The sequence below is a fragment of the Phalaenopsis equestris genome, unplaced genomic scaffold, assembly GCF_001263595.1.
Source record: "Phalaenopsis equestris unplaced genomic scaffold, ASM126359v1 Scaffold233067, whole genome shotgun sequence".
Taxonomy (NCBI): domain Eukaryota; kingdom Viridiplantae; phylum Streptophyta; class Magnoliopsida; order Asparagales; family Orchidaceae; genus Phalaenopsis; species Phalaenopsis equestris.
This window is the reverse complement of record NW_018251021.1, coordinates 15,301-118,895: the sequence shown is the minus strand read 5'-3', so window position 1 is coordinate 118,895 and position 103,595 is coordinate 15,301. Positions and strand designations below refer to the sequence as shown.

Below are 103,595 nucleotides of genomic sequence, written 5' to 3'. Positions count from 1 at the left end.
ATGCCAAAGAAAACCCTAGACGCCGCCGCTTCCATCTTCTAAAATTTATTCGCACATATATATATATATATTGTTAAAATTTATTGTGAAACATACGATTTGAGAGGGCTATGCTTTCTACAACAAAGTAAGAATCACATTTGATTTCATGGATGAGAATGTAGTCCAAGGGTTGAGTACAAATAAATAGGGAAATACTCATTGATGGGCATAAAATTGGAGATTTTAGGGTGACAAACTAAAATCCCCAATTTGGTCCAGGCATTTGGAAACTAAAGTGAGATGTTAGCCCTCAGGTGAGGAGAATGTGGGAGCTCTGGAGTGAGAGCCAATATCTTTCCAGCCTAACCGTGAATTTAGTGACCAAACACTGGATTAGTCAATGTTTTTTTGTCGTTTGTAAAAAGAATAAAAAATATAATTGCTTCTATATGGCACAATACAATTTTTTACAATTTAATAATTCACTAACTATAACCTCATTGTAAAGGGAACGATGCTTTCTTAAATTTGAACTCTTCATTACAAAACATAGTTTAGTTTTAGTAAATTTAACTTTGAAGTTTAGAGATTAGTGTAGTAAACCTAGTTTCTTTAGCGACATTAAACAAATTTTGACTAGCTTACTTACTTAAGTTTTCTATAGTTTGAATATTATGTCTTTGCGATATTATAATAAGAATTTCACCTCTTTGTAGGATCAATAATTAGGAATCCATTAGAGCCCTTTATTACTTGAGTGAATTTAAAGTACACCTTAATTCACTAGAAGTGGCAGCTTTAAATATCTTAAAAGAGAAAACTGATTATATTAAAGAAAATTTTATTGTGATTGATCTGTATATTTTCTAGTATTGCTGATGTGTGTGTTGTGGTGTTCATTTATAGCACACACAAATTCCCACATCAAGTTTTTGCGTCGTTGCCTGAGAGGCTGAAGTAAATATATATATATATGTTCTAGTGTGAGTGATTATTTTTATAATTGTTAATTGTATTTATGTATGTGAAGATTAAGATCCCAAGGATTGATACCTTAAGATTCAGAATTTGAATGAACTATAAGAAAAATTCGAAAACAAAAAGAAATTAACAAAATAATAAACAATTTAAATAGTAAAAGTATTGAAAATGAACATCAACATGTACAAACACCTTTAAGAAACTATGTTAATCCTACAATAGATAAAATTCACTTGAGAATATGATACACCTAAAACATATAACATTTATGCACACATTTTTAAACCTATTTTTAAGGATATTGTGCTTTAATAGAAGATATTTGTGTTTTTCTTTCAGGTACAATTAAGTGGATGAAATATGGTGAAAGGAGTGAATAAAGATCAAATTTGGAACAAAAATGAAGAATGTGTAAAAATGAACTGTGGCGCCTGACACTTAAGCTCCAGGAAACAAAGAAGGTCGCGCCTAAATGTCAAAAACCTCACGCTTACGCGTTGGGTAGTTATGATGAAAATTCAAGGAATTTTGGATGAATTTCAAAGGGGTGTTTGAAACAACTATTGGTGAAAACGTGAATTACAGTTAATAGGCATGAAAATACATTGAAATGGCTCTTAAAAAAAGGCAACTCTTGGAAGATTCATTGACTATGGACATATTTTGAAGAGACACTAAATTACCTTTCGGAAAACTATAACAAGGAGGGCTTAGATTGAATTGACATATATAGAAGACTTATGACACTTTTAGAGAGAAGAAAGTAAGGAGTTTTGGGATTTTATTTAGGGATTCTTCTCACTTTTCTCATTCTTAGCGAAGGAGAAAGTTATTAGATAGTTTTAAGTAAGATTCCATTATAGTTTGGGTTGGGCGACTAAACCTAGGGTGGATTATAAGAGAAAGAAAGAGATTCAAAGGAACTTCAAGAGTTTGTTGGGAACTTCAAGAGTTTGTAAGGAACTTCAAGAGTTTGTTGGAGAGGAATTTGAGAAAAGTTTTTATCTTTGTGACTACATTTGATTTTAATTTAGACTTCTTATGTTTTTACATGATTTCTACTTTTAAACTTTATTGTTGCTATGTTTTCTCCATGAATTTTGAGTATTTTTTTTATTTTTTCCCTTAAAATGATAAGTAATTAAGTGTTGGATGGAAGTTGTGTGAAGTATTGATCTATAAGGTTAGAATAAGTTGTGATGCTTAAATTCTTGTACTTCATTTACTTCTTGATTGGGCCAATTAAGTTGTTAATATTTATTGTGAGAACATGTAAGATCCGTGATGGTATTGTCTCAGTCAACTAATGGTAGAATCACTTGAGAATGTATGGATGAGAATGTAATTTATATAGTTGAGTGCAAATAAATAGGGAAATAAAATTTTAAAGATTGTAGAGTTAGATGACTTTAGAACAACAAACTAAAGCCCCCAATTTGATCTATTATTTTAGGTATTGATACTAGAGGTTAGCCCCTAGGTGGAGGGAGAAGAGGGAGCTCTAGAGCAGGAGCTAGTATCTTCCCTACCTAGCCCGTCTTCAGGATTTTCCTAACTTTAGATTAGTCAATATTCTTTAAAGCATCTCTAGTAAGAGTAAAGAATAATATTGCTCCTATTTTGCACAAAACAATTTAAATACTTTCACAACAAAATTCCTATACTTGTTACTGATTCATGATAATGAAAAATATATTTTATTTTCATTCCTTTCACTTACAAAAATCTAGTTAAATTTAGTTAATTGTTTACTTTATTTTCAATTATCAAAATTACCAAAAAAAGAATCAAAATTTTATTCTTACCATAGTATCTATAGTTTGAAGAAGACACTTTTTCAAAGTAAAGTTTGTTATCTAATTTCTCTTAAGAGTTTGTAGTTCTCCCTGTGGGTTCAATATTTCAGGGTTTAATCAAAAGTCCTTTATTACTTGATAACGATACGTATACTTGCATTGTATCCCAATATTTAAATATAACAGTTGTACTCTTACTTGCCTCAGAGCCAAGTATTTGACACCATTGTAAAGAAAGAAATATAAATAAAAAAATCAAGAATTTAACCGCACATACATCATAATATTGTCATACTAGATAGGGATCAAGATTTTAGCTTCTATTATCAGGAAACTTACATCTAGTTCTAAGCAATAGAGTCAGAAGTAGAAGTATATAAAAGAAAAGGAGATCAATTTTTTTGGCACCGTTGCCGAGGAGAAAAAGAAAAAAATAGTTAAATTTGAAGGAATTTTTAGGAAAACAAAATTTCAATTTTTAGAAAGCCTTGTTTAAACTTTTAGATTTAGTATAGGAATATCATAGTGTTCTTTTTTATATAAAGTTCTTGTTTGTGTGATTCTATTTTATTTTGTAGTAATGTATGCGTAGTTCAAGTTCTAAAAGACCAATGTCCTACGATTTTGATGCGGGGCGGCTTTAGTGTGCAAATTTTGCAAATAGTTTTCAATATAACAACATTGCACAATAGATATTTAATAAATATGTAATATAATCCAACAAAAATATCTTTTATGAAAATAATTTATCTTTTAAAACTCTTTTTAAACTGTTAAATCCCTGTTAAAATCAACGCAGGTATATGTATCGCTCAAGTAATAAAGGTCTCTAATGGAGTCCTAGATATTGATCCCATATGGAAGTTGGAAAATCCATTAATTAAGCTTTTGAAATTATTTTATAATTATTTTATAATTAAAAATACTAATTAAAAATACAAAATAAAAGTAAAGTGCAAAGTTTGAATATTAACTACTAAGGTAAATGCTATATAAAATGCACTTGAAAAAATAATTTAACTAACTAAGATCTAACTCTCAAAAGTAAAATTACGAGAATTAAACAATGTTTTTGTTTTGATGGAAAGTTCAAATTTAAGGAAGCATTCTTACCATTTACAATGACTATATGGATTTTGAAGAAATTGAAATCATTTAAAAAAATATATAAAAATTGCTTTGTGTCAAATAGGAGCATTCTATTCTTTACCCTCTTCCGAGTATTATAAAGAACATTGACTAATTCAGAGTTTGATTCCTAATTCTATGGTTAGGTAGATCCCATCTGCCACTCCAGAGCTCCCACTACTCCCTCGCCTGAGGGCTAATAATCTCGCATCGGTTTCCAATCAACATGACCAAATTAGGGATTTAATCTGTCACCTTAAAATCTCCAATTCTACATCCAATAAAGTAATTTTCCAATTTATTTACACTCAATTTCATGGATGACATACTCTCCCATGAAATCAAATGTCACTCTCCCTATGTTGTAGAAATCATATCCCTTTTCAGAACATATGTTTCTCAATAAATTTTAATATTTCAATTGTCTAGATCGAAAAGTAAATAAATATCAGATTTCAAATCATCACAAATTATTAACATTTAAACCCGTAGAAAACAAAATCAATTCTTCACAAAATCATTTCTCAAAGGAGTGAGAAATATAAAGAAGACTGCTCAAAATTCATGAGAATGATACGATAAAACATGGATTTCATATATAAAACCAAGTTTACAAAAAAAAGAAATAAAAGACACAACTTATCTCACAATTTTTCCCAAGCAAATCCCTAAAAGTTCTCTCCAAGTCTTTCTCTCTTTACAATCCCACTCAATTCTCTCTTAGAAGTGTAATAAAGAAGAATTCTCTCACATTCCCTCTCCTCTTACAACCCTAGATGACCATCTCCTCTTCTCTCCTCTTGCCTCTCACGCCAACTTTCTCTCTCTCCCCCTTTCTCGTCCCCTCTCCAACTCTATTGAAGTCTTATTTTTTATTTTTGGGGCTGTCTCCTTTGAAAAGAATTTCAAATTCCCTTCAAAAGTCAATCTTTTGAATTCAAAAAATATATCATTTGATCTAAGAGACATATCCATTCATAAAAGAACCTTCCAAAGTGTCTAGATGCATTGAATTGCTCCAATAGGTGCTCCAATAGGTGTGTCCAATAGGTGTGTAGAACAAGTGCCCCTTTGAAAATTCATGCAAAATTTGTCTTGAATAGCCTAAGTTTACTAAAAGTCATTTATGGTGCATCATGTGTTAGTTCTCTGTTGAACGGCACAACATGCGTTGATCTGGCGCATCATGCGCCAGAATCTCAAATTTTTTGTTTTGGCTCCAAATTTTGTCCTTTTCGCCATTTTTGCTCCAAATGCCTAAAAATGATATACCTGCAACAAAAACTTAAAAATACCCTTCTTTAAAGTGCAATATCAGCAAAAATAAGCATAAAATATGTACTTAAAATAATGTATTATTTTGGTGTATCAAAATCCCCCAAACTTAAATGTTACTTGTCCTCAAGTTACACTTTTATTACATAAAAGCATATGACGTAGGATAGAGATTAACTTATAACTTCTATGCTTTAGTTTAATAAATACAATAACCAAATTTAAGAAAAATCTTTAATAACATAGATTCAAATTCTAAGTCTAGGAATACTTAGTAATCAAATTTAAGTTTTCTGAATTTCTATTTATTTCAAGAAGAATTGTAATTGATCATATTAAGGACACTTAGAACATTCATATGAAAAAGAACTTCATGAAAACACTTCATGAAAACTTTATTTTATTAGGAATGCTACTAATATTCCAATATAAGTTTAGAAAATGTAATGAAGCTTCTTCCTTAAGTTGGTTCAAGTGAAACCAATTTTTCATTAGGCATCTCCTCAAGCTTCTCCTTCTTATTTCTCTTTTCTTTTTCTTTTCTTTTTCTTTTTCTTTTATCTTTTCTGTTTTTTTTCTTTTAGGATCTTTTCAATCATTTCTTTTCTTTTTCTTTTTCCAAGTGAGGATTACTATATTTGGATAGTCTTTAATGATTTTGAACTTCACTATACTCTTCTTAAAGTTAAAACTCTATATCTTTCTTCACTTTATAAATTTATAATAGTTTATGATTTTTCATAAAGTCTCATTATTTTCTTCTTACATGAAACTCTAAAATTCTTAACACTTCAAAAATACAATTTTCTTTAATTTAAATAGAAAAACTTAGTCTTTATCATATTATACCAAATATCTTTAACTTTAGAATTGACCTTCACTATTAAAAACTTTTTACCTAAATATACCACAATATTTAGAAACAAAAGTATAGTCAATTAAAGTTAAATCTTAATATTCCAGACCATGTTAAATTAATTCTTAAAAATGTAGGTAATTGAGGACAAATAAAATTTAGTTTACTTCTTTTCAAAATAAATTTTTGTTTCCCCCAAACTTAAGATTTTAAATTTTATAAATATTTAATAAATTTTTGTTTCCCCCAAACTTAAGATTTTAAGTGATTTTATAAATATTATTAGTACAAAATTTAATTGGTGAAAGAAAACAGTAAATACATAAAAATAAAAACTGACCCGTAGAGGATTTCTAACTATGAAACTAGACTATGTATACTTCAGGTGCTAACTGTAAAACACGTACAATCTTTAAAGCATTAAATAAATCATAATATACTCTAAAGAACTTGCTGAGAATTAAAAACAGAAATATAAAAAGTGAAAAACTAAACTGAAAATACTAAGAATATAGAAAAAGGGAAAGTTTACATTTACTATTACAGATTCAGACTATTACAGATTCAGTTCACAATCAGTTCACAACACAACATAAAAGTTGTTTTACTACAACAGGTTCCAAATAAAAGTACATCACAATATACTCACAAATAACAAATAAACATCAAAACTCACTAAACTCATAAAAATCAATTCTCATCTCCTTCATCATCATCATCAAAATCTTTTTTTTCTTCTTCTTTTTCATCATCATCATCATCATCATGAACAGGAGCATAAGGAGTGAAACTGAGGCAAGTAGGAAAGTCAACATTAGGTTCACCACTAAGATATCTTACCATAGCATTTTCAAAATCAATATCATGTTGCACTCTCCTCTTCTGATATTCATCATTATAAGATTTTCTTGCTTTTATCTCTCTCAGCTGAGTTTGAATACTAATTATGTCCATTTGTTGAATCATCAGTTAGCCCATAATACTTTCAAGAGATGCAGATCGAGAAGTAGAAGCCCCTGCAACAGATGTAGAGGGTCTATCTCTTTTTCAACCTCTAGATTCAAAAAATGATTCCACTCTCTGAATCATATGCCTCTTAATCAGATTATGTCATTATAATCTTTCTTCATTTCTTGGGATTCTACTCTTGATTGTTCACATAGATTAAAAATCAGAGCAAGATATCCCAAACCACTAGCAGTAGAACTACTATTATACTTCGAGCATGCTGAACTATAAGTTCACCAATATCTATTGCTTTCATATTTTGAATGTAATAGTTTAGTACAACTCTATCTTTTGTAACATCAGACAAATGATTTGTTGGCAATTGTCTGGCAGAAATGAAATGGTGCCGCACTTTTGATTGAATAGTCAACATGGAAGTAGGGAAGTTAACCATCTTGTTATTCTTAATCTTCCACTCCCCTCTTCCATCAGTCAAAAATGCAATCACTTCATCCAATGATGAATCAATTATCATGAATGCAGTGTACTCATCAAAAAATACACCTCTAAGCCCATAAAAAGTATTATCCGATCAACAGTAAATTCAACTTGTTGGTAACTCTAACTAGGATGCGATCTTCATTAGTGAACCTCAGGTTTGCATAAAACTCCCGAACCATCGAGAAAATTGCTACGACAATGAAGTAGTAGAATCTTTCCTAATTTCTACTGAGAATCAGTCCCTCGATCTCGTTACCTGGGTTTGCAAATGCTCATTCTTGGATCATTCTTCTTATCTCCATTTGAGTATTGTAACTGTGTTGGGCTTTGAAACTAAAAATCTTCGGATGACCTTCCTCTCTTAACTCGAGGAGCCATTTGAAATTCTATGAAAATCCAAATAATTTCAAATAAATCGCTAAATTAAAAATCTAACTCCTTAAGAAAAATTATTTAGTAAGAAACTTTTCACCATGAGTTTTCTTCCAACTTTTTCATCAAAAATCGTAAATTTCAAATCTCCCAAATACATGATGAAATTAAAAATTTTCTAAGTTAAAGTGAAGCTCTTACTAAGTGAAGATGAAATCTATGGTTTTTAGCCTCCAAATCCTTCTCTTGAGCCCACACTGTGATGCCCTAGACAAAAGTCTTGAAGTAGGAGATAACTTAAGCAGCAAAAATGGAGTATGTATGTGCAAATTTGTGGTTTTCTAGGCTATCTGGCGTGTTCGGACCGATTGGCGCATCACATCATGAGCCAAGGCTCTGTAAATTGGTGCATCATGCTCGAATCTGATGCATCATGCACCAATCTGGCGTATCATGCGTTAGAGCTTAAATTCACTACATTTCAATTTTTGTGGAAACCTGTTCCGTACTGCTTTACGTCAACCTCTATTTAACTCATATAAACATTTCTAAGCATAATTAAACATCGCACTAACATCAAAATTTCACAGACAACATAAAACTCACATTTATATATAAAACATGTGCTATTACAAACTAACATTTTTCAAGCCAACAAACATCAAACTCAGTGTTCTAAAGTAAGCCAACATCCTAACACTAAAATCTAAACATCAATTAAACATCAAAATTCAAAACATAAACATAGATAATGTTCAAAAATAGAAAGGAAATGCAATTACACACACAAAATAACTAAAACAAATAATACTAAACAAAAGTTTCGTGCATAAATTATGTTCAAACATCTTCTTCACTATCATCCTCCTAGATATCTCCCATAGATTGGTAGTGCAAATACAAGTTGTAGAAGGGTCGAAATGGAAATTCATTAGTTAAATTTTCCTCCTCAATCCAAGAATGTTTGTTGAACATACGTACCAAACCATCTTCAATACGCCCAGTATGTTCACAATGTTCCTTTAGTCTCCAATCCAGATGATCCAACATTTCAGTAATATTCCCAGTCACATGCATGAGATTCTGCACATTTTTTCAATCTTCTTGATCTTCTTCAAAAGTGCACTCGAGTTGTAGTAGGGTTGAACAGGTGATGAATTCTAAGATTCTTGATCCATCAACACATTCATATCATTTTCATCTCTTATTCCAATACAACTACAATAGACTTAAAAATCCATCGACTTCCAAGGAAGAAGCACTTTTTTCAAACTTTCATAAGGTACTTGCGATTGACTGCAAAGTAAAAAACTAGTAGATGAAAGTCCAAGTCCAGTTGCAGATCTATTAACAATCTAACCCAAAATCGATTTCACAATAATAGCTCCAACATCAATAGGTTTGCCAGTTTGAATACAATAATTTAGAATGACACTCTCCTTAGTTACCTTACCTAATTTTCATGTTTGAACCACCACCTTCATTTTCTCGGAGACTTCATCAACAAAAATTGGATAAAAACTTTTCAAAATTTATAAAAATATTTAAAAATCTTAGGATTAATATTCCATTTACTGAAGCCTTAGAAAAAAATTTAAGTTATGTGAAATTTATGAAAGATATTCTTAATAGAAAAAGGATGTTTGAACATAATGAGACTGTTGCACTTAGTGAAGAGTGCAACGCTATAATTCAGAAAAAGCTTCCTCAAAACCTCAAAGATCCTGGTAGCTTCATAATTCCATGTGCAATAAAAAATAGATTTTATGGGAAAGCTTTAGGTGATTTAGGTGCAAACATTAGCCTTATGTCATTATCAATATTTAAAAGACTAGGATTAGGAAAAATAACCCATACTACTATAACTTTACAATTAGCATATTGTTCAATTACATATTCTGAGAGAGTTATAGATGTTTTAATGAAATTGGATCAATTTATCTTTCTTGTTTATTTCATTGTGCGAGATATGAAGGAGTGATGAATATGGAGGAAGATAAAGAGATACCTATCATTTTGGGGAGACATTTCCTAGCCACGGGAAGATCAATGATAAATGTGCAGAAATGGAAATTAACTATGTGCGTCAATGATCAAACAATTACATTTAATATTTCAAAATCGACGAAGAACCTTACAGAAGGTAAAAAAGATGAGTGTTATAAGATGGATGTAATAATATATCCGAGTGACTGCAATTTCAAATTAACTTATAAAGAGATATTTAAAACGAAAGAGTTGGAACATGAGCAAGAAGAGGAATTAGAGCAATCTGTTGATTCTCATAAGGAAGATTCAAATTATGTTCGAAAAAGTTTGAAGTTTTGGGCATGATAGAAAAAGATAAATCTTTTTGTCCATTGATTGAAAAACCTCTTGAATTTGAATTTAAGTTACTTCATAAACATTTGAAATATATCTTTTAAGATGTTTCTTCAACATTACTAGTTATAATTTCCTCAAATTTAACTTTAAAAGAAGAAGAGAGTTTTATAAAAACCTTAAAGAATTATAAGAAAGCTTTTAGATGGATAATTGCTGATATTAAAGGAATTAATCCTTCAATTTGTATGCATAAAATTCTTATGGAAGAAAATTACAAACCTAGGGTTAATCCTCAAAGGAGAATGAATCATGTTATGAAACTATTAAGAAAGAAATTTTAAAGTGGTTAGATGCTGGAATTATCTACCCTATTTTGGATAGTGTATAGATTATTCAAATTCATTGTTTTCCTAAGAAAGGAGGAGTGACTGTGACTATTAATGAACATAATGAGTTAGTACCAACAAGATAAGTCACAGGGTCGAAAATATGCATTGATCTTAGAAAATTAAATCTCATCACTAAGAAAAATCATTTTCCACTACCCTTTCTAGATCAAATGTTGGATAGACTAGCTGGACACAAATACTTTTGTTTTCTGGATGGATATACCGGTTATCACCAAATACAAATAACTCCCGAAGATCAAGAGAAAACAACGTTTACTAATCCTTATGGTACATTAGCTTTTAGAAGAATGCACTTTGGTTTACGTAATGCATCTGTCCTTTGCTACATTTCAACGATGTATGATGACTATTTTCTGTGATTTAATTAAAAAAGGAATTGAAGTTTATATGGATGATTTTTTAGTGTTTAGAATTTCATTTGAATCATGTTTAAAACATTTATCAAGAGTTTTTAAGCGTTGTGAAGAAACAAATTTAGTCATTAATTAGGAAAAATGACAATTTATGGTGGCATGAAGAATTACTTTTAAGACATTAATTATGAGAAAATGGTATAGAAGTAAATCTTGCAAAAATTCAAGTGATTGCTAATTTACCTCACCCAAAAAATGTGAGGGAAATGAGGAGTTTTTTAGGACATGCTGGATTCTACAAGTGGCATATTAAGGACTTCTCAAAATTGCTAAGTCTATATGTCATTCACTTAAAAAAGATGTAATTTTTAATTTTTATCTGTTTCCCCCAAACTTAAGATTTTAAATTTTATAAATATTTTTAGTACAAAATTTAATTGGTGAAAGAAAACAGTAAATACATAAAAATAAAAACTGACCCGTAGAGGATTTCTAACTATGAAACTAGACTATGTATACTTCAGGTGCTAACTGTAAAACACGTACAATCTTTAAAGCATTAAATAAATCATAATATACTCTAAAGAACTTGCTGAGAATTAAAAACAGAAATATAAAAAGTGAAAAACTAAACTGAAAATACTAAGAATATAGAAAAAGGGAAAGTTTACATTTACTATTACAGATTCAGTTCACAACACAACATAAAAGTTTGTACTACAACAGGTTCCAAATAAAAGTACATCACAATATACTCACAAATAACAAATAAACATCAAAACTCACTAAACTCATAAAAATCAATTCTCATCTCCTTCATCATCATCATCAAAATCTTCTTTTTCTTCTTCTTTTTCATCATCATCATCATCATCATGAACAGGAGCATAAGGAGTGAAACTGAGGCAAGTAGGAAAGTCAACATTAGGTTCACCACTAAGATATCTTACCATAGCATTTTCAAAATCAATATCATGTTGCACTCTCCTCTTCTGATATTCATCATTATAAGATTTTCTTGCTTTTATCTCTCTCAGCTGAGTTTGAATACTAATTATGTCCATTTGTTGAATCATCAGTTAGCCCATAATACTTTCAAGAGATGCAGATCGAGAAGTAGAAGCCCCTGCAACAGATGTAGAGGGTCTATCTCTTTTTCAACCTCTAGATTCAAAAAATGATTCCACTCTCTGAATCATATGCCTCTTAATCAGATTATGTCATTATAATCTTTCTTCATTTCTTGGGATTCTACTCTTGATTGTTCACGTAGATTAAAAATCAGAGCAAGATATCCCAAACCACTAGCAGTAGAACTACTATTATACTTCGAGCATGCTGAACTATAAGTTCACCAATATCTATTGCTTTCATATTTTGAATGTAATAGTTTAGTACAACTCTATCTTTTGTAACATCAGACAAATGATTTGTTGGCAATTGTCTGGCAGAAATGAAATGGTGCCGCACTTTTGATTGAATAGTCAACATGGAAGTAGGGAAGTTAACCATCTTGTTATTCTTAATCTTCCACTCCCCTCTTCCATCAGTCAAAAATGCAATCACTTCATCCAATGATGAATCAATTATCATGAATGCAGTGTACTCATCAAAAAATACACCTCTAAGCCCATAAAAAGTATTATCCGATCAACAGTAAATTCAACTTGTTGGTAACTCTAACTAGGATGCGATCTTCATTAGTGAACCTCAGGTTTGCATAAAACTCCCGAACCATCGAGAAAATTGCTACGACAATGAAGTAGTAGAATCTTTCCTAATTTCTACTGAGAATCAGTCCCTCGATCTCGTTACCTGGGTTTGCAAATGCTCATTCTTGGATCATTCTTCTTATCTCCATTTGAGTATTGTAACTGTGTTGGGCTTTGAAACTAAAAATCTTCGGATGACCTTCCTCTCTTAACTCGAGGAGCCATTTGAAATTCTATGAAAATCCAAATAATTTCAAATAAATCGCTAAATTAAAAATCTAACTCCTTAAGAAAAATTATTTAGTAAGAAACTTTTCACCATGAGTTTTCTTCCAACTTTTTCATCAAAAATCGTAAATTTCAAATCTCCCAAATACATGATGAAATTAAAAATTTTCTAAGTTAAAGTGAAGCTCTTACTAAGTGAAGATGAAATCTATGGTTTTTAGCCTCCAAATCCTTCTCTTGAGCCCACACTGTGATGCCCTAGACAAAAGTCTTGAAGTAGGAGATAACTTAAGCAGCAAAAATGGAGTATGTATGTGCAAATTTGTGGTTTTCTAGGCTATCTGGCGTGTTCGGACCGATTGGCGCATCACATCATGAGCCAAGGCTCTGTAAATTGGTGCATCATGCTCGAATCTGATGCATCATGCACCAATCTGGCGTATCATGCGTTAGAGCTTAAATTCACTACATTTCAATTTTTGTGGAAACCTGTTCCGTACTGCTTTACGTCAACCTCTATTTAACTCATATAAAAATTTCTAAGCATAATTAAACATCGCACTAACATCAAAATTTCACAGACAACATAAAACTCACATTTATATATAAAACATGTTCTATTACAAACTAACACTTTTCAAGCCAACAAACATCAAACTCAGTGTTCTAAAGTAAGCCAACATCCTAACACTAAAATCTAAACATCAATATTCAAAACATAAACATAGATAATGTTCAAAAATAGAAAGGAAATGCAATTACACACACAAAATAACTAAAACAAATAATACTAAACAAAAGTTTCGTGCATAAATTATGTTCAAACATCTTCTTCACTATCATCCTCCTAGATATCTCCCATAGATTGGTAGTGCAAATACAAGTTGTAGAAGGGTCGAAATGGAAATTCATTAGTTAAATTTTCCTCCTCAATCCAAGAATGTTTGTTGAACATACGTACCAAACCATCTTCAATACGCCCAGTATGTTCACAATGTTCCTTTAGTCTCCAATCCAGATGATCCAACATTTCAGTAATATTCCCAGTCACATGCATGAGATTCTGCACATTTTTTCAATCTTCTTGATCTTCTTCAAAAGTGCACTCGAGTTGTAGTAGGGTTGAACAGGTGATGAATTCTAAGATTCTTGATCCATCAACACATTCATATCATTTTCATCTCTTATTCCAATACAACTACAATAGACTTAAAAATCCATCGACTTCCAAGGAAGAAGCACTTTTTTCAAACTTTCATAAGGTACTTGCGATTGACTGCAAAGTAAAAAACTAGTAGATGAAAGTCCAAGTCCAGTTGCAGATCTATTAACAATCTAACCCAAAATCGATTTCACAATAATAGCTCCAACATCAATAGGTTTGCCAGTTTGAATACAATAATTTAGAATGACACTCTCCTTAGTTACCTTACCTAATTTTTATGTTTGAACCACCACCTTCATTTTCTCGGAGACTTCATCAACAAAAATTGGATAAAAACTTTTCAAAATTTATAAAAATATTTAAAAATCTTAGGATTAATATTCCATTTACTGAAGCCTTAGAAAAAAATTTAAGTTATGTGAAATTTATGAAAGATATTCTTAATAGAAAAAGGATGTTTGAACATAATGAGACTGTTGCACTTAGTGAAGAGTGCAACGCTATAATTCATAAAAAGCTTCCTCAAAACCTCAAAGATCCTGGTAGCTTCATAATTCCATGTGCAATAAAAAATAGATTTTATGGGAAAGCTTTAGGTGATTTAGGTGCAAACATTAGCCTTATGTCATTATCAATATTTAAAAGACTAGGATTAGGAAAAATAACCCCTAATACTGTAACTTTGCAGTTAGCAAATCATTCAATAACATATCCTAAGGGAGTTATAGAAGATTTTTAAGTGAAAGTGGATCAATTTATCTTTCCTATTGATTTCATTATGATGAATATGGAGGAAGATAAAGAGATACCTATCATTTTGGGGAGACATTTCCTAGCCACGGGAAGATCAATGATAAATGTGCAGAAATGGAAATTAACTATGTGCGTCAATGATCAAACAATTACATTTAATATTTCAAAATCGACGAAGAACCTTACAGAAGGTAAAAAAGATGAGTGTTATAAGATGGATGTAATAATATATCCGAGTGACTGCAATTTCAAATTAACTTATAAAGAGATATTTAAAACGAAAGAGTTGGAACATGAGCAAGAAGAGGAATTAGAGCAATCTGTTGATTCTCATAAGGAAGATTCAAATTATGTTCGAAAAAGTTTGAAGTTTTGGGCATGATAGAAAAAGATAAATCTTTTTGTCCATTGATTGAAAAACCTCTTGAATTTGAATTTAAGTTACTTCATAAACATTTGAAATATGTCTTTTAAGATGTTTCTTCAACATTACTAGTTATAATTTCCTCAAATTTAACTTTAAAAGAAGAAGAGAGTTTTATAAAAACCTTAAAGAATTATAAGAAAGCTTTTAGATGGATAATTGCTGATATTAAAGGAATTAATCCTTCAATTTGTATGCATAAAATTCTTATGGAAGAAAATTACAAACCTAGGGTTAATCCTCAAAGGAGAATGAATCATGTTATGAAACTATTAAGAAAGAAATTTTAAAGTGGTTAGATGCTGGAATTATCTACCCTATTTTGGATAGTGTATAGATTATTCAAATTCATTGTTTTCCTAAGAAAGGAGGTGTGACTGTGACTATTAATGAACATAATGAGTTAGTACCAACAAGATAAGTCACAGGGTCGAAAATATGCATTGATCTTAGAAAATTAAATCTCATCACTAAGAAAAATCATTTTCCACTACCCTTTCTAGATCAAATGTTGGATAGACTAGCTGGGCACAAATACTTTTGTTTTCTGGATGGATATACCGGTTATCACCAAATACAAATAACTCCCGAAGATCAAGAGAAAACAACGTTTACTAATCCTTATGGTACATTAGCTTTTAGAAGAATGCACTTTGGTTTACGTAATGCATCTGTTGCATTTCAAAGATGTATGATGGCTATTTTCTGTGATTTAATTAAAAAAGGAATTGAAGTTTATATGGATGATTTTTTAGTGTTTAGAATTTCATTTGAATCATGTTTAAAACATTTATCAAGAGTTTTTAAGCGTTGTGAAGAAACAAATTTAGTCATTAATTAGGAAAAATGACAATTTATGGTGGCATGAAGAATTACTTTTAAGACATTAATTATGAGAAAATGGTATAGAAGTAAATCTTGCAAAAATTCAAGTGATTGCTAATTTACCTCACCCAAAAAATGTGAGGGAAATGAGGAGTTTTTTAGGACATGCTGGATTCTACAAGTGGCATATTAAGGACTTCTCAAAATTGCTAAGTCTATATGTCATTCACTTAAAAAAGATGTAATTTTTAATTTTTATCAGGAGTGCCTAAAAACCTTTGAGCTATTAAAAGAAAAATTAGTCACTACACCAATTATTGTTTCACTAAATTGGGAAAATCTTTTGAATTAATGTGTGATGCAAGCGATTATGTTATTGGAGCTATTTTGAGCTATTTTAAGACGGAGCTATTTTAAGACAAAAACATGAAAAGATTTTTAAAGTAATTTACTATGCTAGTAGAACTCTTAATGAAACTCAAATTAATTATACTACAACTGAGAAAGGGTTATTAGCAATAGTAGACACTTTTGATAAATTCATATCATATTTAATTGGAAAAAATGTGTTGTGCATACAGATCATTCCGCTATTAAATATTTAATAAAAAAGAATGATGCAAAATCTTGACTGATAAGATGGATTCTTCTTATGCAAGAATTTGACTTCGAAATAATAGATAGGAAGTGAGTTGATAATCAAATTGTTGATCATCTGTCCAGACTTGAATTAGAAAAATCATTCTATTTTGAAAAAAAATTAATGAACATTTATAGATGAAAAATTGTTCACTATTAATGAGTGGTGTGCTCCATGGTATGCCGATATTGTGAATTTTATTATTAGTGATATTATACCATATGGTCTAACATACCAACAGAAGAGGAAACTTTTATGTGAAACTAAGATTTATTTTTGTGATGATCCATTTTTATATAAATAAAGAAAGGATCTAATTATTCAAAGATGTGTGCCTTTAAAAGAAACTTATGAATTTATCCCAAAATGTCATAATTTTGATTTTGGGGGACATTTTGGTATTGATAAAACAACATAAAAAATTTTACAAACCTGAATTTTATTGGCTTACAAATCTTTAGAGATGTTAATGCTTATATCAAAACTTGTGATTGATGATGCAACGTGCAGGCAATATATCAAGAAGAAAGGAGATACCCCTTGATGCGGGAGTTTGTTGTGTGTTGCTTTTGTAAATATTTGTCAATATTACAAAACATACACTGTAAACAAACACTGTAACACTAATAATAAATATGCAATTCAATCCCAATAAAAATAACTTTGGTAAAAATAATTTTATCTTTTAAAATCTTTAAACTACTAAACTCGTAATAATAACGCAAGTATACCTATCGCTCAAGTAATAAAGGGCTCTAATGGAGTCCTAAGTATCGATCCCACAGGGAAGTTTGGAATTATGATAACTACAATGTAAAACACAAAATTCAAACTACAAAACTTAAGTACAAAATTTACGTTTAAAGTAATTAAGTGTATGCTAAATAACATGCAATTGAAAGAACTAAGTTAACTAAACTTTTTGCTAAACTTTAAAGGTAAACTTATAAAAACTAAACAAAGTTTCTGTGATGGTGAGTTTAAATATAAGAAAGCATCATTCCCTTCACTCCAGAGCTCTCACTTCTCCCTCACCTGAGAGCTATAATCTCACATTAGTTTCTAATTAACACAACCAAATTAGAGATTTTAATCTGTCACCATAAAGTCTCCAATTCTACAACCACAAAGTATATTTCTTTATTTATTTACACTCAACCCCATAGATTACATTCTCACCCATGGAATTGAATATGACTCTTACCATTTTGTAGAAATCATAGTCCTTTCGGATCTTATGTTTCTCGACATATTTTAATATTTCAATTGGCCAGATCAAAAAGTAAATAAAGATCGGAGTTCAAATCATCACAAACTATTGACATTTAAAACCTTATAACACAAAATCAATTCTTCGCAAAACCATGTCTCAAAGTCGGGAGAAGAATAAATAAGACTACTTAGAGTTCATGAGAAGGATACGACAAAATATGGATTTCATAAATAAAAATAAGTTTACAAAACAAAAAAAATAGAAAACCACTCTTTCACAAGCAAATCCCTAGAAGTTCTTTTAAACAATTTCCATTTTTACAAGTACTCTCAATTCTTTCTTGGAAATATAATGAAGAAGAAATCTCTGACTTTCCCTCTCCTCTTACAGCCTTAGAAGAAAATTTTTAAGTTCTTCTCTCTCTCTCTCTCACGTCTCTCCCTCTTCTCTTGCCACCAAACCTCTCTTCAGCCCGTGACTCCCTCTCTTTTTAATTCGGGGTTTCCTTCTCTCAAAACTTCAAAAAAGAATTCAAAATTCCCCCCCCCCCCAAATTCTCTCCAAAAGCCACACCTTTTGAATCCCAAAAGACATGTCCATTCATTCAAGTGACATATCCCTTCATTAGAGAACCTTCCAAAGTGCTTAGATGCATTGAATCACTCTATGGGGCATTTGAAACATTTAAAGCCTTCAAAATCTACTAAAAATTTATCCTGAATTGCCTTAATTCATCAAGTATCGTCACTGATGCTTCAAGCTCCATGTTACTTAAGTCCACGCTGTTTTGGGCTCTGGCGCTTCTAACGCTTCAGGCCGATTCTAGCGTTTTAGGCACCATTTCTCTGTATAATGGCACTTCAGGCACTAGTTCTGGCGCTTCAGACGCCAACTCTCTAAAAAATGGCATTTCAGGCGCCAATTTGGTGCCAGAATCACAAAATTCTCTATTTTGGCTCCAAATTTCTTTCTTTTTTTTGCTTCTTTTGCTTCAAATTCCTAAAATTGATATACCTGCAATAAAAACATGAAAATACCCTTCTTTCAAGTGCAATATCACAAAAAATAAGCATAAAATATATAATTAAAATAACACATTATTTTGGTGTATCGCCCCTCAATTATATGTCGGAAGTCCTCAATTATATGTTGGAAGTCGAGATATTTGATGTCTGGGAATTATATTTCATTGGACTATTTATACCATCTTTCAGAAATTTATATATATTGTTAGAAGTAGTCTATGTATCCAAATTGAAGTAGTATATGTATCCAAATTGATTGTTATTTTACCTCGATGTGATGCTCAAAGTGTTGTAAAGTTTTTAAGAACGAACATATTTTATGGATTTGAGATGTCGAGAGTGATCATAATTGACAGGGAAAAGTCATTTTATAAATGCAATAATGTAGAAATTAGTAAAGAAAGAACATATCAACCATTGAATGACTACTGTTTATCATCTTTAGACAAGTGGTTTGGCTGAATTATCTAATCGTGAAATTAAAAGAATTTTGGAAAAAATTGTGAATACAAAAAAAAATAGATTGGTGAGTCAAACTTGATTATACTTTGTGGGGTTATAAGACTGCATATAGAGCTCCTATAGGAATGTTTCCATATAGGCTAATGTTTGAGAAAACTTGTCATTTACCAGCTGAACTTGAGCATAAAGCATATTGGGCTATTAAGGAAGTCAATTATAATTTAAAAGATGTTGGTGAGAAAAATCTATTACAATTAAATGAGCTTGAAGAAATAAGAAATAAATCTTATGAGAGTGCTAAGATTTATACAGAAAAGATGAAAGTGTGGCATGATCAGAGGATTCTTACTAAAAGTTTTAAGCCAAGGTAACAAGTTTTTCTATATAATGCAATATTAAGATTATTTTTAGAAAAACATAAGTATATTTGGATGAGCCCATTTATTGTGATAAAAGTGTATCCCTATGGAGCCGTCGATATCAAATATCCTAAAATTGAGAAAATATTCAAGGCGAATGGTCACAGACTGAAACTCTATTTTTTAGGGGATCAACTTAAATTAAATGATCTTATTTTGTTGGGTCAACCAGAATAAGAACTGATTACGTCGGGCTGATGATCCCGATTTTATATGACAATACGATGTATGCAGTTATGTTCTTAATTTTTCTTACTTATAATTCTTACTTTACAACGGTGTCAAAAACTTGATTACCAGCAATAATTAGGCAAATGCTTGACTTCAAAGCAAATAAGAATGCAATTATTATATTTAATTATGGGATACTACACAAATATATGTATCGTTATCAAGTAATATACGACTTTTTTATTAAGCCCCGAATATCGAACCCACAAGGAAAAAATACAATATGCAACTAAAATTAAAAGAAATTAGATAACAAATTTTACTTTGCAAAATATTCTTACTCAAACTATAGATGCTATAATATGAATGAAAGTTCGATTCTTTTTGTAATTTTTTATAATTAAAAGTAAAGAAAAATGAAGGTAATATAAATAAAATATCTTTTTCCTTATCATGAATCATTAACAAATATAGGAATTCTATTATGGAAGCATTCAAATTGTGTTGTGTCAAATATGAGCAATAATATTCATTACTCTTACTAGAGATGCTATAAAGAATATTGACTAATTTAAAATTTAAATAGTTATGAAGACGAGTTAGGTAGGGAAGATACTAGCTCTCACTCTAGAGTTCTATCTTTTCTCTCCACCTGTGGGCTTACATCTCGTATCAAAACCTAAAACTATAAACCAAATTGGGGGTTTTAGCCTGTCACTCTAAAGTCTTCTAATTCTACACCCTTTAAAGTTTATTTCCTTATTTATTTGCACTCAATCATATGAATCGCATTCTCATCCATACAATCTCATGTATTTCTTACCATTAGTTGACTGAGGCAATGCCATCTCAGATCATACACATTCTCACAAATTATATTAACATCTTAATTGGGTAAATCAAGAAGTAAATGAAGTGCAAGGTTTAAAATCATCACAACTTATTGCAACATTAAAGATTAATACTTCACACAACTTCCATCCAATACTTAACCACTTATCGTTTTAAGAAAAAAGATAAAGAAAACTACTCAAAATTTATGGAGAAAACACAACCACACTTAAGTTTGAAAGTAGAAATCATGTAAATAAATAAGAAATCTAAATTAAAACTAAATGTAGTCACAAAGATAAAAACTTATCTCAAATCCTCTCCACCAAAGTTTTGAAGTTCCTTTGAATCTTTTCTCTTCCTTTCCCTTACAATACTCTCTACTCACACACTACAACTCCTCTCTTCTCTCCAATAAAATATCCTATTAATCTATGAGAGAAGTGTTAGTGGCATGGCTATGGGGGGCGTGTAGGAGTCTCTTTAGTGCTCTGCAAGGAAGGCTGGAAGAAGTCTCTTCAATCCAATCCAGGTCCTTCTTTTATAATTTCCTAAAAGGTGTCTTGGTGTCTCTTCAAAATGTGTCCACATTCATGAATCTTTTAAGAGTTGCTTTATTTCAAAAACCAATTGAATGTATTTTCGTGTACCTTAACTATTTTCCACTCTTTCACCCAGAGTTGCTTCAAACTCCTCTTAAAAAATTTGTCCAAATTCGTTGAATCATCAAGAAACTACTTTTGGCGCTTGAGCGCAATGTACTTGGCGCTTAGACGCGAACTTCTCGATTTTATTGGTGTGTAAGCACCATTTCTGAGGGCTTAGGCACCACAATTCTTTTGCACAACTTCTTCATTTTTGCTCCAAATTTGATACTTTTGACTTCTTTCTTCATTTTTCATCCATTTGATTGTACCTGAAAGAAAAACACAAATACCTTTCATTAAAGAGCAATATCTAAAAAATAAGTATAAAAATACGTACATAAAGACTATATATTTAGGTGTATCAAAATCCCCCAAACTTAAAATGTTACTTGTCCTCAAGTAACACTTAAATCTTTCAAAACAAAAATAAGTAGATTATGTAAATGAGTTTCTTTAGGATATTCTAAAATTTTGATTTCGAAATATAGCAGTATAATTTTGAAAAAAAATATTAGTGCATGAGACCAACTTAGAGTTTAGAAATTCTTAATGTAAAGAAGTCTAAAACTATTAGTTTCTATCTAATTCAAAAACATTGTAAATTTTCCAAATATAAAGTATAGACATTCTATCTTCTCTACTTAAAAATTTTTATTAAGAATAATTATACTTACTTAATTATAACCTTAAGCTTAAGAGTTTCTCAAGTCTTATACTTTAAAAAAGATTAGATGTGGAACCAAGTTTTTTAATAAGAACTAATCCTGAAGCTTCTACTCCCTTTTTCAATTTTATTTTTCTTTTTATTTTTATTTTTCTTTCCTTTTTCTTTTTCTCTTTTTTTTTTCTTTTACTTTTTATTTTTCAGGTGAGGATTACTATATTTGGATAGACTTTTAATGATTTTGAATTTCACTCCTCCTTTTCTAAAGCAAAGTTACGATATAAATCTTTTATTTAAAAATATAATAATAATTTTGAAAATTATTTTTAATAAAAGAAATTTAAGCATTGAAAATAAAAGTCTAACCCTTCTAAATTTTTCAAAAATACAATATCTCCTACTAAAGATAGTTACACAATATTTATCATTTCTACACTAAAAATTTTTAACTTTAAGTTTTTCTTCATTACTATAGTTTTCAACTAAAGTCTCTTACTCATTTATATATTCAAAATTTTACTTTCATAATATAACTTCATATACATAATTATTTTTTTTTTCAAATTAAAATCAAATTTTTTTGTAGTACACTTGAGAACAAATAAATTTTAAGTTTTAGAAAAATTTTCACCCGCAAACTTAAATTCTTAATAAGATAAACATTTTAGCACCATATTTATATAGGCATGAATGAAAAGTAAAAATAACTTGCTTATAGAAATTTTACATCCTAAACATACAAGTACAAAAATTAAAAACATGAGTAAAAAATAATTGATCAAATTTTAATTTTTCTTTAATATATAGATATTCATTAGGCTTCTATGCAGTGAATGATAACATAAAAACAAACAAACACACTAACATAAATTTACAACTACAACATAAAGAAAATACCAGAAGAATTAAAAATTTTAAACATGAAATTTTTAAGTAAGAGTTAATAATATTCTAAAACTTCATAATTTCAGGATTAAGTTTAACACAGACTAACTAAATATACTAGACAACATAATTATCACAATTAGAATCACAAAAATAAATTATAACTACTCATAATAATATAAATACATCACACAAATATCTAACAAAATAAAACACAAATAAAACATAATCTTCGAATTTTCGAAATCCCTGCTAGGCATGCAAGTCTGATTTCACAAACTCCGTGGAGAACGGCAGAGCTCCTAAAACACCCAACCTCTTCTAGGGTTACAGGCGGTGGGCTAGATGTTCGATCGTGTCGCCGATGACGCCATCAGCCTCGTTCGTCGGCTGGCCAGGAACCTCAATCGCAAAGTTTCAGACGTCGTCGTCCTTCTCCTCAATCACAAGGTAATCCTCCCTATCCGGCCTCATCGATCTTGCTAACTTTCTAGGATGTGCCCCTTACACCTCCCCAACCTGTTTCACAGAACGCCGGCTCGTTGGGAGCTATCGCGGGGCTTGCGATCGCCGTAGTGTTCACATGGAAGTTTTTGAGGACCCCTCCGGGCCGGGAGCGGCGGCGCTCTCCTAAACGCAGTGCTTTGCCATCGGAGAACGGCAGCGTGTCCAGCGGAGTTGCTGCCGTGGATGAGGATACTTCTACTGTGCCGAATTTGAGGGATTCGGATGTGATTCAAGAGAACGGCTCTCCTAACGAGGTAGCATGACGGTTGCTACATCAATTTTTTTTTTTGTTCGGCAGAAGTTGCTACAATTCTTCTGCTTTATCTATTGATTTATTCTATTTTCTCATTTTTAGCTTCGCCTTGGACAAATCGTGAGGAAGAGGCTTGGTGGATGCCGAAAGGTACGTGGAGTGATTGATTTCGTCAACATGCTAAATTTTTTGGTTTTTATCAGATTTTGATGAGGGTATGCTGACCAAATTTTGTGCATGATGAATTCATACCAGTTGTATGTAGTTTTAGATGCACAATGCAAGTTTTAATGATTACTGCATTGATTCATCCCTAAGAAAGTATAAGAGTTTATAACTAATGCATACCCTTCGTATACACTTTGAGATCCTGCATATAGAATAAAGCCATTAATACTAAATTAAATCAAACTAAACAACCAAGTATTAATGCATTCTTTTTGAAAATTTAAATAGCTAAAACAGCGGTAAGTTTTAAATGGATATGTGTCTAATATCCAACACGGAAAAGAATCTACCAACCTTGATTGTCTTATATCATCTATTTTGGCCAAAGGAAATACTCCCTGGAAGAGTTGGAAGGTGATGGCCATCATTATGATTATTGTAGAATTGGTACATGCACAAGTACTGCAGTCTAGAACTGTGAAAGTGCCGGCATCCATCATGAGGAAACAGTGGTATTGTTAGCGATTGAAAAAATTGTGGAAGGTGGAGGCTTTGAAGCTATATGTTAGCACACTGTGAATTTGAGCAGTAACATGGATAAGAATCTCAAAACATTATGGCTATGGTAGTGGTGATAATATGAAGTTTGTCCGTATGAATGAAGAAGCAAACAATAATATAGAGAACTAAGGAGCTCCTTTATGACCATTTGAATAGCATGTGAAAATTCTGAACAAAGTCATACATTATGCAATAGTATAGTGAGCTTTTTTATGTTAGTTTTATGGTGGAATTGGTACAAAGATAGTCAATTGATTTAGTGGGAAACAATATAAGAGACTAAAAATGGTATGTATCTCTTTCATTAATTGTTCGAGAGAAGCAGCAATTATAGAAGGCTTCATAGACTTAGGAGCATTATTTACCAGTTTTTATAGTTTTCTATTTTAGCTCTAGATCAATGTTAATTGTAGGTTCGTCGTGGTCATCATCATCATAATATATCCGAACATATTGATATGCAAAACAAGGGTTTTATCTTTATAAATCTTCAATCGATTTTATCCAATTCTCTGAATAATCCTTTGAATCTATTGATTTATTAACCTACATTTTTAGCAAGATTTGCTGCTTTGGAACTTCAATCCTTTGTTTTGTAGAAGCACTTGTTGCTTTCTATTATATTGTGATTGATTTACTTAAACATCAACAATACAATTTGGAATATAAGTTGCTTATATCAATGGTGGAATGGTGGGGATCACTATTTATAATACATAATGCTTCTATTTTGAGATTGTGTGTAATATGAGTATCTTGTTGATTGATCATTATAATGCTCAGATCAAGGAGATCAATTATTATGCATTATGATTTTGATTATTATCAATCATCATAATAAGCAGGTTGAGAAGATCAATCATAGTATTTATGATAATATGATGAACATGATCATTCAACACATTTCTTATTAAGATTTGATGTAGTGGGTGTTGACCTCTCTTTTATTACCATGAGGTCTTATGAATCGGGATTGAGTTTTTGGTTCTATTATTCTTTACATGGGTTTGTCTTAGTCCATTATGGAGGGACTAATAGTCCATGACCTAGGGTGCACTTGGGTCCACTTTTCCTTTGCTTTATGGTTGAACCGCACCATGACATTCATATGGGTGCTCCGTTTCGTATGCATTTCTGAATCACAGTGTTCTCAAAACAAAGCTTTGAGATTGCATAATTATTGTTGGGGTCCACGTACTTCACCGCATCTTCATAATGTTTTTACCCTTAGAGCCCTTAGGGCATTCACTAGGCTTACGATCTCCACTCATTTCTTTATTCTCTTCTGTTGGTGGCTTCTTATCCCTTCCCATTTTTTTTTTCATTTTATTCTCTTGGTCACGTCCGACTGACATGTTTGCATCTCTTCTCCCTCACTTCGGTTGTTGGAGTCTGAGTATTTCCTTCCTCTTTCCAGGTTCTTCATTTTTTTTTGCATTTTCTGTTGAGGGTTGTTATGGTATTTTGAGCATAAATTGTATGACGTTTCTTTTTTCATTTGCTATGTGTTTCGAAGGAAATGAGGTTGCGTCGGTTGCAATTGTCAGTGATTTGTATTTTATTTGGTTTTCCTCTTTTATATCTGGAAGCTCTGTTGATAGGACAGGATGTCATGAGTTCTATGCTTGTGGGAGTTCTTGAATATCTTTTTATTTGCTGCTTGTGAAATTTCTGTTTTTTGCCAAAAAAGTGAAATTTCGATAGAGGCTTGGGGGATGTTTCTGGATTAATACATTCTCTGAAATTTCTTTGTTTCATTGTTGTTGTACATATTCATGTATAATTGGGCCCTATAGGGGGATTTTTCTAGTAACAGCTTGCAATTATGCTGTGATGTTCTAGTTTTCTGGATCTGTTTGTACTGAAGTGGGTAGGATAACAGGGCCTGAATTCGATTTTAGTTAGTGCTGAATTGTTTCTTTTATCAAATTTCTAATTAGGTCAGTACATCTTAACCAATTTTCTCTGAAATAAGTCCCTTATGTGTTTCAACTTTTCTTGTGGCATGCATCTATAACAAATTATCATCCTATGAAAGCTCCTAGCACATTAAATTACATCTTTCAACAATTTCAGATATGATGCATGTTTGGTTAATATTTTGTAGAAATTATGGATTTCACGATAGTTCCTTCAACTCTTTTGTGGAGTTAAGTTTCTTACCATTTAACTCTCAACCTTTGACACATTTAACCCCATTTCGCTTTTAATGTGAAATGAAATGATGTGGATATTTTGAGCCTTAACTTTGTTGCATCACTGAAATTGTTGTGGCATACACACTGAAATTTAGAGTATTTTGTCCACTAGATTTTTGGGTGATTTACGTACACACTGCACAATTTTACATTTATAACATGGAACATGGGATTACCATTTTGTTAGAGTAGATTTCTGTGCTACAGTATGTTGTTTAGTTGTTATTGCTCTCAAGGGAATCTTGGTAGATCTTACAATTATTGGTTCTTTATTGCTTACTTTTATCTTGGTATGGTGTTGATCAATTGTTGTTACCTATGATAAAATGTGACGCTGATCCATGGATGTATTATACGTTTCTATCCATATTTTGCAATGGATGACCGACTATCCTTCAACTTGCACAAAGTGATATTTTTAGTTTTAGGGCTATGATGCAACGAATGCACAGTCGGAGTAACACAGTTGAAATGGGGATGATTTTCCTCACTTGAGAACCTCTTGAGAGCTATTTTGATGAGGTTCATTATAATTTGCTTTATCTGCTCACCATATTTGTATGAATTTATTTATCCCTTGAAACTCTCTTGCCTTGGTGGAAGATGAATCCCCAATTGCTGTGAGAGCACCAATGCTGAACTTCTAATATGAGCCCTTGTTTTTCATTTATTTTCAGTTGTCAGCTTTGTTTAATATGTAAATCTTCTAATCTCATGAAACTTTCAATTCACCAAATTCACAAATAAACTACATGATCCATTTGAGTCTCTTTGTTTTATATATGACTGTGTAAAGTCAATTATATTGGGAAATTCAAGAGAGTTCAAAGTAAGCGGCTGAAAATGATTTTGGCGACCTATGTTTGAAGGAGGTGGAATTAGGCAATCGTCCAACTACTTACTTTAATAAAGAGGGTTGACATAATATTATCACATACTTCAAAGATGGAACTAGTAGAGAGTATAATAGAGCTCAACTAAAAAATAACTTAGATCAGCCAAAGAAGGATTAAAAATTATGGAAGGAGTTAAAATAATGATTAACTGGTTTGGGTTGGGATTTCACAAAAAAGACCATTTATGCATCATAAGAGTGGTGACGAGAGATGCTATAGGTAATCTTATTCATTTGCACATTTCGTTCTTATTATGTAGTAAGTATTCATTTGTACTTACATTATATATTTATGTTTGATAAATTAGAGATAGTGCCAAATGCTAAAAAGTTTAGATACTATGGGCATAGATCCTGAATTAGAGGAGAAGCTTGACTAGATGTTTGGTGGTGTCGTCACTACTGGTGCTTATGCATTTACTCAAACTACATACTAAACAGAGACGAGGTTATTATAATTCTAACCCTAAAGAGAGCTCAAATGACCTCATCGATGAATCATTGCATGGGGTTGATGATCACACTGAATCTAGTTATTCGAAGTGTAGCAATCAGAGAGTTTAAGAGGTTTGAAAAACAAAAGCGTGTTCTAGAGTTCTAATAAATCAGATTACAGAGTTGTTTACTGCTTGCACTTCAATGAAATCTACATCAAGTGCGCCTCATGCACCTCCATTTCTTTTAGAGGTTATTATTGTGCTACATCAGATCTCCAAAGTGTTCGATGACATTCTTTTTTATTGTCATTTTACGGAAGTGCTTGAAAATATTAATAAGAGGGAGATATTTATTGCTATTGTTTTTGAGCATAGGATTTTTTTTAAAACAAGGATGTGTAATATAATAAGAAGTTAAAAACTTTTTGCATGTTATTATACTTGGAAATGTTTTGTAATATTTTCTTGTATTATTTATTTTATTAACTATTGTTGTGTATTTTTTTGCTACTATTTAACTAGGAGCCATTAATATTTGACATGTTTTATGAATTATTTAATGTTTGCACTTATGGATAATAATTAGGGGAATCATTGTATGAAACTCATTTTCACAAGTATTTGCTTAATTCATGAGTACTATGATACCTATATTTGCAAGACTCCTTGTATGATGTCTTCATTAAGTGGGAGAAAGGGATAACTGAGTTACTTAAGGGCTATTTAGGAAGATTTCATAACATGTTCCATATTACACATCATTTTTTTAGATCTGTTGTAAGATCTATAAACTCATCACAACCTTCACGAGCACCCAGACAACAAGAGAAGTATTAACTATAATATTATATATTTTGTCGCATATAACGAATTTGAGTGTGAGAAGCGAGCAATTTTAACATTCATTCGAAATAATTTATAGCTACCTCTCTGTTGGTGTAACTGCCTTTGTCAACTTGTCCACAAAAGTTCCAAAGAAATTCACCAGAGATATCCCATGATTGTCGGTATATGTCATATTTTAAGATATATATTACATTATAGTTTTATATTTTAATATTTCATATAAATTTTAATATCAATTAAAATACTACATCATGCAAAATTGCATCAAGACGATTGATGAAACACATGTCGATGCTCACGTTCCTATTGTGGATTACTTACACAAAATATAATGGCAACACATGATTTTAACATGTGCTCCACTTTCATGATGTTCGATTGAGAAGGGAGTTCAAATGACAACTGTATTTTCAAATTTGTCACTTGGTCAATATAATTTTCCCATGCGATCTCTAGGTTAATCACCTTCAAAATGTTTCCTCAAATTACAGTCTCCAATGAACTCAGTTTACATAATTTTTATCAAAGAGGATTTATCTTATGGATGATGATTATCCGATGCAATAAGAACTTTTAAAGTCATATTCTGATATGAAATCACTTGACTTTAAGAGTAGTCAAGTGATTCAAGGGAAGAAAGAGATGTTCAATAAGCGACATTCTTCATTACATAGTGTCATTGAGTGATTTTTTGGAGTTTGGAAGAAGTGGGATATTCTAAGAGATATGACTACATACTCATTCCAAAAGCAGATTAAAATAGTTGTGGCTACAATGACGTTGCGTAATTTTATACGATGTCAGCCGTCACATCATGATGCCAAATTTGACATTTTTGATCGATATCGATCATATGCCCCCTCCTGAAGCGTATGAGTATCAAATAAATAACGCCTGAGATTGCTCAAGATACAATAAACTCTCAGACACATGATGGAGAAAGAGCGAGGAGATGAAATAATTTAGAGAGCTCATCACAAATATTTTATGTGATAATTAAAGTGAGAGATAGATAATATTTACTTTAGGTGTGTCGATCAATTAGTACTTATTATATTATGTGAGTAGAACGGGTATTGATTTCTAGAATGGTCAGATAACTTCTTTTTTTTTGCATGCTCTTTTGCTGCATTTTTACGATTCTTAGGTAAAAATATCCTACTTTATTATAACTAATACTTGTTTTTTGGGTTGATAGTATGTGTTTTTTGTTGAGAATGAGCGTTTGTGGTTTAGGGTATGCTAAAATAACTATTATGTCCATATGTTTTTGTATTTAATGAATGATCAGAAGATGATTGTAACTTCTTTAAATGGGTTGATGACTATGAAGACTCCACTTTAGATGACCACATGTGGAGAGTAGTTTTGGAGAGAAAATTATCTCGAATATTTGATCGCTGGGACACCAAGAGTAACATAATGATAACATTACTCATTTCTATTGTAATTTAATATTTGTGTTACTCATTGTTAAGTCATGTGTAACTTTTGATATAAGTTGAAATAATTTAGAGAGCTGAGGAGATGAAATAATTTAGAGAGCTCATTACAAATATTTTATGTGATAATTAAAGTGAGAGAGATAATATTTACTTTAGGTGTGTCTATCGATCAGTACTTATTATATTATGTGAGTAGAATGGATATTGATTTCTATAATGGTCAGATCACTTCTTTTTTCTTGCATGCTCTTTTGCTGCATTTTTACAATTCTTATGTAAAAATATCCTACTTTATTATAATTGATACTTGTTTTTTTGGGTTGATGGTATGTGTTTTTTGTTGAGAACGAGCGTTTGTGGTTTAGGCTATGCTAAAATAAATATTATGGCCATATGTTTTTGTATTTAATGTATGATCAGAAGATGATTGTAACCTTTTTAATTGGGTTGATGACTATGAAGACTCCACTTTAGATGACCACATGTGGAGAGTAGTTTTGGAGAGAAAATTATCTCGAAGATTTGATCGTTGGGACACCAAGGGTAACATAACGATAACATTACTCGTTGCTATTGTAATTTAATATTTGTGTTACTCATTGTTAAGGCATGTGTAACTTTTGATATAAGTTGTTAGACTTTTGCTTTCAGTACACTTTTGAAAGAGTTTTCTTATGTCATGTTTAAAATCGTGTTGAAACAATTAACTCAATACTAACACCTATACATTGGCATTACAATCTTTTTTCTTAGAAACAACTGCAACTTCTTAACAACTGGACATCTAAACATGCATATTGCTTCTTTTATAGCAAATTTCTTGCAGCAGCTTCTTAGAAGCAGCTTCACAGCTGCTTCTTCAAACAACTGTGGCTGCCCCAAACTAACCCTTAGGGTCAGGAAACTCAAGATGCCAATCTTCAAAGGGGAGGATGTACATGAATGGGTGTATCGGGTGGAGCAATACTTTGCAAACAAGGAGTTGGCTGAGGAAGAGAAGCTCATGACAGCGTGGTTATGCTTGGAGGGGAAGGCCTTAGCGCAGTTCTAGTGGATGGAGGCAAGATATCAGATACACTCATGGGAGGACTTTAAGGATCGATTATTGGAATGTTTCCGAGTCATTCAAGAAGAAGACCTACACGAGTATATCTATGCTCTGATTGAAGTGGGGATGGCTATGGAGTACCGAGAGAAGCTAGAGATTTTGTCAGGGAGGTTGAGGGGATTTCTGCAGTAGGCTTGGAAGGGAACTTCTTGAAAGAGGAGTACCGGACCTCGCCTCGGGAGTAATTTCAAGCGTCTCACAGATACAAAAGTACATGACAAAAGAGCCAAAGGATTGCGTTACCGTTGTGATGTGAAATATGCCCCAGGACACTGTTTCAAGGAGTTCACACTTCAAGGTCTTTTAGTTTAATAGGAGGATACAAAGTGTGAGGACTCAAAAGAAGAGGAAATAGTGGAGGAACATCTCCATTTGGATGTAGCAGAGGTGTCCCTCAATTCGGTGTTGGGATTTACCCCGAATCAGACCATGAAGGTGAGATGGATCTGGGAACAACTGATTGTGGTGTTGGTGGATAGCGGGTCTGCACATAACTTTTTTCTCAAATCAGTGTTGTAGAGAAGCTAGGGTTGGCGTTGGTGAGTACAGGGAGCTTTGGCAACAGGGAAGGTGGAGAAAAGTTGAGAAATTTGCAAGGGTTTCGTTCTGACAATACATGACCAATAGGTGGTAGAAGACCTCTTTTAGATTTGGGTGACATTGATGTGATTCTGGGGATGAAGTTGCTGCGAACATTGATAGCGATGAAGGTGGATTGGAAATCTTTGATGATTGAGTTTCAAGTGGAGGGTAGGAAGGTGGTATAGAGAGAAGATGCTAGCTTATACAAAATCATGGTGTCGCTCAAAACTAGGGTAAAGTTGATTCGTGGAGCAGGATTGGATTACTTGGTGGAGTTGCAGAGCATTAAAATGGATCGAGATTTAGAGTTGGCAAGGTTTTTGGAATTGGTTCAACAATTCTTACATCAATTTATTGATGTTTTCCAGTAGCCAAGCGAGTTAACCTCAGAGGGAGCACGACCACACTATTACATTCAAGTAAGACGTTTCTTCCATCAACATCAAACCATACAGGTACCCCGAGATTCAAAAGAATGTGATAGAGAAGCTAATCCGAGAGATGCTCGAGGCTAAGATTATTAGGCCTAGTTTGAGCCCTTTTTCTAGTCTTGTCCTGTTGGTGAAGAAAAAAAGATGATAGTCGGAGATTCTGCCTGAACTACCGGGGAAACGACATTGGACAAGTTCCCTATTCCTGTGATTGATGAATTAGTGGATGAGCTTTATGGTGTAGTTATTTTCTCAAAAAATTGATCTGAAGGTAGGGTACCGCCAAATTAGGATGAATCCGACGGATGTGCACAAGACAACATTCAGGACACATGAAGGATATTGTAAGTTCTTAGTGATGTCGTTTGGCCTCACCAACACCCCGTCGACATTTTCAATCTCTCATGACTAGGGTTTTATGATCTTATCTTCGGAAATTTATCTTGGTTTTCTTTGATAATATTATGATATATAGTCGTATAGAGGCAGAGCACTTGGGGCACCTGAGGACAACTTGGAGATGTTGAGGGAGCACTAATTGTATGTTAACTTAAAGAAATGTTCTTTTGCGCAGTTATAGGTAGAGTATCTAGTACATGTGACCAGCGTAGTAGTGGATCAATCCATGATTGAGGTTATGGCGGATTAGCCCTCACCAAGAAATTTAAATGAGTTGAAAGGATTCCTGGGTCTCACCGGCTAATACCGGAAGTTCGTGGGAGGATATTACATGATAGCATGACCACTGATAGAACAATTGATGAAAGACAATTTCAAATGGGGAGAACAATGACACATGCCTTTGAACAGTTGAAGGGGGCTATAGCTAGCGTACCGGTATTAGTATTTTCATATTTTAGTAAAACATTCGTGGTGGAGACAGATGCGTCAGGATACAGATTGGGAGCATTGCTCATGTAGGATCAGTGGCCGATTGCCTACTTCAGCCATGTTCTTAGAGCCAGAGTGAGGCTAGAGTCAGTATATGAGTGGGAATTGATGACAATTGTCTTGGTCATTTAGAAGTGGTAGCCCTACCCGTTAGGACGACATTTCTTGTTTAGGACATATCAGAGAAGTTTAAAGTATCTTTTGGAGCAGTGGATAGTAACTGAGGAGCATCAGAGATGGCTATTGAAGCTACTGGAGTATGATTTCGAGATTCAGTGCCGACCAAAGTTGGAGAACAAGGCAGCTGACGCGCTATCGAGAAAGGCGGAGGAATCCCAATTGACGACCCTATCGATACTCTTGGTCCTAAATTGGGAGGCCTTGAGACAGGAGAGCGAAATGGATGAGAAGCTGAGGAAAATAAGAACTGAATTACTACAAGATCTGAACAGCCATCCAGGATATGCATTGAGGGGACAACAACTGCTCCAATGGCGATTCGTGCTACCCAAGTTGTCAGAATATATTCCTATGTTATTACAAGAGTTTCATGGCAGTGCGGTCGAGGGTTATTCAGGGGTACAGAAGACCTACAATTATCCAGCAACAGAGTTTTAATGGGTGGGGATGTGCAGAGAAGTGGAGGACATTGTGGCAAAATGTGATGTGTGCCAGTGTCACAAGTACTTGACCACATCATTAGGGGAGTTACTACGACCATTAATATTATCGGAGAAGGTTTGGGAAGAAGTGACGATGAATTTTATCGAGGGGTTTCCATGGTCAGAAGTGCTCACGGTGATTATGGTGGTTGTGGATCGCTTAAGTATACATATTTCATTCCCGTACGACATCCCTACAGTGTTGTCTCGATCGCGACGGTGTTTATTATGGAAGTAGTCTGTTTGCACTGCGTACCAGAATCGATTGTATCAGATTGGGATAATGTGTTTTTCAACCACTTCTGGAAAGAACTATTTAGGTTGTAAGGGATATTCCTTAAAAAAGGAGCAATGCATATCATCTCCAGACCGATGGATAGATGCAGTGATCAACAAAAGTGTGGAGACATACCTGTGTTGTTTTGTGTTTGATACACCGAAGTTATGGGCTAAGTGTATTGCATTGGCTGAGTATTGATATAATACTTCGTACCACACCACCACACAAACAACTCTTTTTATGATATTGTATGAGCAGCATCCACCTCACATTGTACATTATGGGCATAGTACTACACCATTATCTAATGTTGATCAGTACTTGGATGAGAGGGACAAGATACTAGCAGAGCTCAATGAGCATCTTCTAAAGGCTCAACAAATCATGAAGATGAAAGCGGATGAGCACAATAGGTGAATTTCGAAATAGGGGACATGACTTACCTGAAGCTGAGGCCCTACCGACAGAAGACATTGTCCAAGAGGAGAAGCAAGAAACTTTCACTGAGATACTTTTGTCCTTATGAGGTGATGACGTGCATCGGGGCAGTGGCCTACCATTTGAAGCTACCAACATCTTTCACACTGCACCCGGTCTTCCATTTATCTCTGCTGAGACGAGCGATTAAAGTTTACACACCCTCATCTACACTACTGTTGATGCTGACAGAGGACTTAGAGGTGATTCTGCAACCATTAGAGATCGAGAGAGTGCACCGAGGAGTAAGGGGAGCGAAGGAGGTATTGGTTAAGAGGAAAAAACTGCCAGGCTATGAAGCGACATGGGAGCCATACGAGGTGATCCAGAAGTAGTTTCCTTCTTTCCATCTTGAGGACAAAGTATTTTTTTTAGGAGGGGAGTGATGTTATGCTCAGGCGGGAGCTGATTCAGGAAGGACCGACCGATTGTAATCCAGTCAGCCCATAGGCGTGCCGACTTTTGTCGCGGGAAGAAGGGGAGGGACGCAGGCGAGGTGCAGAGGAAGGAAAGGAGGTTGTGGGTTCACTTGGGCCATAATCACACAAGAAGAGCTTGAGGGAAGTTTGGAGGGAAGTTTGGAAGGTAAGTATTCAAATATTTTGCTAGAATTATATTAAGGGGAGGAACCTAGAATTTGTTGTTTTTTATACATGTTTTGTTGTGGCTGCTGTTTTCTTTCTTCTTGTGGTATTTCTAGTGACGTATAGTGTCTACCATCTCGAAAAGTAGATTAGGCTTGTATCTTGGTTGTTTTCCTTGATTGTTGTGAGAGCATCCTTTATTTGTGTTTTTTCCATTTATCTATTGTGATTTCATTATGATTTCTTCGCTGATTTTTGTGCTGAGGCTTATTAGATAATCATGCCGTGGTCGAAAATTCAATCATAACAGGACTTTCATTAGCCTCTAAATAATCATTCTTAGTCATTACATCATTAAATCTCTATAAATCCCGACTATTCTACGTCATTTGGTTTTAGAGGTCTGATACCAAATGAAGGAGAATTATTTTGGTGTCTTGTGGTTATATAGATGGTGGCATGGGTCTGTAGGAGTGTGCGGACTTTTTTAGGGTTGGAAGTGTTGTGTTGTGGTCTACCAAGCCAAGGTCCAGAACAACAATATGAGGGAAGGAGGGTGACTAAGATAAAAGTGAGGGAGAGTGAAGACAATTAATGAAAAGAGTGAATTATGATATTTTGTAGTTCTTTTAATAATTTTTAAAAACTCACAAATGATTGAAGTTCTCATTAAAGAACTTTGAGGGAAGGAAAAACATCTCCAAGCTATTTATAGATTATTTGTAAAAATGAATCAATTTTATTTCTTTTTAGTGATTGCTTTTATGGTCATGTGGTGTGTTTTTATAGAAAATTTCATGACATTATCCTAGAGAGAGAGAGAGAGAGGTGGTCTATAGAAATAAAATACTTTCGGCTTTGGCCATTTTTTCTGTTTGGTAAGAGAGTGATACCATTATTTGTGCACATATTGATGCATAATTAGGTGAGGTCTGACCTTGTTTTAATTAAATTTGATTGAAGTAACACTTGTTTCTGATGAAGGAGGCTGACCATGCAATTAAAATACTGTACCAACATGTTTGCTTGTCATCATATTTATGTTTGAAATTAGGTCTATTGCTGTATTATCTTTACCATACTTTTAGAAACTCTGCCCTTTAAAGTTAAAATTACTTGATTTTAGAAGATTGTGTTAGCTTGCTTGAATTATCATAAATTGAGCAATTTTTTGTTGAAGGAAGCTTGTGGTGTTTTGAATGGAATATGTTTTCTTTAATAGAGTTAGCTTGAATATATATTTCTATTGTTTGCTATTATGGAAGGAGTCACATTAGCAAGTAGTCCATGGATAGCATTGTAAATTTAGGAGTCACATATGATGTTTCTTGATTTTGCAGAAACTATATCATTAGAAATAAGTTTTGGGGTGAGGATGGGTTTAATGGACGGATAACTTTTTACAGTTGAGGGGAATATTGGCAATGTTTTTGAATGGGCATGGGAGTTGGTTCAGATGTGAACTTTTGTGGAGTTGGTGGGGAAGTTTTCTCAACGGATAATGATTTTAGTTTTGTGGGCTGAAAGGATTTTTTGCATAAGGACTACTTTAGGATTTTAAAGAAGTGGAGACGCTAATATATCAACAAAGTGATGAATACTATTTAGAAAGTTTTGCTTCATATCTTTTACATCTTTTAACTTGTTGCGTAAGGTGTCAAAAGTATGATTAAGCTTATTGTTCCAGTCAATGTTTTTGTAAGGATTGTAAGCTGATCTATTGGCACATATTACGTGCCATGATGATCCGCACAGAAGTAATGAAAGACTAACATGGAAGAATTTTAGGTCTTTTGCACTGCTAATAAACCAATATTGATAAACTTATACAATTATTTCTTTATCAACTTTGTCTTTGAAAGGAGTTCATCACAACTTGAAGTTTGTTATTTTATGACATTGCCTTGATGGTTCATTTCCTTGGAAATTGTGTTACACTTCAAATTCTTTAAAATGATGACATGAATCTACTTTAGCTCTATAACTAAATGAAAGAGAATAGTTGTGGTCGTAGCGATTTGGATGATGATATGCGTTTATATGTTTATATGATGTATTTTAGGGTTGGAGAAGTTGTGATGTGGTGCTGACCAAGCTAAGGAAACCAACCAAGAATGAGAACGATAACGGAAGGAAGATGCTTACTAGTAATTTAAAAAAATAATAATGATTTTTTTTTAAGTAATCACTAAAGCAATTTCATGGAATTACAAGGATAATTGAAGCTTTTAATATAAAACTTCAAAGGAAGAAGAAAGTCACCAAAATGTCATCGAGTTAATAATAAAAGTAAAAAACATACATTTCTCTTAAATGATTACTTTCATGGTTACATTACACTCGTTATGTAGAAAATAATATGGAATAACCCTAGTCCTAATCAAGCATGACTAGATTATGCATTAATGTAATGTTTTTAAGCATTCAATTATAATATTACCCGTGGTGATTGACTATGATATAATAGGAAGTGTGTGGTTTTAAAAATAAGAACTAGATGAATTCCAAGTGCTTTTGGGGTTTGATTATTTTTTATTTGGTAAACTAATGACATTATTATTTGAGTACATATTGATTCATAATGAGTGGATGACTGGCCACATGGCTGAATGGACTCTGCTTTCTTTAACAGAGTTAGCTTGAATTTATTTTTCTATTGTTTACCTTTATGGACGGAATCACATTAGCAAGAAGTCCATGGATAGTATTTGTAAATTTTGGAGGTGCATATGATGTTTTTGATTTTTCAGAAACTATCTTATTAGACATAAGTTTTGGGGTGAGGGTGGGTTTAATAGGCGGATAACTTTTAACAGTTAAGGGGAATATTGACAATGGTTTTGAATGGGCATGGGAGTTGGTTCAGATTTGAACTTTTGTGGAGTTCGTGGGGAAGTTTTCTCAAGGGACATGATTTTAGTTTTGTGGGCTAAAATTATTTTTTGCATAAGGACTACTTCAAGATTTTAATGAAGTGGAGCTGCTAATATATCAACAAAGTGATGAATACTAATTAGAAAGTCATGCATTATCTCTTCCATGTCTTTTATATGTGTAAGGTGTCAAAAGTGTGATTGAGCTTATTTTTCCAGACAATGCCTCTGTTATGGTTTGTAAGCTAATCCATTGACATATATTGGGGTGCCATGATGAGCCGCACAAAAGTAATGAAAGACTAACATGGAAGAATTTTAGTTATGTAATTACTTAAAAAAGTTTCAGACCTTAAGCCGTAACTCATTTATTTCCTTGCTGCCTAGTCTTCTGCTATCGAAATAGAGTTTTAAGCTCTCAATCAAGCGTCTCCCGCACGCTTGTTGCTTTAACCTGCTCACAGACTCTTGGAATAAAATGCCTATGCTCAAAGTGAAAACCCACTTGAGCTGCTCCTTCTGCAAAAAACTAGTTGAAGCATCTCTAGAGCTGAGGGAGCTTTGCGTGAATGGGGAAAACCGCTCAGCTCCTCACTTCTTTCTCTTTAAATTAGGTCACTTCCACTCACCTTCGGTCTTCCCTTTCCTCGCATAAACACTGCTACAAGAGTGTTAATGACGAGAGGGGAAGTTTTGCTCGAGCTGCTCGAGCTCGTTAGATCTCAAGAATGAAAGAAAATAACGCACACAAGCCGCTTGTCTCCTCTTTTCTTTCTCTTGCTTCTTTCTCTTTTTCTCTGGCTTCTTTTTCTTGTTCTTGGGCACGACTTCTTCCTCTTTTCATTCGCTGTATCACGTGTGCTTTCTTGTTTGTTTCATTCGAATGAGGGGACGGGAGGATTAATCTTTCGTAGGCTTTCCAATTAGTGGTAGGGAAACAATCGAACAATGTTATGAACACAGAGTTTCAATTCATTTTATCTTATTTTTTTAAGTTAATTAAAATTTTAAAAGTGTAATATTACATGATAGGCATAATTTCAATGAGAAAACCAACAAGCACTCAGAGAATGGCATAATCTCCTAATTTTTTTAAATTTATCAGCAAATCTTATCGAATTGTGAATCGTGAACATGAACTAATCTATAGATGATATCGAGGAAAGGGACAAGTTAAGGGATAAGTTAATGTTTGATGAAAAGCATTAACAACGGATTATCACAGACATATTTGAGAGAATTTAATGACAAACATACGTACTCCGCATATGCAATATCTTGAACTCATGACCACTTTTTTTGGGAGGCCGAAGCTCTCTCAACCAATAGGCTAATGCGGATTGCATAGGGTCATTATAAGGAGCATCATCATGCATGCTTAAAAATCACCTTGCTTTTTTATTCCAAGAAAATAAAAATAAAATTTGTGTGTTTTTTGCACCATATGCATGTTACATGTTATGAGCAAAATTGTGCTCCATCATGCACGACTGTGTTACGGTTATGCATTGTGTTGTGATTTATATTATTTTGCTCTTTTTACAAATATTAATTGAATCCTTTGCATTTGTGAAGGTTTTATTGTTCTATTCCAGGACTGGCAAATTTGTTCTTTGATAAACATACAGTTGAAAGAGAAGAAAAGCTTTGGAAAAGCATTAGCGAACTAATTGCGAGTACTGTGACGATTATTCATATAATTTAGGTGATAATTTTATAAATTGTCAGAAGGGGGTGATATCCCTCTTTATATGGTGGTCCAATCTTGGATTTTAGGACTCTGCAGCCTGCACATCTATGATGACCTGGAAAGATTAAAATTTTTTGATTGTCAGGTGGTAAATCATAGGATCGTATTTACTATAATTTCTGCTAACTTTTTTGCGAAATTCAGAGCATGGAAACATGATATATTTTACTCTTTATATTGACTCATTTGAAGCATCATTCCGGCTTCATCACAGTGTAGTCGGTCCTCAAGAGTGCCAATTGATATATAAATTGTTATTTTTATTTATATATTGATTCATACATCAAAATTTTCTATTTTAAAAGTTTAGATGGTGTTAGCTTGGTTGGAGTCATTTAATCTGTCTACTTGTTCGTATATGAAATTTACTTTGAGGGACATTTGGTGGAACAATATAGCATTAATCATATTGAATCATGTTTACCATTTTAACTGCAGCGTATGCTCAATCATAGTCATCTTCTTCATGGAAAATATGCGTCAAGTGCCTATCATGATTTATGCTTTAATGCATTTTTTGCACAGGTGACTTGCCAGCTACTTGGTGTCATTTTGGAAGAAAAAAATCCTGAAGAGCTTCAAGTAAATAGCAGAAACTTAGGGCTCCCTTGAGTTCTAGATACATATCTGTTTTCAAGTTCAAAACCTTTACTTGCAGAAACAAGCTACGGTGAGGCCTTCTGTGGTCGAAGTGCTTCGAGAAATCGCCAAATGTTGTGATTTTTATCTAATGGAGAGAGTACTTGATGATGAGTCTGAGGTGAGCGTAGTGAAGTAATAATTGTGCTTTCTGCTGATATTTACTTGCATTGTTGTTAACAATATGATTATGCTATATTATTTACTTGCATTGTTGTTAACAATATGATTATGCTGCATGATGGGGTCTTTTCATCTAAAATTCCATGCAGAAGCAATTATTCAATTGTAATCACTTCGTATCCTATCAACTTATATGCTACACAATATATGATAAAATTCTTCACATAACTATTTCAGATAAATTTTATGAATTCTCCTCTGTATTTTGGTTGAGTGTAATAAAATGTTTTTGACTTAGTGCACTTACGTCTTTTATCTTGATTTTTATTCCACATCTTCGGTGTATCATTCTCTAATGCAACAAAATTGGTGTGATGCATATAAATCAGCATGGGAATTTAGGATTCACAGATCACGTTCTGCAAAATGTGATAAGTTTCTTTAAATATACAATAGTTGATTTGAGAATTATACTCCACATGATAACATAATGATATAATAAATTTAAAGAAATTAGTAAGAAATTTGAACAACATAAAATTAAGCTTGAATTGTAATTTAATCACCATAAATAGATTCCTAGTTTCTAAAATTTGAACAAACTTAACGGCACAAACTAGCAATAATTAGAAGAGCTTTAGTAAAGAGAAGAAGATATTAAAGTAAAAATTGTAAGTTTCATATTCGTTCTAGCAGATAAATCCCCCCTATATTTTTAGAGTTACACTGGTACGACAGTAAGTGGATCACATATTCAACTTTCATGCTTGAGATTAAAACTGAAAGAAATTTTTATTCAACCAAGGATAATTTTTTGCAAGCCTTCGAACATCTATTTATACTCTTTTTTTGTTTAGTGAATCTAATTAGCTTCAACCCAATGCACCAACCTTATCCAAAAATAATAAAATTAAAACACCCCCAAATATATATATTTTTTAAACCAACTTTAGCCACACAACGGTAAGGTTTGTGAATTGCAAAGTAGCCAGAGAAGCAATCAGCATGAATTTTGTAACCTGTAACTCTACCTATCGAATACCTATTACAGTCCCAGAAAGAACACCAACAAAGCTACAATTTTAGAAGCAAGAGAAGTTTGATCAACTTGTTTGGCTTGAAAAAGTGTCAGCTTTGATAAATAATGCTTTTGATGCCACCATAATGACAACCAAGTAAGAACTATAGGTAGCAGTTTTATTGAACTTGATGGTAGCTAAGAATCAAATCTGATATCATACCAAATCATACAAACGAACTTAGAATTAGAAAACAAATACTCCGTTTCTCAAGGTCATCATGATCGGTTGCCTCAAATTACTTGAAATTTCTTAACTCATTATTTGATGTGGTGCTTCCAACAAGAATAATGACAATTTTTTATCAAATTTGACCGACTTGGACAAATTTGGCTTTGCAATTGGCATTTGATATTTGTCAAAAACATTTGAACATAGATTTTACATGTCTTGTAATTTAATTCACAAAGTCATAAAAAATAGGTTTCTCTTGCTAGTGGAAAAGATTTACCTTTAGAATCCTTCATCAACATCGTACAAATTTTTATCATCCTCAATTACCTGAAGAACAAGTTGAATTGAATTATGTGCAGAGGATTACATGAGTTTTACGAAGAAGAGGTGGAAAAAGAAGACTCCGAGGAATAGATAGCAGGATCTTGAAATATGGTCAATTTAGACCCATTGGAATCTATTAATATCATAGTATTTTGAATTTTCAATTTTTTGGGATAAGTTCCAGTTCATTGCAGAATTTTAATTGATTGTACTTTCATCACATTTAATTTCTTAAAAGTTTCCGTGGGAGATTTTTTGAATTTAAACACATCATACCTCTATCACCATATTTAAACTCCGCATATCATTTATTCATATCAGCAACTTATAATTGTCATAGTTTATAGCCATTTTTTGAGAATAAATTTTTTTTTGTAATTCTGACAAATCATGTAATTTATGTAAATGCTATCAATGCTAATATGCTTTTTAAGAGATATTCATGATGACTTATCACTAAATCCTAGAAATTGAAATGCTAATAAAATTGTAAGTAGGCAAACTATGCAGTTATGATATCCATGTATAGGCGAAGAACCCTTTTAAGGTAGAATTAATGAATTTAGTTTAAATATAAATGATGATGAATTATACACTTTTAAAATTGACTCAGTGGATAGGGTCTTAAATTTCAGGTGTTTTAAAATTATTTACCATTAACAAATTCTCTAACAAATTGACGCCTCTTAGCTTTTGTTACGAGGCTAATTTATTTAATTCATTTGACACTAAATGACAACATTAATAGCAATCTGGTTATTCAATCATAGCAAAAAAATTAGAAGATAATTCATTAATAAATGTTTTTTGGATCATTCTTTGTTCATTTTTACATTTGAAATATAATTAATATCTATTGTTAGTTAAGATTTATATATATATATATATATGTTCATTAACACTGCCATTATCGGTCCTATGCCCGAATGTGAAAAGTGGAGGGTTGCGTTAGATAGTTGATAGCCAGCGTAAAACTTATAAAAGAAAATCATGACATGAATTCTTTTGATTTTTGTGTAAGTGTTAGGGCGTCCCCTAGAAGCGACGCGCTGCATAGCCTGAATATAGTAAAAAGTGTGCAAGGGCTGTTACACCGACGCCTGGGTGTAGTGTCAAATAAGCAAGGACTCCCATATTACCGACGGATGCGAATAAAGAAGTTAGTCCATAAAACAAATGAAATTAATATTATGATAGGATCTTGGAATATAGGCACTCTCAATGGTAAATTAATAGAATTAGTTGACATTATGATTTATAGAAAGATTAATATCTTATGTTTTCAAGAAATTAAATGGGTTGAAGAAAAGGCTAAGGAGATTGATAACTTAGGTTTTAAACTTTGGTATTCTAATAAGAGTCACACTAGAAATGTAAGTGTAATTATAGATAAGAGTTTGAAAGATAATGTTGTAAAAATTAATAGAGTTGGAGATAGAGTTATAGCCTTTAAGATTATCATTGATACAAAAATTTTTAATATTATAAGTGCTTATGCTCCTCAAGTAGGTTTAGATATAATGTTTAAAGATAAATTCTGGAATGACTTAGAAGACTTAATACAAACGACATCTCTTGAAGAAAGAATTTTTATTGGAGGAGATTAGGAGATTTAAATGGACAAAATGGACATGTCAATAGAGTGGTAGAATATTTTAGAAATATTTATGGTGGCTATGATTTTGGAATGACTAATGAAGAAAGTAAAACTATTTTAGATTTTACTTTAGCATATGATTTTGTTATTACTAATACTTTATTTAAGAAAAGAGATGAAAATCTTATTAATTATAAGAATGGTTTCAATAAAACACAAATTGATTATTTTCTTATGAGAAGAAGATATATTCGAGATTGTAAAGATTATGAGGATTTAAGTACCCAACATCGTTTATTAGTTCTAGATTTTAAGATGAAGAGTTGTAAAAGAAATAATACTAGGACTCATAATCATAGAATTAGATGGGGGAATTTAAAAGACAAATAAAATTATTTCTATGAGTAAAATTCAAGATTTCAAAATTTGGAATGTTTATGATGGAACAAATTCTATGTGGGATAGTGCAACAAACACTATTAAACAAGTAGTAAAATATGTAATTGGAGAATATAGAAGCATGAAAATCTGATTAAGGAACATAGTTAGAAAAGGTCTTTGTAATTGGTATATGAAACTTCCAACTATGGAATCTGCAACACAAAAGCAGAATTGAAAATTATTTATTAATTGAACCCAAGAATGTTTATAGATTTTCGCAGAGAGTCTAAAAGAATAATATGAGATGCTAAAAATTCTGCTTTTATTGATCTTTATAATGTATTAGATACTAAGGAGAATGAAAAATATATGTATAAACTAGCTAAATAAAGAGAAAGAAAAGTAAATATTTAATTCAAGTAAAGTGTATTAAAGAAGAAAATCAAAAAGTGCTTTTCTTAGAAAAAAATATTCAACATAGGTGGATGAGTTAATTTGATAAACTTTTTAATGAAGTTTCTGAAAATACGATCGACCTTAGTGATCTTAATATCGTTAATAATAATAAAACGTTTCATTTTTAACGTCGTATTAGTAAAGAAAAAGTTGAAGATGCTTTAAAGAAAATCAAGGGTGGAAAGTTTGTAGGACTTGATGATATCCCAATTGTAGTATGAAAATGCTTAAGAGATTTGGTAGTTTTTTTGCTTACTAAACTCTTTAATATTATTTAAAAACTAAAAAGATGGCTGAGGAGTGGATTAAGAGTATTTTGGTCCCCATTTTAAGAATAAAGAGGATGCGCAAGAGTGTGCAAATTAGAGATGAATTAAGTTGATGTGTCATACTTTAAAGTTATGGGAGAGGGTAATTGAACATGGGTTAAGACGTATTTAAAAGATTTCTCATAATCAATTTGGATTTATGTCGGGCAGGTATACTATGGAAGCTATACATTTATTCAGAAGTTTGGGGGAGAAGTTCATAGATGAGATAATAAGGAGAATCTACATTTAATTTTTATTGATTTAGAAAAAGCTTACGATAAGGTTCCAAGAGATATCCTTTGGAGAGTTCTTGAGAAGAAAGGTGTTGATATGACTTATATTCAAGTCATTAAAGATATGTATACTAGAGCTGTTACTTGTGTTCAAACTGAAGAAGGATTGATCAAATATTTTCCTATTTATGTTGGATTACATCAAGGATCGGCTTTAAGTTTTTGCTTTAGTTATGGATGGTGTTTGCTTTAGTTATGGATGGTGTTACTGGACATTTACAAGAGGATGTACCTTGGTGTATGCTTTTTGCTGATGATTCTTCTCGTGGATAAGACGAGAGAAAAAAACCATGAAAAACTTGATTAATGGAGGGCTGCATTAGAGTCTAAAGGCCGTCATTTGTGTAGAAACTTAAACTGAATACATGGAATGTAATTTTAGTAGTAGTAGCTCTAGTGACAGAAGTGTAACTTTGGGTGATCAAATTATTAAAATGTGTGAACGATTTACATATCTCGGGTTTGTTGTTCAAAACAATGGTGATATAGATGGGGTTGTTAATAGTAGAATTCAAGTTGGTTGTTTGAAGTGGAGGAATTCTTCGGGCCTTTTGTGTGATAGAAAAGTACCACTTAGATTGAAAGTAAAATTTTATAAGACTGTGGTGAGACTTGCAATGCTTTATGGCGTTGAATGTTGGCCTTTAAAAGTGAAGCATAATACTAAGTTAAGTGTTGCCAAGATGACAATGATTAGGTGGATGAGTGGCTTTACACGCAGAGACAAAATGCGAAATGAATATATCCATGATAGGGTTGTTGTAGCTTTCGTGATGGACAAAATTAGAGAAAGTCGTCATAGATTATTTGGTCACATTAAGCATCGACCATTTGATGATACGATTAGGAGTGTAGATATTTTAGATTGGACTTATGTTAAGAAAGCTAGAGGTAAACCTAGGAAGACTTGGGCTTATTGTATAAAAAACGATCTTAATTTATTAGAACCAAATGAAAATACCTCACATAGTGGGATTGAGGCTTTGTTGTTGTTGTTGTTGTATATATATGTTAATGAACACGGTCTCATCATTGTTTTTAAAGTGCTAAGTGTAATGCAACTCTAAAGTGTTCTTTATTGCTTTATTGCACAAAGTACTAACTGAACTAGAGCATTTATAGTTTGCATATCATATGAAAATTGTGTATGCAATACTTATGTCAAATTTAAAATAAATCAATAAGTTTTTTACAAATATAATGATACATTTATTAAAATAATTTATAGATATTCAAAATTAAATAAAAAAAATGTAATGGATAGAAATAATGAGGTATTGTAAAATTAATTTAAAATCATTAATAAACTAGTGAGATTGCGGGACTTGTGGATTCAAAGCTGAGGCAGTGTGAACTAAGAGATCGTGATAGATGAGAAATAAATTAGTGTATTTTGGGAAGATACTTTTGAGATAGAAGCTATTAACAAAAACATCAAGAACCATTGAAAAAATATGAGAATTTGCTAGGGAGTTAGAGTGAAGAGTAGAACAAACAGTAAAAGGCTAGCTCTCGTGTAAAAGGGATTGTTACAAGACATAACATAAAGCAAATGATTATACCTGGTTGCTATCACACATGTTGAACTGAACCATGAAATCCAAACCAAGATTTTTCTGAGCAGTACCTAAGTGTATGGTGTTCTGATATTGTGTGACAAAGTGGTGCAACAAATGCGGTTTGATATGAGCTTGTGTTTCATAGGCATGCAATCTGTAGGCCTAACACATCACTTTACTTTTCTCCTTAATTGCTTTGAAATATTAACACCGGGTCTAATGTAAATATTGTTGTAGATTTAAAATCATTAGATCTAGATTAATATTGTAATTGCACACCATTTCATTTAACGTCCCCTCTAAGGAATATTCATGAATTGCCTTTTATCAATTTTAACATCAACCATACATGATTTTTATTTTAGGGTGTATGTAACATGTTTCATAGAAGATGGCATTTCTTTTTTTTAGAGGCATGAATCACGTAAGTGCTGGTTCAATTATTTTGTTTGTAGGACTCATCAATATCCAAAGCCTTATATAAAGTCTTATTTAAGGTTTTTGCTGAACTATAGCTTATTTTATTCTTAATTTTTCACGTAGAACCTTTGGTGAAACAAATAATAGTAGAAAGATAATTTCAAGGCAAATAATATTTAAATGAAATTCTATTCACTATTCATAATACTGGATAATATATTTACATAATTTATAATACTTAAGTTGATAATGTAGTTGAGCAATCTATTCGCCAAATTATGAGTTTCTCTTTGGGTCTGTTTGGGGTAGCTGCAGCTTATCCAGCTTTTGCTGATGAGCAGCTGATCCTGATAATGTGCTGATGAGCAGCTGATCCGAATAAGCTGACTGGTTGTTTGGTTTGTGCGTTTGGAAAACAGTTGATTTGTAGCTGTTTCTGGATAAATGATCATTTTGCCCCTGAACTGAATAAACTGTTACGCTGTTTGGTTTCTGCGGTTTTAGAACAACTGATTTGCAACTTTTTATGGAAAAATAATCATTTTGGCCACGTACAATGAAGCTGTTCGCAATAGTATTGTAATGGAACACATTCAACATACTAAAATCCAAAAAAAATCATTTTTACATATATAACACTCAATTCTTATGGATTTACATATCGCACATCAAAACTTTCATTTTTACACTCATACCACAAAATTCCAATGTATTTACATATCTAACACTTAAATTTTACTTTCAGCAGTCTCACAAAAGAAATTTTTAAATGAAGCATGAACAAAAAAAAAATCAGAGGTAAATCGCTCAAGTAAACAAGAAAATTTTACTGCAAAAAAAAATCAGAGGTAAATCACTCAACTAAAAAAAATCAGAGTTTCCTTCGGCAGTGATGAGCAGCGGAGAGGTAGTAGCGTTGCTTGCGGCTTCCTTCGGCAGGGATGAGCAGTGGTGAACTTCGTTTGATGCAGTGATGAGCAGCGGAGAGGTAGGAGCGTTGCTTGCGGCTTCCTTCGGCAGGGATGAGCAGTGCAGAGGTAGGAGCATTTCCTTTGGCAGTGACTTCCTTTGGCTTCCTTCGGCAGGGATTAGCTTCGGCAGAGCGCTAGTCGGATCAGGTTTGAGAACGCTGGATCGCGGGGTTATACCTGCAATCCGTGTCTAATAGAAATAATAGAACGCTGTAAATCGGTGTTTTGACAAACACAAGTAAAACGTGCGAACCAAACATAAAAACGGCGTTTTCAAAAACGCCGGCCCTTAGTAACATCTCTCCAAAATATTGAGCTTATCTACTAGTTCTAATTGGGACATTCAACTCTTTGAGAATTAAATAAATTGTATTTTTTTTAAGAAATCTTCAAAATCATTTTTCCATCTTGAAATTTCTTAAAATCATACATCCCGTTGAATTAAAGGATGCGATTTTAAATCCTATAGTAGTTTTGTTGTTGTTTGATAATTTAGGGCTGTTTGGTTGGCTGGAAAGGTAGTGTGTTGCATTTGAAATGTACGAGTCTAATTTTTGGTTGTGCGGTTGGCTCAGAAAGGAATTCATTATATGATTGTGATGAATTTCAAATGGAGTTAATAAGTCATTTTGAGTGTTTGAAATTCCTTAAGATTTGGGCGATATCTAAATACACTGCAAATGGTGGTGGCTACTGCATCTGCTGCAACTGCGACCTCTCACTACACTACCACCATCGCTGCCACATTCAGCCACCGACATCGCCGCCGCTGGCCATTGCTGATGCTTGCCGCCAGTACAACCCAAACTGCAGTCGCAACTTCCGACCACTATCCGCCTACTACGTCGTTGCTGCAATGCAAGTCGCCCTTGGCCATTCCCTACTCGACCAATATAGTTTGGAGGGTGTTATTGTTGTTGCCTTGGCCACCTCTCTTTCCAGGTGTTGTCACGACAGCCCAGATCATCTCCTACTGTCACGGCCTCGACCATCTGTTGCTGCCACCGCTAGTTGCTATTCCTTGCCGCTGTCGTGGCCACCTTCTGTCGCTGTCGATGCTCAGTACATCAATTTTATGTTGCATTTCCTTTTACATTGCATTTCTTTTTTAGCAAACCAGTCAATCCCTTAAATAACATCATTAGTTATATGAGGACATAATATATTTGAAAAAAATAGGACACGACGCGTCATGGACACTTTTTTATATTTAATTAATTATTAATTTAAAATATATATTTTTTTTCATTATTCTTTATTAAAAATATCACAACATAAATTATGTAAGAATAAAATTTAACTTCATAAATTTAATTTATATTATAAAACATCATGCTTATGCAAATTCATTTTTAAAATTAGATATAATATATTTTAAAAGAATTCATCTAACTTATAATTCAATTTATCTACTAAAATTTAAAAAATCTTATGATTACAAAGAGAGAATTACTAATTCTCGGTTTCGATGAATATTGGATTCACCTTTGATGCTCGATTTTGATGAATGCTAGAGTGAGCTTCAACGTGACAAGAGATGAGACGGTTTCAACTATGAGGTTTAATTAAAACTTTACATATATTTATAATTTTCTCATTATGGAATCTCATTTTCTCGCAATCGTGTTAAGTTCACATTCTATGCGGCGTCGAGATGTGTCTCATACGTATTCAGGCCTAAGAAAATTCAGACATGTTTTATGGTGTTCGAGAAATGTCGGGGTGTGTTAGACAAGTGTCGGTGTTCGATACGTGTCTGACATTGGTACGATACTTTTTTTAGAAGTTCGGTGCTACATAGTTTTAAATTCATTAGAATTGGTCAATATCTAAATACACTGCAAATGGTGTTGGCTACTGCACCTACTGCAACAACTGTGACCTCCCACTGCACTCCCACCACCGTTGCCACATTCAGCCACCGACATGGCCGTCCCCGCCCCTGCTCACCGCTGCTATCCCAAATACAGTTGCAACTTTCGACCACTGTTTGCCTACTACTATTGTCGCTGCAACGCCAATCGCCCTTGGCCATTCCCTCCTCGACTAATACAGCTTGGCGGGTGGTGTTGCTGTTGACTTGGCCACCTCACTTGCCAGGTGTCGTCGCGGCAGCCCAGACCATCGTTTGTTGTTGCGACCTCGATTATCTGCTGCCACCACCGCTAGCTGCCACCCCTCACCATTGGCGTGGCCACTGCCGTCACCGTTGATGCTCAATACATCACTTTTACGCTACATTTTTTTTACATTGCATTTCTTTTTTAGCAAACCAGTCGATCCCTTAAATAGCGTTTTTAATTAAATACTTTTGATGACCCAATTAATGTCTGACCTGTAGTTGATGTGTTAACATAATCATAATATTTGATACTAATTTGTTGTATGGTTGTTTGGTTTTTTAGGATTTTCTAATGCAACTAAAATGATGCAATGTATGCAGATGAGGCATGAGAACTTATGATACATATACCACAAGTAATATAATGACCACATATATTTTATGAAATCAATAGAAAATTTGAATAATATAAATTCATCAAGCAATTATAATTTTAACATTGTAAATATATTCCCAGCTTTATTAAATTTAAAGAAAATCTAGAGCACTAAAAATTCAATAATAAATTATATAAAAGAAATTAGATAAAAATAGTAGTTATTGAAATAAGAAACTCTAGCCTCATGTTAACACAAGTAAATGACTTGTATCACACTTGAAAGAATCATACGTTTAACTTGTACACAAAATATTGAAATATGGAAGAAAAATTTTTCTTCAATCAAAGATTATTATGACATATCTCAAAATATCTATTTATGGAGCTCTCATCTCCAATTTAGTGGATATAGTTGTTACAAAGCCAACCTAGTACTATTCTGGATAACCATTAAGTTCACTCTTGTGCCTTATCCCAAAACAAATTGAATTTAAAATAACCGCAATATTGATTTATTCTGTGAGTAGAAACTGAGCTGCATTCAGGCAAAACTTATGATTAACAAAGGCAAGATAAGGCACAAGCATGAATCCTACAACAACCCCTAACAAGGCTGCGCTACATTCTCTAAAGCTTTCCTCAAAACTACAATCCTGAAAACAAGATTTATCACTGATAGATGCTATAATCCCTCATGATTGTTTTGTATCAACCTGCCTTCTTGATGCATCTTCTGTTACCATTGAACTTGCCTAAGCATTTAAGAAAGGTTTGTATTAGGGAAAATGCTCAAGTCACGTCCATTCAAGATAAGGTGATAAAAAAACGCAGGTCTGCCTATTTGTTTCGTAACTTTGATTAACCTTTGTTTCATTACTGTGCTCTTTTCTTTTAACTTGTATGTAGCATAAATTTGGTTCTTTCACAAATATCGTAATTTTTAATCTTTTTAAATATTTTTTAAAAAATTTCGATTAGTTGGCATCTTCTGATCTTGAGGGTTTCATTGATGATACTAAACTATGCTGACAATAAGTTACTTATTATTTTGAAACCTCATAGATGCACGTCCCTTAATGCTCTTCTTTGTTGTTTTCATGCACATCAAGATTTGCATAGAAGGAAAGGTAAAGTGAAGGAAGCATAAAGATGCAAGATGCATCAAATAATATTGTTTGAAGTAATTGTGGAATGACAAGACTTAGATTTTGATTTACTTAATGTGAGTAAAATTTTTGAGAATCTTTCTTAGCAGTGTTTTAGTCATTGAATGATAAAAGCGGTTTTCTTTATCTGTTTAAAGTTTGCTTTTTAGAATATTTTTTTGACTTCTAATTTGTCTATCATGCATAGAACTTTTCTTTCTACCCAGGGTAAAAGAACTTTTTTGTTTGCTTTTGATCTTTTAATTTTGGTATTTTTCAATCAAGGGTAAACTATTTTCAGGAAAGAGTTCTCTCAGCTTTGGAAAATAATGGATTGTTTGGTTCAGGTGGCTTGACTAGGGACAAGGTATGTTATCGCTAAACTTATAAACTTTTGTTATGAAAGTACACATCTTCTGGGAATTTTTTTACATATAGGAGATTAAACAAAGAAGTATCAACATTTTATCCTTATTTTGAGAATTATTTGTTTGACGAATTGGCTATGCATCTTTCTTGCGATATAAACTTCATTTTTTAGTTGTTACTTTGCTGGATCTTTTTTTTTCTAGTGCATTGTAATTGTGACTAAGCTAATACTTTGTATTTTATCCATCTTATGCTCGTCTAAAACTTGAGAGTTTATGATTAGTTATCAGTGTCTGGAATTAGAATTTGAATGTTTATGGTAGTTTTGTTGTTATCAATTTGAGATTCCTTAAATGCTTTTATCAATTGTCAGATATGTATTGAATTCTGATCATGTTCTCACTTGTTTGGAGTTTGACAATCTGAGGAGCATTTTTTTCTGTTCATGTATTCTACAAAGACTTAAAAAAGTGGAATGCATGTTTTTTTACTAGTTTAAATTTTGTACAATAATGGATGAAAAGCTATAACATTTTTGTTAGAAAATGTATATTTTCAAAATTTAAAGTGGAGTACTTAATAAATTATTCATATAAAATGTATATTTTTATTATTCTCTGCTAAAAACATCACAAAATAAAGTATGCAATTATAAAATAAACATTGCAATAATAAAAGCTATTTGGATAATATTAATACTAAATTTAAAATATCAAATTTTTTTTTTTAAAAGTTTAATTCCAATATCATTCATAATAAAATAAAATAAGATTTAGCAATATGATCATCTCTAATTGGAGGTAATGCATTTAATTTTAGGTTAATTATTAGTGCTAGCCCATAATCCTATCCTCTTCATTGATACCTTCATCTTCATCCAAGAAAAAATATAGGCTTTAAGCATTGATTATCAACTTCAAGTATTCCCAATAACGTTCATTATAACTAATGTATCGCCTCCAACATCTCACAATTATCTCTTCTCAAGTGTATTTTGGGCTCTTAGATAGATGATAGAGATTAATATGCTTAAATATTAAAACTTCTCCTATTTGATGAGTGATATTGTTCCTTTTAAGTGAGGTAATAAAATAATTTATACTCAAACTTCTTTCATAATAAGAAGCTAAACACGGTTGGGGAAACAATTTAAAGTCAAACTTACAACATTGGGAAACTAACTTCATACATGTTTCTATCTGTAATGCTTCTAAAGTTATTGAGTCTTTATCTTTTTAAGCTACTTTGAATCCAAAGTAATTAGCAAACTTCCAATCAATGATTAAACTTTTTTCAGCAATTAAAAAAAAAATCCCTTTCAGGTATTTGTTCCTTTAATTGATATATTCATATCTTTATGTAAAGTAAGCACAGTTTCGAGCTTCATTTACTTAAATATGGCTGTAATACCTAATAAAATGTGTCTAACAAGTGACATTACTAGTAAAAAATAGGATTAATTCAAAGTCAGAAGAAATTTGAATTTTACATTGAATTTTGAGCGTGAACTAAGTAATAAAGCGGAGTATTATTTTTATTCCATCTTTCTGCTAGAATATTATATACAATCTTATAAAAAGTGGAGTTTTCATTATCTCTCTTTCCATAGTGTACATATGTGATCTCATTCTTCTTCTTTATTATAGAATCCTATTTGCAATAAACAAGGTGGAGATAAGTTTCGTCCATATCAAACATTTTCAACATGCCATATATATATATATATCTAGGTCTGGTCCGTCCATTTTCTCCATCTGAAAAGTACTGATTCATCTCTAGCATATTATTCCCATTAGTATGATTTTTCACCTCCTTTTGTACTCTATTCTTCCTTCTACGATACTTTTGCACATGCCATTCATCCCTTAAACCTTTTGAAATATCTTTCAAAGGAGTTTCAGAGAGAGTATTAGAGAGAGTATCAGAGCGATGAGTATAAAGAGAAATATTATCCATATTCAAGGCATCAGGGAGAGAAGCCGAGAGTATTGATAGGAGGGTCCTGAGCAGGTAGAACCTGCCTAGGATTTTGAACCGAGGCCATAGCATTAGAAAAGGTAGGGTCCTGGTTTTTATTACCATTCGAACTAAAGGGGAGAGAGGTAGAAGTCCCCTCAGTAGTAGAGATGATAGGAGGGTCCAGAGCAGGTAAAACCTGCCTTGTATTCTCAACCGGGACAATAGCATTAGAGAATGTAGGGTCCTGGTTTTTATCAGCATTCGGAATAACAGGGAGAGAGGCAGAAGCCCCCTCAATATTAGGGATATCAGGAGGAATCGAGTCCGATAAAGAGGCAGAAACCCCCTCAATATTAGGGATATCAGGAAGAATCGAGGCCGATAGCACCTGCTCAATTCTACCCTCGGCAGGAGCCGTAGGGATAAGAGAGGGGTGGGACACGGTTGGTAAATCAACCTGAACAGCCGCAACATTAGCCATGTGCGGTTGTTTCCTACCATCCCCTTTTAGGATGCAACTTGAAACATTGATCCTGATCATGACTAAACATTTGACAGTGTGTACAATAGGAGGGGCGTTGTTCTAAAAATACCTGTTGCCAGTAACCAATGTGCTTCGACCCAATCCAAACCTCATCAGGAGGAGGTAAGGTAACATCCCTTTCAATTAAAACTCTAGCCATGGAAGGTCTTGTGCTTGTGAGATTATAGGATTATAGGTGGGAGCATCTAATTTTAGAGGTCTCCCGAACATAGCCGCTAAAGAGAAGAGAATTTTGTGATTGAAGGGATGAACTTTCAAATATGGGAATCTAAGCCAGACTGGAGTAATAGGAGTCTCTGCTTTAGGATCCCAAAATTTGCTGACCATTTAATACCTTCATAACGCAGTCCTCAAACCACACCACACGTTTCGCAAACAGGCGTGTATAATCATCTTCATTAGACAGTTGAATCAAAATGTGCCTTCCATCCAAAGGACCAATCTTCCATTCTCCCGTAAGCCTCATCAATTCAAAATGTTTTCGAAGAAACTCCAATTTTGGAATCCCATAGAGGAACTTTCCTACCAGATGAAGACGGCAGGAAGAGGCAAGTTTGCCGTTCTCGGCATCAGAGAGGAAGAGAGCAAGTTTTCCCCCTTTCTGGCCAGGACGTCGAACGAAAGAAGTATCGGAATCGAGCGCGAGATTATTGTAGAAAGCAGAAGGGAAGTTTGGAACACCATCAGCGGTGACACTAGCATAAGAACGAGGCCTTTTATCGGTGTCACCGAGGCCGCTGACCGTCATTCCAGCGTAAGAGCGAGCCATGAAGAACGATCACTCGCGTTGCCATCGAATCACAAACCCTAGCAGAGACGGAGGCGGAAACATGGCGCTATATATATATATATATATATATATAGTGAAGGAGATTCACAGCTTAATGGTTGACTTCCAATTTGTCTATGGTCTTTCATTTAATGCTAGTAAATGTAACATATACTTGGGAAACATGGTCAATCGTTCTAATGCATGCTGGATTGTCAATTTTACGGGTTTCTCCCACTCTACCCTTCCTCTTAAATATTTGGGGGTTTTTCTCCTTAAAGGTAGAAAGAGACGTATACAGTTTGATGAGGTGGTGAAAAAGGTACGGAAAAGAATTTTGGATTGGAAAAATAATTTCCATTCCTTTGGGGGTCGTATTACACTGCTCAGGAGTATCCTTCACTCTCTTCCTTTATACACTTTTCAAGTACTTCAACCCAAAAAAAACACTATTTTGAACCTTGATAGATGTTTCAATAAGTTTTTATGGGTGAAAAATCATTCTGGTAGAAGATGAATGCCTTGGAAGGATATTTGCAAACCACTGTATGCTAGTGGTTTGGGCTTCAAATCTCTACAACCTATTACTGATATTAATGTTTTTAAGCAATGGTTTAATTTCAGGAAAAGAGAGTCTTTATGGGCTAATTTCATGCACGAGAAATATTGCCGCTTCTCTCATCCTGCTTTAATTAATTGGCGGTTGGGGAATTCCACGATGTTGAGGAGATTGTTTTATATTAGAGATTGTGCAAGAATTTCATTTATTTGGAGATGGGTAGTGAAAATCTTTCTTTCTGGCAAGATTGTTGGTCTCATGTTTTACTTGATACGAGGGATACGAGGTATTCCAGTCTCAAAGTGTCAGATACTTGGGTTGACGATCATTGAAATCTCTCTCTTCATACTAGCATTTTGGGGATGGAGGGAACTACGTTCATTTCCACTACGGCATTTTGGGGATGGAGGGAGCTACGTTCATTTCCACCATTCCTATTGATCCTCAATTGCATGATACTCATTCTTTGAAATTTCCCATGACTAGCTCCATCAGCTTTATATGCCTCTTTGCTTTGCATAATTTTCAAAAAATCCCTTGGGGAGAGGGGGTATGGAGTTGGGCATTAACTCCTATGTCTTTCCTGGCATGACACATTTTTCATTCTATAATACCATGTGATAATATATTAAAATTGAAAGGTTTGAGAATCGCCTCTCGTTGTTTGTGTAATTCGGCAGAAGAGACTATAGAGCATATTTTCTTCTCGTCTTTTTTTATTTATTTATTTGGAGGAAGGTTGGTTTGTGGTTTGACACTATAATTACTTCTGAGAGGAATCTTTTGCTCACTACCTTGATTTGCAATCTGGACCGTAAGCAGAAACATTTTTGGCAAATTTACTCTTACATCATATGTTGGTTTATCTGGATGGCTCGTAATGACATTATTCATGAAGGTAAGGTCATTCAGAATATGATGATCTTTACCAATATCATTGCTTACATTAATAAACTGTGAAGAATGGGGAGTTTTAAAAAAAAAGTTTCTTTTCGGGCATCAATTATTTTCTTTCTTTGGGACCTACGAATTTGGATGAGAGGAGGCTCCCTCATCCACCGATTTTGGTTAGATGGCAGCCACCTCCTAGGGGGTGGATAAGTTTAACACGGATGAGAGTTGGAAAGCCAACAGTGCTGGATGTGGGGGCATTGCTAGGAACTATGCAGAGAACTGTATTCTTTTCTTTTCATCTTCTTCTTATGCTGATATTCTCATAGAGGCTGAGGCTCGATCTATTTTAACGGCTGCTAGTATGGCTCAATTTCTCAGCTAACAGTTTATTATTTTTGAATGTGATAATCATATCTTGGTTGATATTTTGGCAAATGATGTCGACGCCCCTTGGGATATAGTTTATTATATAAAGAGGATTAAAGACTTAATCTCAAAAATGAATGTCATGTGGAGTTTCAATTACCGGGAGGGTAATCAACTTGCTAATTGACTTGCTAATTTAGGTAGTTCCACTTATATTTATAGGGTGGGATCTTCTCCCCCCTTCTTTACACACTTAACTGGTTGGTGACAATATCGATGCTCCTTATATTCGAAGGGATGTTTCCTCTTAAATCAATTTCTTTAGCTGGGTGTTATGTTTCGGCCCAGGCTCTTTTTTTGGTCTGTATTTACTCTTATTTATATACTTTCGGGTGCTTTGGTTGCTTGGTTTTGTGTGGAGCAGGCAACATATATATTTGCTTCACATGGTGGATGGTTTTATAATGCTAGCATGGAGGCCCAAGGCTCCTTTGCTACATATGAGATGATTATTTTGGGAAGCCCAGGACTCCTTTGGCTATGTTTTGGTGGCAATGGAGTTGGGTCTTACATCAGATTTTGGCTTAGGGGGGATTTAGTGGAGATACGACATATGGAATTTGCAGTAATTTTTTTGGATTTGCGGTTGAGATTGGGTATTGGAGGTTAAGTATATTGCTCCAACTTTACCTTTTTTCTGTAAACGGTCTTGATATCTTCGATTTGGAGGCTCATAGCTCCAAATTTATACGGGTTTTCCACTTTATCTCTAGGACTGGGAAGTGTGTCCTTATTTATGATATGCATTTCTGGAATGGGGGTTGGAGGACTGTGGAACATTATCTTTCTTTTTTTGCTCACTTATCTTCTTGCTTGTTTAGTGTTTTCATAGTTTTTTAGCTGCATGTTTTTGAATTTTGGGATTTGCTCGTTGCTGCTATTTCCAACTTTCAAGACGTCTGGTTTTTGGCTTGCAACTTGCGTTACCTTCTGCTTCATTTTTTATACATGTTCATATGAGGATACTTCAATTTTTGGGTATACGTTTTGGTTGGATACAAATATATTTTGGTTTACATTTACCTTTGTTTCATCCTTATTTCCTTTTTGGGTGGAGTTGTAATGCGGAAAAAAGAACCCCTAGGACTATATGTATTTTCTTTATTTTTAGCGGTGATCCTTTTTCTCTCCAATATTTTGTTACCGCTTTTGTTATTAACGCGTATGGAGTCATGAGTAGCTCTTTTTATAAATAAATAAATAAATATATATATATATATATACATATATATATATATATATACGCTATATAAAAATAATAATATAATTTATCCTGTCCCACTAAAAATCATTCAAATTTTTTTCCTTCATAAATTTGGCTCTATCTATATCATCTAAATGCTATATGCTCCATTTATGATTTAGTATCATAGCATATTATTATTATTATTATTTTATTATGAATTGAACAAAATAATTATACTTAATACAAAATAGGTCTCTGTAATTGTCTATAATTTTAGTTTCACAAACTTATTGAAAATTGACAATCTAAATAAGTGATTAATGATGAAAGTCTTGATAAAGTCAGTATCTCTAAGTAATTTCATTTTCTTCAATATTCTTTGAAATAAAAATATTTTTAATGCTCAGATCAATTTATGATTAAAAAAAATCCAAAAAAAATGAGAATTTATCCTTACACGCCCCTTTATGGTTAGTAGCTTTTATAAATATAATTCTAGATTATATGATGCCAATGAAATTAATGAAACATTCTTTGTTCATCTATCCAAACACACAAGAATATGGTATTTAGTTTCTCAATTCAAATCTCCTTTGTGGGCTCAAATATTATATTAACATTTGATATTTCCTATTGAAGAAAAAATTGTTCTTAATAGGTTTTTATAAAAAAAAATAGTATATTTAGTGTTTGCAATGTTTGTTGCATATGAGATTGATTATTCTATGATTTATTTCTTTCCAAGTAATATTTAAAAGCTTCTGAGTAAAATATTCTTTCAAAGAAATTCTTTATATAAATGATCTTTAACTTGCAAATTGAACAACTTTTCAATAACACTAGAACACTACAAAAGAAAGTCATCAATCATGAGAAATTATATTCTATGAAATCCATGATCGAACTAGATTGATAAAGTAGAAATTATGAAACAATGCGCACATATATGTTGTTTTATCAATCAAGTTAAAACCCATCAAGGAGTGCAATGAAATTATAATTTATCACTTAGAATAAAGACTACACCGGGCTCGACACTAGGGCCTGTGGTTTCGACTCCACTCTAGGAGTTCATGGCTTCAACGAACATGGGCTTTGGCACAGGCGTTGCAAGTGTTTAGCTTTGTCTTCAACCACGGGTATCAAAACCTATGGATCAACATTAATGAACATGGTGTTCAACTCTTGTGTGTGGCAAAAAGGATTGTAGGTTTAGCAGAGATCTGCAGGTTCTTTGATGAACATAGAGGGAGCTACGACAATCGACTCCGATGAATGTTGAAGGGACCTTTGATATCAGCTTCAATGACACCCTCAACACTAATGAATGCTAGAGGAAGTTTCCTTGCGACACAACGAGAGGATGTAATTTTGACTACTTGGTATAATTAAGGCTACACATAAAATTATAAATTTCTATCCTCTGTCACATTTCTTTTCTCAAACCATGTCTAACTCGTTGATGTTGTGTCCGGGTGACACGGATAGCTTTAAGAAAACAACCAAGTAATTCACTAAAGGTCAACTGCCAACTCGAGAATTTACTGCTAAAAAATTTCAAGAAAAGAAAAGAACTATAAACAAAAAATGTACTCCAAAGTCAGGCTATTATAAACTTTGACACAGTTAAATTGGATTTCACAACTAGGTCACTAGTTACTCTTCTTTGTTTGGTTCAGGATGAAGATAGTTGCTTTTGATTATTCACCGATTCTTTCACGTTTCTTCTTGTTTATGGCTTGAGATCAATGGTGTTTTGACATCCTGTCTTCCACTTATAGGTTCTCTCAGAATTTAGGCCAAGGAAGCCCGATATGTTCTTTTGCAAACATTACAAAGTTAAACTAGAGAGAAAACTTATTGGGAAACAAGCAATTCTTGACATTCATGAATTATGTGGTTGAATCGGGACTGAACTTAAAAAAATTTCAGAATAGCTATTGCAGTATGTGGAACCCTTGATTCAGGAAGTGAACTCAATCTTGCTGGCTGGTTTGACCATCATTGGTTACCAGCAGCCTGGATGCTGGAAGATGGTAGTAATGCTGATTATTTGTGTTTCTTGCCCTTTGAACTTAGCCGGGCGGCAAGCCTACAACAAAAACTTCTAATTCCTGCAACTAGAAGTGATTGAACGTACTGACAAGCAGAAAGAAAGGTTTATGGTTTAGGGCCACCTAAAGCTAATTTTAGGGTAAATCCACTTCAATGAAGTGAAAACTCTCCCTCTCAAATCTAACATGAAAAACTCAGCCTTTCTTAACATATGTCGAAAGTAAAACATCTACTCTTCGAATCGGATCATCAGATGGTCGATGTTTAATGTGACCAAACCATCTAAGACGACTTTCACAGTACACTGGGGTAAAAAATATTATGGCAAAACCACTGCTACGCTTAGACATTGGTATTCCTTACCCCTGCCCTTGAATTGTTTCTTCTTCGTTCACTTCCTCCATGCGCCTTGTTTAGTGAATGACACAACTCGACACGTCAGAGAACTTCATGACATCTGAAGCATTTCCTGGCAGGTATTAATGGGTACGACACTCTTCTCAGGCTTCTCACTCGAAGTGGCTCTATCGTGCTCCTCTTGAGGCGTCGAACCGTGGATGGCTAGAAAGGTGCCGACAACAGGTTGGGCGGTGGTGAGGAAATCTGCGAAGGGTCAGCAACATGTTGGGGCGTCTGTGAGGAATGGATGGGAATGTAAGGGGAGGGAAAAGGAGGCGACATGGTGGCAAAAACAAATTCGATGAGGCGGTGGCGAAGGAAAGGTTGCAGGAGAGGGAAAATTGAGGATAAGTTTCTTAACATAATAGAACTATAGCCAGAACACCATTTGATCCTTGGGAGATGGTTATCAAAGCACGTGCTTGCCTTCTGATTCAACCCTAAGAGGGGAACACTGTAAGCCGATGATTGCCTTGAACATAAACATACACAAAATCTCTCCCTAAACACATTCAAACAACATATACATACTATTAGGCAAATAAGGAGTGACCCACTCTTTTGGAAGGCACTTTCAAAACCTAGGAACCGAATCAGTCCAGCTTCTTGTTGCAAAAGTTCAGTGCAGATCTAGCTCTTCCCTGCCCGCCTATTGGTCCGGCGTATCCATGCATGCATTTTGCTTGTCCACACTAGCGTCCCGCTCTTCTACACCTGCTTCAAAGGATGGTGTTTTCTGTGTTAAAACTTTAGAGTTCAATTGATAGAGTGGAGTGGAGATAAACATTAGGAAAACAATTGATATAGTGGCAGTGGTGGAGACGAACATAAAACTTTTGAAGGAAGATGTTTGTAATTTTGTGTTGTATTTGAGTTATGGAGTTTATAAGATGTTTCCTTAGGAAATTAAGATGGTGAATTGGAAAAAAATGCAAGAAAAATTATTGGAACCCTAATTTGGCCGACTTAATAAATTACTCATTTCTTTGGAATTTTTAAAGGATGCGATTGGATTTCTGCTAGGGGTGTAAAGGAGTCGAGCCTGGCTTGTGTGACACCTAACTCCACTTGGTTTGTTAAATTAAGGGAAAGCTTGAACTTGAGCTTGTGTATGCAACATGAACTCTACTTTTCAGAATAATTGTATGCTCAAATTCATCTTGGTGGGTCAATGGAGTAGGCTTCATAATGCAAGCTTGCTTGAGAAGGCATTGACAATGTGATAGCTCCCTTGAGAAGCCATTGCGGGGGAAGCTTGTCGATGAAGTTGTCGACGACTACATCGCAATGGGAGTTTGTTGGAAAGGGCTTCGACGGAGTGATTATACTCTTTGGAGAAGCTCCAATGGGGTGGTAGCTTGCTAGAGTAAGCATTACAATGGAATCTTGCCAATGGCGGCAACAGGATGAGCCCATTGCAAATTACATCGATAGCATGATGGGATCTCAATGGAGAAGCATCGACACGAGTAATCGCTCACAAGTGAAATGACTATTGGATGCAACAAGAAATCTAATGGGGTATAAAGTGAAATGTGGGAGAAAAAAGGTTTAATGTAAAACTATGGGAGAAATCTAACCAATTTGCAACCCATTGAGCCAAGTAGCTCGCAAGAAACAAGCCAAGGTTGGCCAAGCTCAAAGTTGAGCTCTTATATTATATAAGCTATAATTTCAGCTCGTAGCTTAAAAATCTTGACTCATGAGCTTATTAGTTTGTCAGACTCAAAGTATTAACTGGGCTGATTTGCGAGACCCTTAAAATTTGTGGTTAATGAAAGAAAAGATGGAGAGATGGTAGAGAAAAAAAAATTTCACACATTTTAAACAAAATAATTTATACCCCATCGAAGGGAAAGTATTAACTGGGCTACCTAGCCAAACCTTTCCATGAGGAAGAGGGTGATGAGCAATCCTTTTAATTGGTTCACACTAAACTTTCATTATAACATTTGCAATATGTTTAAAAAACATTCTAGATTTTTTGCCCTTTAAAGATAGAATTTTTTTCCAAATATGAGTTGACTCCTTATTCGTAGGAAGTGGTTGTTCAAATGTGAGAGAGTGGCAGTCACTCTCATATTTTTAGAGCAGTGGTTGATCGGGCAACTTTGTTGAAGCATAAATCAAACTAAATTGAGTATATATTTAAATGATTTAGTTTTGTTGCACTTATAATTTTATAGGTTTGATTTTTTCAATTATTTAATTTTGCTCAATTGGTTTAACAAATTTGTTTACCAATCCAACTGAGCTTAACCTAATGCACACCCTTAATCTTAATCAATAATGTCAGAAGTAGTAAGAAACTAAATTTAATTAGTTTCTTTTAATTGATTATAAATCTTTGTAGCCTTGTAGTCAATTAAATTTTTAAAAAATACTACTCATCAAAGATATATATATATAATTGATTAATAGTATTTCGAGTCAAAGCGAGCCGAACACGAACGAATAAATATTTATTCGTGTTATTCGTGTTCGGCTCGTTAACTTAGCGAACGAGCCGAACACGAGCTTCTTAACGAGCCAAACACGAGCTATTCGCGAACAACGAGCCGTTTTGACAGCCCTATGTGCGAGTTTAGTTGCGTCTGTAGTTACATTGTGTAAGCTGAACGAAGATGATTTGCAGTTTTAGCAGAACGAAGGGCTTTATTGGGTATAAAAGTGCCATAGATCAAGCAACTTTCGGGTCCTTTATAGCTACTACAGGAAGATTCTCTTGCTTACTTGGTTAATGGCTATAAAATTTGTAATTGTTTTAACAACATTAAGAAAGGCTTATTTAAGAAGAAATTATTTACTTCAGGATTGTAAAGCCCTCATTCTCTTGTGGGATGGCGTTAAAATAACTGTGGCCTATAAATTTCTTTGTCAAACATGGACTTCTCTGTCGCTGAACCTTCTTGGTTTATTCAAGCTTTTGGCCGGGGAATTTTTTTTTCTATCATGCTACTTACATAATCACTGATTAACATTTTAACTAGTCTCGTAATGAAGTAATACCCCATTAAGAAATATTCAAGACAAGCTTGGCATCATAGCATAGTTATTGTTTTCACTTTCCGTATTCCTGTAATCTCAAATATATGCAGTCCTGGATTGTTTTTCTTTTCTTTGAGAAACTTAAGCAATATGTAATAAATCATGTGGCTTTAATCTGTGATCTTGTTGATATAAGCCACTATCATTTTCTCTGCTTTTTTTTAAAAAAAAAAAAAATTATTATTATTTATTTTAGGAATGAAATTAGTTTTATTGTTATGGATGCAGATACTCTTTTGCAGCACAGAGAATGGGAGAATTTCATTTGTTCGACAAATAGAAGCAGATTGGCATATCGATTCAAATCTTGATATAATCTCTCAACTCACTGTTAGTCAAATCTGGCCAGTCATGTTTCCATGCGCTGTTTCTCTGTTATCTTTTCTAAAGGTCATTGCCTGCTTTTCTTATCAGAGATTCATTAGGTGTCAACTCTACATCTCATCGGATGATGATCTTGGACAAATAGCGCCCAATGTGATCACTTCCACAAGTTTGGAGCAGTATCTATCACAAATTTATTGAGCATTACATACCCGGGCATTGTAATGCAGATGCATCAAGGAATCATACATTACCCGGCATTGCAAACTTCCGGGAGTGCATGAAGCTCCTCTGTCGTTTTCTTCTCAGTGATTCCTTTTGTGCAAATGTTGTTTGAGATCGACGTATACATTGTAAATAAGAAGCGAGGCCTGCCCTTATTTTCTGTCTTTTGTCCGCTCGTTTCTAACTTTAAGCACAAATGGCACCAACTGTTGATACTTCCGTTAGTGATCAGAAAATCTTGTGTGCTTGCAGTATTGCTCATGTTTCGTTTATCTTTTGGCATTGGCATTACAATCTAGAATCCATACTTGTGTTTTGTTTTTTGTACTACTTGTACAAGTGAAATGCGACCTTCTAGAACTTTATTTTCTTTGTTGGACTGTTTTAATTTCATCGAACTGTTTTATGTTCTAAAAATAAATGGTGCAATTTTTGTGAAATTAATGAACTGTTTGGGGCAGCTGCAGCGATGTTATGACTTTTATTTTTTATTAAAAAAAATTAGACCGTTAGCAGGTAAGATTATCAAAGACGTCTTTTTCATAATAGTGTCGTGAGAAAACAGAAAATGTTGTTTCTCCAAATGCCCGGCGATACCGTGCAATGCCACTGCTGCCATGAAAAGGAGAAAATTTTGTGTACGTAAGACAGTATGCAGTGCTCCGTACGGCAGTAGGTTACACGGAGGGTATTGGGGAGTTATATCCGCGTTATATCCCCTGCAACCTACCTGTAACTTACCTGTAACCAACTCTTTTAATTAGAAACACTTACTTAAAAATCAAAACAGCCTAAATACTCTTTTGTATGTGTGAGTAAATCCCAAATTAAGTTATAATATTATTATATTAAGCCAATGACATGGAATAAAAAAAGTTAAAAAATTGGGAAGATTAATTATACTAATTATTACAGTAGTAAACAAATAGGTTAAAGAAATATAAAACAAATAAGATTATAGACTTGGAAATTCTTACATATTTTGGTAAGCTTGAGGCTCACAACTGTGGCCGCTGAACTCTTTGAATCATGAGTTCTATATTAAAAGTCAAAAGAGCCTAAAAACTCATATGCATGCTATTAACGATCCAATTTTGAGCGGAGCGGGTTGGCTTGAAAAAATATTGATTCAAAATTTTGGCTTATAGCTGGACTTGTTTATTTCAAACCGATCTCAATTCGAGCCAAAATTTGAATTAATCTTCAAGTGATAAACGAAACGATATTCGAGCTAAATTCAGAACATTACTCTTTTACATGGGTGAATATAATCACATATTAAATTATAATATTACATATTATAATATGGCAATGACTTGGGATTACAAAAGGTTAATTTGGAATTTATAAGATCTTTCAATTTTATTTCACAACGCAATGATGGATTTTATCAAAAATGACATTACGGATTTTATCAAAAATGACATTTGATCATCCTATAATACTGGTAGTTTATTAAAATAAGCTCAATAAGTTTGTTTGAGGATGATTTCATTGTTAGATTTAAGTATGATTACAAAGAAGAATAGATTTTATCAAATGTATGTTTGCAAAACCAATTTTAGTCGGTCGATTCTTGATGAAAATAAATATTGCAACTTGTAAATTGAAATTTAATTTCGATTTCGTTAAATGGAATCTGAAAATATAAGAAAATTTTCTTCAGCAATATGAAGAAACAATTTTATATATGAAAAAGTTTAGCAAATGATAAGATTAATTTCAGTAAATCGGAATTTCATCAATATGAAAAGGTGATTTAGAGATTTGTATGAAACTTGCTTACGGAAAAGAAGTTGGAAAACAGTAGTGAGATTTCAAGCAAATATAAGGTGACAACAATCCTTCTCCCTTGAAAAATTTGCACTCAATTTGAAGATGAATCCCTTCTGATTCGGTTCATCAATTCAAAAAATTGAGAAAATTGTAGCAATTTTCCGGCATAATGGTTCGACTTATGTTGTTAGCCCAAAAATTTTTTTTCGAGAAAATTGAGCACAAATGGTACTATATTAGATTTGAACCTGCGACCTCATTGGAAAACCAAACTCTTCATCAACAATCGTTGCCATGGTTAAATGCGCAATTACCCCTTAAAATTTCAGTTATACAAAGATTTAGGAAAATAAGAAGAGTAGATTTTCATTCAGCCAAGGGATAAATTCTATAATGTAGGTAGCAGCAAAATAGGTTTGTAAGGAGTTAAAATGTATTTTAGGTTGCAATAATTATAGCCTTGTTAAGAGAATAGAGAGAGAGAGAGAGAGAGAGAGAGAGACATCCATAATATGCAAATATCTTATTGTGGAAAAATCATAAAAATATAAACCAATAGATTTCAACTCAAAATAACATTGCAAAATTCAAAAAGAATAAAATTACTTTTTGGCAAAAATTTTAAATGTTTAAATTAAAATTGAACATATAAGCTTAATTTATTAAAATTTAGCACATAAGCTACACCTTTTAACTTATATGACACAATAGAACTAATATACTGTTGGAATTATATTCAAAATTTCACATAATTTCATGCTACTTCTTGCAAATGCAATTAGTGGAATAAATCATTACATTCAATGATAAAAAATATAGATAATATATGACCTCCTTTAAATATATGCATATGAAAACAAATATTTAAACCAACATACATTTTACTGTCTCTTTTGGCAATATAACACTTGAAAATGGTAGAGAGAAGTGCGCAATATAATTCTTGAATTAGTGGAGCAATTTCAAGTAGTTTTAGTGGGATGCAACTTTGAAAATAAGTTAAAATTGATCAAGTAGGGCAGATTTATGGTTTAGGGTTTTGTTCTCTGACATTTACAAAGATGGCTAGATAATTAGTGGAATGGTTTAAGGACTTTCTCTCGTTGATATTTAATTTTTTTCATAAATTTTCAGCATACTTATGATATTAGAAAGTGAATTAGAATCAACTAGGTAGGGTGGAAACCTTAGCTTGACCGACACACTTAGGTAATGTTTATGGATTGAATGGATGAATTTAAGGCTTGAGCTAAAGGTTAAAAGATTTATTATTTAAGATAGAAATATGTGTAGAATTTACTTGGATAGCATTGTGATTTTAGCTTTGAAGATCTTTATTCGCTAAAAAATTGATTCAAATTTTGGTTTGGATCAAGAATGTATCGAAATAAACAAGCTGAGCTATGAGCCAAAATTTTGGATCGAATTTTTTTTCAAGCTGATTTCAAGCTGACCCCAAGAGCCAAAATTTTGGATCGAATTTTTTTCAAGCTGACCCCAGCTTGGCTTAAAATCAGATCTTTAACAGCTCTAGTGATGTTAGGGCTATGAATTTTGCGATTTTAGCTCGAGAATTGTTAATCGTTCAAAAATTGATTCGAATTTTGGCTTGGACCAAGATCAAATCAAAATAAATGAGTAGAACTACGAGCCACAATTTTGGATGAAATTTTTTCCAAGCTGATTTTGAGTCGAGCCTCGGAACATTAACATCTCTATAACTGGAGTAGATGATTATTTTTGGAGGGATTGAAAACCTCCAAAAGTCCAAGAGAAGAAGACTAGTTCATATTATTTTGTTCCTTTGGCTAAAACCTTTATGGTAAGGGAATGAAACTTTAAGTAAGATAATGATAGGGAATTACAGTACGATCAAATTATTGATGTGAAGGAATGATTCTAAAATAACAAAATAAAAAGAATTTGCATACAAAGTTAATATCTATTCATTAAAGAGGCATAAGATTGGGACTAGCCACTGAGCAAGTCTGGTGAAATTTGACCACTAAGCCTCTTCCCTTATGTTTATGTTCAACACTCCAACTTCACTAAAAACATTACTAATCACTTCATGCAGACCAATACACTAAACTAGAGGCCTGCTTTGGAGAGGGGAGGTTATGAATGGCAAGGTGGGATAGCCCATTTTAAATAACCATGGTCGGCTACTCAAATTTAAGTAAGCTACTATTAACGTAATGTTTCACTGTAAAATCATGGAAAAATTGTGAAATGTCACATTAAAACATAACAGCATATGACCATACTTATGATTCAAAAATAAATGTATGTAGGCTACTTTCATAATATAAGCCCTTAATTTAAAATTTCTTATAGTAATAGATTCTTGATTCGTATCATTTTTCTTCGCTTCTGAATATAGTGGTTGACCCATTTATATTTGCATTAGTGCCCTATACATCATGGTCCACGTAAATTCCATTGGACCTCAAGGAACTCGTCCTTAAAGACATTGAACTAGTGTACTCGTCCATTAGCTTCGATGTAAGCTTCTCCAAGTCATCTCTAATGAACTAAGTATCTTCTAATGGGTGCTTTTCCTTCCACCTTAGAAGAAATTTATAATCTCTAGTTTAATTTGATGGCATTTCCTCAGTTTTTAAATGATAAACTTCAAAGAAAGAATGCTGGTTAGGCATCAACAATTTATGATTTTGTCCTCTTAAAAAAGAATCATGAGCTAAATTTGGAGGTTTGCTAGTATACATGTAAAATCTTGGTGGTGTTTTACCCACTTAGCTTGGTTATAAATAAAATGTTTTTTTAGTAATATACATTTAAGATCTTGATGGTCTTATACAATAAGTAGTTGCTCTAATGTTTTAGAGTTCTTATTATAGTTTAGAATTATTTATTGTTATAAACCTTTTATAGAAGATTGCTAAGCTATGAAAGCTCTCGACATCTATGAATGATTGTCATAATCATTGAATGATCTATTTTAAAACCTATAATAGATACAAAAAAGCCTTAAAAATAACTTCAATATAATAAAACAAGTATGTCTAAAGAATAACATTGAAAATTGCTACATTTAGTTCCTTTAACTTACCTTAAGTAACATAAATACGTTATTTCACTAAAGTTATAAACAATAACGTCGTCAAAATGTAACATAAAAAATAACCAAAAAAAAATTTCACAAATGTATTTATCATAAATGCGTTGGGGGTATTAGAAAATCCAAAAGATTTTCTTAGACTTTCAAAAATTATCTTGAGCTTTAAAAGCCATCTTGCATTCGTTTGTAGACCTCAATCTCATTTGGTGGTAACCACTATTCAATTTAATTTTGGAAAACAAAAAAATAAGAATAGGATCTAATATCTCTGTCAAACAAGGATAGTGAACTTTGTATTTTAGTAAAATTTTATTTTTTGTTCTACTGTCTAAACATATTCTCCATGTATAATCTTTCTTATGTATCAAGATAGTAAGAATTACACAAATAATTAAGCTTTCTTGAATGAGCCTTTCCTTAATAATTAATCAACTTATCTTTTCAATATGCTTCATTAGTTTTATCCTATAATGTGGTAAATGAAGTATACGTGAACCACGAATGAGGTCTATGACATGTTGTATGCCCCTTAATAATTATAAATTTTTATTCAGTTAATAGGCATCATGTCCTTATACTCAGATAATGGATTTGAGATTATAACAATTATGTAGTACTCATATGAATTTGGTTTTTTTTCATTTATATAATGTAGAAAAACTAAGATAATTGAAATGTCTAAATAACCCTTAAACACCAAGTGCTTAACCCTAAGATTAATTGATGTGATAGTTTCAAGGGTAAAGTCAAGAATGACCTCCATTGTAATAAGGGATGAATTCACTATCTATCTAACTTTTGTATTCTTATTTTGATTAGATTTTAGCTAAACCATAGAATAAGGATAGAATTAATTATTTTTTATATTTTTGTTATGCTTCAAAATAAATGTTTTTTCTTGATCATAATGTAATACATTATGATCATAAAACCAAAGTTTATCTAGTAAAATATGTGTTATGTCCATGTGTAAGAAACCACACTGTAAATGACCCTCATTACTACATCTCTTAGTGGATACTAAGCATCAAGATATAAAGCATAAGAATGTATGATTTACTCAACTTACATAGAATGGGTAAGGATGGGATTTTTTTTTTTGCTTATGATGTGTAAATATCTCTTTCAATGCATTACTTCCATCATGAACTAACTTGTACCAATTATCATTACAAATAACAGTAATGGTAAATATATTCATCCTCTTACAATATTCATATTTACATACATCCATATATCTCATAACAATCACTTGATCCTCTAAGTTTATATCCTTATATAACAATGTGGTATCATCATGATTCTCCTTTAACTCATCATTCATTTCTTCCTTTTTATATCATATAAGAATATGATCTTGGCCTTAATATTGATTTCACATGAGAATGCCCCTCTCTAAAGCACTTATAGAAACTATATCCCACATATTCTTAAAAGTGTGCTCAATGGTGGTCTTATGAGTTTGGACACTTGGTGGTAATGGTCATGTTCAATAGTATACCTCTCTAAATGATATGTAGAAATATGATAAGTGGAGGTTTGTCCCTTAGATTTAAAAATATACACAACTTCCTTATAATTTTTCAAGAGTAAGTATAGTGAAAGACATCCCTTAGTGTCTAGGGATCTTGAACTTCTACTTCATACTTAGTATCTCCATTAATACCAATAACAAATTTGTTAGCTAATTTTAAATCTTAATAAGTCTAACTGGTCATGGTGCAACATCCTCAAACTTATTCATATACTTAACACATCTTCTTTTGTATCATAAGGTCATCAACTACTCACGCAACTTTTTTTTTTAATATATAGGATTATATTTATTCCTAAGAATTCATTCATCTTTGCTCATCTCAAGTGTACATTAAGTCTCTTATCCATAACTAAGCTGATGTTTCAATAGATTTTATCATAAATCTTAAAATTTATTTTGAAAATATGGTTTGTTGATAGTCACAAATCATGTAGCTATAAAATATCTCATTCATCTATGTGAACTAGTCTAAGAATATGTTTGGTTCATGATCCACCTAAAAATTACTTATTTTTAGTATATCATACTCATTTTATGCATATTTTTAATGATATTGCACTTTAAAGGAATGTATTTTGCATGTTTTTGATTTCAAATACATGGAATGAACATTTAGTGAAAATGAGGACAAAATTAAGTAAAAATGGAAGATTTGTATGGCACCATAGCACCAGGTATTGAGCGGGCTGGGCGCTATAGCGTCAGTAACCAACTTTCTAAAATATCCATTGAATTTGGCCGAATTTTTAAGAGGTGGTTGAAGTGACCATTGGTGATTTTAGTTATCTATTAATAGAGCCAAATTTTGGGAAAAAAGGAGTCTTTTTAGGGGTGTGATGGAGAAGACTTCTTGAAGGTTTTAGTGTGTGTGTGTGTGTGTGAGTGAGAGTCTTTGTTTTATGTAAGAGTTTGGAGATTGCTTCAAGGAAACTTCAGAATTTGCTTCGGGAGAAGACATAAAGATAAGTTTCTTATATTTGTGTTTAAATTTTTTGTTGTAAGTCTTGGTTTTAAATACAAATCATTTGTTTTTGTTTTATCTCCATGAATTATGAGTAGTTTTCTTTCTTTCTTCTTGCATTTAAGAATTAATCTTGTGGGGTGAGAATGATTTAAAGATTTTTTTTTATTTAAAATATTGTGATGATATTTTCACAGTTCTTCATTGACTTTGCAAACTGGCCATTTATATTGTTAAAAACCATTAAGAAACATAATGACCCGGAAGGGCTATGATTTCACCAACTTGTGAGTACCACATTTCAACTTGGGCAGAGCCGTTACGATCACCTAAGGGGAGGGGTGCAAATAGATAGAGAGATAAGCTTTGATGGGCGTAAATTTATTGTTTCTAGGGCGAAAAACTAGATTCTTTTATCAATTCGGTCTATAGTTTGGATCGTAAGGGTCCCAAGTTGGTCTTATAGACAGGGCACAGTGGGTAGAAACTAGTTTGGAACAATAATAAAAATAATTTGATCTATTAAAAGTAAGCCCAGACAAAGACTAAAAGTTCTAAAGAACCTCCCAAACCTTCTTGATAGAACGTTTCTTGGCATTAGTAAAAATAATCAGATCGTCAACAAAATTAAGATGAGATATGTTAATCATACCCTTGTGAGCATAGTTCAAGCTATGGTACTTAGTAAATAAATCATTAAGAAATCTCAAAAAATAATCAAAGGCAATAATAAATAGATAATGTGAAAGAGGATCCCCTTCCTTAATGCCTTTAGTAGCTTTAAAGAAACCACATTTGTGAACATTAATAAGTAAAGAATAGTAATTTTTGCTAAGACTTCTTTCAATAAGAGAACGTAAATCTGAATTGAAACCAATAGCATGAATAATATCCAAAATGAATTCCCATATAATAAAATCAAATGCATTTTTAATATCTAATTTGAAAAGCACATTAACACCTCTACTCTTTTTATGATAATCCATAAGTAACTCTTGAATAGTGAGAGCATTATCAAAAATGTACCCGTCTTTATGGAAGGCAAATTGATTAGGGTAAATAATATCCTGCTAGAGAAGATGAAGCCTTTAACCATAATCTTATAAATAATCTTTTATACCACGGTATTGATAATGATAGGTTGAAAGGCATCCCAAGAAGAAGCCTTACTAGCTTTAGGAATCAAAATAATAGTAGAAGACTTACAAGTACTTAGGTAAATCAATCCCCCTGAAAAAAATCCCGAATAATCCTTACTTGATCAAGATGAATAATATTCCAGCCCTTCTTATCAAATTTTTTTGTGAAACCATCGAGACCAACTGCCTTTATATCATCCATACTATCAAGGATGCCTTTAATCTCTATAGCACTAGGAATACATGTTAGATTTATACCAATAAGTAAGGAGGAAGAATTATATGTAGCATGATTAATTTTGGGCAAAGAACAACCATCAATTCTAAAAATATTAGAATAAAAATTAATTTCATCATCAGCAATGGACTAAGGATTAGATATGAAACTACCATCATTGCAACGAATCTTAGTAATCAAATTAAATCTTCTATAATTTTTAATACAAGCATGGAAATAGGCCTAGTTTCTATCATCACCAAGGAAATGAGTATTAGTAGCTTTATGAGAAAGGAAACATTCCTCAATACTAATGGATTTTTTAAGTTCTTGTTGACAAAGAAACATAATAACCCACTCAACAATATGGTTGGAGTAATCCAACTCAAGAGATTTAACTCTGCACTCTAAATTAGAAATAACACTGTTAACCTTGCCAAAAATATCCTAATTCCAATGCTTGAGATTTTTGGCTAAATTCTTTTGTAAGAACCACAGTTTGTACCCTGAAATGCCCAAAATAGAGGTGTTCCAATTGTCTTTAAGAAATTACATGTAATTATCATGAAGAAGCCACATATTAAAGAAACGAAATTGAGAAGGAGTCTTATTTGAAATATCTTTAGTTTTAAGAAGAATGGGGGCATGATCAGAAGCTATTATAACTAAATGAATAACCTCATAATGAACAATTAAGTTAGTCAACTAGCATTAGCAAAAAATCTGTCAAGTCTTTCAGAAACACATCCTTTATGCCAAGTAAAAGGATTCCCATGAAAACCCATATAAAAAAGACCAGCATCCATAATAACATTATTAATAAAATAAATACGATTAAGGTTAGGAGCAACACCTTTCTTTTTTAAGGTTGAAATGATCATATTGAAATCACCTCCGATAATCCAAGGCTCATTGTTAGGATTAATGGAAGAAAATAAATTCCATAGCTCCTTTCTGGCCTGCTTAGAATAACCATCATAAATAACAATGAAATGAAAGGAATCATCATTAAAATGGATTTGAACATGCAACATCTGATTATGATTGATAAGAATATTAATCATTAAAAAGTCTTTCCAAAACAACTAAATCTTGTTGTTAAGATTGGCTAGAGCATTGAAGGATCCAACCTTCCTCATAAACTTATCATTACTTTTAAAAACAACCATAGGCTCCAAAATACTAAAAAAAAATTAATTTATAAGTACGAATCAAGCGCCTCAATTTCATAGAAGCAATAGGTTTAGCTATGCCTCTAATATTCCAAGCAAGAGTGTTAAATAACATCATTAAGAGACTCTAGTGATCCTAGACGAAGAAGCAAAGTTTATAGAATCAACTTCTTTACCCATGCGCAAATTATTTAGAGCTTCTGGATTAACATAACTATGTTCTTTACTACCCTTTAACTTTCTTTTTCTTGAAGATCTTTGCACCGTCCAATCCTATTCAAGCTTTACTCTAGTAAGAATAAGGCTATCATCAACAATAGGATCTTTAGAAAAGTCAATCGGATTTTTATGGTGTACTAGCTCAGTATTAGCTTTTAATCCAAAATGCTCGGAGGCATCAACAAAGCGAGGAATAGAAACATCTTTTGGTAAAGCAGACTCAACTTGAACAACCACATCTGAAGAGTTCATTTTATTACTAGAGTTATTATGAAGTGGTGTAATAGGAGGAACGAAAATTTTAGCGATATAATTGGCCAAAACCTGCGTATCTGAATTATCAAGATTATTGGGCAGTAGGGTATCTTTATGCTCTTGACCCTTTAATCTAGCTGCAACATAAAACTTATCTTTCTTATTAAGAGCTTCTATATTAACATAACTATGTTCTCTACTACCCTTTAACTTTCTTTTTTTTGAAGATCTTTGCATCGTCCAATCCTCTTCAAGTTTTAGTCTAGTCAAAACAAGGCTATCACCAACAATAGGATCTTTAGAAAAGTCAATCAGATTATTAAGGTGTATTAGCTCAGTATTAACTTTTAATCCAGAATGCTCGGAGGCATCAATAAAGCCAAGAATAGAAACATCTTTAAGTAAAGCAGACTCAACTTGAACAATCACGTCTGAAGAGTTCATTTTATCACTAGAGTTATTATGAGGAGGTGTAATAGGAGGAACAGAGATTTTAGCAATATCATTGGCCAAAACCTGTGTATTTAAATTGTTAAGATTATTGAGCAGTAGGGTATCTTTTGTCTCTTGACCCTTTAATCTAGCTACAACAGAAAACTTATATTTTATCACAAGAGTTATTATGAGGAGGTGTAATAGAAGGAACAAAGATTTTAGCAATATCATTGGCCAAAACCTGCGTATCTGAATTATCAAGATTATTGGGCAGTAGGGTATCTTTATGCTCTTGACCCTTTAATCTAGCTGCAACATAACACTTATCTTTCTTTAACTAAGGATGAGCTATAAAATAAGAGGATTTAGTATGTCCAAACATTGTACATTTAGTACAATAACATCTGCTATTTGCCAATAAACAGTAATATCATCTCCAATCCAGAGTGAATCAAGAAAATGGGCTGTAACTTCTCTCTCAAAAAGAATTCTTGCTAAGGAAGGTCTTGTGCAGTTGAGGGTGGAACTATCCATTTTCAAGGGATGACCACTAATAGATCCTAAAGAAAACAAAACTTTAGGATTAAATAAATGCAGCTTAAGACTAGGAAAACGAATTCATATCGGAATAATAGGTGGTTCCTCCAAAGGATTGAAATATGGAGTCCATTTAAGGAATTTCAAATAGCATTTATCAATTGAGAGAAACTTCCTAGAGAATGAGGAAGTATAATACTCTTCTTTTTGTAATTTAATCATAATATTTCTTCCATTTATTAAACCCAAGCTCCAATTACTAACAAGTTTTAACTCAGAAAAAAATTTTCTAATCCCTTCCAACTGATGATGAGCAAATGAAAATTTACCAACCAACATAAATTTCAACGACTCAATAAGAAGGTTAGTATCATGTTCTAGAAACAATATCCTTGTGGGAAGATGCTGGTATTCAAATAGGAGAAGCCTTCGAAGAAACGAGATAGATAAAATCTGAAGACCCATGACATGCCTAAAATATATTACTTTTATTTGCACATTTAATGCATATTTTTAATAATATTATCTTGTAATGAAAAGTATTTTTGATATTTTTGGTTGTAGGTACAATAAATGGAGTAAGTGGAGAAAGAATTTTCTATCAAAAAACTTTGAAATAAAAGATATAAGTGAGGCTTCCTATGTGATTGGAATTGAAATATTTTGTGATAGATCACAATGAATGTTAGGGCTGTCTCAGAAAACATATATTGACATAGTTCCTAAGAGATTCAATATGGAAGGGTGTTCTGTAAGTGTTGCTCCAATTCAGAAAGGAGATAAATTCAGCCTTATGCAGTGTCCAAAGAATGATTTGGAACGTAAATAAATGGAAAAAAATTCCTTTAGCATCTATTATTTGAAGCTTAATGTATGCTCAAACTTGTACCAGACCAGACATTAGCTTTATTGTTGGGATGATGGGCAGATATCAAAGTAATCTAGGAATAGATCATTGGAAATCTATAAAAAAAGTTTTGAGCTACCTGCAAGGAACAAATAACCACATGTTTTCTTATAGAAAATCTAATGATCTTGAAGTGATAGGATATTCAGATTCAGATTTTTGTTGGATGTGTTGATATCAAAAAATCAACATTTGGCTGTCTGGTCCTTTTTGGCTGAAGAAGAAATCTCAAGGAAAAGTTCAATGCAGACTATCATTGCTACATCCACTATGTAAGCTAAATTTGTGGCATTCTTTTCAGGGCTTATGACTACTGAGTTTTATTTCAAAACTTTGAATTATCGACAGTATTGCTAAGCCACTGAAAATTTACTGTGATAACTTTGAAGCAGTATTATTTTCTAAAAACGATAGGTATTTCAAAGGTGCTAAACACATGAAATTAAAATACCTTGTCATTAAGGAGGAAGTTCAGAAAAATATGGTGTCAATTGAGCATATTGACACCAGTCTTATGATTACAAATCCATTGATAAAAGAGTTGTTATCGAAGACATTTAAGGGCTCAATTGACACCAGTATTATGATTAAAGATCCATTGATGAAAGGTTTGTCGTCGAAGACATTTAAGGAACATGTCATGATAATGAGCATTACTGAAACCCTTTATTAGTTTATGTTTAGTGTTCTTTATGTTTGACATTTTGAGCTCAATTTATTGTTGCTTCTGATACTTATATTACGTTGTATGATGTTTAATAAGGTTTGTCTTTTAATATACATTATGAGATCATAATGTTATTCCTCATTATGTTAAGAATGTAATTGATATTGTGATATATGGAAGGGATTGTGTCAATAAATTGATACACAACCACCATGATTCATATTAATTTCATACTTATTGATGATTTATGATTTTTACCAACATAAAGAAGGATTTTAGCTTAAAATTGAGCAGTATGTTATGTGCTTTTAAAAATCTTGTGGACCAAGAGGGAGAATGTTATTTTTTTTTAATTGTGGCCCACGTTGCCCACAAACTCGCTAACGTGGGTTATTTTTTTTAATGATAAATGTCATTTAATTATTTAAATGATCTTAAATCTCATCCATCAGTAACCTTTGATGGATGGTGGTTACTAACATATGTCATTTAATTAATTAAATGATATTAAAGCTCATCCATCAATAACTCCTGATGGATGGTGGTTACTAACGTATGTCATTTAATTAATAAAATGATCTTAAATCTCATCCATCAGTAACCCCCAATGGATGATGGTTATTAACATATGTCACTTAATTAATTAAATGATCTAAAATCTCATCCATCAGTAACCCTCGATGGATGATGGTTACTAACGTATGTACTTTAATTAATTAAATGATCTTAAATCATATTGGTCAGTAACCCGCTTGATAGATGGTGGTTAAATAATGTATAATTTAGAGAAAAGGTCCTCTCTCTTCCTAACATACACCATATATTTTTCTCTATCAAAAAGTACATAAGTTTTAGAGGATTAGAGAGAGAAACTTCATCTCCAGAGATCTAATTCTACATTAATGAATATAAGTATGTTTCTCTCTTATGAATGAATATATAAAAATTACAAATTCAAAGATCTTGATCATTATATGCATAAAGTATTTGGGCCATAAAATTGGATCACAAATGTACGAGTACTAACGAATATAATCACGAATTAAATTATAATATTACATATTATATTAAGTCAATGGATTGGGATAAAAAAGTTAATTTGGAATTTATAAGGCCCTCCAAATTTTTTTTCACAACACAATGTTGGATTTTATCAAAATGAAATTACAAATGACAATTGATCATCTTATAATACTAGTAGTTTATTGAAATAACCTCAATAAAGTTTTATTACAGATGATTTTATTGATAGATTTAATTATGATTATAAAGCAGAAAAGGTTTTATCACATGTATGTTTGCAAAACCAATTTTAGTCGATTTGATTCTTGATGAAAATAAATATTGCAACGTGTAAATTGGAATTTAATTTTAGCAATGAAAATTTCGTTAAATAGAATTTGAACATATAAGGAAAATTTCTTCAGCAAACGGAAGAAACAATTTTAGTTATATAAAAGTTTAGCAAATGATAAGATTAATTTCAGTAAATCAGAATTTCATCAATATGAAAAGGTTATTTAGAGATTTGTATGAAACTTTCTTAGGAGGGAAAGAAGTTGAAAAACAATAGTGAGATTTCAAGAAAACATAAGGTGACAATAATCCTTTTCCCTTGAAAAATTTGCAATCAATTTGAAGATGAATCCCTTGAGATTTGGTTCATCTATTCAAAAAAGTGAGAAAATTGTAGCAATTTTCCTGCGTAATGGTTCAATTTATGCTGTTAGCCCATAGATTTTTTTCGAGAAAATTGAGCACAAAAGGTATTATGTTAGATTTGAACCCGTGACCTCATTGGAAAACTAAAGTCTCCATCAACAATCGTTGCCTTGCTTAAGTGCGCAATTACCCATTAGAATTTTAGTTATACAAGGATTTAGGAAAATAAGAAGAGTATATTTTCATTCAGTCAAGGGACAAATTCTATAATGTAGATAAAGTAAGGTGGCAGCAAAAAAATAGGTTTATAAGGAGTTAAAATGTATTTTAGATTAAAAGATCTATAGCCATGTTAAGAGAAGAGAGAGAAGAGAGAGAGAGAGAGACTTCTAGACTTCTATAATATGCAAATATCTTATTGTGGAAAAATCATAAAAAATTAAATCAGTAGATTTTAAATCAAAATAACATTAAAAAACTAATGAAAGCAAAAGCAAAGCTTAAATAAAATTATATACAAAGATATTATTAGAGAGAAAAAAAAGATAAAATTCAATTAAGGTTTTATTAATTGTAGAGAATTTCAAACACCTCTGAAATTTATTCAAATTTTTGCAAAGATTTTGTTTCAAAATTCAAAAATGATAAAATTACTTTTTGGCAAAATTTTAAATGTTCAAATTAAAATTTAACATATGAGATTTTTTATTAAAATTTTGCATATAAGGTATATCTTTTAACTTCTATGATACAATAGACCTAATATAATCTTAAAAAATGTATTCATAGCTCTATTTTACTTGTCTTGTTTTATTTGAGGTAATTTTATATTTGCTTTAGTTATTTCTTAAATAGGTTTGCATACAGTGGGCCAAATTTTGAATTGAAATTCTCTGATTTCAATCTACCTAAAACACTTTTAAGTTATGTGGACACACACACACAAACACACATGGATATATATACATATCTACATACGTATATGCATGCATGAATAAATCTTTACATTCAATGATAAAAAAATATAGATAATCTATAACTTCCTTTAAATATATGCATATGAAGAAAAATATTTAAGCCAACATTCATTCTACTCTCTCTTTTGGGAATTCGATTAATGATGAGAGCTTACGCTTGACTATGTAAACACTTGAAAATGGTAGAGGGAAGTGCGTAATATAATTCTTGAATTAGTGAAGCAATTTCATGTAGTTTTAGTGGGATGCAATTTTTAAAAAAGGTTAAAATTGATTAAGTAGGGTAGATTTATGGTTTGATTTCATTCTCTAACATTTACAAAGATGGCTAGATAATTAGTGGAATGCTTTAAGGACTTTCTCTCGTTGATATTTAATTTTTTTCATAAATTTTCAGCATATTTATGATACTAGAAAGTGAATTAGAATCAACTAGGTAGGGTGGAAACCTTAGCTTGACCGACACACTTAGGTAACTATATGGATTGAATGGATGAATTTAAGGCTTCAACTAAAGGTTAGAAGATTCATTATTTAATATTGAAATATGTGTAGATTTTACTTGGATAGGTTGTGAATTTAGCTTCGAGGATTGTTAATCGCTAAAAAATTAACTTAAATAACCATGGTAGGCTACTCAGACTAAAGTAAGCTACTATTAACATAATGTTTCACTATAAAATCATGAAAAAATTGTGAAATGTCACATTAAAACATAACAGCATATGACCATACTTATGATTCAAAAATAAATGTATGTAGGCTACTTTCATAATATAAGCCCTTAATTTAAACTTGCTTCTAGTAATAGAATCTTAATTCGTCTTATTTTTCATCGCTTGTGAATATATTGGTTGACCCATTTATATTTGAATTAGCGCCCTATACATCATGGTCCACATCAATTTCATTGGACCTCAAAGAACTCGTCCTTAAAGACATTGAACTAGTGTACACGTCCATTAGCTTCGGTGTAAGCTTCTCCAAGTCATCTCTAATGAACAAAGTATCTTCTAATGGGTGCTTGTCCTTCCACCTTATAAGAAATTTATAATCTCCAGTTTAATTTGATGGCATTTCCAAAGTTTTGAAATGATAAACTTCAAAGAAAGAATGTTGGATAGGCATCAATAATTGATGAGTTTATCCTCTTAAGAAAGAATCATGCTCTAAATTTAGAGGTTTGCTAGTATACATGTAAAATCTTGGTGGTATTTTACCTACTTAGCTTACTTATAAATAAAATGTTTTTATAGTAATATGCATTTAAGATCTTGATGGTCTTATACAATAAGTAGTTGCTCTAATGTTTTAGATTTCATATTATAGTTTAGAATTATTTATAATTAATTAATTATAAACCTTTTTTAGAAGATTGCTAAGCTATGAAAACTCCTGACATCTGTGAATGATTTGGAGGTTGGTTAGTCTATAGTTGTCATAATCATTGAATGATTTATTTTAAAACCTATAATAGATAGAAAAAAGCCTAAAAAATAACTTCAATATAATAAAGCAAGCATGTCTCAAGGAAAACATAGAAAATTGCTACTTTTAGATCCTCTAAAACATTTCTTAAGTAACATAAATACGCTATTTCACTAAAGTTATAATAATGACGTAGTCAAAATGTAACATAAAATATAAACAATAAAAATTTTCACAAATTTATTTGTCGTAAATGTGTTGGGGGTATTAGAAAATCCCTAAGCTTTAAAAGCCATCTTGCATTCATTTGTAGACCTCAATCTCATTTGATGGTAACCACTATTCAATTTTATTTTGGAAAACAAAAATCTAATAATAAGATCTAATATGTCTGTCAAACAAGGAAAGTGAACTTTGTATTTTAGTACGATTTTATTTTTTTTCTACTGTCTAAACATATTCTCTGTGTATAATCTTTCTTGTGTATCAAGATAGTTAAGAATTACATAAATAATTAAGATTTCTTGAATGAAGCCTAATTAATCAACTTATCTTCAACATGCTTCATTCGGTTCATCCTATAATGTGGTAAATGAAGCATATTTGAACCATGAATGAGGCCTATGACATGTTGTATGTCCCATATTAATTGTAAATTTTTATTCAATTATTAGGCATCATGTATTTATACATAAACAATGGATTAGAGATTATAACAATTGTGCGGTACTCATATGAGTTTAATTTTTTCATTTATATAATGTCAGGAAAACTAAGATAATTGAACTCTATAAACAAACCCTTAAACACCAAGAGCTTAATCCAAAGATTAATTGATGTGATAGTTTCAAGGGTAAAGTCAGGAATGACCTCCATTGTAATAAGTGATAAAATCACTATCTGTTTAAATTTTGTATTCCTATTTTGATTAGATTTTAGCTAAACCATAGAATAAGGATATAATTAATTATTTTATATATTTTTCTCAAGCTTGAAAATATATGTATTTTCTTGATCATAATGTATTACATTATGATAATAAAACCAAAGTCTGTCTAGTAAAATATGTGCTATGTCCATGAGTAAGAAACCACACTGTAAATGACTCTCATTACTACCTTTCTTAGTGGATACTAAGCATCAAGATGTAATGCATAAGAATGTATGATTTACTCAAAGCATGGGAATTTTTTTTTTGCTAATGTTGTGTAAATATCTCTTTCAATACATTACCATTATCATGAACCAACTTGTACCAATTATCATTACAAATAACATTAATGGTGAATACATTCATACTCTTACAATATTCGTATTTACATACAGCCATATATCTCATAACAATCACTTGATCCTCTAAATTTTATATCCTTATATAACAATGTGGTATCATCATGATTCTCCTTTAACTCATCATTCATTTCTATCTTTTTGTCTCATCTAAGAATATGATCTTGGCCTTAATATTGATTTTGCATGAGAATGACCCTCTCTAAAGCACTATATCCCTCATATTTTTGTGTTCTTATGAGTTTGGACACTTGGTGATAATGGTCATGTTCAATAGTTTACCTCTCTAAATGATATGTAGAAATATGATAAGTGAATTTTTGGCCCTTAGATTTAAAAATATATGCAACTTCTATATAAACTTTCAAGAGTAAAGTATAGTGAAAGACATCCCTTAGTGTCTAGGGATCTTGAACTTCTACTTCATACTTAGTATCTCCATTAATACCAATAACAAATTTTGTAGCTAATTTTAAATCTTAATAAGTCTAACTGGTCATAGGTGCAAGATCCTCAAACTTATTCATATACTTGACACATTTTCTTTTGTATCATAAGATCATCAACGACTCATGTAACTTTTTTTTGGTAATATATATGATTATATTTGTTCCTAAGAATTTCATTCATCTTTTCTCATCTCAAGTGTACATCAAGTATCTCTTCCATAACTAAGCCAATGTTTCAATAGATTTTATCATAAATCTTAAAACTTATTTTGAAAATTATGGTTTGTTGATAGTCACCAATCATGTTACTATAAAAGATCTCATTCATTTATGTGAACTAGTTTAAAAATATATTTGGTTCATGATCCACCTAAAAATTACTTGTTTTTAATGAATATTTCATGCTCACTTTATGCATACTTTTGATGATATTGCACTTTAAAGGAAGGTATTTTGCATGTTTTTGGTTTCAAGTGTATGGAATGGACATTTATAAAAAATGAGGAAAAAATTGAGCAAAAATGGAAGATTTTTTATGGTGTCATAGCACTAGGTATCGAGCGGGCTAGGTGTTATAGTGCCCAAGCTGGCGCTATAGCGCTAGTAACCAACTTTCTAGAATATCCATTGAATTTGGCCAAATTTTGATAGGGTGATTGAAGTAACCCTTGGTGATTATTAGTTATCTATTAATAGAGCCAAATTCTGAAAAAAAGGAGTCTTTTTGGGGTTATGATGGAGAAGAATTCTTGAAGGTTTTAGTGTGTGTGTGTGTGTGTGTGTGTGAGTGAGTGTCTTTGTTTTATGTAAGAGTTTGGAGATTGCTTCAAGGAAACTTTAGAATTTTCTTGAAGAGAAGACATAATGATAAGTATCTTATATTTGTGTTTATGTTTTTGTTGTAAGACTAGGTTTTAAATACAAATCATTTGTTTTTATTTTATATATTTTTCTCAAGATTGAAAATATATGTATTTTCTTGATCATAATGTATTACATTAGGGATGAGAATGATTTAAAGATTTCTTTCTATTTTAAAATATTATGATAGTATTTTCACCGATTATTCATTGACTTCGCAAACTGGTCATTTGTATTATGAAAATCCATTAAGAAGTATAATGGCCTAGAAGGGCTATGATTTCACCAACTCGTGAGCACCATATTTCAACTTGGGCAGAGCTATTGCGATCACCTGAGGGGGTGTGCAAATAGATAAGGAGATAAGATTTGATGGATATAACACCTGAGGGGGTGTGCAAATAGATAAGGAGATAAGTTTTGATGGATATAGAATTGATGTTTTTGGGGTGACAGACTAGATTCTTCTATCAATTCGGTCTAGATTTTGGATCATAAGAGTCCCAAGTAGTTCCTATAGAGAGGGCACAATGGGTAGAAACTAGTTTAGAACAATAATAAAAATATTTTTGAGTATTAAAAGTAAGCCCAGACAAAGACTGAAAGTTCTGAAGAACCTCCCAAACCTTCTTGACATAACGTTTATTGACATTAGTAAAAATAATCAGATCATCAACAAAAAAAAGACGAGATATACTAATTATACCCTTGTGAGCATAGTTTAAACTAGGATACCTAGTAAACAAATCATTAAGACATCTAAAAAAATAATCAAAGGAAATAATAAACAGATAATGTGAAAGATGATCCCCTTGCTTAATGTCTTTAGTAGCTTTAAAGAAACAACATTAATGACCATTAATAAGTAAAGAATAGTAATTTTTTCTAAGAATACTTTAAATAAGAAATCAGAAATCTTAGTTGAAACCAATAACAAGCAGAATATTCAAAATGAATTCCCATCTAATATAATCAAATGCTTTTTTAATATCTAATTTGAAAAGCACATTACCACGTCTACTCTTTTTATCAAATTCCATAAGTAACTCTTGAACACTGAGAGCGTTTTCATTAAAGTTCCCATCTTTAACGAAGGTAGATTGATTAGGGAAAATAATTTCCTTCAAGAAAAGATGAAGCCTTTTAACTATAATCTTATAAATAATCTTTGATACCATGGTATTGATAATGATAGGTCGAAAGTCATCCCAAGAAGAAGCTTTACTAGCTCTAGGAATCAAAAAAATAGTAGAAGACTTAAATTACTTAGGTAAATCAATCCCCCAAAAATCCCGAATAGTCTTTACCAGATCAAGATGAATAATATCCCAACACTTCTTATAAAATGCTGTCGTGAAGCCATTAGGACCAACTGCCTTCATATCATCCATACTATCAAGGATGTCTTTAATCTCCATAGCACTAGGAATATAGGTTAGATTTATACCAATATGTAAGAAGGAAGAATTATATGTAGCAGGAATAATTTTGGACAAAGAACAACTATCACTTCTAAAAATATTAGAAAAATTATTAATGCCATCATCACCAATGGACCGAGGTCTAGATAGGTTAATACCATCATTGCGACAAATCTTAGTAATAAAATTAAATCTTTTTTGATTTTTAATATAAACATGGAAAAAGGACGAGTTTCTATCATCATCAAGGAAGTGAGTATTAGTAGCTTTCTGAGAAAGGAAACATTCATCCATACTAATGGCTTTATTAAGTTCTTATTGACAAAGAAATAAAAACAACCCACTCAACAATATGGTTGGAGTAATCCAACTCAAGAGATTTAACTCTGCACTCTAAATCAGAAATAACCCGATTAACCTTGCCAAAAACATCCCAAGTCCAATGTTTGAGATTTTTGGCTAAATTCTTTGGTAAGAACCACAGCTTGTACCTTGAACTGACAAAAGAAAGGTGTTCCAATTGTCTTTAAGAAATTGCATGTAAGTATCATGAAGAAGCCACATATTAAAGAAACAAAATTGAGAAGGAGTCTTATTAGAAATATCTTTGGTTTTAAGAAGAATGGGAGCATGATCAGAAGCAGTTATAGCCAAATGAATAACCTCATAATGAACAATCAAGTTAGCCCAACTAGCATTAGCAAAAAATCTGGTCTTTCAAAAACACATCCTCTATGCTAAGTAAAAGGATTCCCATTAAAACCTATATAAAAAAGACCACCATCCATAATAACATTATTAGAAAGAGAGATAAGATTAAGGTTAGGAGTAGCACCACCTTTCTTTTCCAAGGTTGAAGTGATCATATTGAAAGCACCTCCCATAATCCAAAGCTCATTGTTAGGATTAATGGAAGAAAATAAATTCTATAGCTCCTTTCCGGCCTACTTAGAACAACCAACATAAATAGTAGTGAAATGAAAAGAATCATCCTTAAAATGAATTGGAACATGCATCATCTGATTATGATTGATAAGAATATCAATCACTAAAAAGTCTTTCCAAAACAACTAAATCTTGTTATTAAGATTGGCTAGAGTATTGAAGGATCCAACCTTTCTCATAAACTTATCATTACTTTTAACAGCAACCATAGGCTCCAAAATACTAAAAAATATTTAATTTATATGTAGGAATCAAGTACTTCAATTTCATAGAAGCAATAGGCTTAGCTATGCCTCTAATATTCAAATTAAAATTATTAAATAACATCATTAAGAGAATTTAGTGATCCTAGACAAAGAAGCAAGGTCTATAGGATCAACTTCTTTACCCATGCACAAATTATTAAAAGCTTCTGAATTAACATAACTAAGTTCTCTACTACCCTTTAACTTTCTTTTTCTTGAAGATATTTGCACCGTTCAATCCTCTTCAAGTTTTAGTCTAGTCAGAACAAGTATATCATCAACAATAGGATCTTTAGAAAAGTTAATCACATTATTAAGGTGTATTAGCTCAGTATTATCATTTAATTCAGAATGCTCGGAGGCATCAATAAAGTCAAGAATAGAAACATCTTTAGGTAAAGCAGACTCAACTTGAACAACCACCTATGAAGAGTTCATTTTATCACTAGCGTTATTATGAGGAGGTGTAATAGGAGGAACATAGATTTTAGCAATATCATTGGCCAAAACCTGTGTATCCAAATTATCAAGATTATTGGGCGGTAGGGTATCTTTATACTCTTGACCCTTGAATCCAGCTGCAACAGAACACTTATCTTTCTTTAACTCAGGATGAGCTATAAAACAAGAGGATTTAGTATGGCCAAAAATTCTACATTTAGTACAATAACATGGAACAAAGTCCATTTAGGCTATTTACTAATAACTAGTAATATCATCTTCAATCCAGACTGAATCAGGAAAATGGGTTGTAACAACTCTCTCAACAAGAATTCTTTCTAAGAAAGGTCTTGTGCAGCTGAGGGTGGCACTATCCATTTTCAAGGTATGACCAAAAATATATCCGAATGAAAACAAACCTTTAGGATTAAATAAATGCAGCTTAAGCCCAGGAAAACGAATCCATATAGGAACAATAGGTGGTTCCTCCAAAGGATTGAAATCCAGAGTCCATTTAAGGAATTTCATATAGCATTTGTCAATTGAGAGAAACTTCCTAGAGCATGAGGAAGTATAATCCTCTTCTTATTGTAATTTAGTCATAAGATTTCTTCCATCTATTAAACTTAAGCTCCAATTACCAACAAGTTTTAACTCAGAAAAAAATTTTCTAATCACTTCCAAACGAGGACGAACAAAGGAAAAGTTACCAACCAATGTAAATTTCAATGACTCAATAAGAAGGTTAGTATCATGTTCTAGAAACAATATCATTGTAGGTAGGCACTGATATTTGACTAGGAGAAGCCATCAAAGAAACCAGATAGAGAAAATCTGAAGACCCATGACATGTCTAAAATATGTTACTTTTATTTGCACATTTAATGCCTATAATTAATAATATTGCACTTTAATAAAATGTATTTTTGATGTTTTTGATTGCAAGTACAATGGATGGATCAAGTGGAGCAAATAGAATGAAAATAGAGCAATTCAGAGTCAAAGGAAGCAAAATGGCCAAATTTGACCTGGCACTAGCGCCTAAGCGCCAGAATTTGACACTTTGGAGCCAAAAGCGGTTTTCAATGTTGGTTCAATGGCTGTGGATGAATTTTGAAGGGGTTATTGAAGTGACCCTTGTTGATTTTGAGAGATCTATTTAAAGAAACTTATGGAGATTCCAAGAAGAGCCTTTGGGGAGAGAAAGAGAAGGGCTTGGATGCTCTTAGAGGCTTGAAGGACTTTCTTGTTGGCTTGCTTAGATTTGGAGGAGAAGAGGATAAGTGAGAGATATCTTCTTCACTACAGTTCTAAGTGAGATTGGAGTGAATTTTAAGGAGGGTGAATGATTCAAAGGAACTTAAGATTATTTTTTGGGAAGGAGTTTCAAATATGTTGTGTATTTTATTTGTTTTACTTAAACTTGTTTTAAAAACTTATGTTCATCTATAAATCCATGTGTTTTTTCTCTTTCCCATGAGATCTGAGTAGTTTCCTTTATCTTTCTCCCTGCGATGAGGAATAATTATGTGTAGGAATAAAGTTTAGTAGAAGTGTTTTTAATTCTATAAATTGTGATGATTTAAACTCCATGCTTAATTTACTTATCAATCTGGCCAATTGATTAGTTATAATTTATTGTGAAACATAATGACCCTAAAGGGCTATGGTTTCCTCAACAAAGTAAGAATCACATTTAGTCTCATGGATGAGAATGTAGTTTATATGACTAAGTGCAAATAAATTGGGAAATAAGTTTTTATAGGCATAAATAGGAGATTTTAGAGTGACAGACTAAAATTTTCAATTTGTTTAAGAAGTTTGTACCTTAAAGCGAGATGTTAGCCTTCAAGTGAAGGGTACGTGGGAATTCTAGAGTGACAACTAGTATCTTCCCAGTGAAACCAAAAATTTAAAGACTTAACTCTAGATTAGCCAATATTCTTATGCACTCAAGAGAGGGTAACGGATATGTATGCTTCTGTTTGGAACAATACATTAAAAATATTTAAAATGACTAGATTTCTACACTGATTATAAACTCATTGCAAGAGGAATGATGTTTTATATAATTTGAACTCTTCTATGCATTTGTAAGTTTAGAATTATTTAGTGGTAAATTTACATTTTATTTAGCCCATTAGATTGTCTTGTATTTAGCATTTTACTAAGCATTTGTATTCTGCATTTGATTAATATACTTAGCATTCCTTTTAAAATTCTGTAGGGTTAGTTAATTCACAAAAGCTTTTTACCATTTCCTATATAATTTAAGTACAGTTTAGAGAAGATTTTACTAAAGTCAACCTTATAAAAGTTTAGTCTATCCCTATGGGATAGATACTTATGACTACATTAGAGCCCTATACTACTTAAAATGATACGTATACTTGCATAGTACCCCTAGTGTGTAAGACATTTTAACAACTTTACATAATAATCAATTTTACACACTAGCCGCTTGATATAAATTGGGTCAAGCTTTTGACCATCTTTCAGGACTTAAATAATTGTGTAATTGCGGGTCAAGTCAAGCCACAGAAAAAAACTAAAAGAAAAGCAAGAAATGCCCACCAACTTAATATGAGAATCTAATATTTATTAGGTCTTAGAAGAGAATAAGAAGTAATTGATCCTTAATTGTCAACTATTTAAGGAAGAGCATAATGCAGAAACTTAACATTGCACAAACTAATTCAGAGAGTAGTTTTTAACATTACTAACACACAAATAGTATTCTACTTTAAAATCTAGGACCTTTAAGGAATTTTCAAAATTTAAATGTGTTTGAACTAAATTTAGAGTTTGTAGATTACTAATTAATTTATTTTAAGAAATGACACATTCCTTGTAAGATCAATAAATCAAACAAAAAAATTTAAATATTATTTGTTTGATACATATACTTGCATGATTAATGTGTGCATCACTCCGTTATGAATCAAATTTTTTGTGTCCTTAGAGGGGAACGATATTAACTCCTCAATTTAGGTTAACATGAATTGAAAAATTAAGTTTAAGTATATTATTGTATTGTTACATGTTTTTTTACTTACTTAAATTCATGTGTCACTTATTATTCCATTATTTATGAGCCAAAGTCGTGAAATCCTGCTATTATATTTGTGAAAAATTAATTTAAGTGGAGTAGCACGGAGCACCACTTGGTTAACACTGTAGTGTTATTTTGATAGCACTACAATGCAATAGGCCAAGTGACATAGTACCTTTTCTTGCCTTTTGTTGCTCAGCTTTATACTTATATTTATTAGTATGCCTTTTACCTATATTATTTTTGTAATATTTGTGTACTATTTTGATTATTAATTTATAACTAATTAGTCTTAAGTTGTATTTGTAGGACAAAAACTGTTAAACTAGTACCATTTGATCATGAAATAAAAGTAGTTAAAAAATTAGAAAATAATAAAATACCAAAAATACTTTAGTAACAATAACAAACCCTCAAAGAGAGAAGGATCAACCCAGACCACTTAGAAGTTCACTAACCCAATGGTAGATGAAATACACCAAAGCATTAATTGACCTACCATTCAAACCAATATATTGAACACAAACAAGAAATAATTAGAATTGTACAAAATAGTAAGTTTAGAGGTTTACTAGTAGAAGAACCTAAGTTACACATAGACTTCTTTTAGTATTATGTGCAACCTTTAGATATAATGATATCTCAGTAGATGTTGTTAGGATTGGGTAGTTTCCCTTTTCCCTCAGAGGTAAAACCATGATGTGACTAGCAAATTTACATCTTTGGTCTATCAAAAATCATAATAAACTTATTTAGAGATTATTAGTTAAATACTTGCTTCCAACCATAACTGTCAAACTTAAGAATGATATTACATCCTTAAGAAAAATGAATATTGATTCTAATTATGATGGTTGAGAGATATTAATTTTTTTTTCTTAGAAAATGGCCACACCATGACCTCCTGATTAGTTGATTATACATACATTTTATAATGCGTTGGTGGGATTGTTAAGGTCTATTATAGATGTGCAATAAGGGTTCTTTATTATTTAAATTATTTGAAGAGGCCTATTCACTTATTTAGAAAATGATCACCAATAATTTTTAATAATCTTTTAAGAGAGTCAACTTGAGAAACTTGGATAGTATACATGAGAAAATTTTAATATCCATCCTAACTTCACAAGTGGTGACTATATCTACAAAATTATACAACTTTTTGCTAAAATTCAGTGCCAAGGTCACTAAAAACTAATGAGAGTGCCTATTAACAGTTAGGAGATCCTAGTATTACATTCATTGAGTCAACGAATATAATATAGAATATACCTAAGAATCCCTATTCCGATAACTATAACCCCAGTTGAAAGAATCACCAAAATTTTATTTAGAATAACAACCAATTATAAAAAATATTAAGTGTGATAGTAATCAACAAAACTCCTTAGACAACTTGAATAATCAAGGAAATAATTTTATAACTCAATATCCACTTCTCCACTTTGATTTACTTCTAATTCATAATTTAAATAAAAAATACTTTTGAAAGAATTAGTGTTATAAATGAGAAATCAGTTACAAAGCCAAGTCACAATAGTTAGAAACATTGAAAATCAATTGGAAAAATTAGAAATTTCGTTGAATATTATGCCCAAAGGGGCCTTATCAAGTAACACTAAATTTAATCTAAAAGATAAAGGGAAGGAGCAATATAAAACTATTAAACATAAGAGTGGAAAGGGATTTAGAGAAGGTGAATAAGGCAGATATTAGTTTAAAAGAACCTGAGCATGAGAGAGTTAGTGAAAAATCTACAATAGACTTAGGAAAATAAGCCCCATCTTATAAGAAGGAAATTTAGAGACCATCATTACCTTTCCTTTAGAGACATCTGAACATAAATTGGACATATAGTTCTCTTGGTCCATAAAAAAATGTTTAAAATTCATAATTAACATTCCATTCATATAAGCATTAGAATGCATGCATAGTTATATAAAATTCATGAAGAATAACCTTAATAAAAATTATGAACTAGGTAATTATGAGATTATGGCCTTAATTGAGAAAGGATATAAAAAACTATTATAAAATTTTAAGGATTTGGGTGGCTTCACTATACCTTGCATTATAAGAGATAAATTCTTTAGGAAATGGTTGTTGTGTGACCTAGGTGCTAGATAAATCCTATGTCTTCGTCCATATTCATGAGATATGACTAGGAGAGGTTCAAATTATAACTATAACGCTTCAGTTAGCTAATTGCTCATTAATTAATCCTAGGGGTTTTATAGAGTAATTGTAGAGATGGTGAGTAATTTATCTTCCTTGTAAACTTCATTATTTTAGACATGAAAAAGGATAAAAAGAATCATATCCTATTATTTTAATAATTGATGATCAAAAAGAAAAAAAACTTACTATGAGAGTTAATGATCAAGAATTGAACTTTAATGTATTAAACTCAATGAAGTTGACCCAATGAACATTTAGAATTGAACTTTAATGTATTAAACTCAATGAAGTTTTTCCTAGATCCTAGGGATCATAAGTTCTTTAAAGCAGACTGTTGGATGGGAACATAAGAATTAATTTTAATAAATTCTTAGAAATTGACCCAATAAAACAAAGCCTAATAGAGGCCAATTTTGGATATTTTAAGGAAGAATTTGCTCTATTCACTGATGTTATTGGTAGAGTGATTAGGAATATATTTAAGCCGTATACACCTTACTAATGCTAAGACTTGTAAATCACTTAATTCCATAAAGGATCTTCAACTTTCCTCATTGTTATGTGTTTTGAATTAAGTGATTTACAAGTGTCAAATATAATAAGATCTTTTAAAAATTTTATAAAAAACCTTTGGTTAGAGCATAAGAGACATCAAAGAAACAAGTCCTTCATTATATTGTATGAAATGTGAATGGAAAATGATCAGCAATCAGAGGCAGACCAACAAAAATGATCAACCATATAATGAAAAATATAAAGATTAAGGAAATCCTTAAATGGCTATCCAAATGAATCATTTGCCTTATTTTAGGTAGTGCATGAGTGAGTCTAATCTACTGTGTCCCAAAGAAAGGTTTATTGGCTGTAATTAAAAATAATAGGATTTAATTCATATCTACAAGAAATATCACTAGTTGTAAAATTTGTATAGATTATAGTAAATTAAAAAAGGATACTAGGAAGGTTCACTTTCCCTTACATATCCTTAAATAGATGCTATATAGGATGGTATGAAACCCTCATTTTTTATTCCTAAATCAATGTTCAAGATATCACCAAATTTTTATAGCACCAAAAGATTAGGATAAACTACTTTCATTTGTCCCTACGGAACAATTTCCTTTGGAGAAGACCTTTTGGTTTATGTAATGCCCCTGTAACATTCTAAAAGGTGTATGATGTTCATTTTCTTGACCTTATTGAGCAGAGCATTGAGGTTTTTATAAATGACTTCATTGTGTTTAGAAAATTAGATGACGAGTTTATTAAACATCTTGCAGATGTTCTACCAAAATGTTAAGAGAAAAACATTGAGCTAAATTAGAAGAAATGTCAGTTAATGGTCACTGAAGGTATTCTTATAAGACATAAAACATCTCTGAAAATTTTTTAGATAGATTGAGTAAAAAAAGAGAGAAGAGTGGAGCAGAGATGAGTATGGTTTAGGCACAAAAGCTCCTAATTGTGGCTGATCCACCACATAAAACTAAGCATCCTCAAAGATACTAATTTAGAATGGTCAAACATCACTAAGGGGGGAAGAATTTTCTCCTCTACACATGTATGTAATACATTGGTGTTGGGTTTAAGGCACCATCCCATAGATGTAAATCTAGAAGCAAGCCATCAACGCCCAAAAAGGGGTTCAATGTCGATCACATAAAATTTGACATCCATTTTCAACCCCCGAAATGAAACAGAAAAACTATGAAGTAAGTGTGGCCTAACTTTTCTCATTGAAGCAAATTAGCACTAGCCTATCATAACCTAACTACCTTGAGTCAAGAGATAAAAACTCAAGGATGTAGAAACTGATGATACTTACCGATGCACTATGTTGTACCATTATACAATTTATAGACTATTGTACGCTAAGGTTGCGAACTAGAATAGGAGATTATGCTCATTAATTCCCGACAAGTGGTCATCATTGGTGAAGGAAATACTTAGAAAACCCTTTAAGGAGCCCATTTTTGTAAACTTCTTGATGAAAAGACTAAAAAAAAAATAGGCTTTAAATAAGCCTTAAACAAAGTTTCTTAAAGATCGAAAGACAATATCAGTGTGTCATACACACGTAGTAATGCTGGAAGCTTTCTAAGATGAGCTAGGACATTATAGTCCAATTTTCTAAGCTAGCTATCGTTGGTATGCTCAATATCTCAAGTGACTATAACTTTCCCCTTATCCTTAGTAACAGACTTTTGTACCCTATGTTAGAGCATCCTGTCACTCTTCAATTAGACCAATTTGATATCCTCAACAAGGGAACCAAGGATATCAACGCCATTGCAGAAGTCATTAACCTAATATATTGACTAATGATCAGACTGAATGAATGACCCACATTTTCATAAGGATTTTTTTCATCATACACATGAAGAGCACCATCCAAAGTGAAGATGAGAAAGAACTCATCATGATCTTAACTATCACAGTTAGAAATATGAAAGTATTTAAAATAATCAATAAAAAAAGCCTTCATTTCACTAGAATATGTTTGAGATATAAAATCATCATTGGGGGGACATCACTTGACAATACATATTCACATGGAATAAATAGTGATTCATCAGGTGTTAACCCAAAGGGTTCATTGAAAGCTACTAAAGTCTCAAAAAATGACTTGGAGATGAAGTTGATCAATGTTTGACTTGTAGTTTTCTCTAAGAAGTTCTCAAGGATTTTGATCTCTCAAGCTCTATACTGGGGTGAAAACCAATTCTTGAAGGGATAAAAATCCTCTAAGTTATGGCCTAAATGCTTGTGTAATAGATAACAATTTGGCTCAGATGATTTATCCACCTATTTTGATCTAGCAGGTGCCGGTAACTTCATACCTTACTATAGAAAGTTCTTGAAGATCTTTTGAACACATATCTAAAAATAAGGATAGTCATGACACTTCATCTCTCTAGAGGAAGGAGTAGCCTACCTTTTCAAAAGGGACAGGAGGGCTAGTTGTACAGCTGTAATAAACTTCATGTCATGCAAGATAAAATATAGGTTCTCACCAATTCTTTAAGAGGGACTAATAGCATGAGGGATTTTTATCAAATTTTCCTTATCAACCGCTTGGAAGTTAAGGATCCATAGATATCCTACAAACTAGATACCTTTCAAATTAGTTTTTTAAAGGTTTTCATGGAATGTAGTTTCAAGAGTGTGTGGGTAGATTTTCTCAACTTACTAAAAAAGGAAAGTAATCGCATGTTGATCTTGTAATATAGGCTCACACTACATATTAAGGTTCTACTAATCAGCAATAAAATCAATAGTGGAATTGTATGGATTTTATTGGGTTGTCATTAGATCACTCATGGTGATCTGGTGCTATGAACCAACAAGCCTTCAGGCAAAACCATCCTCTAGCTTGATAAAGGTCTTGAATGTGCCTTTTGGTAGTTTAACATACCATTTAAAGGCAAGCTTGACTAGGCTAGTAACAAAGAGATGCATCAATAAGGTGTCACTATTACAAATATTAAAATAAAGTGCTTTATATTGCATAATGTACAAACAAGAGTTCCCATCCCCTTTGAATTACTTAGAATGTGGGGAAATGAAACCCTTAGGATAAAAAAATGTACCAAACCCCTCTGGGTACAATCTCCCCTCTCTTAAAATATAACTTTCATTTTGGGAAGCTAGAGCTGCTTTGGTATTCTCATTGATGAAGACTGTAGCTAGCTATTTGAAGCAACATGAGGTGGTGGTGAATTCTCAACTATAGCAAATACGTGTAAAAGTGTTGAAGGGGCATCAAATACCATAGGTTGCATCATAGTTAGCACGATTGATTAGGTCGCTCAAGAATCAACCCACTCACTATATTATCTAATGATTAGAGAAGAGATAATGTGATATCTTTTCCTAATAATGTTCAATAAGAGTATCGCAACTGATCTCTACATGGCCACTTATGGCAAATTAATGAGCTCTAGAGGATTTAATAGGATCAACTGAATCTGAACTAAAGGGAAAATAACATAATTGGTCCTTCCCTAATTACTAATCACTGTAATGTAATCAATCAATAGATCCTCATCAAGGGGAGAAGCCTCGATGTTAAGTTCTTTGTAGAGTAGATCAACTTCCTCCAAGTCATCCAAGCAAACGTCAAGAAGGGTATCTTGGTCAACAAATAAATAATCCTCAAGATCCATCTCTACATCATCATTAAGCACAATCTGATATGATATCATAGCTGAGATGCAACCCAAAATGAAATATTCTTTGGTATCTGATACACCAAAATAATATGTTATTTTAAGTATATATTTTATGCCTATTTTTGGTGATATTGCACTTTCAAAAAGGGTATCTTTATGTTTTTATTGTAGGTGTATCAATTTTAAGCATTTAGAGCAAAAGTAGCAAAAAGAACAAAATTTGGAGGCAAAACAGAGAAGTTTCAAATTCTGGTGCATGATGCACCAGATTGGCACCATATACACCAAATCGGTGCCAGATGTGCCATATCGGAGCCAGATGCGCCAAAGCCCAGAACAGTGTGGTCTTCAACAAACTAGATGCACCATTTGACAAAGAGTTGGTGCATGATGCGCCAGATTATGCATTATATGTGCTAGGGATGAAGTTTTTCGGATTACGGCGGTTCGAGACAAATTATGCGTGAATTTTCAAAGAGACCCTTGTTCTAAACACCCATTGAAGTTATTCAATGTATCTAGACACTTTGGAATATTTTTTTTTATGAAAAAATATGTCTCTTGCATCGATGGACATTTCATTTGAACTCAAAAGAGTTGCCTTTTGGATGGAATTTTGGGGGGGGGGAATTTTATATTTTTTTTGGAGGTAGGCAGCCTTTGTAAAAGGTGAAAGAGTAGTGAGAGAGGGGGCGAGTAGTGGTGTGTGGCGTGAAGGAGTGTTAGAGAGAGAGAGAGAAAGTCAAGGGCTTGGAGATTCTCTTCAAGGATTGTAAGAGGAGAAGGAATGTGAGAGATTTCTTCTTTATTACACTTCTAAGAGAGAATTGAGAGTGCTTGTAAAGAGAGAAAGGCTTGGAGATAACTTCAAGGATTTTGGTTGGAAAGGATTGTGAGATAAGTTATTTCTCTTATTTCTTTTGCAAACTTATTTTTATTAATGAAATCTGTGTTTTGTCGTATCATTCTCATGAATTTTGAGTAATCTTCTTTATCCTTCTCCCTACTTTAAGATATGATTTGGTGAAGTATTGATTTTGTTTTATATGGTTTTAAATGTCAATAATATGTGATGTTTTGAACTCCGATCTTCATTTAATTTTTTATCTGACCAATTGAGATGTTAAAATGTGTTGAGAAACATATGTTTCGAAAGGGCTATGATTTCTACAACATGAGGAGAATCACGTTTCATTTCATGGGAGAGTATTTCATCCATGAAATTGGGTGCAAATAAATAAGGAAATATACTTTGTTTGATGCAGAATTAGAGAATTTAATGTGACAGATTAAAATCCCCAATTTGGTCCAGTTATTGGAAATTGATGAGAGATTGTTAGCCCTTAGGGGAGGGAGTAGTGGGAGCTCTGGAGTGGCAACTAGTATCCTCCCAGCCTAACCACAAAATTAGGGATCAAACTCTGGATTAGTCAATGTTCTTTATGCACTCAGAAGATGGTAAAGAGTAGGATTGCTCCTATTTTGCACAAAATAGTTTTTATGTATGTTTTCAACTGATTTTAATTCATCACAAACCATATAGTCATTTTAAACGGGAAGGATGCTTTCTTAAATTTGAACTATTTAGCACAACATCTTAGTTTTAATTTTTGTAATTTTACTTTTGAAAGTTTAACATTTAGTTTAGTTAACTTTGTCTTTCAAGTGCATTTTTTTAAGCATTCACCTGTCAATTAATATTCAATGCACTTTACTTTCTGTATTTTTAAAATAGAACTTTACATTATAATCTTAAGAACTTATTTACAGGCATTTCCAACTTCCCTATGGGATCGATATCTAGGACTCCATTAGAGTCCTTTATTACTTGAGTGATATTTATACTTGCGTTATTTTTAAAGGGGGTTTGGCAATTTAAAGATTTTTAAAAGATAAAACTATTTTAATTAAAGTTATTTTGTTGGATTAATTTGTATATTTGCTATTTTAACTGTCATGTGTATTTTGTACTATTAAAAAATATTTACAAAATTAACATACTAAATCCACCGGCATCAAGTTTTTGGCGCCGTTGTCTGGTTAGTAAAGGAAAGTAGTAGTAAGTTATTTTATAATTTATAGTATTCTTATTTAAAAACAAAAAAAAAAACAAAAAAAAGAAGAGAGAGTGTTCGTAGTTTATTTTGAATATTTTTTTATTTTAGTGTTTTTGCTTACTTTTAAATTATTTGTTGTATCATTTATGTATAGTGTAAGATCTAAAAATTTAGCACCTTACAATTCTGAGTTTGAATGAACAATTAGAAAAATTTGAAAATAAAAAAAAGAGATAGACCAGATTAGCAAAATGGCTTGCAATTTGAATAATGCTGGAAATGAAAAAGAACATCATCAGAGACCTTTAAGAGATTATGCTAATCTTACAGCAGATGAGATAAACTTAAGTATACAAAACCCTGCTGTAGCTGCCAATTCATTTGAGCTTAAACCTACTAATATCCAAATGATTCAAAATAATCAGTTTGGGGGAACACGAACTGAAGATCCTGATTTACACATTGCTAGTTTCTAGAATTGCGTGCTACATTTAAATATGAAGTGTCAAATGATGTCGTCAGACTTAGACTTTTTCCTTTTTCACTAAGGGATAAAGCTAAGATGTGGTCAAACTCATTAGCACCTGGATCTACCAGAACTTGAGGAGATTTATCACAAAAAATTTTATCTAAATATTTCTCACCTTCATGCGCTGCTAAGCTTAAAAATGATATTACATCTTTTTTGTCAATTTGAAGGAAAATCAATTTATGAAATCAATTTATGAAGCCTGGTGGGAAAGATTTAAAAATCCCCTTAGAAAGTGTACACACCATGCATTGCCAGATTGGTTAATAGTTCAAACTTTTTATAATGGATTGGTTGGATCTCTTAGATTGATAATTGACGTTGTTGTTGGTGGATCATTAATGTCAAAATCATTCGATGAAGCATATTCTTTAATTTAAGAGATGGCTACTAAAAATTTTTAAAGGCCCTTTCAAAGGGTAAATCTAAAAAGAGTAGCTATTATTCATGATTCAGATGTAATATCTGTTAGCTGCACAAATAGCTACTATATCAAATAAGATAGATCAATATGGAATGAATTATTCTCATACATCACCCGTGCTTGAGGAAAATTCATTGGGACAAATGATAGAACTGCAATCTTTTTATGAGACCTTAAATGTAATAAATAATCATTCTAATAATCCTTATGCTAATTATTATAATCCTAGTTGGAAGAATCATCCAAAATTTAGTTGGAGTAATAATAATTCTAAAGTTGCAAATCCGAACAACCTTGCGAACCCATTAAGAAACTCCAAAAATCAAGGAAATCCAACTTATAAACCTTATTACCCTCCAGGATTTAATAATTTGCAGAGTAAGGAGAAGAAGTTGCCAATGGAAGAATTGATATTACAAATGGGGAGTCAATTACAAATTCAAGGAGCTGCAATTAGAAACATGGAAAATCAATTGAAATGTGTTGCTACCGTAATAGACCTCCAGGAACATTGCCTAGTAATATTGAAGTAAATCCTAAAGATCAGAACAAAGAGCAAATTAAAACTATTCAACTTAGAAGTGGAAAAGAATTAGAAAACAGATTTCAAAGAGAAGTGGAAGTGGAAGTTGAAAAAGATGAGGTAGAAAATGAAAAATCTGGTGAAGATTTTCATTTTGACTCAAAAAGTTCTATTAAACCAATGAAAATTTCCAATAAAAATCACTGTAGAAACCCCCCCACCTCCATTTCCTTAAAGATTGAAGCAGAAAAATAAAGATAACAAATTTTCAAAAATTTTAGAGTTAATGAGGAAATTAACGATAAACATTTCATTTGTTGAAGCCTTGGAACAAATGTCAAGCTATGTGAAGTTCATGAAAGGTGAAGTTCATGAAAAAGTTCATGAAAGATATACTTAATAAAAAAAGAAAGTTTGTAGATAATGAGATTGTTGCACTCAGTGAGGAGTGTAGTGCTATACTTCACAAAAAGCTTCATAATAAACTTAAAGATCCTGGAAGTTTTACAATTCTTTGTGCTATTGGCGAAAGATTTTTTGGAAAAGCTTTATGTGATTTAGGAGTCAGTATTAATCTTATGTCATTATCAATTTTTAGAAGGTTGGGCTTAGGAGATATTTCACCTACGACAGTAATACTTCAGTTAGCTGATCATTCGATTACCTATCCTAAATGAGTTATAGAAGATATTTTGGTAAAACTTGATAAATATATCTTTCTTATGGACTTTGTTATATTAGATATGGAGGAAGATAAAGAAATTCCTTTCATCTTAGGAAGACCATTCCTAGCCACTTGAAGAGCTTTGATAGATGTGTAGAAAGGAGAACTAACTATGAGAGTTAGTGATTAAAAGGTTACATTTGATATTGCAAAATCAATGAGATACCCTGCAAAAGAGCAAGAGATTGAATGCTTCAGATTGGATATTAATGAATATCTAAGCCATGAATATTTCAAAAAGACATTTGAAAGAGAATCTAAAAAGGAATATATGGAATATTAAGATGAGGATAAAATTCAAGATGAATCTACAAAAGTGAGTAAAGAAGATTTGGATTTTGTTCAGGAAAAAATTAAAATGTTGGATCCTATAGAAAGTAATAAGAATTTGATTTCATTTATTGAAAAACCTCCTAAACTAGAACTGAAAACACTTCCTACACATTTGAAGTTTGCATTTTTAGGGGATTTATCTACATTACATGTTATAATATCCTCAAAATTAACTGATGAGCAAGAACAATAATTGTTGGAAACTTAAGATATAAAAAAGCATTTGGATGGACATTAGCTGATATTAAAGGAATTAGTCCTTCAATTTGTATGCATAGAATTTTATTGGAAGATAAACATGAACCAAGAACTGATCCTAAAAGGAGATTAAATTCAATGATGAAAGAAGTTCTTAAGAAAGAAATTTTAAAATGGTTAGATGTCGAAATAATATTTCATATTTCAAACAGTGCTTGGGTAAGTCCAATTCATTGTGTTCTAAAGAAATGAGTGATTGTAGTGAAGAATGAGAATAATGAATTAATATCAACAATCCAAGTCACTAGATGGTGAATCTGCAAAGACTATAGAAAATTAAATTCTACCACTAGGAAGGATCATTTTCCTTTACCATTTTTGGACTAGATGCTGAATAGGCTGACTGAGCATAGATATTTTTATTTTCTTGATGGATATACTGCTTATCATCAAATACATTTAGCTCCAGAGGATCCGAAGAAAACAATATTTACTAGTCCTTATTGAACTTTTGCTTTTTGGCGAATGCTTTTTGGATTATGTAATGCACCTGCAACATTTCAAAGATGTATGATGTTAATTTTTAGTGATTTAATTGAAAAAGGGGTTGACATTTTTATGGATGACTTTTCTGGGTTTGAAACTTCATTTGAAATATGTCAAATCATTTAGAGAAAGTTTTTGAATGATGTGAAAAGACTAATCTTATATTAAACAGAGAAAAATGTCAATTTATGATTACAGGAGGAATTGTGCTTGGACATAAAATTTCAAAAAATGGCATGAAAGTAGATCCTGCAAAAATTCAGGTTATATCAAATTTACCTCCGCCTAATAATATAAGAGGAGTTAGAGTTTTTTAGGACTTACTAGATTTTACAGGTGATATATTAAAGATTTTTTAAAAATTACTAAACCCTTATGCCAACTTCTGGAAAAAGATATAAAATTTGGTTTCAACCAAGATTGTCTTAAAGCCTTTGAAATTAAAAAAAAAATTGATCACTGCTCCTATAATTATTTCACATGATTGGGAAAATCCTTTTGAATTAATGTGTGATGTAAAGGATTATGCAATTGGAGCTGTATTAGGGTAGAGATATGATAAGATTTTTAAAGTTATATACTATGTTATTAAGACTTTTAAAGATGTTGATATCAACTACATCACCACTAAAAGAGAGTTGTTAGCCATTGTATATGCTTTTGACAAGTTTAGGTCATGTCTAATTAGAGCTAAATGTGTTGTGCATACTGACCATTCTACTATTAAATATTTGATGCAAAAGAAGGATGCTAAATCGAGACTAATTAGATGGGTACTTATGATGTAAGAGTTTGATTTTGTAATTGTCGATAGGAAATGGAGTGATAATCAAATTGTTGATCATCTATCTAAGCCAGAATAAGAATAAATACTTGACATGGAAAAAGAAATTAATGAAACTTTTCGTGATGAACAACTTTATAGTGTGAAAGGATGGGAAATACCTTGGTATGCTAATATTGTAATTTCTATGTTTAGTTGTCTTTTACCATATGGATTAACAAAATAATAGGAAAATAATTCATTCAAGATGCAAAATCTTATATTTGGATGACCCCTATTTATATAAACAATGCAAATATTTAGTAATGAGATGATGTGTGCCTTACAAAGAAATTCAGAAAATTATTCTGTTGACCTCACTTTTGGTTAAGGTTTAGTTTTTCCTCTTTAGTAGCCTAAGGTCTAGCCATAGGACTTTCCTATTGACTATTCTTAGAAAACTAGTCAAGGAACCCTCGCCACTTTGCTCATCTTGAGGTTCCACATATTGGTCCTAGCCTCTAGCTCTTAGTAGGTGGGGTCGCTATGGGGGAAACTCAAGATGAGTCACCCTCAGAATAGCTAAACTATGGGGGAAACTCAAGATGAGTCACCCTCAGAACTGCTAAAACTTAGGGTTGACTTAGGGTTGACCCTGGGTGTTGGTCTAGGGCTAAGGCACTTATTTGCAATTACTTGCACTCAGAATCACTCATTGCCCTAAACCCAGAACTTCTAGGCTTTGGTCCCTTTATACTTTTGGGAGACTTAGGTAGATGGTTCCCTGAACCCATTAGCCCTAGGCTAGGGTTTAGCTAAGACCACTACATAGAGGACCCAAAATGGGGTTTCCATTGGTATTGG

The 103,595-nt window shown here is 32.3% G+C and overlaps 1 protein-coding gene across 1 annotated transcript; it reads left to right on the top strand.

Moving 5' to 3' along the window:
* The first annotated feature begins 23,217 nt into the window (after positions 1-23,217).
* On the top strand, positions 23,218-64,979 carry LOC110038551 (peroxisome biogenesis protein 22). Its single transcript, XM_020743424.1, has 8 exons — positions 23,218-23,441; positions 23,522-23,752; positions 23,854-23,901; positions 40,465-40,521; positions 40,598-40,699; positions 52,154-52,219; positions 64,289-64,390; positions 64,475-64,979. The coding sequence occupies exons 1-8, from the start codon at positions 23,337-23,339 to the stop codon at positions 64,583-64,585; spliced, it is 822 nt and encodes a 273-aa protein (XP_020599083.1). The 5' UTR covers positions 23,218-23,336; the 3' UTR covers positions 64,586-64,979.
* Positions 64,980-103,595: the final 38,616 nt, after the last annotated feature.

Coding starts and splice junctions, on each gene's coding strand:
- LOC110038551 (XM_020743424.1), top strand. CDS start 23,337: ATGTTCGATCGTGTCGCCGATGACGCCATCAGCCTCGTTCGTCGGCTG. Junction 52,220..64,288: donor GTGGCTTGACTAGGGACAAG/GTATGTTATCGC, acceptor TTATGGATGCAG/ATACTCTTTTGCAGCACAGA. Junction 64,391..64,474: donor ATATAATCTCTCAACTCACT/GTTAGTCAAATC, acceptor TTTTCTTATCAG/AGATTCATTAGGTGTCAACT.